Genomic DNA, 144,179 nt, shown 5'->3' with positions numbered 1-144,179 from the left:
CTGAAACATGCTTATATTAGCCTTAAAACAAAAACAAACCGCTTCTTTGACCCCACATCCTCCTCCACTGGATACCCTGTTTATCTTATTTTCTTCTTAGCCAAACTTCTTGAAAATTTGGTCTCCAGTTCCTTATCACTCCCCACACTCATCCTAGCTCAATCTGGCTTCTATTCCTCCACCTCCACCTGGCTGAAATCTCCAACCTGCTTTTCAGTCCTCATCTTCCTTGTGCTGATTTTGAGCCTCTTGGCTGAGCCCTCTCCACTAACTCTTCCCTTCCCTCATCAACTTCGGTGTGATTGGCCTTAGCGGGAAGGGCTGTTGGAATCAATCCTGCAACAGTTCATTTTGAAAATAAAATCCCAGGCCGGGTGCAGTGGCTCAAGGCTGTAATCCCAGCACTTTGGGAGGCCGAGACGGGCGGATCACGAGGTCAGGAGATCGAGACCATCCTGGCTAACACGGTGAAACCCTGTCTCTACTAAAAAATACAAAAAACTAGCCAGGCAAGGTGGCAGGCGCCTGTAGTCCCAGCTACTCGGGAGGCTGAGGCAGGAGAATGGCGTAAACCCGGAAGGCAGAGCTTGCAGTGAGCTGAGATCTGGCCACTGCGCCCCAGCCTGGGCGACAGAGCGAGACTCCATCTCAAAAAATAAATAAATAAATAAATAAAATTAAAAAGAAAAGAAAAGAAAAGAAAAGAAAATCCCAGGCTGTGCATGGTGGCTCCTGCCTGTAATCCTAGCACTTTGGGAGGCCAAGGTGGGCAGATTGCTTGAGCCCAGGAGTTCAAGATCATCCTGGGCAACATAGCGAGATCCCCATCTCTAGTTAAAATAAAATCAGAAATGTGAACTTTTACATGTATTTGCCTCTTTCTCAAAATTTAGAAGTTGAATGTTGTTTGCAAAGATATCTAGTTTATCACAATTTAAAGCACTGGTTATTTAAGACTTATGGTTGTAATGACTCCATAGAGGGTCAGTAGATTAGCTTTCTGGAAACGTAAGGGGCTCAGACAAGGGTTGCCCATTGCCCTCAGAGTTCTTCTCAAGGAGAAGTGTGCTCCATCAATCACGTGCTCTGAGTAAGGGACTGGATGAGTTTGAGATCCTGTTCTTCTGACAAGAGCAGTGTCTATCTTTAGCTCCACCTCCCCTGCCTCCACCTGCTCCCCTCAGAGGCCCCTCTTTTCCACTGAGGAGCTAGCTGAGAACTAAGTGTTGAAGATAATTTTTTAAAAAATTAGGTAAAATTTAAAACTATTTTACAAAGATATATATTCATGTATCCAACAAACCAGTCAAGATATAGAATATTTCCATAATTCAAGAAAGTTTCTTCCCATTCTTTTCCAGTAAATCCCCACCACCACTGGCAACCACTGTTCTGGTTTCCATCACTATAGATTAAGTTTTATCTGTTCTTTAATTTCTTTTCTTTTCTTTTTTTTTTTTTTTTTTTTTTTTTTGAGACGGAGTCTTGTTCTGTCACCCAGGCTGGAGTGCAGTGGCACCATCTTGGCTCACTGCAACCTCCTCCTCCTGGGTTCAAGCAATTCTCCTGCCTCAGTCTCCTGAGTAGCTGAGACTACAGGTGTGCGCCACCATACCTGGCTAATTTTTTTAAAGGAGGTTTTTAGTAGGGACGGGGTTTCACCATGTTGGTCAGGCTGGTCTTGAACTCCTGACCTCAGGTGATCCACCCACCTTGGCCTCCCAAAGTGCTGGGATTACAGGTGTGAGCCACCATGCCTGGCCATGTTCGTGAATTTCATATACTGTGCAACATGTATTCTTTTGTGTCTAGTTTCACTGAATATATTTATGAGGTCATCCACAATAGTTTGTTCTTTTTACTTGCTGAGTAATATTCCATTTTAAAAATACATTACAACTTGTTTATCCATTCTCCTGGCATGGACATTTGGGTTGCCTTCAGTCTTCCACTATAAAATTGCTATGGACTTTTGTTCACATGTATTTTTGTTTTAATTTCTCTTGAGTAAATAGCATCAGTGAGGATGAGGTAGAAATGGCCCACCCTACAAGATAGACATATTTTATCACTGACATTGTTTAGAAATGTGAATGCATTGTGATAATGTAAAGTAGGTCAATTTTTAGTTAGTTTTATTATCATTTTTAAATTCTGTGCAGAAATTGCACTCCCTTATTGCCTGATCTGGACAGACCATTCACATGACTCTCTCCCCATCTCGGTACAGCCCTGCCAACGTATCTGTGCTTTTACACTCCCACCAGCAATGTATGAGAGTTTCAGTTGCTCCACAACCTTACCAATATTTGGTGCTGTCAGTCATTTTAATTTTAGCAATTCTATTTAGTAAAATTTTATTTTATTGTGGTTTTAATTTGTATATTTCTGATGACTAATGATGCTGAACATCTTTTTATGTGGTATTGGCCATTTGTATATCTTCTTTTGTGAAGTGTCTGCTCAGGTCTTTTGGTCATTTAGATTGTCTTTTAATTATTGGTTATTAAGAATTCATTTTATATTGTGGATACAAGTCTTTTGTCATGTATATTCATTGTGAATATTTCCTTTCAGACTGTGGTATTTCACTTAAAAATTTTGTCTGTTCATGAGTAGAAATTTATAATTTTGATCAAGCTCAATGTATAAATTTTAATTTTATTGTTAGTGCTTTTAATGTCCTGTCTAAAATTTCTTTAAACACCCATGTTCAAATTTTGAATATATTCTCATATTCTTTCTTTCAAAAGTCTTTTAGTTTTAGGTTTCATATATAGGTCTGTGATCCACTTTTAACTGATTTTTTAATGTAAGGTGTGAGGTAGGGGTTGAGGTTTATTTCTTTTCCATATGGTTATACAGGTGTCCCAGCACTATTTGTTTAAAAAACTTTGCTTTTCTCATTTAATTGTTTTGGCATCTTTGTCAAAAACCAATTGACAACGTTTAATGGATTTATTTCTAGACTCTTTGTTCTGTTACATTAGTTTATTTTTTTCTATCCTTGTGCCAATTTCACACTATCTTGATTGCTTTAGATTTCTAATAAGTATTACAATCAGACAGTATGAGTACTCTGGCTTTTTCAAGGCTGTTTAGCTTTTCTAGATCCTTTGAATACACAAATAACCATTTGAATTGGTTTATCAATTTCTACAAAAGAAAACCTGTTGGTATTAATTGGGCTTATGTTAAATCTATAAACCACTTTTGGGGAAAATGATATCTCAACTATTCTGATTTCAAATCCATGAACATGGTGTATTTCTCCATTTGTTTAATTCCTCTTACTAATGTGTTCTTTTTAGTATAGAGAGTATAGAGGTCTTGAACATCTTTTGTTCAATTTATGTCCAAGCATTTTATGTTTTTGATGCTATTGCATTTATTTGTTTCATTTTATAATTCTTTATTAGTAATGTATAGACATACAATGGAATTTGGAAAATTGACCTTGTATTCTCTCTCTTTTTTTTTTTTTTTTTTTTTTTTAGACAGAGTCTCGCTCTGTAGCCCAGGCTAGAGTGCAGCGGCACGTTCTCGGCTCACTGCAAGCTCCACCTCCCAGGTTCATGCCATTCTCCTGCCTCAGCCTCCCAAGTAGCTGGGACTACAGGTGCCCACCACCACGCCTGGCTAATTTTTTGTAGTTTTAGTAGAGACAGGGTTTCACTGTGTTAGCCAGGATGGTCTCGATCTCCTGACCTCCTGATCCACCCGCCTCAGCCTCCCAAAGTGCTGGTATTACAGGCATGAGCCACCACACCCAGCCGACCTTGTATTCTTTACAAACTGTATATATTCATTTTCTAGTCATGGTATTTTAAATAGGTTCCTTGGGTTTTCCATATACATAATCGCATCATCTGAGAATAAAGACAGTTTTACCTCTTTTCCTCAAACTTTATGCCTTTTCTTTCTCTTGGCTTACAAGTAAGGGCTCCAGTACAATGTGGTATAGATGTGATGATGGTGAACAGCCTCACCTTGTTTCTGATCCTAGAGAGAAAGTGTTTGCTGTTTCACTAGGAATGTAATTTAGTGGCAAGTTTTTCATAGATGCCTTTTCTAATAGTTTCCTAGGGCTGATGTAACAAGGTACCCAGGTTGAGAGCCAGAACATTAACAGATCCACTGATGGCCCCTCATTCCTCTTCCCATCACCACTTCTTACCCATGAGTAACCACTATCCTAATTTCCTGTTCATTTAGGAGCTTTCTCTATTTTCTAAAACTTCACATTCATGAATCTCACGCTATGTGCTGTCTTCTCTGTCTGGCATCCTTAACACTATGGTTGCGAGAGTCTGTGTTGAAAATATATTGGCAGTTGGTTCATTCTCATGATTGTAGGTATTCTTTCGTGTACTACAATTTGTTTATCCATTCCACTGTGGATAGATATTTGGATTGTTTCCAGTTTGGGGCTGTAACAAACAGTGCTGCTTACAAACATCCTGGCACGTGTCCTCAGTGAATGTATGTGCACCTCACTGCTGTTACATACCTATCTGGGAACTTAGTCTTACTGTTTTCTTTTTTTAGAGATAGGGTTTTGCCATGTTGCCCAGGCTGGTCTCTAACCCCTGGGCTTAAATGATCCACCTGCCTCAGCCTCCAAAGTACTGGGACTACAGACATGAACCACCGCACCTGGCCTTCAGAATCTTATTTTCTTTTTCTTTTCTTTTTTTTTTTTTTGGATCAAGTCTCACTCCGTTGCCCAGGCTGGAGTGCAGTGGTACAATCTTAGCTCATTGCAACTTCCATCTCCCAGGTTCAAGCTATTCTTGCCCTCAGTCTCCGGAGTAGCTGGGAATACAGGTGTGCGCCACCATCCCTGGCTAATATTTTTGTATTTTTAGTAGAGACGGGGTGTCACCATGTTGGCTAGGCTGGTCTCGAACTCCTGGCCTCAAGCAATCCGCCTGCCTCGGCCTTCCAAAGTGCTGGGATTACAGGGGTGAACCACTGTGCCTAGTCCCCAGACTCATTTTTAATGTTTTCTTCACAGACAAGGAGGTGAGATTTTCATAATGGTAGGTCGGGTTTCACACAGGAGCCACCATGGGTAATAGGTGTGGCTTGCAGAAGGAGGAACAGAGTCCTTCATTATCAGCTTAGAAGCTTCTGTTAGACCTTTCATTGATTATCCTGCTGCACATGGGTCTCAGGGTGAGCCACAGAGCTAGATGTGGTGCTGAAATTCTTTGGTGGAAAGAGCTTCTTTGGAGAGAGGTAGTTTAGTGATTGGTTCTGGAGAGATAACCTTCATGACTGAATCTCTCTCCCTGCCAGTTCCTACTCCCAGCGGCCTCTTCACACGAGATTCTCTCTCCAGATACCCGGACTGCAGGAAGGGGAGGCTGACCCGCAAGGACTCTACGAAAATGGCTGTCTGTAAACAGCCCCAGCCACCCAGCTGCGGGGACACACACCATTACGACGCGCAGCTGGAAGCACGATGATGGTAAATTACCCCTATCACAATAGCAACTACAAATGTAGCATTCCTAGGAACAAGTTTATAAACCATATAAAGGAAGGCACAATTCTGCTGTGGGGAAGAAGCTACGTAAGTGAAAAGACAAACCACGCTTCTGGATAGGAAGATTATGAAAATGTCAATTCTTGCTCAAACTAAAGTAAATCCAATCGAAGTCCTAACATACTTTTGTGGACAAGTAGAAAAATCATGCTAAAATTTATTTTGAAAAGCCAATACTTTGCAGTTGCCAAGAATTTTAAAATAAAAGTAGTGATGACTGAAGATTTCACGGTAATGGAAATAGCAGTGCTAGAAGAAAACATTGGTGAATATACAGTAGGCACTTTCTACAGGAAAGAAATCATGATGGAAAATTTGATATATTTACATATCTGAAAATGTCATGAATGAAATACAGAGAGGGGTCAAATGCGGTGGCTCACACCTGTAATCCCAGCACTTTGGGAGGCTGAGCCAGAAGAACGGGAGCCCAGAAGTTCAAGACCAGCCTGGGCAATGTGGCAAACCCCCATCTCTACAAAAAGTACACAAATTAGCTGAGCATGGCAGTGTGCACCTGTAGTCCCAGCTACTTGGGAGGCTGAGGTGGGAGCATCACTTGAGCCTGGGAGAAAGAGGCTGCAGTGAGTCATGACTGTGCCACTGCACTCCAGCCTAGGTGACAGCATGAGACTCTGCCAAAAAAAAAAAAAAAAAAGCAAAAAGAAAGAAAGGGGCAGATGGCAAACTAGAAAAATTATAGAGCTAAAGATTGAGAAATGCAGTCTTTTAAACTAGGTAGCAATGAGCTCAGTTAAATCAGTTTCTGTTACTAAAGAAGAAAGGGAAATGGGTAATGGGACTCAGCAATCCTTGTTAAAATCCATAATTTAGCCGGGTGCGGTGGCTCACGCCTGTAATCCCAACACTTTGGGAGGCCAAGGTGGACAGATTACCTGAGGTCAGGAGTTCAAGACCAGATGGCTAACATGGAGAAACCCCATTTCTACTAAAAATACAAAAAAAAAATAGCTGGACATGGTGGCACACACCTGTAATCCCAGCTACTTGGGAGGCTGAGGCAGAATTGCTTGGACCCAGGAGGTGAAGGCTGCAGTCAGCTGAGATCGCACCATTGCACCCCAGCTTGGGCAACAAGAGCAAAACTCCGTCTCAAAAAAAAAAAAAAAAAAGAAAAAAAGAAAAGAAAATCCATAGTTTAAAAAATAAGAATTTATAATTAAAATAATAAAAATAAAGCAAATGACTTAAGTATTGACAGCCAAAAACCCAGCAGGGGAACAACAAAAGAAACCTAAAGAAAACAGAAGATTTGAGACCAGCCTGGTCAACATAGTGAAACCCCGTCTCTACAAAATATACAAAAATTAGCCGGGCGTGGTGGCCATCACCTGTAATCCCAGCTACTTGGGAGGCTGAGGCAGGAGAATCGCTTGAACCTGGGAGGTGGAGGTTGTCGTGAGCCGAGATCGCACCATTGTGCTTCAGCCTGGGCAACAGGAATGAAACTTCGTCTCAAAAAAAAAAAAAAAAAAACCAATACAAAAATTAGCCAGCCAGGCATGGTGGTGGGCACCTGTAATCCTAGCTATACGGGAGGCTGAGGTAGGAGAATTGCTTGTATCCGGGAGGCGGAGATTGCAGTGAGCTAAGACTATGCCACTGCACTCCAGCCTGGGTGACAGAGTGAGACTCTGTATCAAAAAGAAAAAACAAACAAAACAAAACAAACAAACAAAAAACAGAAGAAAGAAAACAAATGAATGAGAAAATAGAAAATCCGAAGAACTGATTAGCATGTTGAAGAGGCAGTTCTTCTGAAAAAAATCAATAGAAAGAGACAAATCTTGGGAAAATATAATGAATAAATAAGAGATAAAACTATAGATATAGTGGATATGACAAATTATGAGGTATTTTTCTATACAGTCCTAGCTAATGAATATAAATGCCCTGATGTGGGTGGTTTTATGAAAAAGTATAAATGGCCAAAATGGACTCAAGAAGAAGTGAAAATGATAATACCCTATAATCAAGGAAACTACTGAAAAAAGTTCTCAAGCAATTATCTCCAAAAAACAACTCTGAACAGCCCAACCATTTAACTGGATGGTTCTTTCAAACAAAAGGCACTGCCAATTCTATTGATGCTTCAATTAATTTTAGCATAGATTATATATTCTGACACAAAAATCTGACAAATAAAAGAAAAAAATCACTTAGTTATGAATAGAGATTTTAAAAATCCAAAAGTACATTAGAACAGCAAAGTGCTATCAAGCAGCATTTCTCCTAGGAATAAAAACATAAATTTCATGTTTGAAAATCTATTTGGGGCGAAATTGCTTTGTAAAATAATGCTTAAAAGTAAGAGCTATTCCAACTTGAAAGGCAGAGAAAAGCATAAAGAACAAAAAACAACTATTATGACAAAACCCATGATAACCACTATTAACACTTTATTTTTCTTCAATAGTTTGTACTCTACATATATACGAGCATGCATGCATGTGCGTGTGTATGTGTGTGTGTGTGCTGTGTTTTTTACAGAATCAGGACCACACTCTGTGTGTGTGTGTGTGTGTGTGTGTGTGTGTGTGTGTTCCCAGTTGGGGGCGATTTTTACCTTCCTCAACAAGGACATTTAGAGATATTTTCAGTTGTCACAACTGGAGGGTTGTGTGTTGCTGGGCTTTAGTGGGTAGAAGCCAGAGCTGCTGCTGAACACCCTGTAATGCACAGGACGGGCCCCATGACAAAGAACTATCCAGTCTAAAATGTCAATAGCTCCAAGGTTGAGAAACCCTGATTAATATCCTGCTTTTTTTTTTCTCTTTAATTTCAACATTTTCTTCTGTGGAAGGCAGAATGCCTCCCCCTTCTCTCAAAGATATCCATATCCTAATTTCTGGAACCTGTTACCTTACATGATGAAAGAACTTTGCAGATGTAATTAAGTTTATGACCCCGCCTCTACAAAAATACAAAAATTAGCCTGGCATGGTGGCGGGTGCCAGTAATCCCAGCTACCTGGGAGGCTGAGGCAGGAGAATCGCTTGAACCAGGGAGGGAGAGGTTGCAGTGAGCCAGGATCGTGCCACTGCACTCCAACCTGTGTGACAGAGCCAGGCTCCATCTCAATAAAATAAAATAAAATAAAATAAAATAAAATAAAAACATGAAAGACCCGACGCAGTGTTGCTAGTTTCAAGATGCGGGAGGAGGGCTCTGTGACAAGGAAAGCAGGTGCCCTTGAAGAGCTGAGAGAGGGCCAGTTTAGGTGGCTTCTTTTCTAATCCCAGCCTATGGGAGGCTGTGGTAGGAGGATTGCTTGAGACCAGAAGTTTGAGACCAGCCTGGGCAACATAGCGAGAAGCCCATCTTTACAAAAATAAAAAATAAAAAAATTAGCTGGCCATGGTGGCACGTGTCTGTAGTCCCAGCTAATCTAGAGGTTGAGGTAGGAGGGCCACTTGAGCTCAAGGGTTCCAGCTTGCGTAAACATCTTTGTGCACAAATCTTCATCCCCATATAATAGGCTTTTTAATAAAAGTTGCTAAATTCCTCTCCAGAATTTTTTTTCAATTTATCATCAGCCATGCTTGCAAGAACTGGTGACACCATACTCTTATCAAGAGTTAGTGAAGTCATTTGAAACATGTCCTTTAATTTCATAAGAACATATACCTCAATATTGTAAAGTTTTGTTGTTGTTGTTTTAATTCAAAAAAAGTGGAAGTGACAGACATTTGCTGATTATGTTTTTTTTTTTAAACAACCAGCTTTTGGATGTATCAATTATATATATTTTTTGTTTTCTGATTATTTCTGTATTTAAAACAATGACAGTAATTTCTTTCTCTTCTATTCATGTTGTTCTGTTCTTTTCCTAACTTTAAAACATTGCTAGTGAAGATGAACTCCTTTTCTCATCTTCATTATGTTTCTGTCTACAAATTGGGGGAAACATTATCTATTTCATAGGTAATAATGGCTAAATAATAATATTAGGATTAAATGAGGTAAACGGCATAGAGCTGGGAGGTGCTATAACCCAGAGAACTTTCAACTGCTGGTTGTTTGGATTACGTCCAGTTTTTCACTGTTATAAACAACACTGCAATGGATATCTTCATTGCTCTTCACAAAGGTCTCCTCGGTCAAACCAACCAGCACTGCCACTACTGCTACCTCCTTCTGACAGCCTCGCCAGCAGGGTGTTGAATATTTTTTTTTCAATTTAAAACATTTTTTTAAAACAATGACGTTGTTTTACCTGAATTTTTCAGGATACCGCTCAGGAAATGAAAATGCCATCAACAGGAATACAAATTTGAATGTTGTTTTTACCCAATTAAGTTATTATGCCAAATAACTTAATCGCTAATTAAATTTTCTATTTAAAAGGAAAATACTTAGGTTTTATTACGTAGTGTGGAAATTTCAGATGAGAGAGCAAGTCAGCTGTATTGGTTTGCTAAGGCTGCCATAATCAAGTACCCCAATGGAGTGGCTCAAACAACAACATTTATGGTCTCTCAGCACTGGAGGGTCTGAAGTGCAAGATCAAAGTGCCAGCAGGGTTGGTTTCCTCTGGGGGCTGTGAGGAAGAACTGCTGCCTGCCTCTCTCCCAGCTCCTGTTGGCTTACTGGTACTCTTTGGCATTCTTTGGTGTGTATTTGGTATTGCCCTGATTTCCACCTCTGTTTTCTCACCATGTTCTCCCTGTGTGTCTGTACCCAAATTTCCCCTTTTAATGAGGACATCAGGCTCTTGGAATAGGGCCCACCCTAATGACCTCGCCTTAACTAATGACATCTGTAACCACTCTATTTGCAACACATTCTGAGGTACTGGGGTAAGGACTTTAACATATACATTTTTTTTCCTTTGTTTTCTTTGTGATGGAGTCTCGCTTTGTCTCCCAAAGTTCTGTGGCGTGATCTCGGCTCACTGCAACCTCTACCTCTTGGGTTCAAGCTATTCTCATGCCTCAGCCTCCCGAGTAGCTGGGATTACAGGTGTGCACCACCACACCTGACTAATTTTTGTATTTTTAGTAGAGACGGGGTTTCACCATGTTGGCCAAGCTAGTTTCAAACTCCTGACCTCAAGTGATCTGCCTACCTTGGCCTCCCAAAGTGCTGGGATTATAGGTGTGAGCCATCATGCCCAGCATCAACATATGAATGTGGAGGGGAACACAATTCAGCCCATAACATCTGCCTTGACCATAATTAGACTCTCCTAGGATAAATGCTGTCATCCAGCTCAATGTGCAATCAGAGTGTATTCTCCCAGGTTTTCTCTACCTACATACGCACACCTACAAAGCTGATTTTATAAAAAGTGAGATTGTATAATTTTCTGATCTGCTGTTTTTCACCTCCAATTTTCTGATCACCTCCCCATGTCATCCAGGGCAGATTATATTTTAATGGACGTATAGGGTTCTATCTTTTGATGCACTGTATTTTATTTGATGGAAAATATTTGTTTTTCCAAATGTTTGCTTTTGCAAGCAAAGCAGCCTTGAAGATATTTATATGCGCAATGTGCTTCCTTGCTTCCTAGCCTGCTATTTTTCTAAGATAAATTGCTACAAGTGGGTTAGCTGGTTTAAATGGCCTGCACCTCGCAAAATATTTGACAAATATTGACAATCTGCTCTTCTAAAAAGCTGTGACTCTTTACATTCCTGCCATCACAGGACGTTCTCTTCCAAACCTGCCCCTCTTCCAGCCTTCTCCATTCCAGCCAGGACAACTGTGTCTCAGCAGCCCAGGCCCAAACTTGAAACCATCCTCGTCTCCCCTCCTTGTTTCACAGCCTACACCGAATCTATCAGTAAGTCCCCAGGCTCTTCCTCCAAAGTCTATCCAGATGGGCCCGTGTCTCCCACCGTGGTCCACGCCATCCTTTCGTTGGGACCATCTCACCTGGTCTCTCACCTGGCGCCTCCACCGCCCCCGCCAAGGCTGTTCTTCCTGCAGCCGCCAGTGGGCGCACTTGAGAACATAAATCAATCCTGCCAGGCCCCTGCCAAACACCCTCCCCGGCCTGCTCTGTCATTCAGAAATAACCCCAAGCCTGGCCAGGGGGCTCCACACCCTGTTCTACCAGGGGGCCGGCGCCCTGGCCTCCCCCTCTGCCACCTCTCCTCCCATCTCTTGAACACACTGGCCCCGCTCCTGCATACAGGCTTTGGCCCCTGCAGCCGGGAACATCCTTTCCCGCACCTGTGCGTGGTTGACTGACGTCATCCAGGTCTGGGATCCCCCCGCACCCCTGCCTTCCCCCGCCTCCCCATCGAATGGTAACCGCCTCAACCCTCTGCCCCTACCGCGTGATTTTTCTTTATAGCACGCATTGCCCGCTAGTGTGTGTTTGTGACGCACTATCTGTTTTGTCGCACATCTCCGCGTTCCCACCTTTGTCCCGGGAGTGTGGGCCCCAGGACAGCAGGAGCTTTGCTCAGCGTTTTCGCTGCGCGTCGCCCGCGTCTGGGAGCGAGCCCGACCGTGGGAGATGCGAGGTAGAAACTGGCTGGAGGAAGGTATCTCCCAGGTTCTGGGGCCATCTTTTTAGTCAATATTTGCCTGTTTGGTAGGCAGAAGAGAGCGTCATGGGTTTTTGGCGGGGGTGGGGGTGGGGGTGTTGTGTTGTTTTGTTTTGAGACAGGGTGTCGCTCTATGGCCCAGGCTGGAGCGCAGTGGTGCAACCTTGGCTCACTGCATCCTTGACCTCCTGGGCTCAACCAATCCTCCCACTCCAGCCTCCTGAATAGCTGGGACTACAGGAGCATGCCACCACACCTGGCTAATTTTTGTTGGTTTGTTTTTGTTTTTTGAGACGAAATCTCCTTCTGTCGCCCAGGCTGGAGTGCAGTGGCACGATCTCGGCTCACTGCAACCTCCACCTCCCGAGTTCAAGCGATTCCCCTACCTCAGCCTCCAGGGTAGCTGAGATTACAGGCGCCCGCCTCCACCACGCCCAGCTAATTTTTGTATTTTCACTAGAGGCAGGGTTTCACCATGTTGGCCAGGCTGGTCTCGATTTCCTGACCTCGGGTGATCTGCCCACCTCGGCCTCCCAAAGTGCTAGATTACAGGCATGAGCCACCATGCCTGGCGTTTTTTATATTTTTTGTAGAGACGGGGTTTCTGCATGTTGCCCAGGCTGGGCTCGAACTCCTGGCCCCAAGTGATCCTTCCACTTCAGCCTCCCGGAGTGCTGGGATTACAGGCGTGAGCCCCTGCGCCCGGCCATCATGTTGTTTCAACTTGCACTTCTCTGATTACTGGGAGGTCTGGAATATTTTCCTATGTGTTTATTAAATAGTTCTTTCTGAATAGCCTGCTGGTGTCCTTTCCCAGTTTTCTATTTGTCTGTTGATCTTCATAAAAAAGACAAGACTCCTCTGTATATTAAGAATATTACCTGTGTCCATCAGAAGTCATTGGTATTTTTCCATTTGGACATCTGCCTCTTTATTGCATTCATGGGCTCTTTTGATACATAAATCTATCAAACTTTTCTATTAGGTTTATTCCTTGCTTGTACACACAGAAAGTTCCTCTCCTCCTTATATACTGACCAATATTTCCTTCCAGCACTGATACACACACACAAACATCAAAATTATTGATCATTATAACTTTTTTTTTTTTAATGATCTTGACTATTGTTGTGTGTTGGTTTTTCAAGACAAATTTTAAAATGGTTTTGCTACTCGTTTGTAAAAACCTATTGGGATTTACATTGGATTTGCTTTAATTTGGGGGAGAATCAGTATCTTCATAATCTTCCCATCCAAGAATATGGTTTGTCTCTCCATTTACTTTAAGCTTTATGGTCCGTAGTAAAGCTTTGTGCCTTTCTTTAGGTAGATTATTAATTTCTTCCTAGGAATTCTGTATTTGTAGTTGCTGCGAAGGGAACGTTTTTGTAGCCAGCCTTCTTCCTGGGGACGCCTCGCGGGCCGGGCCTCTCTTCCCGCGGTTGGGGGAACCTGCAGAGGGCAAGAGGCATGTTCGGGGACCTCAGGCCTGGAGGTGGTGGCGCCCAGCTCAGGGCCTTTGAGGCCTCTGGGAGTCCCTGCCGGGCCTCGCTAGGGGCGAAAACCCCTAGAGAAACTGGATTCCGGCGGCGCCCCCTTGTGGCAGTCTGCAGGGCCGCGCTTCTGCTACTGTTCCGTTCCACCCCGACCTCCCCTCCTCCGCTTTCCTTCCCGGCTGTAAGTTTGAGTCACCGCCCAGAAGGAAGGCAAATGATTTTTAACCACTTTAGACTCAGAAAAAGACAAATACAGTTTGGAAGATGAATATGAAAAAGTCACCTGAGGCCAGGCGCGGTGGCTCAGCACTCTGGGAGGTAATCCCAGCACTTTGGGAGGCTGAGGCGGGCGGATCACTTGAGGTCAGCAGTTCGAGACCAGCCTGGCCAACATGGTGAAACCCCGTCTCCACGAAAAATACAAAAAGTAGCCGGGTGTGGTGGCGCATGCCTGTAATCCCCGCTACTCAGGAGGCTGTGGTGAGAGGATCACTTGAACCTGGGAGGCGGAGGTTGCAATGAGCTGAGATCTCACCACTGCACTCCAGCCTGGGTGGCAAAGTAAGACCCTGTCTCAAAAAAAAAAAAAAAAAAAAAAAAAAAAAAAAAAAAAAAAAGAAAGAAAGAAAGAAAAAAGAAAAAGGAAAAAAAAGTCACCTGAAAGTCAAACCTACTCTTAAAAGTGCAGCAGCGTCTTATTCATTCATTCAACGCCTATTGATTGAGCGAGGTGTCTCATGCACCAGGCCTTGGGGTTTCAGACCTGAACCAAGACAGACAAGGGCCCTACTATTCCCTTTCATCTATGCTCTAGTGAAAGGAGACAGGCAATAAGCAAGTAAGTAAGTGTGATTATTTCCAAGAGTAAGTGCTTTGAAGAAAATAAAACAGTGATGTAAGCGGAATGAAGGGTGGGGGGTGGCCAGCATTGGCTAGGGTATTCAGGGTGGGCTTTTCTGGGGAGGCATCGCTGAAGTGATGAGCTGATGAACAGGAGTCAGCCGGGGCAAGATGGGTCAACTAGAGATCACCCACTCTTGTCAAATTCAGAGTCTATTTGTTGTAGAAGTGGAAATTCAATCAGGAAAAATCCTAGCATGTGCCAGGTTGCCTTGTCTGTTCTTTCACATTCATGTTTCACAACGCAGTTGTGTTTCACCCACAAGATTAAAGTTCAGGTTCGTCCACAGGGATAAGGGTATTTGGTTTCTCCTAGCAGTTTGTACTTGTTTAGGGAGTGTGGACCTCTTTGGCCTGGGTATGGGAGGCATTTCTTTTTAGAACTTGAGCTGTCTTTTGGGCTATGCTTAAGGACACTTAAGGACATTTTTTCCTCTGTAATTATTGTTGTCAATAAAAAAGTGTAAGTCTAGGAATTGGTGACAGTTTAATGGGCTAAATTGTACCCTATCCTCAATTCATATGTTGAAGTCTTAATCTCCAATACCTTAGAATGGGACTGTATTTGGAGATAGGGTCTTTAAAGAGGTAATTAAATTAAAATGAGGTCATTAGAGTGGGTCCTAATCCAGTGCTGGCCACCTCCCTCCCTTCATTCCTTTTACATCACTGTCCTTATAAGAAGAGGAGATTCGGACACAGACACACACAAAAGGGGGACCATGGGACCCTTTGGGAGAAGATGGCATCTACAAGCCAGGGAGAGAGGCCTCTGGAGAAACCAACCCTGCAGCCCACCTCTGGAGGCTGGGCTGGAGATACAGATTTGGGATTCAGCTTACAGGGAATTGAAAGTCATGAGGCTGAACGAGGCCACTTGGGAATAACCCATAGAAGGAGCAGTCAAAGGCCAGCATGAAGCCTTGGGGCTTGCACACATTTAGAGGTTGAGCAGAAGACGGGAAGAAACCAGCATGGAGATGAGGAGGCCTTCTTCTATCAGGAGTGTGTGGTGCACAGAAGCCAAGAGAGGATGATGCTGTAACAGGGGAGGTGTTGTCAACTGTGTCACATGCTGCAGAGAAGCAGGGTGAGATGAGGACAGAGACTGGGAGTCTTGGGTGACCGCCTGGCAGCCACGGGGAGAGGTCTGCAGGGACGGTGCCACTCTCCACTGCAAACTGATCACCTTGTAAGATTCCCTAGTATCAGTCAGTCCCTGGTCATCGGGATTCCCGCTCAAGAAATGGGGAATGTTTCTGGGTGTCTGTCTAGACAGCCCCCCAACTGTCAATGCCAGTAGACGTATCCAGAGACCAAAGTACATTGTTAAGTTATTTTCTGTCTTTTTTTTTTTTTTTTTTTTTTTTTTTTTTTTTTTTTTTTGAGACGGAGTCTCACTCTGTCGCCCAGGCTGGAGTGCAGTGGCGCAATCTCGGCTCACTGCAAGCTCCGCCTCCGGGGTTCACGCCATTCTCCTGCCTCAGCCTCCCGAGTAGCTGGGACTACAGGCGCCCGCCCCTGCGCCCGGCTAATTTTTTCTATTTTTAGTAGAGACGGGGTTTCACCATGGTCTCGATCTCCTGACCTTGTGATCCGCCCACCTCGGCCTCCCAAAGTGCTGGGATTACAGGCGTGAGCCACCACGCCCGGCCTATTTTCTGTCTTTGAATAGCTAAATTATCTTCTTAGACATGAATGGGAAGGTATAAAACACAATTAAAGATTGGGATGGGGGCCTATGAGCAAACCTTACCTATAGTCTTTCCAGGATGAAGGTAAATACAGAAGGAATAAGTAGATAAAGGTATGCCTGGATGGTCAGATGGCTGGCTGGATACAGAGTTTCACAACCTTGGGACCATTGGTATTTTAGGCCGAAGAACTCTTGTTGTATGGGCTGTCCTCTGCATTAGTAACATCCCTGGTCTCTAACTACTGGATGCCAGAAGCACCCTGCCCCCCACCACCAATTGTGATAACTAAGAATATCTATCTCTAGGCATTGCTGGAAGTTCCTTGCAAAATTGCCCCTGGTTGATAGATGTTTGAATGGCCACATGGATGGCTGAATGGATGGATGGATGGATGGATGGATAGATGGATGGATGGATAGATGGATGGATGGATGGATGGATGGATGGATGGATGGATGGATAGATGGATGAGGATGACAAGGGCAATAGAAACTAGAGATCCTCCAAGGGAAGGAGGAGGAAACCTTGGATTTCTGTATTCTACCAATACAGTCTGCTTAGCCACTGGGGACCCTCTGCTCTTGGCAGTTCTTCAGTGCTAAACCTTTACATATTAATTGACTTGGTTACTTAGAAAGGAGATTGGACAGGGACAGGTATCTGGAAAGGAGGGTTGAGGAGTCCAGAATAATTAGTGGGTGGGAACAGCGTAGGCACAGAAAATCTACTCATGCTTTCCTCTCAGCAGCTAGGACAGAACTGTTGTGAACGAGGTCTACCAGGAAATGGACTTAAGATGATTTGGTTTCCCAGCATAAAACAGGGCGGACATGGTGAGGAAGGTGGTTCCCCTGAGGTATCTATAGTTATTCATATATCTAAATCTATGTCATCTTGGAAGATAGAGATCTAGAACTATATTAAAAGCAACAGCCACTAACATGTATTGAGTATTTACTACTTTCAATACAGGCATAGTGCTAAGCCCTTTTTGTCCATTACTTAATTTCTCCCATCTCTATGAGGTAGTTATTACTATCATTACTATTGTCCCCATTTTATAGACCTGGAAACTGAGGCATTGAAGGTATTTAATTTTTGCAAAGTCACGAAGCTGCTAAGCGGTAGAACCAGGATTTGAACCCAAGCAGGCCACCTCCAGAATCTGTTCTGCCTACCATCAGCATCTTTACTGATTTGTCTGTTCTGCTGTCTATATTCTCAACCTCATCTCCTTTAGCGACTTGGAGCCTTTAAAACAGCAATGCCTGTTACTGATTGCTAGGGGTTCAGCCTAGGTCCTGCTGCTTGCCACACAGAAAGCCAGTCACTGAGACAATGAGTATGGCCAGGGAAAATGGCTTTATTACAGGTGACATCAGCTGGAGGGATGGGAGGGAAGCCTCAAATATGTCTTTCCCTCGCCAACTAAAGTTAGGGGTTTATATTATAGCAGGGGAAGGAAAACAGGTGGGGCAAGGAAGAAGAGTTGCTCAGCAGGCAGCAGCAGGTGGTTAGATGAGGGGTCTAGTGCCTGTCTCATAACCACGTGCAGGAGAACAGGAGTTAGGAAGGGGCGAGGAAGAGGAGCTGGTCAACAGGCAGCAGGTGTGACTCACTGTACAAATGGAAGTTTCTCAAGCTTTGTTCTACGGGCATCTGGCTTGTTGGAAAATTGAGCCTGTCTTTCCTCTGTTACTTCTGCCATAATGGCCTCCTTCTCTTCATGAATGACTGGGTCAGGGGTCTCTTACTGGACCCTGGGGGGAGCAGCTGCTGCTGAACTCTTACTTTATGATATGATGTTCCATTCCATCACATTGCTTATTGTTTTCTCATCTTTCTTCCTTTCTGCATGTAGAGATCCCAGTGACAGCAACCTTGTCTTCGTTATCTTCATACACCCAGTGGTTGTTACAATGCCTAACTCAAGAAACAGTTGTTCAGTAACTAATAGGAGGTTATCGTGCTTTATCATCTTTAGTGCTTACTAAATTCAGTTGAATAAAACAGGTAGATACAGCAAGATTTATACGGCAAGTATAAAAATACTTCCAAGTGTTTGACATACTATTTCTCTTAATTTGAACATATCCCTTATGTAAAGGTACCACTTTAATCACGGTTTTACAGACAAGGAAACTGATGTACAAAAGGTTAAGGTGGCTGGGCAAAGTGGCTCACACCTGTAATCCCAGTACTTTGGGAGGCTGAGGCAGGTGGATCACCCGAGGTCAGGAGTTTGAGCCAACATGGCGAAACCCCATCTCTACTAAAAATACAAAAACTAGCGGGGCATGGTGGCACACACCTGTAATCCCAGCTACTCGGGAGGCTGAGGCATGAGAATCGCTTGAACCCAGGAGGTGGAGGTTGTGTTGAGCTGAGATCATGCCACTGCACTCTAGCTTGGGTGACAGAGTGATACTGTGTCTCAAACACATACACACACACACACACACACACACACACATGGTTAAGGTACTTGCTCGAGATTACACATTTAGTATATCAGGCTGTCTGAATGCATAGCCTGGAGCTCTTACTGTGTAGGTGAGGGCTGTGGGAAAGGAGCTGTGGAGGACAATTAGAATGAAGGGAGGTAGAAAGTTGGGCAGAGATGACTGGGCATGGTGGCTCATGCCTGTAATCCCAGCACTTTGGGAGGCCGAGGTGGGCAGATCACCTGAGGTAGGGAGTTCAAGACCAGCCTGACCAAAATGGAGAAACCCCATCTCTACTAAAATTTTTTTTTTTAATTATATATATTTAGCTGAGCGTGGTGGCACATGCCTGTAATCCCAGCTACTCGGGAGGCTGAGGCAGAAGAATCGCTTGAACCTGGGAGGTGGAGGTTGTGGTGAGCTGAGATCCCGCCATTGCACTCTAGCCTGGGCAACAAGAAAACTCCCTCTAAAAAAAAAAAAGGAAAGAAAGAAAGAAGAGAAAGAAAGAAAGAAAGAAAGAAAGAAAGAAAGAAAGAAAGAAAGAAAGAAAGAAAGAAAGAAAGAGAAAGAAAGAAAGAAAGTTGGGCAGAGATAACTAAAATCCAAATATGGATAAATCTTTAAAGACAGCTTTAAAAGATAGTTAGATTTTTTTCAATAAAGATCAGAAATAGCCCAGTGCAGTGGCTCACACCTGTAACCCCAGCACTTTGGGAGGCTGAGGCAGGAGAATCGCTTGAGCCCAGGAGTTCGACACCAGCCTGTACCACAGAGCAAGACCCCATCTCTAAATATAATTTTAAAAATTAGCTGGGCATGGTGATGCCCGCCTGTAGTCCCAGCTACTCAGGAGGCTGAGGCAGGAGGACGGCTTGAGCCCAAGAAGTTGAGGCTGCAGTGAGCTATGATTGCACTACAGCACTCTGGCCTGGGTGACAGAACGAGACCCTGTCTCAAAGAATAAAATAATAATGATAATTTGTGTAGTATGAGTCTGTCAAATTTAGCTGGGTGTCCTGTGTTTAACATGGCAGCCCTGCCTGGTGGTTCTCTTGGCCTTGGCCAAATGCCCATTTGGAACATCAGGGTTGTAGGCATACTCTTGAACGCATTAACATTCTTCTCCAATAATTTTTACTAAAGTATAATTTTTCTTAAGTTTCTAAGGCTTTTTTTTTTTTTTTCATCCAACAGAGCTCTCAGCCCATTATCGTGGGTTTTTTCTCTCACAGGAAATAGGCTAGCTTGAGTAATAGCTTATGATTCTTCTGCATTTTTCTGACAGAATTTGGGCTTGTACTTTATAAGTCTCCAGCATGCTTGATCTTGCCATCTGCTTCGGAAATAGTATCCTCTATCATTAAAGGGCAAATTCTCTCTAAATTGGCTATTTGATGCACATTGATTTCTTTTTCTTGATGCAATTCAGGAAGGACTTGGAGTTCCTGCTGGAGCTGTTGCCTCCCCTTTCTGTGTTTGCCTGACTTCAGTGAGGCTGTCTCAGTTTGTAGACTTTAAATATGAGGGCATCGATCATTTCATCTCCTTCAGCTAATTTAGCGTACATTTGATTTCTTTTAAGGTGTTTTAGCTGGGCTCAGTGGCTTATTGCCATAATCCCAACACTTCGGGAGGCTGAGGCAAGTGGATTACTTGAGCCCAGGAGTTGGAGACCAGCATGGGCAAGCTAAAAAGACCCTGTCTATACAAAAAATACAAAATTAGCTGGGTGTCGTGGTGTGCACCTGTAGTTCCAGCTACTTGGGAGGCTGAGGTGGGAGGATTGCTTGAGCCCAAGAGGTCCAAGCTGCAGTGAGCCATGTTTGTAGCACTGCACTGCAGCCAGGGCGACCCTGTCTCAAAAAAAAAAAAATTAATTAATTTAAAAAATAAAGTATTTTATAAGAATTCTTTGAGTTGTATTCACTTCTTCAAAACTCCTTTTGAATAATCTAGGAGCCGTTGGTTTTCGAATGCAGTTGTTCTACCCAGTTCTGAGTGCCCACCATCCATGCTGCCTTCTCCCAAGAAGGCCATCCAATCACTCCTCTTTAAGCAAGTGGCCACTTAGAGGCTTGATCTGATCTCCTTTAGAGTTTTCTATATTTCATTCTGCTTAATATGCTCACTCACTCCTCCTTCTCTTCTCTGGTTTCTTGCGAAAGCAGCCTCATGCACCCCTGAAGACCACCATGGTCATCCAGGCCATGCTTCATGCTGTCTAAAGGTACTCTGTTTCCTTTGATGTATTTTGAAGGCTGTTTTGGTTGCAGATACTTGATACCGGATATATTTGGTGCATCTTCTAAAGACCGAACGTTTCTTGCAATGCCAGCCGTCAACTCAACTTGTTCTGAATGTTTAGATTTCTCTTTATGTCCTCTTTTAAAAGCCTCTATTTTAAGCCCAAATAAAGAGTTGGCAGTTTCCAACTCTTGATTAATAGCCTCCAGTTTTTATATTTCCATGTGGTTGAGTTTCCAAAAATGTGATGTTTTCCCCCTGAAGGATAGAAATGTCAGTGGCCAATCTGTCTCTACTTGCATAAAGTAGGCTCTCAACTAAACTCTGACTATGACCAAAACTGCCCTCTTGCCCAACAGTCCTTGGGGAGCTGGGCCTGGTCCCGAGCATTGCTCCCACCACCTGGCATGGGATCTCTAGGACCAGTATGACATAGAGCATCATGGCCATAACAGACCCTACATGGCCCTGATGCCACTGTGAAATCCCTCAGGTTGTCAGGACCCTGCCAGCTACAACAAACTGAGGAAATCACAAAGACTGAACCAAACCAGCCTTGGCAACCAGGGCAGACTCCAGTGGAGATGGGGCAGGGGACAAGTTAGTGGATCTGGTTAAAGTTCTTTCTTCTCGTGAATAAACTTTTCATTCTGAGGCCCTGAAGGCGTCATCTTGTCCATAAAAAGTTACACAAAACTCCTGATGCTCAGTCCCTCCTTGGTCTGGGTCTGGCCACCCTTGAATGTGTGTAGGGAGGGGTTCAGGAGAGGTTACCGGGGGTCCTACAATGAGGTTTGGCTTACTTCACTAACTTCATCTTTAAACTATGAAAGTAAGTGGGATTTTTTGTCCTAATAGTATAACTGCCCAAGGGGTTCACCTTGCTTGCTGCCTAGACAGAGCCAATTTATCAAGACAGGGAATTGCAGTAGAGAAAGGGTAATTCACATAGAGCTGGCTGTGCAGGAGACCAGAGTTTTATCATCTCAAATCAGTCTCCCCCAGCACTGGGGAGCAGAGATTTTAAGGACAACTTGGTGGGTGGGGGGAAGCCAGTGAGCCAGGAGTGCTGATTGGTCAGAGATGAAATCATAGGGAGTCGGAGCTGTCTTCTTGCATGGAGTCTGTTCCTAGGTGGGGGCTGCAAGATCAGATGAGTCAGTTTATCATTCTGGGTGGGAGCAGCTGATCCATCAAGTGCAGGGTCTGCAAAATATCTCAAGCACTGATCTTTGGAGCAGTTTTGGGAGGGACAGAATCTTGTGGCCTCCAGCTGCATAACTCCTAAACCATAATTTCTAATCTCGTGGCTAATGTTAGTCCTACAAGGCAATTTCGTCCCCAGGGAAGAAGGAGGTCTGCTTTGGGAAAAGGCTGTTATCATCCTTGTTTTAAGCTATAAACTATAAGTGAAGTTTCTCTCAAAGTTAGTTCAGCCTACGCCCAGGAATGAACAAGGATAGCTTGGAGGTTAGAAGTAAGATGAAGTCTATGAAGTTAGATCTCTTTCACTGTCTCAGTTATAATTTTGCAAAGGTGGTTTCAATCGTTCAAGAAATGAGCCGGCCAACATAAGCAAAGAAGGCATGACATTCAGCTCTTCTTATAGGAGTGAAGTGTTTGATGAGTCAGAAGCCCTTAGAAGGTATTAGATGCTGGATGGAATGTGTGGCAAGAGGTTTGGGCCACCTGAACACTTCTGCAATGTAGAATCTGGTCCCTGGGCTATGGGGGAGCCCAGCCTTATCTAGCTTAATGAGCAGCTGGGTGTTGATGATGAGGCTGCAGGTCAGCTGGAGGTTGGCTGATTTGGCCTGGGCATGGCTGGGAAGTTTGCTGACCTCAGTTGAGCTCACTCCAGTGTCTCAGGGTCAGCTGAAGGTTGGCTGAGCTTGACAGTCCTCTGCCTGACTTGCTCATATGTCTCAGGGGCTGCTGGGGGTTGACCAATTCTGAGATTGAACTGTGGGGGACACTGGTGATCTTGGCTGGGCACACTCATGTGTCTCAGGGTTGGCTGTCTGTCTGTTGACGTAGGCTGGGCTTAGTGGGGTGCTCAGCTCTGCCCCACGTGTGTCTTTCCTTGGAGACGCCAGCGATTGTTTTGATGACCGTTTCCTTTCTCTTCCTGAAGTCATCCTTGTCAGGAAGGCTGTAGGTTTCCACAACCAGGATCTAGAATAGGAGCAGGTGTAGTCATCCATTGCTTATTTTGTTTCTACGGCTCGCTTCACCTCACCAGCCACTGAATAATAGAAAATGTATGGAAAAAATCTCAAGTCTGGTAGGGCCCCATTTAGTGTGGACGGTGCATGCTTGGCAGAGCTGATGGAGCTAGCTTTCGACCTCTGTAGGGTTTTCATGAAAGAATAAGCCAGAATCCATGTTGTATGGATGCACCAAGTTATTTCTCCTATGGCCTTGTTCAAAGGCCATGAGCTTTTAATTCTTGGTCTGGAAGAACAGCTGCAACCAAGAGCTCCAGAATCTCAGTCAACCTGGCATTTTGGTCTTCATCTCTCCTTTCCACCTCTGAGAGCCACTGGCCCTCCTGCTCCTTGGGGACTTCCATGACCGACTTCCTTGGGCTGGGCAGTGGCAGCAAAATGTAGGGGGGTATCCAGAGGAAGCTGCTGTCTTCACTGGATTTTGTCTGCTTATTCCATCAATGATAGAGAAAGCCATGTTTCATTGATAGATTGCTGCATAGCAAACCACCCCAAAACTTCATGGCTTAAAACAATTGATTATTCCCCATGAGTCTGTGAGTCCACTGGGTCATTCGGCTTGCTGAGGTCTCAGCTGGTATCATTTAAACGGCTGCAACCATCCAGAAGCTCAGCTACTGCTAGCTTCACTTACATGTTGGGGCCTTGGCTTGGATGCATCAGTTCTAGTCCCTGTGGATTCTCTGTCTCCATGTGATCTCCCAATTCTCAATAGTCTAGTCCAAGGTATTCTCCATGGAAACTGGCTTCCAAAAGAGTGAAAGAGAATCTTCCAGCCTCTTAAGGGCCAGGCTGGAACTGGCCCAGAATCATTTCTGCTACATTCTGTTAGTCAAAGCAAGTCATAAGGACCATGCTGATTTAAAGAGCAGGAAAATACAGCTGGGTGTGGTGGCTCATACCTGTAATCCCAACACTTTGGGAGGCCAAGACGGGTGGATCACTTGAGGTCAGGAGCTCGAGACCACCCTGGCCAATGTAGTGAAACCCCATCTCTACTGAAAATACAGAAATTAGCCAAGTGTGGTGGCACATGCCTGTAGTCCCAGCTACTCAGGAGGCTGAGGCAGGAGAGTCGCTTGAACCCAGGAGGCAGAGGTTGCAGTGAACCAAGATCACACCACTGCACTCCAGTCTGGGCGACAGAGTAGGAAAATAACTCTTGTTGGGAGGTGTAGTGCGTGATGGGATGATGGTGGCATTGCTGGTGGCCATCTTTGGAGACAACGTGACAATGATTACAGAGTCATCTATTTCTCTGTTGAGTTCTGTCAATTTTTGTTTCATGTATTTTCAAACTGTCATTAGATACAGACACATTTAGGGTTGTTATCTTCTTGATAAATTGACTTGATTATCATTAAGAACTATCTCTCTTTATCTTTGGTAATGCCTCTTGCCTCAAAGTCTATTGATATTAATATGGTTAGGCCAGCTTTCTTGTGATTAGTGTTTGCATGTTTTTCTTAATCCTTGTACTTTTTATCTTTGTATCTGTATCTTTATATTTAAAGTACATCTTTTGTAAACAGTATGTAGTCGGGGCTTGTTTTTTATTCAGTTCAACAAGTGTTTTTTGTTTTTTCCTCTTGTTTTTGCTGTCATCTTAACAGTTTTTGTCTTTTAAATGGAGTGGTTACCCTGTTTACATTTAACGTAAGTATTGATATGGTTGAGTTTTAAGTCCATCATTTTGCTATTTGTTTTCAATTTATCCTATCTGTTATTTGTTTGTGGCTTCTGATTTTCTGTCTTGTTGAGGATTGACCAGGTACGTTGCGATATTTTATCTTATCTCCTCTGTTGGTTTTTCAGATACATATTTTTGTTTCCTTTTATTTGATTTTTTAAAAGTGGTTGCTTCAGGCAGTCAATAAAGCATGTATCCTTAATTTATCACAATTAAACCACTTCTGTATAATACAAGAACCTTACATTAGTATAATTAGTCCTCTGTTGTCTTTGATCTATCTGTGTCATAGACTTTGTTTCACATTTGTTATAAACTCCGTAATATATTTTTGCCTTTTAAAGCAATGAAGAAAAGAGATAAAATCGTCTTTTATATTTACCCATAGATTTGAATTTCTGGCTCTCTTTATGCCTTCCTGTTTTCATCTGGATCTTTTCTCTTCAGCTAATGAGCTCCCTGCAACATCTCTTGTCTGGTGAGTCTACAGGCTATGAGGTTATAGTTATTATGAATAACACTGCTCTGAACATTCAGGTGGTGATTCTACCACCTCAGCCTCCCAAATACCTGGGACTATAGACATGCACTACCATGCCTTGCTAATGTTTTGTATTTTTAGCAGAGACAGGGTTTCGCCATGTTGCCCAGGCTGGTCTCAAACTCCTAGGCTCAAACGATCCATCTGCTTCGGCCTCCCAACATGCTGGGATTACAGGAATGGGCCACCGTGTCTAGCCTGGAAATTATTCTTTATTTCCATATTATAATGATATTTTACCACTACTTTGTGCTAAGAAAAATGCATTAGCAATTATTACTTTATTTATCAATAGATTATATTTATTCAATAAAAAGATACAAACTTTTTTTTTTTTTTTAACAATAAAGTGTTTCTAAACTTTAAGATAGCTGGGGCCAGGCACGGTGGCTCATGCCTGTAATCCCAGCACTTCGGGAGGCCGAGGCGGACAGATCACTTGAGATCAGGAGTTTGAGACCAGCCTGGCCAACATATAATGAAACCCTGTCTCTACTAAAAATATAAAAATTAGCCGGGCATAGTGGCGCACACCTGTAGTCCCAGCTACCTGGGAGACTGAGGCAGGATAATCACTTGAACCTGGGAGGCAAAGGTTGCAGCGAGCCGAGATGGCGCCACTGTGCTCCAGCCTGGGTGACAGAGTGAGACTCTGTCTCAAAAAAAAAAAAAAAAAAAAAAAAAAAAAGATAACTGGATAGAAATAAAACATTGTCAATTTTTTTTTGGTTAAATTATACTTTTTTCATCATTTTGGTTAACTGCTACTTTTTCATTATTTTGGTTAATTGCTAATTTTTTCAATTCAATAATTTTTAGTAAATTTATGGAATTCAGCAACTATCTTTATAATCTGGTGTTTGTTAGAACATTTTAGTCACCCCAAAGTGTTCCCTCATGTCCATTTGGAATTAGTTTCTGCCCCATCCTCAGCCCTAAACAACCACAGATCTGCTTTCTGTTCTCATAAACTTGGCACAGTTCATGTAAATGGGATCATATAATAGGAAGTCTTTTGTGCCTGCATTCTTTCGGCTGGCATAATGCTTTTCCGGTTCACCCACGTTGTAGTGTGGACCAGTAGTCTCTTCTTTTCAATTGTTGAATGGTATTCCACCATATGAATCTATCAGGCTTTGTTTTACATTAGCCTGTTAGACATTGGATAGTTTTAAGGTTATAGTTATTATGAATAACACTGCTCTGAACATTCAGATACTGGCTCTGTGTGGCATAAGTTTTCACTTTTCTTGGGAAGATTCCTTAGAATGGAATTGCTAAGTCACACGGTAAGGTTTTTTTGGGTTTTTTGTTTTGGCTTTTTTTTTTTTTTGAGACAGAGTCTTACTCTGTCACCAGGCTGGAGTGCAGTGGTAAGATCTCGGCTCACTGCAGCCTCCACCTCCCAGGTTCAAGCGATTCTCCTGCCTCAGCCTCCTGAGTAGCTGGGACTACAGGTGTGCACCACCATGCCCAGCTGATTTTTTTTTTTGTATTTTTAGTAGAGATGGGGTTTCACCATGTTGGCCAGGCTAGTCTTAAACTCCTGACCTGTGAGCCGCCTGCCTCGGCCTCCCAAAGTGCTGGGATTACAGGCGTGAGCCACCACACTCAGTGCTATTATTATCATTGATAGTAAATCTATATATTATAGACATAACACTACAGCTATACTTATTGCTTTATACAAACTTATGTCTTTTGGAAGTTAAAAGAAGAAATAAAAGCAAAACATGCTTATCTGTTATATGAATGTATATATGTATGATTTCTAGTACTATTTACTTGGATTTACCCTGTGGATTCAGCTTAACCTCTGGTGTCCTCTCCTTTCACCCTAAAGGACTTTCTCTAGTATTTCTTTTGAGTCAGACCAACTAGCAATCAAGTCTCTCGGTCTTCATTTATCTGAAAATATCTTTATTCAGCCTTCATTTCTAAAGTGCGGTTTTGCTGGATATAGAATAGTTGATTGACAGTTTTTTCCTTAGCACTCAAAATATGCCATTCCACTGCCTTCTGGCTTCTATAGTTGCAGATGAGAGAAGCCAGCCAGTAATTGTATTATTGTTCCTCTGACGGATGGGTCGTTTTTCTCTTGCTGCTTTCAAGATTTCCTCTGTTAAAAGAAAAACTTTGGCCGAATTCAATTGAAAGGAATTGAATTGAATAATGAATGATTCATGAATTGAGCAGCCCCCAGAGTCACAGCAGATTCAGAGACTCCAGGGGTATCTCGTGGTCAGAACAAATTTATAGACCCAAAAAAAAGTAAAGTGACATACAGAAATCGGAAGTGAGGTACAGAAACAACTGCAGCTCAGCATTTGCCTTATTTCAACACAATCCGAACACGCAACCCTGTATGAGTGGTTGAAGTAGGGCCACTGGGATTGGCCAAGACTCAGCTATTGTTACAGGTGCATACTCCTAAGTTAGGTTTTCAATCTTGTCTACCTGTTAAGTTAGGTTGCAGTTCATCCACAAGGACTCAAACATGGAAGCACGGAGTCCTTCTCAGGCCATAGTTAGTTTGCTTTAACAATTCTTGGTATGGCCAGCGCGGTTGCTCACGCCTGTAATCCCAGCACTTTGGGAGGCTGAGGCGGGCAGAACACGAGGTCAAGAGTTCAAGACCAGCCTGGCCAACGTGGTGAAACCCCGTCTCTACTAAAAATACAAAAATTAGTTGGGTGTGGTGGCACGCGCCTGTAATCCCAGCTACTTGTGAAGCCAAGGCAGAAGAATCGCTTAAACCTGGGAGGCGGAGGTTGCAACGAGCCAAGATCGTGCCGTTGCATTCCAGCCTGGGCAACAAGAGCAAAACTCCGTCTCCAAAACAACAACAACAACAACTCTTGGTAGGTTCAACATATTTGAGGACCTACCATGTGGATCTCTTTGCATTGATTGTACTTGGGGTTCGTTGAGTTTCTTGGATGTGTGGGATAATGTTATTTCACGTACAATCATATTGTTGATGGTAAGTCTTTCCCTCCATCTGGTGCAGGGATGGATCTTTCAGATTCCTTCTAGGACAAGATGAGTTTGACTGGGCTGCAGCTTTAATCAGATGCATTATCTATGGGGAGCGTAGTCCCCAGTCTCCTGAGCCACTGCCTTTTGATCTTATAGACAGGGAGCTGATTGTCTTCAATTTCAGTTATTTTTGGTTCACCTTTGGATTCAAGGCTGGCAGAGCCCCAGGATCCAATCACTGCAAGAATGTTTCAGATTACACAGTTTCTATCTAGTTATCATCCTCTGTCCTATTGCTGTTTTCTTAGCAAAACTCAGAGGAGGATATTTCTGGCCAAGTGACCTGTTCTTGTGTTTGAGGCTCATCCAGACTCCAGTCTGTCCCACAACCCTGTTTTCCAAGATCTGACTGATTTCCCCTAAAAGTCACTCCATCCTCAGCAGGACTGCTCTCACCCAGAGGAGGCATCACCTCCAGGTATGGAAGCTGCCTCAGCTTCCCATTCACCGACAACAGACTCAGAATGCTCCGGAATTTACTTCTTCCAGATTCCTTGTTGCTACCACTTTTTGCTAGCTTCATAAGAAGCAAGTTGTTTCTTATTTTGCTTGTTTTCTTCTTGTCACCACAAGACTGAAGTCTCTTGTGACCTAAATCCTAGCTGGAAGCAGAGGCCAAATCGGGAGTGCTTTCTTGGGTGCCCTGAACTTCAGGGTGACTGCTCTTGAAATCACCATTACAAAATTATCACTGAGACACGGAAAGAGATCCGACCTGACCAACTCCATCTTGCTTCTAACCTCCAAGCTGTCCTTGTTCATTCCTGGGTGTAGGTGGAACTAACTTTGGGAGGAACTTAGTTTATAGTTTATAGTTTAAAACCAAGATGGTAACAGCCCTTTCCCAACAAACGCCTTTCTTGCCTGGGGACTAGACTGCCAAAAGAATAGAAATTATGGTTTAGGAGTTATGTAGCTGGAGGCTACAAGATTCTGACCCTCCCCAAATCGCTCCTGGGGATAACATCACTATTGTGAAACCTAAGATCAGTGCTAGAGCTATCTTGCAGACCCTGCACCTGATGGATCAGCTGGCACCACACAGGATAAGCTGGCTCATCTGATCTTGTGGCCACCATCCAGGAACTGACTCAGGGCAAGAGGATGGCTTCGACTCCCCATGATTTCATCTCCTACCCAACCAATCAACACTCTCGACTCACTAACTCCCCACCCACCACATTATCCTTAGAAACTCTGATCCCAGAATGCTCGGGGATACTGATTTGAGTAATAATAAAACTCTGGCTTTGGGTGAATTTACTCTTTCTCTGTTGCAATTCCCCTGTCTTGGTAAATCGGCTCTCTCTAGGCAGTGGATAGGGTGAACCCATTGGGCTCTTACCCACTGTGCTTCACTGTCCTGGCAGTCCTGACCTCACTATGTGAGGGTGGAAGGACCGAGACACAGCCACACTCAGCACCGCCTGGGCTGGTAGCAGGGTTCAGCAGGCACTAGCTGTAACAGTGGCTACAAAGCACGGTGGCACAAGCAGGGAAGGTACCAGGATGTTTCTAGCACTGTAAATGCCAGTGAGTGGCTGTGCTTTCATCCATCAAACAGGGTGATGAGTCAAGGCAAGCAGTGTCCTGAAGGTCATGTTACACATGTGACACCCAGTGGTTTTTCCAAGCAAGCATGTGTTAAGCCAGGCACTCTCCAAGGTTCTCACAAACCCTGGCTTATTTAGTGCTCACAGAAGGCCTAGGAGGTAGCTCTTACTCTCTCCCGCCTGCACAGAGACAAGGAAAGCAGGCTGGGGAGAGGGGGAAGCACATGTCCTGCCATTGCACTTGGCTTCAATGCCTGCATGAACTTGACATTTCATCTCTCACATTTTCAAAATGTAGTAATATTTAAATTGACAGGTTCTTTCACTGAGACAGTCTTAAAGCTTTGTCCTTCACAACTGCAGGTCTGGGTCAAAGACCCAACTCTTACATGAGGAATAAAGGATTTGCTGTCTTCCTGGCCTCAGTGACATTCCCATGTATGTCAGGGAGAAACCATCCGTGGTGTCCATAGGGATAGCCACTCGCCCAGGCTTCCTCCCTCGCACCTAGGGTGGTCTCAGGGACCCTTTCCTCAGGAACTGTGACTGGATGCAGGTGACAGAAGCCATGTGGCAGTGGCATGGGGTTCTCCTCACTTCACAAACGCTCCCAAGTGGTGAGTCCAAGCCTGGGCTGGGCTGTGTCCAGGTTGGTACCAAGCCTCTAGGACGCTTTCACCTGCACTCAGCAACCCCAGAGCCCAGCAGTTGTCCTCCTGGTCCTGTCTCCATGCCGGGCTGGTGGTGGTCTGGGGCGGACTGAGCAGGGTGACACCATGTATATTGCTTCTTCCCTTCACTCTCTCAGGGGGGCCGGCGCCACCAGTCCCTGTACTGGTGTCCCTTAGAGTCGCCCAGTGAAGTGGGAGGAGTGCGTTCTCATCACCACCTCTCTGGGCACCAGGCTCAGCCAGTAGCTGCCTCTTGCAGAAGCACCTCCCATTCTTTCCAGGGCTCAAGGAGTGCCTCCCTTTGCGATGCACCCCAAGGCAGGAAGACCTGAGTCCTGCACTCAGTGAGGGAGACAGAGGCTGCCACCGCCATAGGAACAGAACAGCTTTCAGGCAGAGGGACCCCCAAACATCACCTAGGGACTCTTGAGTGTCCACTTTCCAGGCTGAGGCCCTGCGGCGGGGACAGGCCCTAGGGGCAGCAAGGACAGGCCCTCTGACTGGCAGACAGGGCCTCAAGTCCTGCACAGGCCTTGGACACAGCAGGGACAGGCTCTGGGGCAGCAAGGGACAGGCTCTCACGGCCGGGCCGCAGGGACAGGACCTCAGGGCAGCAGGGACAGGCTCTGAGGCCCCAAGGACAGGCCCCCTTGGGAGGTCTGAGGAGGGCTGGGCCACAGTCTTGGCCGTGGGCAGGCGCCTGCTCTCAGGACTCCCCAGGGACCCCTGGTTGCTTTCCCAGGCTCCAAGACCGCAGCCCTGGGGCGCCCCCGCCTGGCTCCCGGAGAGTCCGAGGCTCTGGGCCGCTGGGGGTCTCCTTTGGGTAGGGACAGCCTGGGGCGGTCGCGGGCCGTAAGGAAAGGGCGGCCTCCTCCCCAGCCGCCGGGGCCCTCCGCAGGGACGCGGCCCAGTGAAAGCCGCAGACCTGGGAGCCCGGGCCCGCCGCTGCGCTGGGCTGAGCCCTGGGTGGGGCCGTGGGTGAAAGGCGCCCTACGCCGTCTTCCAACCTGGCCACGCCCTACCTCGGGGTGCGGGGACAAGTGGACAGGCCGCGGGGATGCAGGCGAAGCCCACAGCCCAGGCTCCACGCGGGTGGCCATCGGCGTGGCCTCGGTGAGCTCCGCGGGACCTGGCAACCCAGCGACGCCGCCGTCCGTCCGGGCGCGCCCGGGAGAGGCCCACTTCGGCCCGGGCACACCTCGGGGCTGCGCGCCCCGGCCCCGCTACCCTCCAGGAGCGCGCGCTTGGCCCTTCTCCACCCCAGCGGCTGGGGTCGCCCGCCCCGCAGGGCGCCTCCCGGTGTGGTCCCTACGGCAGCCCCATCTGGAGTCTCGGGCCCCACCCTAGACCGCCGGACCCCCGATGGGTGGCGTGGACCCTGCAGTTTGAGAAGCCTGCTCCGAGCCTGGCCCTGGGCCCAGCAGGGAGGAACGTTCCGGTTCTAACCTGTCAGGGGACAGTGGCAAATCGCCAATCGGCGGTCCTGTGACTGCTGATCAGAGCAGATGGGATTCCGGGACCCTTGGCGCTGCTCCTCGGGCCCCAACAACGTGCTCTGGAGGTTCTGGAGGAAGCCATGCATTTGGAAGAGGGCGCAGAGGGCTGCACTAATGAAAAGAGATGTCGGCTGGGCGAGGTGGCTCACGCCTGTACTCCCAGCACTTTGGGAGGCCGAGGAGGGGCGGATCACCTGAGGCAGGGAGTTCGAGACCAGCCTGGCCAACATGGAGAAACCCCATCTCTACTAAAAATACAAAATTTAGCCGGGCGTGGTGATGTACGCCTGAAATCCCAGCTACTCGGGAGGCTGAGGCAGGAGTGAACCCAGGAGGCGGATGTTGCGGTGAGCTGAGATCCCGCCATTGCACTCCAGCCTGGGCAACAAGAGCAAAACTCAGTCTCAAAAAGAAAAGAAAGAACAGAACAGAAAAGAAAAGAAAAGAAAAGAAAAGAAAAGAAGGAAGAAAGAAAACAAAAAGGAAGGAAAAGAGATGTTGCAGCCATCTCTCTGCTACCTACTGCTGTGTGGTCTTGGCTTAATCTCTCTGTGCCTCTGTTTCCTCCTCTGCAAAATCAGAATAGAGTACTTGTGCTTCTGAGTGTCCTGAGGACTGAGTGAATTATCCCTCGCGAAGCCTTGGTAATCACTCACCAAGCATTAATGAAGATTTTTGACTGTTAATGAAGAACTTGAATGAATGGGGAATGTGCTGTCATGGGTGCTTTAGGAAGATGTAGTTGGATTTCTCAGATGAATAAGGACAAGGTTAGCAAAGATTTACCTATCAGTTACCAGAACACTTAAATGAAATCTGTACGTATTCTGCATGGTTTCCTCAGAAAATTGCATTTCTGTTTCCTAAGAAGGGAAACGAGCTTTCTTGTAATTTTAGAAGGCTTGCTCTAATAGTTTCAAGGATGTTTGACTTGCAACCTTGAAACTAGAGTGTTTTAAGGCAGAACATGATTTGCTTTCGATTGGATGGGGGAGGAGCCCAGATAAGGGTGATTCCCACATTGCTGGCTTAAAAAACCAGGAGGCAGTGGCACCCTGAGCTTTGGGGTCCTGATGGCTGGGCCTCCATCTAGTTCTGTTTTGGACACAGTGCAGGTGAGATTGTTGTTGACATCTGTGTGCTGTGGCCACTGGGCAGTTGGTGTATTAGTCTGTTCTCATGCTGCTAATAAAGACATACCTGAGACTGGGTAATTTATAAAGGAAAAGAGATTTAGTGGACTCACAGATCCACATGGCTGGGGAGGCCTCACAATCATGGCCAAAGGCGAAAGGCACGTCTTACATGGTGGCAGACAAGAGAGAACTTGTGTAAGGGAACTCCCTTTTATAGAACCATCAGATCTTGTGAGACTTACTCACTATAGGAGAATAGCATGGGAAAGACCCACCCTCATGATTCAATTACCCCCCACTGGGTCTCTCTCACAACATGTGGGAATTATGGGAGCTACAATTCAAGATGAGATTTGGGTGAGGACATAGTCAAACCATAACAGTTGGGAAGTGAATTCTGGAGAAGGTGCCGCGTGTGCTGCTGCATCCCCAGATGGCCCTGAAACCCCCGTGCCCTTGTACTTGGTAGCATGAGCAGGGTGTATATCATCGCCCCCACCCCAGCCATTTTTTCCCACCTTTTCATTATGAAACATTTCAAGCATACAGAGAATTGAAAGAATTTTACAGGAAAAAAAAAATATAATGGAAAAGAGCAAATCTTCATGAAGAAAAATTGTAAATAATTTATGTAGGTACTCCATTCTCAGGAAGGTGGAGGACACCTCCCTACTTGGTAGGTGTGGGCTGCGTAGAGTGACTTCCTTCCTTACAGAACTGAAAGAGGGAAAATAAAAAGTAATTGTGGAGAAACCTGACCAACATAACCTCAGCCGGGCGATCAAGGTCAACATCAACAGGGAGAAGTCATGTCCATAGCGTGTACCCTTGATATGACGTGATAAAAACAGCACTTTAGGCCGGGTGCGGTGTATCACGCCTATAATCCCAGCACTTTGGGAAACTGAGGCGGGTGGATTGCTTGAGCTCAAGAGTTTGAGACCAGCCTGGGCAACATGGGGAAATCCTGTCTCTACCAAAAGTACAAATAAGCCTGGAGTGGTAGCACGTGTCTGTGGTCCCAGCTATTCAAGAGGCTGAGGTGGGAGGATTGCTTGAGCCTGGGAGGCGGAGGTTGCAGTGCGCTGAGATCACACCACTGCACTGCAGCCTTGGTGACAGAGTGAGGCCCCATCTCAAAAACAAAAACAAAAACAAAAAAAAAAAAAGCACTTTATCTGTATGGTCTTCCTCCCAAACCCCATAATCTCATCCTAATCATGAGAAAAACAGCAGACAAATCCCAGTCGAGGGAGATTCCACAAATACCTGACCAGTACTTTTGAAAACTGTCAGCAAAAACCAAAGTCTGAGAAACTCTCAACTAAATAGAACATAGGACCTGGATGGGATCTGGGAACAGGAAAAGGACATCAGGGAAAACATAAGGAGCTCAGAATAAAGTATGGACTTTACCTAATAATAGTGTATCCATATTGGTTCCTTAATTTTAACAAATATACCACAGTCATGTGAGATGTTAATAACAGGGAAGATGGGGTGCAGAGTATATGGGATCTTTCTGTATCATCTTTGCAACGTTTTCTGTAAATCTAAAACTCTTCCAAAAACTGAAGTTTATTAGCAACCAAAACAACCATATACCTACCACCTAAACTCTACCTTTCACATGTTACTCTCACACATCTGTCCTGCCCTGTGTCACTCTTTTCTTCTTTTCTTTTTTTTCTTTTTTCTTTTTTTTGAGATGTTTTTTGAGATGTTTCCCAGGCCGGAGTGCAAAGGTGCAATCCCGGCTCACTGCAACCTCTGCCTCCCAGGTTTAAGCGTATCTCCTGCCTCAGCCCCCCAAGTAGCTGGGATTACAGGCATGCGCCACCACGCTCGGCTAATTTTTTGTATTTTTAGTAGAGACGGGGTTTCTCCATGTTGGTCAGGCTGGTATTGAACTCCCAATCTCAGGTGATATGCCCGCCTCGCCCGCCCAAAGTGCTGGCATTACAGGCTTGAACCACTGCGCCCGGCCTCTGTCATTCTTTTCATAACCCCCTTAGACTACCCCTGCCTTTTTGCTCAAAACGGCATCCAGGAAGCTCAGGGCAGTTGGGTTCACGACATCCCAGGGTCTCTGTTGTTGCCCAGATTTGCCCTAGGAATGCTCCATTCCCTCCAGCTAGCTCAGTGCCTGCTAAAAACAAGGAGCTCTACTGCCACCCAGTGGACTTTTAAAAAAATGAAAGCAAGTTGACTGCAGGAAAAGCTGAAGGGGACCCGGCAAGGCAGAGGGGCCGCTTCAGGTGTCTTTGAGCTGCTTCAGCACCATTAGGTGGGCTCTGCCTCCACACAGACCCTCGCCCTCTCTCCACTGTCCCCATCCAAATTCTTATCTCAACCAGGACGTTTCATAAAATTCTGGCACCAATTCCCAATTGTGCAATCATTTTGTTGGGCTAGACTATACCTTTCAAGTCTTTTTTTTTTTTTTAAGGGGGCAAAACGTGAGAAAATCTGGAGTTTTCCAGTTTTGCTAGCACGTTTATGACCATGAAGAACTATCTGGGAGCAGATGGTGTGTCCTATCCGGCTGCTTTTGAAAGGATACGAGTCAGGGGGCATTGGCTGACTGGGGAACAGCAAGCCTATGTCGAGGGTCTCAGAACAGCTTCTTCAGGCAGCAGGAGCTGTGGTCAAGAGTGGCTCTGCTGAGCTGGGCTTCTCCCTACCTGGTGTCAGGCTTTGATGCATACTTGGGGACCAGCCTCTCTTAAATATTGAGGCGAGAGACAAGAAGGATGCTTCCAGAAGGGCAGGCAGCCCTGTGTGCTGTCCCCCTGGCCTCCTCTTTCAGGAGGCAGGCCTCTCACCTGGCTGACCACGGGAATGGCTGTGAGTTAGAAGAAACAAAACGAGCATGTCTTCGTTTGGGTTACCCCAGAAGCACACCCTCAGATAAGGGTTCCAATGTTGGTTATTATTTTGGACACGATCCCAGGAGACACTACAGAGTGGGATGTGAGCTGGGGATGGAAATAATCTGACGAAAGGTTTCTAACAAGTTGGTTAATGCAGTGGGTGTCAGAGCTCAGCCCTGCTGCGGGCGCTGGAAGGCAGGAGTGCAGCTGTCCCAGCTGGGGGCCAAGGACACTGGGGTATTTATCCACCAGCCATTGTCATCTTCATCAGCTAAGGGCTGCTTCTGGGGACAGTCACTCCTTTATTTGGGGCCAGAGGAGAGCGCTGAGGCAGGGTCACAGGTATTCATAATAAGCAGAAGCGAGTGTCAAGGACAGGGTGTGGGGCCCTGACAGGGCCCTCTTAGTGTTTAGATGACACAGGTTGGCACCCAACCCTACCTCATGCCCCGGATCTTCAAAGGAGCGAGATCCCAGAAACCAGCAGGTCCTCAATGTCTTAGATTGAGCCCAGGACCACACAGAGATTCAGCTAATCGTGAAAAGGTGCTCCTTGGATTAGGAGGGGACTTGGTGCAGAGGGACCCTCACTTCCTTTTTCTCCACAGAGGTGAGGACTTAGTTAAGATGATGGGGATATATGCAAAGGTCCCCATGAATGTGTGTAAGCAGTGTTTCCGGGGAGGGGTATTTGTTCCCTGGGACTGGTTTAGGCTAGAGGGGTACTTGAGGTCTTCAAGCTGCAGCCCATGGGGAAGAAGGAGGTAGTCACCAGCGGTGCAATCTTGCCTGGAAACTTCCTCCGGGCAGAAACCTCTCCAGCTGGCCTGCGGCTCTTCCTGCCTTTGCACGCCCGTTGCATTTCAAAGAAACAAGACGCAGCTACCAAAACTTAGAGCTAGACCACGCGGTTTCCACGGAACACCAAGATTTAGGTGATAATCAATTATTACCAAGGGAAAGGGGTTCTTATGAGCTAAAGCTCATCTGTAAAACCTGTCAAATCTTGTGCAGAATGTTGAAAAAATGTCAATCTTTCCCAGAAATCTCTGGGGTCTTACTACTGAAGTGCTACCTAGAAAAAATAAAAAAAGTTTTAACAAATTGCAAAGGATGAAGTCCTCTGCATAGCAACCAGGGGGTCACCGTCCTTGGAGATTTAGCTCCAGGTGAATGGGCCATCAGGTGGAACCTGCCCCACCTGCCAGCCACAGTGGGGACGGGCACTTGGCTGCCAGTTCTCAGACATGAGCAAGGTACACTGTAAGGGCACACACAGCATGAAGCCCTAATACAGCTGTGCAGTGACACAGCCTTGTGCAACCACCACCATCCTCTTCAGTGTGAATGCTGGCGGCAGGATTCCTGGAGGTTCGAAAGCTTAAGGTCCTTATTAGGCACTTCTTGGGTCTTCAGTGCTTGGTGGCAAAGGTGTGTTGGTTGACCGCAAGCGGACTGTCAGCGGGTGAAAGCGTACGGTATTAGTAGTGAAAAGCTCCAGTGGGTCTTTCTGCAGGACTGAGATTGCTGAGTGGGGAGAATCTTACCGTCCTTCATGTCTTCTGGAAACCAGCTGGTCAGTGAGGACACAGCCATGGCCAGGGAGAAGACTCCTGACACATCCCAGAGCACCTGAAGGGCGGTGTGTCCTGGGCCGCCCGCTCTTCCCGTAAAGGACAACTTTGGCTCATCGGCAGGTGGGCTTTCTTCGTGACCTCGAGCGGCTCTAGCCTCCAGCATGAACAAGGTATTGGATACTGACTGCAGCCTCAGAGCACTCCCCGATCAGGACCTTGCTGGAGCCTAACCAGGAAGGCTGCGTGAGAACTGCACTACTCCTGAACTGCCTGAAGCGCAATGTTCTGGGGCTTCCTTGGCAAGGGGAGGAGGGCATTTGATTGGTGATTGTGGTAGGAAGTGGAATTTGAGCTGAAGCATGAATCCAGTCCTCAGCCTGGTGATCCTTGGAAGTGGCCAAGTCACAAGTTATGACTTAATGGGCCCTTGTCACCTTTGGGGAACTACAACATACAAGTAGACCAAACTACTTGGCAGAAATAACAAATAGGACACTGTTACTTAGATGAAGTGTTTTTGGCAAGAGCACGTCCCTTGCCTTCACTCCAGAGAATAAAGATTTCATTTACGGACAGGGGTTAAAGTTGAGGGCAGGGTTGTGCACTACGGATTACGAGCCACCCTGGCAGACAGACGAGGGACATTCTTTACAGTGCCAGAGTTCTTGTTCCTGCTTCCATTGTCCCCTCGCCTTCATGATCATTTCACATCAGTAACCTGTGAATACTCCAGGTCGAGTGTTCTAGTTTAGCCTTGCAGTGTTGATAACAGCGGGACACAGAATCAAAGAGAGGATCCACTCCTCAAAACGTTAGGGTCTAAGAAACGGTGCCATTAAAGGGTATAATTTTACTCAGGAAGGGTAAGGAAAACATGAGCATGAAGGTGGTTGGGGGGCGGGGGCGGCGGCGGAGTGAAGCCCCTGAACAGGGAAAAAGGCAGACAGGAATGGGTGTTAACTGTCCCTCCGCTTTCAGTTGGTGACAAAATTCGGGCTTGTGTGTCTCCTGATGAAGCTGTTCACAGTAACACAAATGCAACTGTCTACAATACATCATAAAGACAGACAATGCTGTTTCTTCAAAATTTTATTTTAATTTAAATTACAGGGCCAGCCAGATATTCTGATAAGAAATTCACTTTTCCTTAGGAGAAAGAAAATGCTTTCATGGCATTGTTAACAAATGTATACATCTCCACTTTTTTAAGGGTTAAAAATCACATTAAGTAACTGCCTTATGTAAAATTAAACCTTTATAACACAAAAAGAAACCACTTCCAGTATAATAGTCTTGGTAATATGAATATATTAAACGATCATAACTTCAAATGCAACATTTCAACCTTAAATGTTTTCACATTGTTTTGCTTAAAAACAAAACCCAAGAAGTCTGAACTACCTTCAGATTCCAATGCAAGAGTAACACATTAATGTTGTATCTGACACACTGCACCCCTCACTGTCTTCCACCTAAAAGGCTACAACATCATTGCCAAAGTGGAAGCTGTTTTACTGTGTAAGTTCTACGAATGAGCTTGGCAAGAAGGCATTTCTTCCACTTGGTGTCGCCCATGTTTTTACACTAGCTCCACACACAGCACCACACCACAAAAGCCAGGACACCGCATCACGGCCACGTCTGCCCTCCTAAACATCTAAGAGATTTTCTTTCCGAGGAGACTAGATTGCCTTATTTCACAGATTCTGGTAAAGACAGTCTCAGGAAACGCCAATTATGATGCAGACTGCCATTTTAATAAAAATAAAATATATCTGTATTTTCTGGAGCTATTTTCCTAACTGATGTTCTTGAAGGTTTTAAAACCTGCTGAAACAGCAATTGGGAGGCCCATTTTACTGGCCAATATATAATTCCATTAGTAAGAGAGGCTAGCAAAGAATAATCATATCAATTTCTTCAGCTGCAGCCATGCTGAATTTGAACTGGCAAACTCTGATTTGTAAGTTGTTAGTTGTGATCTTCATATCACTAAAATGAACAGATACCATTCTAATAACTTTACATAGATATAGTCTAGAAGACATTGTTCTGCCGTGGTCACAGTAACAAAAAAGTGGTGCAAAATCAGTTACTTTATAAATACTGATAATTTGCAGCATTAAGGAACAGGACATAAAAAAAATAAATTTCCCCATAGGACACCTATGACTAGGAAGTCTTCTTTTCCTAAGAGAAGCCAAAGTTTTAATTATTCAGTTCACAACTATTGTACTGGATTACTTAGTCTAAGAAAGAAAAGGTGCTCTACAGAGGTTTCCCACACACACAAAGAATCAGCATTAATTTAGCATAATCTCTATCATTCACAGATCTGGCGGATTCATTAACTCATTTTAAATGAATAAGGCCAATAGGATGCAGGAAGGTGTGGCTGACTGAGCTCCAGGGCTGTATCGCAGCTTACTGATGGCACCCCATTAGGTAACTGAATACAAAGGATTGGTTTACTTTTTTTTTCTTTTAATGCTGTGATACTTAAATGTTAAATCAGCATTTTCATGTGATCTGAAGTATTTCAATTACATATGAGCATTCATTGTTTTTTTGCAAAAACTCAGTATTAGGTAATAGTTACATACTACTACAATGACATTCCTCTGCTGTACAAATTAAACCATTTAAAAGAAATGAGCATTCTAAGAATTATATACAAAAGAAACCTGTAAGCAGTGTTGAAATGAAATGCAAGGTGTCATTGCTAGCTCTACTTTTTAAAATATCTTCGAAAAGTAAAATTAACAAATACCCTTCAACATATCCAGGTTTACAAGTCTCAAGAAAATCAAATGTCAAAAAATTCTAGAAAGCTGTGAAAAGCATATATACATTTTCCTTATGATCTTATGAGGCTTCTTTACACTTTTGAGAAGTTGCTAAGTTTCAGTATCAATTTATTCGCATGTCAACTTTATCTGCCCCCAAACTCCCATTTTGGATACAGTTCCCCTCTGATTTCAGATAAAGCTCTGCGTCATTTTCCTTCAGCGAAGGGGTACGATCTGACGCAGGGATGCCAGGTGTGCACTTGCCACACTGCACTCAGATCGCCAACAAAGATGGGTGCAAACACATAGGTCTAATCTGGTATCAATGCCCTCTTTCCTAAACCACACTCTCATCCATACATTTGCCTTCATGAACCCAGCCATGTTCAGAACTCCCGTAGTACTTCGAATTCTGAAATGACACAAAGATCAAGAGAAAGCCCACATGTGCCCTAGTGTGCAAGCAGCAGCAGCTACGATTTCCAACCTGGACTGAAAAACAAAAGGGTAAAATGAAAAACCGTTCACTTAACAGCAGATTAGCAGTAATGTTCCTCATGAATCAGTAAGAGTGCCTGATGCTGAATAGCTAACAGCAAACGCTGAATTTGGATTTAACATAGATGTTTATTGGAGATTAAGCTTCTTGCTGAGCTGGTCTCTTCAAATCCCTGATCTGTTTAACTAAATAGGTCTTCTCGTCGTTAAACTGCTCATCCTCCGTCCTGTCATTCTGAAACTTGCTGAGGAACTCTATGAGTTTGGTCTGGTTCTTGAGGAGGATGTCTAGGATGGGCTGTGTCTTGTTAGGATTGGCTACAAACACCTGCATGGGGAGAAATGCACATGAGGCACAGAGAAAGAAGAAAACGCAGCCACCCTGAGCTGCAGCCACAGCGCAGGAAAGCACAGAGCTACGCTCTCCTGGGGTGGCGCTGAAGTCAGGGTCGTTAGGTTTTGCTGTAGAAGACCTTATTTTACAACTGAGAGAAATAATTACATGTTTTAACACTAATACGACTGATAAACTCATTCTGCCAGCCCTGCAACACAGTGTGCAGTATTAAATACAGACTCTGATTTTAGAATAAAACGGGCAGAAATTATTTCTCCGCACAAGAGGTCAGACTGGATTTTAAGAATGACACCTCCACAGCAAGCATTAAGAAATGCTTTTGTTTTGCAGTTAATAATCTTCTAGGCCAAAGATAAATGACACTCCTCTATAAATAAACTTTCTTGTTCCCAAATCCAAATAGTAACCCCTGTTTCCAGGTCTACCTTTCTGTTTAAAAGTCATAGCACACAAATATGAAAAGTGACTGAATTTAATTAAGTCACCTGGATTACCAAAGTGAGGCTAATAATTTCCGTCATTTGCAAACGAAAGACGACGATCAATTCTAGTGGACAGTGTCACTGGTGGTTCTATACTCTACCTTAAAAACGTGAAAGGCCTCAAACTGGATGTTGCGACTTTTGTCTCGCAGCAGGTTCATCATTAATTTGAGGTTCTCAGGTTTACTGATGTATTTTGTCATAATTGTGAAGTTGTGTCTATCTAGTAGTAGTTCACCGAGAAGCTGAGAAGACATTTAAATAATTACTCTTACATTGTTATTAAAATTTAAGGAAAAATCAAAGTTTAAAAAAATAATTTATTTCATAATCATCATTAAGCATAGCATATTAGTAGGCACTCAAAAGACTGAAGAACTGAACTGAATTACAAACTAAAAGCTACCAAGGGCCTTCTCTCTGCCACCTGAATGCCTTCCTACCTTTCCCTGAGGAGATGAAATCTACAGGAGGCCTGACGCTGCTCTCTGCAGAGGATGTTCAAGATGTCCCCTCCGCCCTGAGCTGGAGACTCTCAGAGCCTCCCCTTTAAGCGTGCATTTGTGTTAGAAACTATTCAGAAAATGGTCAAAAGCTATTGATTATTCCTGTTAACTAACCACAAACCTTAGCTTAATTTAAAATAACTATTTTAAAATTTTATTTAGCGGGACTTTCCAGGATGAAGGGTTTTGTGTCCCAAGTTTTCCATACATGAACCCTGCACTTGCCACAGGTACCATTTTATCACAGCTAATTCAGAAAGGTTTACACAAGTGAGTATTTTTCTGCTCCTTCTTAAGTCTCCTGAAGATGATCCAGGGTTTTCTTACCGACCCTCATTATCACTAGTTATACCAATTACGCTGAAAAACATCTGTTTACTTCAGGGTTTACTAATTTCTGGAAAGTTGGTTGTATCATGTAAACTCACAACTTTTAAACTGTCATTGCTTACTCTTTCCTAAAACCAGCAGTCACTTCTTCAGGTTGTCAACATGCCAACAACCTGGCCAAAGCTGAGTGTGCAGAGCCAGCAGTGGGGCTGCCCAAGCTGCGGACCTTGTGGGCAGAGGCAGAGCAGTGAAGAGCTTGGTCCCTGGTGCCAGCCTGCCTGGGTTCCAATCCTGGCTCCCTACTTCTTGTGAGGTCTGTAATCTTGAGCACATTTTACTGAACTCCTCTGTGCCTTGGTTCCATCATCTGTACAATGAGGGTGGGCAACAGTGCCTCTATCTCAGGAGAGTGCAGTGAGAAACGAGCGTCAGTATGGGCAAAGCACCCATCAGGCCTGCATCTGCAGAGATGTGACTGAGTGAGGACTAAGGGAAGAAAAAGGTGGGAACAGCGCCGCTGTGTTTTTGCTTTAATTGCTTTTGTTGCTTCCTTTCTGGGTTTCTGGCTATGTTCTATATACTTGAAGTTTCCAGATAACTGATCTCTGGATAAGTAACTTGTCATTATATTAAATAAAAAATAAGCTGATGTGCAAGAAAACAAATCTATTTTACTTAGGCTTTATAAGGAACTCATAGGAAGAACTCAAAAGATTAGGTTTCATATCCATGTGAATCACAAAATCTATTCTTACGGTGAGAAGCAACCAGCATCTACTCTTACAAAGACTGAAAAGTCAGGATTACGTGATTTATAGTTTTCGTGTTCTTTTTCTATCACAGAAACCAAAGAAAATCTGAAGGAAGATGACTTCAAACACGTAATTCTTTTATTTTTTGAGATAGTCTCACTCTGTCACGCAGGCTGGAGTGCAGTGGCACAATCTTGGCTCACTGCAACCTCCACCTCCCAAGCTCTAGTGATTCTCGTGCCTCAGTCTCCCAAGTAGCTGGGAATACAGGCTTGTGCCACCACAACTGGCTAATTAATTTTTGGGGGTATTTTTAGTAGAGACAGGGTTTCACCATGTTGGCCAGGCTGGTCTCGAACTCCTGACCTCCATCCATCCACCTGCCTCAGCCTCCCAAAGTGCTGGGATTACAGGCGTGAGCTACCGTACTCTGCCCAAAGATGTAATTCTTTACTAAAAAACTTGGAGTCTTGCATAGGGAATATAAATTTGCTGGCAACATAAATATGGGAATAAATAAATGCCAATGTGGCTACAAAAAAGAGAGTATTAATTAAAATCCATCTTTAAAGTATGGCTGGTGCTGAAGCTGCTCCATGTGTTCATGGGGCACTCACTGGCCCACCGCTAACATCAACTGCAGGAACCAGCGACTTGCTTTTACATTCATTCCTAGGGGCTTGGAAATGGCAGTCTCAGCCTTTTATGTTGGTAATTCTGAATGGCAGAAGGGTCTTGAAGGCCGTTCTCCTTACTTATCCAAACAGCCCAAGAATCCAACATTTGGTCAAAGTTTATGGATTTGCCAATAACCTCCCCAATACCCCCGCTTCCTCCCACAACGGCCTTAGAAGCTACTAACCAAGGCTATCCTGTCTGGCCTTTGTGGCCTTAGAAGATACTGACTCCAGTGAACTGTGCGCATCTGTGTAACCGCTGGCAAGAGTAGTACACCTCAGCCCTTTTGAGAATCACAGAGCAGGAGAGGCCCCAGAAACCTCCACTCTCTCACACTGATGTCCAGGGAAGAGAAACTCCTCCCACAGCTGCCAAGAAGTTCTGTCCAACCCCCTAAAGATAGCAAATGATCCTCTAGCCAGGGGAGGCGGGGAAAAGAATCATTAGGGATCCCTAACACTAGATGAAGAGGATGGCTGGGCCCAAGCAACAGCAATGAATGGAAAGCAAGGGGCCTGGCTGGACGGTGCCCATTCCCCAGCTGTGGCTGTCACAGATGCCCTGCTGTAGGAATTACAGCCTTACACGGAAAGAAGGAATATGCTGGTCTGAAAGAAAGTGCTGATTGAAAATGCGGATGCTGGAGTGTTCCTATCAAAGGACACAAAGTATTCCAGATGCTCCTGGTGTCCTTTAGTCTTTCCACAGAAAGATAAGGTCTTCAAGGGAGATTTCCCCACGGTAGGAAGGGGATGACTGGATAGAGTCTTGGTCATTATTGGTCCAGACACGTATGAGGGGAAGAACTCTGGGCAGAGTCAAATTTTAAATGGACCTGGCAAAAAACTGAATGGAATTATGATTTTTCCCCTCAAATCCTTTGTGATTTCATCTCCAGTTCCTGTCGGGACTGCTTACTGACAGAATGGAGGGTATGCACTTATTAACTGCTGTAAGAATTTTCTTCAGCAGGGGTCGGCAAACTATCAAGGGCCAAACAGTGAATATTTTAGACTTTGCAGGCCATAGGGTCTCTGGGGCATCTATTTAATTCTGTTGCTGAAGCTCAAAATAGCCACAGACAATATGTAAATAAATAAGCATGTCTTTATTCCAGGCTGGATTTAGCCCATGGATTGTAGTTCGCCAACCCTTGGTCTAGAATTTAAATCTTAAATTTAACATTCTAAACTCGCAAAGGATATACTACTTTGATACAAAGCAGCCAAGCCTGTCTGTGGTCCACAGCCTCACACACACATCGCCTCCCTCCACCCTCACACACCTGCCTGTGCACCCAGGCCACGGCCCACGAGCACAGCACCTGGGTGCCTTCATCTAGCTGGTATGACTACGGCCCAAAATCTCAAAGAAGGCACTGCTAGGAGATGAAGCCTTCCTCAAACTCCTGTTTATCCCCTTTCCATGTCTCCACCTTACTCGGAAGCTGGAAGGTACTCCACATGGATCGCTGTCCAACTCCATCCCTTTCCTCGGCAAAGGTATTTATTTCCCCCAAAGGCCTGTGACCCATCCTGCATATCTCCCTTTCCCCACAGCCACATTTCAAACACGAGGTGCAGAGAAATAAGCCATATAAAATGGTATGTCATACCTTCAGTGACTGTCTTTTTGTCACGTAATTTTCTGAATGAAGTAACTTCTCATATTCACTGAAAAACTAAGATAAGAAAACATGTATCAGGGTTATTGCAAGAAAAAAAAAGACTGGTAGGTAACATTGTAAATTAGCTTAAGGACACACTTCTCACACCATGAAGGCCAACAGCTGCCCTGGCTCCCCTGCCATTCTCTTTCATGTCTTCCTCTGACACGTTTGCTCTAAGACCCTCAGGTGATCCCACCAATCCCCTCCATGAAGAGGGCTCCTGGTACTGAGCCCCTTCCCAGTTCCAGCCAGGCCCGCAGAGAGAGCTGAAATCCAGGCCTCTCTGTCACCCCAAGCTCCCTATGCACAAAACCTAACTTCCTTACCCCTCACACTTCTGCTTGTTGAGTCTGCTCTCATATCTTGATGTCAGATTGAAAAAGTTGTATTTTATATAAACAAGAACTCAATTTGTTTAAAGCACAACCATAAACAGAAAAGTTACCTGCTCTTTCAATGTATCAGGCAGAGAGAGAAAATAATTCAGAACAGAAATTAAGGGAGGAGAAATTCAGCATTGTGTTAACCAGGGCGACACTGAAGGTGGGGCTTAGGCTCAGACCCGGTGGATGGGAGGGATTTCACTCAGAAATGGAGGGGAGAACAGATTCTGGGCAGATAAAAAAGGAAGGGCATAGCATGAATGAAGCCCTGGGGAGAACAAAATGCCGCAAATTTAACTGGCAGGTCCACTAGATCTTCAAAACAGCGGTCACTGGCAAGAGTGGCACTGCTGGCATGGTAAGGGCTAGAAGCCCATTAAAGCAGAGAGTTAGAAAACCAAAATGACGGGAACTCAGGGGCCAAGGCTATCCTTCAAAAAACATAGTAGACAAGGCCAGCTAGCCTTAAGATTGTATTTTTTGCCTGTCTGTTTAAACCACATATAGGTTTAAAACATTCTAAAAGTCTGCAGCACTAGTATGACTGTTGGATCTTGGTGCTTTCCTGAGACTTTCCTTTGGTCATGGCGAGTGCCAGGGGATGCCTGCTTTGTCATCTGTCCAAGAGAGAACTACTGGTGTCCATGCTTTATGATGGGTCCTTATTAGCCATATACCTGTGGTCTAGAGCAGGAGATAGCAAACTATGGCCTGCTGCCTGTTTGTGGAAAGTTTTTCTGGAACACATCCATGCTCATTTGTTTACTGAACATGAATTCATTGAAAAGTTTATGTATTATTTGCAGCTGCTTTCACAGAACAATAGACAGGAGATCAACAGAGACCACATGGCTTACAAAGCCTCAAAAATTTGCTTTCTGGCCTTCTTGGTTTAGAGCTAACACAGAATTATACATTATTTCTTTTGCCTACCTCTTGGCAGAGGTGAGCTGGCCATCTATTTAGTAAGTATTTGAGTTAGATTTCTCTCTTTTCAGAAACAGCTGTTAACTCTACCTTCTCAAATGATAATCAAACTGATGACCAAAACAACTGGACCTGCTTTTAATCAGTAACAAAATAGACACATCTCAAGTTCTTGATAGAAAATGCAAGTTGATTTTCTGCTGCATCTTTGGATAAGTTTGGTTGCAAAAAATTTTTCATGGAGAACTGCCTGAAGAGTATGTATGTGGCCCCTGTTTCCTTCAGATTATGTTAGTTTTTTTTTTCTCTGAATTAGGACAGACAAAGGATAAGTAACAAATCTAGATACCTGTCCTCCCACCCACTTCTGGGCTCCTCAAAGACTTGCTTTCAGGGAACTGCATCGGAGTTGAGCATTTTCTTTACTGCAATGCCATGGCAATGACAGTCCACTACATGACACTGTAACTTGACTCTCCTTTAAGAATGCCAAGGAGAGAAATCTGTTTCAGGTCCCAGTGCTAGGAAAGCTATGTTTCTTTTGAGCAGCCAGTATATATTTTACTCTACAAATACTGTCATCTTTTAATTGCTTTTCTTTCTTTCTACGCTTTGGTTATTAGAAAGCTCAGAGCCAAATTGCACCAGAATTTAGAGCATGCATTTTGGTGTAATAACCTCACCTGTGGCTTTGAATTACCCACATCCCCCACGGTTTCTCCCTCTGTAAGATCTGATTGCTTTCTATGTATTTATTAATTGCCTCACATACATTTTTCTAAAATCCTGCTAACTGATGTCATCTATTAACAACATGTAGGAAGCTATTTTACTGCAAGATTAAATAGATTTCACTGCAGCAAATGTCTTGGAAATTAGCTGGTCTGTGTCTCTGGTAGGCCTTAAATTACTAGTATGTTGAAAAATCTTTGTGGTGATGATAAATGAGCTAACGTTTACTAAATGCTTCCTGTGTTCCAGACACTATGCCATGCATGTCACATATGCATTCTTATCTAATCCTCATGATGATCCCAGTAGACAGGTACTATGAAGAACCTTCTTCAGGATGGAAGACCCTGAAGGCACAGAGGGTGCATGAAGGCAGCTGCTGAAGTCTTATTAGCCCATGGTAGGGCTGAGACTTGCAGCCAGAATCCAGGCAGTCCAAGGCTCAAGTCCATGCTTCTGTCTACTGTAAAAACACCCTGATGATGACAGGGCTGCCATTTTAAAGCAATGAACATACAAGAAGAAACACACCCATATCGAAATATACATGAGCTGAAATAAAAATAAAGGACCAGCAATTTTTAAGCCATTTATGAGGCTACTTATGAAGGACTTGTGTGATCAGTGTTGTGTTATGTTCTTACTGGGAGTGGAGGGCAGGGGAAAAAGACAGGAAAAAAAAAAAAAGAATGAGAAAGCATAGATTTTTGCCTCTAAGAATCTCATAATGTATTTGAACAGCAAAGTGAATAATGAAGTATTAATAATACTTAGGATTTCAAAAATTTAAACTAGTAGAAAAATTAAAATCTAAACCAAATCTTGCAGGATAGACAGGAATTTTAAGTGGACTGTCATTCTTCCAACCTCTCTAAGGGCACCTATCAGAATCTTCGGCGATGTGTAGTTAAACCAGTACTTCACAACAGTGCTTGTGGGTATTGCGGAAGATCCTCCTGAGGCTGACAGAACTGGCAGTAGCGGAAGACATCATTTCACACGGCAGCCCTAGAGGCAGTTGTGGGGGTCTAGGGAAATCAAGCTATCAAGCACTCTGGAAATCATTGACAAATCTCTGGAGGACACTATTACCAGGAACATCTGACATTGACTCAGTGCTGGAAGGGACCTTACCGACAAGCTAGTCCAATGTCCTCATTTTACAATAAGGACGGACTTCTAAGTCCCCAAGCGGTTAACTGCCTTGGCCATGGCCACAAAGGAGTGAGCAGTAGAGCAGGAGCAGAGCCGGGCTCCCGTCCCCTCTGGCCAGTGCTGCTCTCATCCTATCAGCTGCTGCCTCCCTTTCTCTCTATTTGTATGCAGCAGAAATGTGGGGCAACTGATGGAAAAGGAAGGAAAAGTTAAAAAGTCAGATAATGTTCCCACTATCTTTACTATCATTTTAGCAGCAAAATGCTTTCTTTTCTTCTTTTAAAGCAATAAAAGCTTCAAAGGGCAGTATGTCAATCAAAAATATCTACTTCTGACCAAGTAATATTCTATAAGCTGTTTAAGAAGAGAAATAACTACAGCACCATTTATAAACATTACATATGCAAAATAAATATTCTAGTACAAAAACCTAATTTAAGTCTTTCTGGTAACAAGTTACAATTTATTATTTAAAAATAATATTTCATATACTTACTCTATCATAATGCTGTTCCAAAAATTCTGCACTGAGCAATTTATGTCTTGTAAGTAAATCCTAAAAAAAGAAAGTTTACAGTTGTTTTCCAAGTTTTCAAGAAAGAGAATCCTAAAACATTCCACACCATTTTATCTAATAAAAACTATTGTTAAAAATCACCATACTTAACATTTCAGCATGAATTGTATTAAAAACGTTGATTCTATAAAAGCAAAATAAAATCATTAATTATTTGGAACTGCAATTTTAGTGATTATGATGAGTCATCATGGATCTATAGCTCTTAGAAGGAAAAAATGATAAAGGCAATGGAAATATACGCTAAAGAAAAAGAATAAGGAATTGTAGTTAAATTAAAGTTAACACTCCCCAAGTGGGCTGGTTATTTAAAAACAAACACACAAAAACAAAGCTAACAGTAGTGGTCAAGTATCAAACAATTCCACGCCCACCTAGTGCTCCTAGTGGAGAAAGAGGAAATTTCTTTTATTAGAAAAAGGATTAGAGGCTCTATTTTCTTCCTCCTAAGTTCAATCACATTCAGGTTCATAGCTAATGCAAATTTTTCAGAGGCAGAATGTGTTTTAGGTAAGCAGAATGTTGGCATGATAATGTAGAATTAACAATGACTGTGAACCTCCAGTCTGATTTTGTATTACCATGAAATAGAACCTATGCCTCACTCTACAGCTTTCCCAAGGAACAATCATTCAGAAATATTTACTATGTGCCAGGTAAAATTCTAGGTGCTAGGGCTTCAAAGACAAAAAGATATGATCCCTGCCTTCCAGGACCTAGACGTTAACAAAGGACTAGCCTTGGTCTCACTGGGTAGGAAAGAGAATGGGAACGAGTGACAGCAGGAAGGCCTGGCTAGTAGCTGGTAAACTAATGGATCAAGGTCCTTCATACCACTGCTACAGATAGTGTCAATCATCGCCTTTCTCCCAACCAACTTTCCTAGTTTTCGTTCCTGTTTATGTTTGAAGGTTGCCCAAGTTACTACAAAGAACTAGTGTTTCCTGAAGTATGCTGAAATGAAACATTGGTTCTGAGAAATGCTTTTAAGAATGCCCCATGGTCAAGCAAACGAGGGAAGTGCCATAGCTCACTCCAGATGTCAGGTCCCAGACTCCACAGGGAGCTCTTTTGTCACCTACTTTCTGTGAAAGTCCTTCCCGAAAGGGCCTCTGTACAGGCTTTCCCCACTGCCTAAAACCTAATGTTCATTCTTCGGCCCTCGATTCCTCTTGATTGGTCACCAGCACAAAAGCACCAGACATAGCTGTGACTTTACACTGGTTGTGGGATTATTTGATTCAAGTCTCTCTTATACTACACTGTAAGTTCCGTAAATATCAGGATCATGTCTATTTTTATTAATCTTTGAATCTCCAGCACCTATGCAGTGCCCAGCGCATAGTAAGAGCTTAATATTTAATAAATCAACGAATGAACCAATGAAATCAGGGAACATGTCTGGAAAAACATCACATTCAGCAATCTTCAAAGTATGCTTTTGAGAAGGTTTCTAACCCCACCCCAAATATTTACAGTTGCTCAAACTGCTGGATAGGGTATGTGTTATATTTCCTGATTATAACAGGGATGCCCAGGAAGGACCTACCCAATTTTCCCCAAATTCTCCTTGAGGATTCAACAGGACATATTAGAAAACGTGGAGTTTATTCTGAGTACCCTTGAGTTTGGCAAGAAGTGCTACAACGTTTCCCCTCCAGGTGAAGGAGAAGAGGAAAGTGGTAAGAGAATTTCTGTTATCTTCCTACTGTGGTCCATGGGGTCACAGATGCAAAGGAGAGAGGAACATGAGGAGAATGTATCAAGTACGGACAGCACCATTTAACATACTATTGTGGTGTGTTTATGGCTGGTGTCCTGCTTGTGGAGGTGCCACAAGGCAATGCCTGTCTGTAGGGTTCACTGCTGAATCTCCCACACCTAAAGAATAGTGCACCTGGCTGAGGTGGGTGGATCACCTGAGGTCAGGAGTTCGACACCAGCCTAACATGGTGAAACCCCATCTCTACTAAATACAAAAACATAGTTGGGTGTGGTGGCGCATGCCTGCAATCCCAGCTACTCAGGAGGCTGAGGCAGGAAAATCGCTCAAACCCAGGAGGCAGAAGCTGCAGTGAGCCGAGATCGCACCACTGCACTCCAGCCTGGGCAACAAGAGTGAAACTTGCATCTCAAATAACATAACATAACATAACATAACATATAACGTAACATAAGTGCCTGGCACAGAGCAGGCACTGACAATCTTGGTGAATAACAAATGAGTATGTTAACTTAGGAATTCATGTGTCAGGATCCCTGTCAGACAGTGTTGCTTCTACCTTTTTGCGACTAAATCATTCTGGAGGCCAGTGTGAGGAAGCATAGCAGAAGGAACCTGCTGCTCACTGTTCTGTCATAACATAATGAAGGGAATGCCAAGCAGGAGGGTCCTGAGAGACACTGGCTCTCAACTGGGGTTGGATTCTTAGAAACAGGTAGGAAGACAGTATCTACTTTATAAAGCAAAGGCCCTCTAGGTGTTAACATGTTGCACAACAGATTTTTACTGAAAGTTTGAGTGAAGCGAGTATTCACTCTGCAAGGTATTTCAAAAGGAGCCAGAGGCTCACAGATGGGCCATGCAAAGGGGGACCTCTAACATCTTCCCATATAGGGGAGATTCTATGTGTTATCATCTGGAAACTCAGGAAACTGCTGCCAACCAGAAATCAAATCTCAATGGCTTTGGGGTAGGAGAGATTGAAAGGGGGCACTCAGAGTCTGCCCAAGGAGCAGTTGGACCCAGTACATAACAGGATGAAAACCCTTTGTTAAAAAGGGTCATTCAAAGGCCTGGGGAGGGGGTTGGGGGGGTAAAACACTAGTAGGAAAAGAGCAACTGTTAACAGCCAGCACAGAGAAAAAGGTGAATACTAAGCTGGGAAAAGGAGGAGATGAGGACAATCAGCAGTGCCTCTATCTACCGACAGATAAGGAACCTTAGCCTAGTGACTGCAGCCAAAAACTTTGGACGGCTCAAACTGGTGTGAGTGTGGGTGGGAGGGGCTGCGTGTAGATCAACAGAATAGAACATAATGGGCAAAGGGCATGCAGACCTGCAAAGTTTAAGGTGCATGTGACCCCAGAACAGCAGAGTTGCAAGGTCAGTCAGCAGAGGTGAGAATAAAAGGATTCCTGATCTTCCATCTATCTGAATTCCAGTCTATGGCAGGCCCTTGTATAATGGAAGAAAGACTAGGGATCATTTCCCAAGTCCAGCAGACTGAGCAGCCAACTTTTAGGGTGGGCTGAATTTAAAAGCTTCCTAAAAGCTTGAGTTTGGGCCGAAACATCATGTGACTAAGACAGCCCTGGGATCCCTGAAGAAATCCTGCTAACCCAGGGGGCTTATTTTCACATTCATCTTGGCAAACCATTTGGCCCCATTTCCTACTTGATGTTTGATTATGTCTAAGGACAAGGAACTCAATTCTCCCAGTTGTGTGGTTCACCTCTGGAGCTCTTACAGTGAGAAAGTTCTTCCTGTGCTAGGGTCAGACCTATCCCCAAGTACTTTCCAGGAACCATCAGAGCCGACAGATGCATGTTTTGTCCATTTTCTATGGGACCCCACTTCAAATACAAGTAGCGCTCTCATGGCAGGTCCCTACCGAGTCTTCTCTTCTCCAGGCTAAATACGTCCAGTTCCTTTAACCACTCCTCGAATGACAGGGTTCTGAGTCTCCCTCACCAACTACTGTCTTCTGAAAGTCATCTATTTGTCTATGTGCCTCTTAAAGTGTAGCGCCTGGAATGGAACACATTTATGTGTTGTTACCTGATAAGCTCATAGCAAAGTGAGACTATCAGTTAGCTCCTTAGGTTACATACTACCTGGTCACATGGAGCTCTGGGGGATGCATTACCATACTGCTTAATTGTATTGGAGGTATTCAAAATTGTTTACTCAAAGTGGGCTCTGGTAGCCTGCCTGCCTGGGTCCAAAGTCTGACTTCCCCATTTATTGTCTGATTTCAGTCAAAATCTCTAGGCTTCACTTTCCTCATCTGTAAAGTCAGTAATAACAACACTTCCTTCCTAGGGTTAAGTATGATATGAAATTATCTACATTCTAGTAATTATTATACTGAGTATCTCATTTCCTATTAATTATTGTTATTCCTCCATCCCATATTTTATACAGTTGAGTCCTCCAGTGGAAGACCTCAGTTACTGCATTTAACTTCATCCTGCTATATTCTGGTCTCTCTAACCTTTCTAAGTTTTGGGGTCCTCTGTTATCTGCTCTCCTTACCTTCATGGCTAACATCTACACATTTGATAAGTATGCCGTGTCACCCTTTATTTCAGTCACTAATAAAAACGTTCAGCTGGGTGGGGAAAGCCCCGTGGAAATTCACTAGAAGTTTCTCTGCAGGGTGACGGCAATTTACTTGCAAGTAGTGTATGGATATAACATACAACTGGTTGTGAATCACTATACCGAAACTCCATCTAGCTCAGCCTTTTTACTGTTTCTATGAAAACAGATTTGTAGAATTATACAACATCTAGCATATCCTTTATTGTGATGAAGGAGTAATTCTAACAGCTAATGTTTATTGCACAGACACTGTGTGAAGGTAACAACTGATATGGTCATGTTATTACCTGCATCTCAACAGATGAAGAGACTGGAGGTTAAATCAGCAGCAGAGCTGGTGTGAACGCAGGCAGCCATGCTCTTTTACTCCCCCAATCCACCAGTACCTATGAGATCAATATGACTGAACTTCCTCTTAGTGAATCCACGATGGCTGTGGGTACAGTTTTCAAAATGCTCAGAAGCCATCTTTTTTTCTTTTTTTTTTTTTGATTATACTTTAAGTTCTAGGGTACATGTGCACAACTCGCAGGTTTGTTACATATGTATACATGTGTCGTGTTGGTTTGCTGCACCCATTAACTCATCATTTACGTTAGGTATTTCTCCTAATGCCCCACCCCACGACAGGCCCTGGTGTGTGATGTTCCCCGCCCTGTGTCCAAGGGTTCTCATTGTTCAATTTGCACCTGTGAGTGAGAACATGTGGTGTTTGGTTTTCTGTCCTTGCAATAATTTGCTCAGAATGATGGTTTCAAGCTTCATGCATGTCACTACAAAGGACACGAACGCATCCTTTTTTATGGCTGCATAGTATTCCACGGTGTATATGTGCCATATTTTCTTAATCCAGTCTATCATTGATGGACATTTGGGTTGGTTCCAAGTCTTTGCTATTGTGAATAGTGCCACAGGAAACATACGTGTGCATGTGTCTTTATAGTAGCATGATTTATAATCCCTTGGGTATATACCCAGTAATGGGATCACTGGGTCAAATGGTACTTCTATTTCTAGAGCCTTGAGGAATCGCCACACTGTCTTCCACAATGGCTGAACTAGTTTACACTCCCACCAACAGTGTAAAAGTGTTCCTATTTCGCCACATCCTCTCCAGCACCTGTGGTTTCCTGACTTTTTAATGACTGCCTTTCTAACTGGTGTGAGATGGTATCTCATTGTGGTTTTGGTTTGCATTTCTCTGATGACCAGAGATAAGCATTTTTTCATGTGTCTGTTGGGTCCCAGAATCGCTGGGACACATTTATCATTTGCCCACTTTTTGAAAGTGGGCAATTCATATCATTTGCCCACTTTTTGATGGGGTTGTTTGATTTTTTTCTTGTAAATGTGTTTAAGTTCTTTGTAGATTCTGGATATTAGCCTTTTGTCAAATGGATAGATTGCAAACATTTTCTCCCATTCTGTAGGTTGCCTGTTCACTCTGATGGTAGTTTCTTTTCCTGTGCAGAAGCTCTTTAGTTTAGATCCCATTTGTCTATTTTGGCTTTTGTTGCCATTGCTTTTGGTGTTTTAGTCATGAAGTCCTTGCCCATGCCTATGTCCTGAATGGTATTGCCTAGGTTGTCTTCTAGGGTTTTTATGGTTTTAGGTCTAACATTTAAGTCTTAATCCATCTTGAATTAATTTTTGTATGAGGTGTAAGGAAGCGATCCAGTTTCCGCTTTCTACACATGGCTAGCCAGTTTTCCCAGCACCATTTATTAAATAGGGAATCCTTTCCCCCATTTCTTGTTTTTGTCAGGTTTGTCAAAGATCAGATGGTTGTAGGTGTGTGGTATTATTTGAGGCCTCTGCTCTGTTCCATTGGTCTATATCTCTGTTTTGGTATCAGTGCCATGCTGTTTTGGTTACTGCAGCCTTGTAGTATAGTTTGAAGTCAGGTAGCATGATGCCCCCAACTTTGTTCTTTGTGCTTAGGATTGTCTTGGCAATGCAGGCTCTTTTTTGGTTCCATATGAACTTTAAAGTAGTTTTTTCCAATTCTGTGAAGAAAGTCATTGGCAGCTTCATGGGGATGGCACTGAATCGATAAATTACCTTGGGCAGTATGGCCATTTTCATGATATTGATTTTTCCTATCCATGAGCATGGAATGTTCTTCCCTTTGTGTCCTCTTTTATTTGACTGAGCAGTGGTTTGTAGTTCTCCTTAAAGAGGTCCTTCACATCCCTTTAAGTTGGATTCTTAGGTATTTTATTCTCTTTGTATCAATTGTAAATGGGAGTTCCATTGGCTGTTTGTCTGTCACTGATGTATAAGAATGCTTGTGATTTCTGCACATTGATTTTGTATCCTGAGACTCTGCTGAAGTTGCTTATCAGCTTAAGGAGATTTTGGGCTGCGATGATGGGGTTTTCTAAATATGTCATCTGCAAACAGGGACAATTTGACTTCCTCTTTTCCTAACTGAATATCCTTTATTTCTTTCTCTTGCCTGACTGCCCTGGCCAGAACTTCCAACACTATGTCGAACACGAGTGGTGAGACAGAGCATCCCTGTCTTGTGCCACTTTTCAAAGGAAATGCTTCCAGTTTTTGCCCATTCAGTATGATACTGGCTGTGGGTTTGTCATAAATAGCTCTTATTATTTTGAGATACATTCCATCAATACCTAGTTTATTGAGAGTTTTTAGCATGAAAAGCTGTTGAATTTTGTCAAAGGTCTTTTCTGCATCTATTGAGATAATCATGTGTTTTTTGTCTTTGGTTCTGTTTATGTGATGGATTACATTTATTGATTTGTGTATGTTGAACCAGCCTTGCATCCCAGGGATGAAGCCAACTCAATCTTGGTGGATAAGCTTTTTGATGTGCTGCTGGATTCAGTTTGCCAGTATTTCATTGAGAATTTTCGCATCAATGTTCATGAGGGATATTGGTTTAAATTCTCTTTTTGTTGTCTCTCTACCAGGCTTTGTTATCAGGTGGCCTCATAAAATGAGTTAGGGAAGATTCCCTCTTTTTCTATTGATAGGACAGTTTCAGAAGGAACAGTATCAGCTTCTCTTTGTACCTCTGGTAAAATTTGGCTGTGAATCCGTCTGGTCCTGAACTTTTTTGGTTGATAGGCTATTAATTATTGCCTCACTTTCAAAGCCTGTTATTGGTCTATTCAGTGATTCAACTTCTTCCTGGTTTAGTCTTGGGAGGGTGTATGTGTCCAGGAATTTATCCATTTCTTCTAGATTTTCTAGTTTATTTGTGTAGAGGTGTTTATAGTATTCTCTGATGGTAGTTTGTATTTCTGTGGGATCAGTGGGTGATCTCCCCTTTATCATTTTTTATTGTGTTTATTTGATTCTTCTCTCTTTTCTTCTTTATTAGTCTTGCTAGCGGTCTATCCATTTTGTTGAAATTTTCAAAAAACCAGCTCCCTGGATTCACTGGTTTTTTGAAGGGTTTTCTGTGTCTCTATCTCCTTCAGTTCTGCTCTGATCTTAGTTATGTCTTGCCTTCTGCTAGCTTTTGAATGTGTTTACTCTTGCTTCTTTAGTTCTTTTAATTGTGATGTTACAGTGTCAATTTTAGATCTTTCCTGCTTTCTCTTGTGGGCATTTAGTGCTATAAATTTCCCTCTACACACTGCTTTAAATGTGTCCCAGCGATTCTGGTACCGTTGTGTCTTTGTTCTCATTGGTTTCAAAGAACATCTTTATTTCTGCCTTCATTTCATTATTTACCCAGCAGTCACTCAGGATCAGGTTGTTCAGTTTCCATGTAGTTGTGCGGTTTTGAGTGGCAGAAACCATCTCTTTAGAAATACTTTCTAGAACGTTATACAGGCGCAGTTTGGGGAAGCTACCTTCATTTATTCTAGAACATTGGAAACATATTTTTGGCTTTCTAATGCCCCTCCCCATCTCCTTAATTCCTCAAAAAAGAAAAAAAATTAACAAATATTTGGCCATCTGGTTTACTGAGTATCCATTTATTCAAGCTATGCATTTTGGACATATTTAGAGCATTTTTTTTTTAACAGAGTCTCACTCTGTCGCTCAGGGGGGAATGCAGTGGCGTGATCTCGGCTCACTGCAACCTCTGCCTCCTGGGCTCAAGGGATTCTTACACCTCAGCCTCCTGACTAGCTGAGACTATAGGCACATGCCACCACAACTAATTTTTGTATTGTTAGTAGAGATGGGGTTTCATCATGTTGGCCAGGCTGGTCTTGAACTCCTGACCTCAGGTGATCCACCCACCTCAGCCTCCCAAAGTGCTGGCATTACAGGTGTTAGCCACCGTGCCTGGCCTAGAGCAGTTTTAATTTCCTTTTAAGACTCAGCACCTGTTCCAGAGCTATGGATGAGCCACATGTATTTGGAAATTTTTGTGTGTAGAGCACATTTTCCGGGAGTGCGCTCTTGCCACATTCTCAAAGGAAAGCATGAACCATAGATCTATTCTCCTTTTCCATTATAAAAATATTCTCTGCAAAGAGGAGACGAGCAGCAAGGCAGGAGAGGAGCAGCTCCGCGTCCCTCCTTGTCAGTGCCTCCGGTGTACAGCTGCGAGGCTGTTCCTGCTGGTCTTCCTTTCTTCCCTGACTGGAATTTCTTTCAGGGAGGAGTAGGAAGGTGACTTTCACCTGTCTGCTAGTTTAGCCACCCTGAGATTACAATAGGAGGTCTGTCCTCTCTCTCATGTGTTGTGTTGGCTGTAGACTCTGCTTAATCTTGTTTCTTGGAGAACCCTCTTCTTGGGGGCCTCTCCTCTCAGCTCCTTCCTTTCCATGCCATCAAGAGCACCTGAGATGCACAGTCCAGGCCGGCTCCCCAGTGCTTTCTCTTCCAGAGCTCACCCTTAGGACACTACCTTGTTTTATGAAGCTTCCTCTTTATCAAGTAGGGGTGACCTGCCTGGCTGCCCAGTCTCCCTCTCTGGCTACCATGACCTGAGAGGGCTGCTTTACCCATAGTGATCCCTCACTGTCATTTTCTCCTTGGTGAGAATTATCAAAAGAAGTAGCCCTAACTGAAATGAAATTATCAGCCAGGCCAGAAAAGACTCACTGCAAATCCCATTTCCAGCACGTAGTCAGCACATCTCTCTCACCTCTGAGCCACCTTTGCCATCTGTGCCAGAAGCATGTCATTCACATCCTGACAGGGTCAGGTGTCTTGCTGCATTCTCCCACACCACTGCTGCTCAATCCTCTTCCCTCACTTTCATGTGCCCAGAGTGCTGCCGCCCTCAGGCTCCTGGCTGTCCTTCCACACAGGGGTCTCTCTGCTTGACACCTGGTGCTGCTACACTGCCCTTCACGGTGGGTCTGCTGCTTCTGAATGAGGCATAACCTTCCACTGATGTATTATAAGCATGAGTCCTAGCCCACCAACTGTGGTGACACCTAAGACATCATATTGACCACTCTATGTTATAATCTCAAATTCATTTTGTTTTGCTTTGTACACTTACATACAAGTATCTGGGGCCTCACCTGAGGCTTTTGATTCCCTCTTTTAAGAGTTTTGGGAAATAAATTCCTGGGGGCCTCTCACACTATCACCTGATTCTCATTCAATAAGTCCCTGGGGGCCTCTCATACTATGACCTGATTCTCATTCAAGGTAAAACCCTAATGATCAATGATCAGGTCCCCAGGTTTCATCCTATCTTTAGGGCATTCATTCACTGAGGTGGGACATATTTCACCCAGAGACCAAAGTGTGTTCTCATTATTTCAGGGGCTCTTCAAAATCATGAAACTGAACCCTCCAAGAAAGGTGGCCACTTCTCACTGTGATAGTGTTCATGGTTTCTGAGCATGGTTGTCTGCATATCAGTATGCTAAATACTGGTGTGTGCGTGTGTGTGTGTGTGTATTCTTTGGTGTATGTGTGTATATATATATACGCACGCATATATATATATGTATTTTTGTTGTTGTTGTTTTCGAGATGGAGTTTCACTGTTGTTGCTCAGGCAGGAGTGTAATGGCATGATTCTTGGCTCACCACAACCTCCGCCTCCCGGTTTCAAGTGATTCTCCTGCCTCAGCCTCCCGAGTAGCTGGGATTATAGACATGCGATACCACGCCCGGCTAATTTTGTATTTTTAGTATAGACGGGGTTTCTCCATGTTGGTCAGACTGGTCTCGAACTCCCGACCTCAGGTGATCCCCCTGCCTCAGCCTCTTGAAGTGCTGGGATTACAGGCATGACCCACTGCGCCTGGCAAGTACTGGTTTATATTAAAATAGCTCTAAATATTTACTCATAAGGTTAGGCAACTTATATAAGGGAATGTAATCTACAAAGGCTTGCTCTCATTGTAAAAGACTCCTGCTTTATTCATAGATTGTAAACAGCACAGAACCTTGTAACTCAAAACAAGAATCTACACGTTGTACAGTGATATCACATCATGTATGTATTTAATTTATACAAATATACACCAAGGGAGGAAAGGCAGATGGGGGAGCAGGGAAGATACATTATGATTTGAATAGTGTAGGTGATTCTGTCCACGCACTACATTTAATAGACATGATCCAGTGTGAGCAGGAGATGGGAGAGGTGAATCCACTGTTTCCTCAGGCCTATTTACAATGTATCTCTGTCCTGAATGTGGTCCTAATATTTCATGAAGTGTATATTCCAAATTAACATAAACCTGAACAGAAGCCAACTACTTCATCTGGTGCTTAACCAAAGAAACTGCTACACAATGTTTCAACACAGGAGAAAACCTGGTTGTTACACATGCTGTACAGTACATCATACTTAATTATAATTTAACAGCAAAGTAAAATGTTGACCACACAGGACTTTTGTCTTTTAGATATATTTTAGAATCTAACTTTTCCACCCTTTTAAAGCTGTGACTTTACTGCATATACCTCTTTCACACAGACACATATAAAATGTATCTTTCTCTTCCCACTAGAGGGCAGCCACGTGTAGATTTAGGAGGGCAACGAAGGTTTAGAAAAACAGCACACCTGTTAATCTGACTTTCAAGCATATTTAGAATTCTACAGTTTTTATGTTACCTTGAATGTGGCAAATGCATCTGAAGCTATGTCAAATGTTGACATTTCGACATATCTGAAGAAATCATAAAACTGTTCCGACCACAAAATGATTTTTGCAAGTGGTTCATGTCTGATGCATTCTCTTAACATTATTCCACAATTTAGAGCTATTTCTGGAGATTCATACCTGCAAAAACAAAAAACCAAACAAACAAAACAAACAAACAAATATGATTGCTCTTTCAAAACTCCAACAATGAACAGTTCAAACTTTTAGGGCAGAAAGTTTTCGGACATGTATCCTAACTAAATGACCATCGCAGATTACAGAAGGTATTTCTGTAGAGCATGTGCTCAGGTAAACTGATTCCAGAGTGCAAACACACACTAGTTGGTGATGACCACCTTAAACCAAAGAAAAATAGCCATACGAGTGACTGTGTGACTAAAGGTACATTATTTAAGCTGAAAGATTTCAAGAGAGGTATTTCGGGTCATACCATAACTCTATACAGGGGTTAGCTTTTACAGATGGTGCTCTTGACACTCAGAAAAACCAAAAGCTAAATCAAAACACACAAGACAAACTATTTCCCCAAATTCAGAGTCTCTAAATAGGTCTATGAATATATAGAATTTATACCTTGTTGTTTTAATTCAATACTCAAGATAGTACTTCGAGTCTCTCAGCCACATGTAAACACCACCAAGCTGATAAGCCTCCTCCTGAGGACTTCACTAAGGGTTCCCATCAGAGAGCCCAGGGGCGACGAAGCAGGCGGCCCCCCCTCGTCAGCTCTCCACACATAGCCTTCCCTATGCTCATCCCCATGTCTCTGGCTTCTCCTCCCCTGCCATTAGAGAGACACCTCTCAGCCAAGCAAGAGGCATTTCCCCTTCAGATGTGCACAAGCCCTCTGACTGGCCTCTTCCGCCCCCTCAAACACATCGCTCTCTTCTACTTCCTCTCAAGCTGCATGCACTGGCTTTCTTTCCACCTCACATTCTCCTCTAGTTTCTTGTAGTCATATTCCATTTCCCAACACACTAGCGAAATAAATAACGGGCCAGCAAAGATTCCCTCTTGGCTAAATAGAGTCTTCTACTCAAGTGTCCTGACAGGCTGTAAAAAACCAAACGAAAATAAAACATTTCACGGTTCTCTCCTTTCTATCTCTCTGACTGTTCCTATTTCTTGCCTGGCTGAGGTCTTTACCTGTATCCCACAACCTGCTAATGAAAGCCCATACAATCTCATGGCTCCCACCACGACTACTAACCCCACCTCCATGTCTACTCCTGAATTAGGCACTTTCTGTTGCCTGTGGACAACTTCCGTTAAAGCGCTACCATAAACTCAATGTGTCTCAAATCAAATCTCATCCCCCTCCATAAAATCACCCCCATCCCGCTTGCTTCCTCATTTCTATAATTTGGCATCATTATTTTGTTTCAGTCATCCAGTTCTAAACCAGGTTTAACAGAAATTTCCATGTTCTGTATCTGTGCTGTTCATTATGGAGAGATTGGCCATATACAGCTACTGACCACCTGAAATTTGTCTAGTGTGACTGTGGGGTTGAATCGTAAATATTATTTAATTTCAATTAATTACATGTGGTTAGAAGCTACTATATTGGACAGCCCAGTTCTAAACCTTTCCTTCTTTACTCCAAATCTTCCCACCTTCAATGTTAGGCTTTGAAAGCCTTCAAAGGCTTTAAAAAATGTTTCTCTGATTATCTTAGTTTCATTTGCTTTTATCCATTCCCACTGCTACATTTATTCATACCCGGACAATTGCAAATGCTTCCTAGCCAGCATCTTTGTTCAAGCTCTGTCATAATAAATCTACCCAACACACAAGTGTATCAACAGCATTTCCAGCTTGGGAGCTTAAAATGATTTCTTCTAGCTAATCAAATAAACACAAACTTCTGGACTTAACTGTCCAGTCTTCCCCTCATTAGATCTCCTGTTATAGCACAATGTCACCTCCCACCCTGCCATACAACTTTCAAATTTTCTCCTTACTGCTGCCAATCATGTTATGTTCATTCCTGCCCCTATACCTTTGTTCCCAGTCATATGCCATTAGGATGCCTTCTCTCTCTTTTCTGCCTATGTAAATTCTAAACTAGTAGGAACTCCCATCTTAAGTCCTATCCTTTTATCAATCCTTGCCTTATTAACTCAAACCACATTTTATCCTCTGAAATCCTGTAGTACTCATTTGTTATCTAGTAGTGGTGTCCTCTTACACATCATAGATCCTCAACAAGATAAAACCACACTCCTTGGCATCAGTGGAGGCATGCAGCTAGAATGCTGACTGGCTCTTACTTGATGGAAATATCTGCTCACAAAATGGCTGATCATACAATTCATCTTTGCTGAACTTTAGTAGGCAGGAAGGACAAGGGTAAGACAGTTTGGTACAACAAGTTGAGCAGGTTTTGATGGAGGCTTGTCAAGCTTGTCTAAATGATTAAACCATAAACAAGTACAAGGCAAACAGTTATGCTGTATAACCTGTGAGCACTAAAGTGAACAGCATATTAACATGTAAACTGCCAGTAAAAAAAATCGCCTCCAAATGCAGTCTAACACCAGCAATAAGACTTCAAATGCATGCTAATATTAGCAACATGGCCCCCCAAATAAACATCTACCATAGAAGTACTTACAGCCTAAGAAGATAATCACACTGTATGGAAGCAGTTTAAATTAATCAACAAAGGTACAAAAATCTTAAAATGCAGTTCACAGTGCTCCTTGAAGAAATGGCTGTTTCCAGGTCTGGCAGGACTCATACAAAATGAGCAAGATGGTCATCCTACGCCAGAAAGCAAGGAAGCTATCACAGACTGATGGGGTCTTGCCAAAAGAACGCAGAAGCCAACTTGAAGGAGCTCCCAAGGGCCAAAGATGGGGCAATTTGGACACAAGAAAGTAATGACTGGAATCGACTGAGACATATCAAATGTAATTTTTAAAAAGACAAAAACTTGAGTGTATAATGATCCTTAAAACAACTCAATACTTATCTAAGGAAGTGGCCAGGTCACCAACTGATTATACTAAAAAATAATACCTGATTATACTAAAAAATGAGACTATTTTGGGATAACTAAGTCATCAAGGAGGAAAGGTTCTTCTTTATAAAAACAATTTAATTATATGAAGAAGAAATAACAGAATCAGGAAACTGCCATTCTGAATCTAGGCAATGATTCTCAATGGAAACTAAAACCAGGTGGCGAAAGGTCAATGAGAATTCTGTAATGGACGGATTACAGACTGAGAACACCTGCATCCACTGGTCAATCCCAACATCACCAGCAGTGGGATAACCAGTGCCACCCAATATGAAGCACATAGCACCATCCATGAACTTCTGTCCCCCTCAAAGTGAATCTGAATCTAATTTTAAAAAAGCCAGATCTAACTATCCACCACTTAAATCAATAGTGGATAGTGGAACATGTTACAGAAGCAACAGGAATGCCAAGTCTAAAATACATGATTTTTCTACAAAACCACCAATCCAGGCTTCAACAAAGAAATGGCATAATATTAACTATTACAGATTAAAAGAGAGCTCAGAGTTACATTAACCAAATTCAGTTTGTGGACCTTGTTTGTAACTTTTTTTTTTTTTTTTTGGAGACCAAGTCTTGCTCTGTCACCCAGGCTAAAGCACAGTGTTGCAATCTCGGCTCACCGCAACCTCCACCTCCTGGGTTCAAGCTATTCTTGTGCCTCAGCCTCCCGAGTAGCTGGGATTACAGGTGTGCGCCACCACACCAGGCTAATTTTTGTATTTTTAGTAGAGGTGGGGTTTTCACCATGTTGCCCAGGCTGGTCTCAAATTCCTGGACTCAAGTGATCCACCTGCCTTGGCCTCCCAAATGCTGGTATTACAGGCGTGAGCCACCATGTCCGGCCTCGAAGTAATATGAAATAAACTAACTGTAAAATGCCATTTTTGTGAAAATTGAGGAAATCTGCAAATCAGGCATTCGACATTAGGTTGGCAAATGGTATCGTAACTGTGTTATACTGTGTTTTGTACTGTGTACTAGGGATGCATACTGAGGTGATGTCATGTGTCAGAGGAAAAAGGGGGCAAGGACTAGAGGAACAAGAATGACAGAACTTTAACTGTTGAAGCTGGGTTTAGGGTAGGAACTGGTAAGTGGTTTTTTTTTTTTTTTTTTTGAGACAGAGTCTTGCTCTGTCACCCAGGCTGGGGTGCAGTGGCCGGATCTCAGCTCACTGCAAGCTCCGCCTCCCAGGTTTTAGGCCATTCTCCTGCCTCAGCCTCCCGAGTAGCTGGGACTACAGGCGCCCGCCACCTCGCCCGGCTAGTTTTTTGTATTTTTTAGTAGAGATGGGGTTTCAACGTGTTAGCCAGGATGGTCTCGATCTCCTGACCTCATGATCCGCCCGTCTCGGCCTCCCAAAGTGCTGGGATTACAGGCTTGAGCCACCGCGCCCGGCGGAACTGGTAAGTGTTGTATGTACATTCTTCACAACAAAGGAGGCGCGCAGGGGCTTCTGGTGGATCCACCAGTTGCATTCTCCATGGTACTTCCTGGCTGGAAGTGTCCGCTCTGGCCAGCAGAGGTGAGAGCTCTAAACTATAAATTGTATCTCAAAAGTCTTTCTTTACAGGCCATTTAACAATATTCATATCATGCCTCTGATTACTCTGAAGTGAAAAATGTCGGCAGAGTTAACTAATGTATTGATTTTTAATAATCCTTGGTTTCTATGGAAAAGGAAATATGGGCTTTAAAAACACACAAAGGCACCTGAAGGCTGCTCTAAGATCACCAAAATTTCACACTACTCACTGCATGTTTATACATACAACTCTGAATTGATACAACAAAAAATCAGATGCCAAAAGTTCTGTATCCCAAAATCTGAAGAAGTAACACAGATGGTTAGAAATAGAAAGAGGGAAACAGAATGCTGGCGTGCAACACAGGCACTGACTCACACTTTGTCTAAACAAGTTTGAACTTGGGGGAAGTGTTAAACCGCAGAGATGTGAATCAGACTGAGGCAAGCTATAAAGCCAGGAGGAGTAGAGCAAGCTGATTCACACCAACAGCCATGCCAGGAACATGCCTGCCCACCAACTTAATAGAACAGACCACCACCAAAGCTGGGACAAACAGATGCACACCATACCCGGGGCTGGCACACAATTCTGGTGTGAAACAGCAGGACATTACCTTGCCAGTCAATGAGGCTCAGGGATGAGGGAGAAGGGCATTTGGTTCTATGGTTCGGTTTTTAGGTTCTTTTTTTTTTTGCTTTTAAACTGACAAGACTACCCCCAAACATTAATGCCTGCTTAGACCAGCAGTAATTTCAGGAAGATGCACTGTGAAATACCAAATTATATGGATTAGTAAGTGGACACAGAGAGGTAAAGATCAAAGGGCACTACTTCATAAACATGTACTTTGCTGACTCAACAAAGTAAAGCTGTAGATAATCCATGCTCCATTTAAGAGGCAGCTTTTACTGCCTTATGGCGTGCATATTATGTCCAAAGGAGATGTCTTTCAATATATAACTTAACTGATACTTCAATGAAATCCAACTTTTTTAAGTCCTAGAGAACAGAAATAAGACCACAGAGAATTACTATTTTTTCCTTCAGTCATGCTGGATTTGTGAATTTAAAAGCTCAGAATTCACCTAATTTTAAACTCCCACCTGTAGGGCATTTTCAAATTCAATTTTGCTCACAGGCTGGATTTCAAGGAGGGAGAGGTGTTCAAAATCTATGAAAAAATAATCTTAACTACAGAGAAAATGCCTCCCACATTCAGCATCCTGTTTTTTTCCCAAGGCAACCTTTCCTTTATGTTCAACTGAGAATACAAATTTTATTACATTGTACATACCCTTTCAATAACATGAACAAAATATTCTGTTGGGTGCAGATGTATTCAACAGTAGGAGTTCTTGTACCAATTTGTCTTCTGAGAATATTGTTGAAAATTTGAGCCACGTCTTTTTTGCCCTATTAGGAATACAATCATTAACATATTGTCCTGACTAAACATCAAAATGCCCATTCACCCTCCCAAATGAACTCGAATAAGGCCATTGTACTTATTGTTACGACTGAGTATCTGACTTTAACACATTCATAGACATTAAATTATCTCTTCATTTGTAATTCTATATTCTAAGTTTACTAGTGTACTATTTTTAACATGAACAATGTGTTGACAAAAACAACAATGGGTTGACTATATTCCACATATAATTTCAACGATTTCTAAGTCTCAGGATCATGCTGACTCTGATATGAGAAACAAAACCCTGCAATATGTTAACAATCTAAGGGATCTGAATTCCACCCAAATGGAACAAGCAGCTACAAATAAGATGCTTACATTGGGAACACTATATGTGCTTTCCTTTTATAGTGATGGAAGGAGAGGAAAATATACTCTGCCACTATATTAAAAATGGAAGAATTCTGTATGAAACTGGGCTTTAATGGAAAGTAGACCTATCTTCTAATTAAATGAGGCCTATTTAGGGAAGACTTTATATAGATTAACAATGAAGGTACTAAGAATCACATGATACAGTAGTTCAGAGATCAGAACTTCATTACACTACTGTACAAAACAGATGGATCCTTCCAGTGAATCTTACAATCAGAAAGCTGCACAAGAAATCAACAAATGGAGAACTGGACTCCAAGCAGCATTTCTGAACAGTCACTTGTTACAAGGCTAACAAGCCCACAGGAGAGTGAGTGAAATGCTAGCTTTCCAGGATATATCTAAAGCCAAACAGAGAGATAATCCTGGGCCCTGCACTAGCTCAGGAGCAGTAAAGGCAACCTCTAAGAACCAGCCTTTCTTTAAGAACCAGCCTTAAGGGCACAATTTTCTTTTAAGCTGATGTCTTTAAAGTTCCACATAAATATTAAATTCAGTGTCCAGGTCAGGTGGAGGCAGACAAAGGAGAAGGAACCTAGATGTTCTACTACATCCCCAACTTTGCAGAAGAAATAAAAATTGTTGCTGTTGGAATTTGATATATTATTAAAAACAGATGAAATCAGCTATAAAATGGAAACACTGCAGTTCTATCCGCTCTACAGTAGGACAGAAATAAAATTTTACTTTATTATCAGTATTATACTCAACTTATGAACCATACCTTCTCATCCTTTTCCAAAATTTAATCTGACTATATGTCTGTCATTTTCTCCTCTGAAACATGTACCTGTCTTTCAAGCACCTGTACAGACATCCACTCATTCAGGCTGACAAACACTGGGGCTTAAAACAAAGCACACTGATGACAAAGAGCCACGGCGCTTCATTAGCTTCATTACCATATATGCATCGCGACTATTCAGATGGTCTCCAGGATCATTATTCTCACTGTTAAATTCACTAAATATTTAACATAGCATGATCCAACTGTATTAACTTGGGCAACAATGTCAAATGCCTACCAGGGCTGGGCAGGAGATGCAAATGGGCCTGAGACAGGAGAAGCAAACCCAGGCGTGGATGCCCTGTGATGCTACTCTGCCCTAGCTGAAGGGTCAAGTAGGACTATATACCCAATATTGCTAGAATCAAATTTTTCAAGAGAAGCCAGAAATTCAGACTGTGTATAAATGTCCTGTCACTTAAATGTTATACTAATTTAAAATTTAAAAGCAGTGCTAAGCAAACAAAACACATATGGTCTCTGGCTGTAATGAATTAACAGGTAACAAAGAGACATAACTGGATAGTTCTCTATGATTATATTTTCCTCTGAAATTCTAACATTCTATAGTTGTCTTTAGATGTTTATTCTTTGAAAGTCAAGGGCCAGTGAATTATTAGCGTACTACAGTGCTCTAATGAGCAGTTGTTTTTTAAAACAACCTAAATGAAAGGGCATAATGAGCATCTAAGAAACTACACGTCCAATGTGATGAAACAGGGAAGAATCCTGTCCCAAGCCTGAAACACCCCTAGGTTCCTGCCTCTGCTCTGCTAATCAGGTAGGCAGCCCAGGCATGCTGACAGAGGTCAGTAACCCTGAGTCAGGAGCCCAAGAATAATCTTACAATGTTCCAAAAGAGAGAACGTATGGAGATGAATTATGTGTAGGGTACTGTTTTTTAAAAATAAGAAACTAATTTCTTACCTCAAAGTCAATGAGCTGTAAATCAGCTACCAGGGTGCTAAGGAGCCCACTATTATAGAGTTCTTGAGCAAGTTGAGCTACTGCTTCTGTCTGAGGCTCTTTTTCGTTTGTGCCATACAGAATTTCTTTCATGGCAACCAGATTTTTGGAAACTTCTTCTGTAGCCTAATTTTAGAGAGAGGAGTTGGGGAAGAGGAGAAAAAAAAATTCATTTTAACAAACATATAACACATCAAAATTTGTCAAATCACCTCTCTATATTACAGACCCACGGACCTATGAACAAGAAGCAAAGTGGGCAAGCTCCATCCTCGCCCTCAGGAGCTGGGCGCTATGTATGCATGCACATGGGAACCAACATGCACACTCCACAGGAGCCAGCATGTGCACAACAGACACCCACACACTGAAAACCATGTTTATGTATGGCAGAAACAAAACAGGGAAAAGGTTCGCTTCCTCAAGTGGGAGGGAAACATCACCAAAGAGGCAACTGGGCTGATTCCCAAGAATGAAGAGATTCTGTCAAGCAAGTATGGAGAATAAGGAATGGCATGAGCTAGGGATGAGGGAGAAGGGAAAGTACAAGTCCTATCACAGAAAAGGTGTGGAGGAAATAAGGGAGAGAGCAGAAAATGGCTGAGTGCAAAGCTCAGGTGTTAGTGATAGATTAAAAAGTCACTAAAGACCTTCTACTTCCGCTCAAGAGACAGGAGGGCGAGATTTACCTTTTCCCATGAAAAAGACTAATAAAAATGACTTTTTTTGTTTTTTTGAGACAGGGTCTCGTGCTGTCACCCAGGCCTGGAGTGCAGTGGTGTGATCACAGCTCACTGCAGTCTCAACTTCCTGGATTTACGCAATCCTCCTGCCTTAGCCTCCTGAGTAACTGGGACCACAGGTATGTGCCACCATGCCAGGCCAATTTTTGTATTTTTAGTAGAGATGAGGTTTTGCCATCTTGCTCAGGCTGGTCTCAAACTCCTGGGCTCAAGTGATCTGCCCAACTTGTGCTGGGATTACAGGTGTGAGCCACCGTGCCTGGCCAAAACAATGACTTTCAAACACTGGACTTCAGGCAGTACAGGACAGTGATCCCTGAAAGGAGGAAAACAAATGAGGGGTACCTTCATAACTACCCTACTTTTTTGCTAGGCCACAGCACAGGGAGGGGGAAGCCAGTCAGAAGAGGTGGTAGTCTCCATGGGCAGAACTGGCAACCCAGGGAGGCCAAGAAGACTAGAGTTTACAGGGCAGAGAGGAGACAGCTGCCCAGACAGAGCATGGCAGAGCCCTGCAGAGCCCACTCCTGTCTTCAACTGAGTCCTGATAACCACATGTGGGTAAGGAAAGTAGCCAAGGCTAGGAACCAGAACCTTGGAGCTCACATGGGGCTGGAAATAGCTTTTGTTTCCTACCAGCCTAATGGAAAACCTCATATTCACTAGTCATCAAGCAAAGTACTCAGGAGATTTTGCCTCAGTAGGCATACAAAATTAATCCTAGGCCAAACTCTGATCTGGTCCTGCCCAACAAAGCTTAACAGAAATCCTGGAAAGGACCAAAATTGGAAAACACGACTAATAATAACTAATCAACAGAAACAGCTGTGGAAATGGCACAGATGGCAGAATTACTCAACAAGGACATTAAAATAGTTACTACAACCGTATTCAATATATTTAAGAAAAATGTACCATGATAAGTAGAGGAATGAAAGGCATAAAAAACACCTGAAACACTTAGAAATAAAACTACAAGGTCTAAGACAAAAATTATACCAGATGGGATTAACGGCAGATTAGACAGTAGATAATAGGTTAGTAAACACAAACATAGAGCCTAAAATCTATCTAAAATGAAACTTAGGGGAAAGAAGGGACATCTCATTAGTGAGCCAGGGGATAACTTTAAGCAATCTCACAGATGTGTAACTGCAGCCCTCAAAGGAGGTGGAAGGGCAGATAAAATATTTGAAAACATAATGGACGAATGTTTTCCAAATTTAATGAAAACTGAATTCCATAGAGCCAAAACATTAAAAAATCCCAAGCATGAGAAACAGGAAGACAATACCAAGGCATAGAATAATCAAACTGCTTAAATTCAGTGCTAAAGAAAGAATCTTAAAAGTAGCCAGAGGGAAAAAATATTATGGACAAAGAATCAAAGAATGACAACAGACTTCCTGACAGGAATGATGCAAGTCAAAAGATAGTGGAGGAACACTGTTAAAATACTGAAAAACACAACCAAATTGTCATCCTAAAATTTTATACCCCAGCAAAAATATTTTTCAAAAACAAAGGCAGAATAAAGAGTTTTTGAGACATAGAAAACTAGAACTATTTCATCACCAGAGACTTGTACTTTGTGAAATATTTAAGGAAGTTCTACTGGCTGAAGAAAAATGATTCTTCACAAAGGAACGAAAAGCAATGAAGATAGTAACGTGAGTAAATATTAAACAAAAATTTCCCTTTTATTTAAAAGAGAATTAACTTTTTTTCTTTTTGAATCGGAGTCTTGTTCTGTCACCCAGGCTGGAGTGCAGTGGCGCAATCTCACCTCATTGCAACCTCCGCCTCTCAGGTTCAAGCGATTCTCCTGCCTCAGCCTCCTGAGTAGCTGGGACTACAGGCGCATGCCACCATGCCCAGCTAATTTTTGTATTTTTAGTAAAGACGGGGTATCACCATGTTGGCCAGGATGGTCTCAATCTCATGACCTTGTGATCCACCTGACTCAGCCTCCCAAAGTGCTGGGATTACAGGCGAGAGCCACTGCGTCCAGTGAGAACTGGCTCTTTAAAGCAAAAATAACAATGTATTCTGGGGTTATGTATATGTAGAATAAAAATGGCAACAACAGCTCAAAGAGGTGTAATGGAGGTACATAGGTATACTGTTGTCAGGTTCTTTTTTTTTTTTTTTTTTTTTTTTGAGACGGAGTCTTGCTCTGTCGCCCAAGCTGGAGTGCAGTGGCGCGATCCTGGCTCACTGCAAGCTCCGCCTCCCGGGTTCACGCCATTCTCCTGTCCCAGCCTCCCAAGTAGCTGGGACTACAGGCGCCCGCCACCTCGCCCGGCTCATTTTTTGTATTTTTAGTAGAGACAGGGTTTCACCGTGGTCTCGATCTCCTGACCTTGTGATTCGCCTGCCTCGGCCTCCCAAAGTGCTGGGATGAGGTTCTTATAACAACTGAAGCAGTATATTTCCTGAAGATAGACTATAGTAAGTTAAAGGTGTATACTATAAGCCCTAAAGCAACCAGTTTAAAAAAAAAAAAAAAACCCAAAAACAAAATAAAAGATTTATAGTTAATAAACCAACAAAGGAGATCCAAGTAGAGTATTAAAGAGACATAACATAAAGGCTATAAAAACTTATATAAACTGAAGCATTTATGATCAGAAATACACTTCAAGGAGATTACTTTGCACAGATTCACAAAACCTCAACGTTCAACAGTACTTAGAGGATCATATAGTCTCATGGTACTCAGTTATGTAACCTTCTAACCTTCCTACCAAATCACATGACTTTACCTTAAATATTTCCAGTGTCCAGTAATGCAGGATTAGCAGAATTCAGAATCAGATATCTGTTAGACAAATTTATGAGACAAACATTGCTTCATTACACTGTCTGCTGGCCCTGGGTTTATACTGCAGATCAGGCAATATTTTAACTTCTCTTCCACATAAATCTCTTGAGGGCAGCCTGCCTATGTTCCCTAAATTGTCATCTTCTCCAGAAAACCTCCCCTCAGGTTCTTTGATTAGCCTAAGAAAGGCAGAGCTAACATTCAGCCCTATCCAGAACGGTACAATGTGGAAGACACCAGACCACCACTCCTCCATTACAAACGTTAGTGCAGCCCAAGGCTACTTTTTAAGAATTTTTGCAATTATGTTGTATAACTGACTCAGAGAGAGCTTACAGTGAACAAAACGGCTTTGGTTTTCACAGGTACTGCTTGATAAAGACAGGTCTTTCCAAATGTTAGTCTTAAACTGGGGTGAATTACACTGCGATGAAGACTTTAACTTTTCTATTTAATTTAATCTCATCAGCCCATCATTCAAGATTATGGCAGTAACTCTGGATTCTGATGGACATCCAATGTATTAGCTACCCACTTTCCCACTTGTATCGTATGAAAATCTCATATGCATGTCTCCCATGACCTGCCTCAATCATTGACCAAAATGCTGGAAAGGAATGATGCATGAATAGAGCCCCTCATGTCTGAATCATCATGCTCCTTTCAGTAATGATCTACTACAAATCTTGGGGCAGGGTTGCTCAGTCATGTATATATGCAACTATTTCCAAGTCACATTCAAAAGGTTTTTTCTGTCAAATACCTTGATAAAATTAAATTATACTATTTCTTCCCTATTTCCTGACCATAAGAAAATGAAGTTATTTGGTCTGACCTTTTTACTATGCCTACACTAATATCTACTAACTAACTTTTCTAAATGTTTGTAAGCCATCCTCCTAATAATCCCATTATGAAACCATACTCAGTATCAATGCTAAGCCGAGTCTACCTTTTCCAGCCTGCTGTTACTACTTCATTCTCGGGAATGCCTTGGAAATCTCAAATTCAGTAACCCAGAATGTAATTTTTCCGGGCCAAGAGAAAAATCATTTAGCAATAGTAGGTGTTCTCTTACAATCTATCTGCATGCATTGCGTTTTCCACTCCATTTTACTATCTCTATTCTTCAGATAATTCTCTTTGACAGGAAGAATCTGATACCTAATAGGTTTTGTGAATGCATTATCTATTGATTCTACATCAGTGACCCTAAGTAGGAGGCCTCAGCCTCCTTTGCTTCTCTGGTTAGATCAAAGTTTTAAAGCGCTTAACAATTCTTCATGTACCTCAGTTTATACTTTTCTTTGAAATCACTGTATGATTTTTAAATCTGAATTCAGACCATATTCTATTCTGACAGCAAAAGATGAATAAGAAAGAAGGGAGGTGAATAACTAAAGGGTACAGGTTTGTGAGGTGACAAAATGACCTAAGATTGACTTGTGGTTATGGTTACACATACCTGTGAATAAACTAAAAACCAGTGAATTGTACCCTTCAAATGGGTGAACTATATGGCATGTAAGTTATATCTCAATAAAGCTGTTCCCCCCTATGCCCCACCCCCCCAAAAAAAATAAGGAAGGAAGGAGAGAGGCAGGAACACAATTAGAAAGCTATTTACGGCTGGGTGTGGGGGCTCACGCCTGTGATCCTAGCACTCTGGGAGGCTGCAACAGGTGGATCACTTGAGCCCAGGAGTTTGAGACCAGCCTGGGCAACATGGTGAGACTCCATCTCTTAAAAAAAAAAAACAAAAGTTAGTTAGCTGAGTGTATGGTGGCATGCACCTATAGTCTCAGCTACTCAGGAGGCTGAGGCTGAGGTCAGGAGGTTGAGGCTGCAGTGAGCTATCATTGCACCACTGCACTCCAGTCTGGGTGACAGAGCGAGATCCTGTCTCAAAAAAAAAAAAAAAAAAAAAAAAGAGGAGAAAGCTATATATTATACTTCTGAGTTGAATGGCATTGTGGACTGTGTATAAAGCCCCATTCCCTTTCAGAAGGAATTCCCTCACCAGCTGATACTGCACCCGCCACCTACATTAATCCTCACCTGCTTTTGGATCTCCCCACCCCCATGCCTTCTTAGGAACTCACCCTGCCTGTTACCTCATCTCCTCCTCACAGAGTCAATCTCCCCTCACCTAATTTCTTCCTATCCGTTTTAAACCTGATTAAGACTCCACTTGACAAAATCAAATAGGTCCTCCTTAGATTCCACAATCACCCCCCGCCCCCCTGCCCCTGCCCAGCACCTCATAATGAAACCTCTCAAAACATTTGCCTGTATTTACTATAGTCCAAGTCTTTTTTTCTTACTCACTCTTGAGCCCAATTCTTTTGGCTAGTTACTGACCTGCATGTCATTAAATACAATTTTGTGTCTTTATTACTGTAAGAAATGGGAAAGTTCTTCTTCAAAGATTATGAAGTCACAATTTCTTACTATAAGATTGCTATCCACTATTAGTGTGTGTGTGTGTATATATATGTATTCCAAATCAGCTTTCCTAGCTTGCTCCAGCATGCCTGGACAGAACTAGGCACACCGGAGCCCACAGTGCATGCCATTCCTTATTTGGAGATGCTTCCTTAACTAGCCCTGGGCAACTTCCTTTTCTTTGTTCTGTTCCCCTTACCTAATTAAGAAAGTTTTAAACTAATAGCCAATAGGATAAAGTGTAAAATGTGAGGTCCTATCCCAGCCAAAGGAAACTGGACACAGCAGTAGGGTAAACACGTCAGGTTCTAAGTAACTCTGTCTACTTTGTTTGGTGTGCTCTCGTGGCCAGACAACTATTGAGTAGCACCCTTTCTGCAGAAAGTAAAGCTCTCCTTGTTGAGAGATCATGTGTTCCTGTGTTCTTTTTTTTTTTTTTTTCCTCGACACCAAAAACTTCATTCCCAACAATTACACCTGAACTTTCCACAGGATTCGGAACTGCTGATTACACTCTCCTCTGAAAACCATTCTTCGGGTCCTCTGTGACTCACCAACATCCGTATTTTCCCTCCTAACTCTCTGGTTGCTCCTCCTCTGTCTCCTTTTTGCCTCATTCACTTTGGCTAGGCCATTTAAACACGGAATCCCTCAAGGCAGGGTACTAGGGCTTCCTCTTCTTATCCCCTAGACTCTTAAGTGATCTCATCCACACCCACTGCTTTAATTAACAGTTAAATGCAGATGCCTCATAGATTCCTATCTCTAATCCAGTTCTTTTCTCCCAGGCCTTATCAGTACCACTGGGCAGTCTTCTCAAAATGCCTCCACTTGTAATGTCTCAAGGTAGCTCAAATTGAATACATCTAAAATAGAACTCAAGATCTTGCCCTAGTGCCTGATATCCCCCCTTGTTCCCTGTTTCATGTAACGACACCACTGATGAGGTTATTACATTTCAGAAACTCAGGAGTCATCTTCGACTCTCCCCTCTTCTTCACCTTGCCCCAATATCTAACTCATCACCGACTCCCAAATCCATCCACTTATCCCCCTGTCTACCATCACCACACAAATCAAAGTTCCCCATAACGCTTGCCTACATTAATACATCATGTACTGACTGGTTTCTGTGGATTGTAGGGGGCCTAATGGGGATGCATTCTCCACATCACACCTAGAATTATCTTTTCATAACATAAATATGATTAAGACTTTGCTGTTGCTTAAAATGCTTCAGACATTATTGATGAATGGCTGAACATCAGCATTCCTGATAACAGGGTTATAAAATCCAGATTACAACTGGATGTAGAGAAATGTGATGTTATCATACCATAAAGTCAAGGGATTCCTTAAAAATGCTGAATTGAGGCAGACCACAGTGGCTCATGCCTGTAATCCCAGCACTTTGGGGGGCCAAGGCAGGTGGATGGCTTGAGCTTAGGAGTGCGAGACCAGCCTGGAAAACATGGTGAGACCCTATCTCTACTAAAAATACAAAAAATTCGCCGGGCATGGTGGTGCGTGCCTATGGTCCCAGCTACTTGGGAGGCTGAGGTGGGAGGATAGATTGAGCCTGGGGGGTGGGGGTGGGGAGTGGTGCAGAGGTTGCACTGAGCCGAGATGGTGCTATTGCACTCCATCCACTGCCTGGATGGCAGAGCGAGAGCAAGACCCTGTCGCAAAACAAACAAACAAAACAACAACAACAAAAATTGGACAAGAACAGACTTCCCTCTAAGAACGGGCAAAGAAATAAATCACCTGAGTTGTGAAAAAATAACAGCAGTTCAAAGGAAGGAAGCCAGCTAAATAATTACAAGCAGATGTCTTCCTAACAAAGAGTTACAGCAGTGAGCAAGGAAAGAGACTAGCTGAGTGACTCAATGCTGGCCATTTCACTTAATGAGCATATGCCCCGAGCTTGGGTCTCAGTGTGCACGCACAGCTCAGAGTGTGGACATGTTCCCAAGCTGAGCCCAGTGAAAGCCAACTACTGCATCTGGTGCTCCACTAAAGAAAGAGCAGTCTGGGCCAGGCACGGTGGCTCACGCCTGTAATCCCAACACTTTGGGAGGCCGAGGTGGGGGGATCACGAGGTCAAGAGATGTAGACCATCCTGGCTAACACGGTGAAACCCTGTCTCTACTAAAAAAAAAAAATTAGCCGGGCATGGAGGTGGGTGCCTGTAGTCCCAGCAACTCAGAAGGCTAAGACAGGAGAATGGTGTGAACCTGGGAGGCAGAGCTTGCAGTGAGCTGAGATCACGCCACTGCACTCCAGCCTGGGCGACAGAGTGAGACTCCATCTCAAAAAAAAAAAAAAAAAAAAAAAAAAGCAATCTGTTTCAATGTTGGAGGAAACACAGTGTTGGGAATCTTGAGTTACACTACGCCCACACTGTTTACTGCTCTATATGGACAATTAAGGGGTTTTCTTTTTTGAGACAGAGTCTCGCTCTGTCCCCCAGGCTGGAATGCAGTGGCGCGATCTCGGCTCACTGCAAGCTCCGCCTCCCGGGTTCACGCCATTCTCCTGCCTCAGCCTCCCGAGTAGCTGGGACTACAGGCGCCTGCCACCACGCCCGGCTAATTTTTTGTATTTTTAGTAGAGACGGGGTTTCACCGTGGTCTCGATCTCCTGACCTTGCGATCCGCCCGCCTCGGCCTCCCAAAGTGCTAGGATTACAGGCGTGAGCCACCACGCCCGGCCCAATTAAGGCGTTTTCAAAGGTAAATTTGGTTGTCATTTGCCTTGTGCTCAATTTACAACGTAACTCCCTATGGTCTCACAGAGAAAATACTTTGGGAGAAGACACACCAAACAGTATTGTCATCTACCTGTGGGGTGGAGTAAGAAGAGTATTTTCACTTGCTCCATTTCAGATTTGTCTGAATATTTTTTCTTATAATTCACATTCTACTTTTATTTAAAAAAAAAAGATGAGACAAATTACACAGATCAAAATGATCATTATGTTGGTACTCATTGATTGATTTCTTCTTCCATTTCTCTTTTTTCAGCCCTCCCCATGAGACATCCCCCTTCCAACATTTTAAAGATTTATTTCTAACAAATAACCAAATAACCATGGACAATTATAAGCTGATTAAACAAAAAGCTTGAAAAATATATCCAAATACTACCAAAAGATGATCAGAAAATTTTAATAAGTGTTTCACAAGAGAAGGCAATTCAGCAAGTATTTACTAACTGAAGATGCCACACACAGAACAAATAAAACTTGGTTGTGGCCAGGCGTGGTGGTTCAGGTCTGTAATCCCAGCACTTTGAGAGGCCGAGGCGGGCAGATCACCTGAGGTCAGGAGTTCGCGACCAACCTGGCCAACTTGGCAAAACCCCGTCTCTACTAAAATATACAAAAATTAGGTGGGTGCAGCGTTGTGCGCCTGTAGCCTGTAGCCCTGGCTACTTGGGAGGCTGAATATCTTGAACCTCAGAGGCAGAGGTTGCAGTGAGCCGAGATTGGGCCATTGCACTCCAGCCTGGGTGACAGAGCGAGACTGTGTTTCAAGAAAACAAAACAAAACAAAACAAAAAAACACAAAACCTTGGTTGTTCTTGTTTAGTTTTGACTTGGTTCCCTTCATAGGAGCTCGCATTAGGGACTATGCCTAGGGCCCCATCTCTGGCCTGCAGGCATTATGTCAATATGTTCTCTGCCCTTCTAACCACATCCTTCTAGCATCTCCCACCTCCCCGTCTGTCCCCTCACACCAACTGAGTAACGTATTCACACTTACAGCTCCTCCAAACACTGTATCCTTTTCAAGCTGCTGAATCATCATGTCACCTAATCCACTGACCCCTTAATGACCACATTCCCGGTCCTGCCAAGCCTGCACATTTCAGTGCCACTCATGCTAGCAGTTCAAGGTCTCTTGGCTCTCCTACACACTCTTAAATGTGCTTTATTCAAAACTTTCTCTACTTGAGCTCCCAAATTTCTGAGCACTGTAGAAAAAGTGATGGAACTTGTGCACATTCGGTTAACCAATACACCACGCCATTTGACTTCAAAGCAGCTCAGAAACAATCCTTTAAACCGGGCTGATTTCCAACCAGTAACTCCCAGCAGCACGTATTTCAAGACGGCTCCACTTCCCTCAAGAGCTATTAGTCTCTCTTTACTCCTTTATCTGAACATCTAGCTTCACTCCTCCTATATTACCATAAGACTTTCTAATTAAAACATTCTCAACTTCTTCACTCCATCTTGATGTATTTCTGCATCTTATCTCGAACTTGTCAACACACTCAGAATCACTTGAGAAACTCAGAAGAGATGCTCAGTTCCCCCAAGATACTTTTTTTTTTTTTTTTTTTTTTGCGATCAGGCCCAGCTCTGTTGCCCAGGCGGAATGCAGTGGTGCAATTATGTCTCACTGCAGCCTTAACCTCCCAGGCTCAAGTGATCCTCCCACCTCAGCCTCCTGAGTTACTGGGACTATAGGTACGCACCACCATGTCTGGCCAAGTTTTAAATTTTCTGCAGCAATGGGCTCTCACCATGTTGGTCAGGCTGGTCTCAAACTCCTGAGCTCGAGTTATCAGCCCACCTCAGCCTCTGAAAGTGTTGGGATTACAGGCATGAGCCACTACGCCTGGCTCCAAGATACTTATTAATGACAAAAGGAAAAACAGTAATTTTCCAGTAGACACCACCTTAACCAAATGATGTTACTGAACATCATCAGTAATGAGACTACTGACATCACTGCCTCCGGAAACGATACAATGAAAAGGGTACTTCACTTCTGTGGTATTCTTCCAAAGGCATAATCGACACTGAATCATGAAGAAACATCAGTCAAACCTAAATTAAGGGACATTCTACAAAATAGCTGGCTAGTATTTCTCAGAAGTACCAAAGTCATAAAAGTCATAAGAAAGACTGAGGAACTGTTTCAGATTAAAGGAGACCTAGGGAGATGTTACCACTCCTTAAATGTAATGTGTGATCCTGAATTAAGATTTTGGTTCAGAAAAAGGACATGAGTAGGACAACTGATGAAACTTGAAAGAGGCCTGTGCATTAGTTAATATTATTATACCAATGTTATTTTTTGGATTTTGATCACTGCCCTGTGGTTATAAGAGATGTTAACATTTAGGGAGGCTGGGTGAAAGGTACCCTTCCAAACCATTTGTAAGTCTGGTAAGTTCATCAATAATCTTTATGCCTTTTCTTCACAGGTAAGGGGCATCCTACTTCGTTCCAAGGCTGATGGCTCTCTCTCTGTGCACCACAGAAAGGGCTTCCAAACAAAAAGGAGGTTAGCTTTGACTCATGTACCCCTGTGCAATTGTGCCAGTGTGTGGCCTCATGGAAACCTGTTGGGTCTTACTGGACCATCCAATAATTAAAGGAACTGGACCAGAAGACCCCTGAGACCCATTCCATTTCTTTAAGATCTCAAATTCCAAATAAAGGTCTCTTCAATTCTCTCTTGCCCTGTCATCTACATTCCTTCTCTCACCCTGGACATCTCTGTCTCTACTCAAGCTAACATAAAAGCCTGAATGCTCACATTCCTTCTCTCCACTCTAAGAGCTCCTGCATCCAGGAAGACTTTCCTCCCTCGCATGGCTCTCTCCTCCTCTGATGCCTACAGCAGCTGTGACCTTATTTTGGTTGCTGACCTTGTAGTGCTATAATCTCTCACATGTACCTCTCATCTCCCTAACACATTCAAGGGCTTTGGAAAGCACTTATGATGGCAATTTACACATGGAATGACTTGATGATTTTGTTAACTGACTGAATTGTCTGGGAAGTTTCCTCAGTTGAACAAAACACGGATGCTACATTTCTATAGACCCCTTAGCATTATATTACTTTTCATGGGCAGACTGCTTTATTAAAAGCAGCCAACTGTTTTATAGATCATGGTCAAGAAGAAAGACGTGAGAGAAAAGCCCCCCTTTACAATAAGCCCATTCACTTGCCTAGAAAGAGATGTGGATCATCCCTTACTGCTGACTCCTCTGGGAGGGAGGTACAGAGTTTTGTTTCAATTCTTAGTTGTTTCTTGTGGCTTCTGAGAAGTGCTTCATCCTGTGTGGCTGTACAGAGCTGCCGTAAGTGGTGGCAGTGTGGAGGCTCCAAAAGAGCACAGCACAGAGGAAAGAGTCTGGGGCTTGGCAGAGCTTCTCAGATCAAGGCTATGAGTTGAGAGGTGAAGTCCCTATGTCCGACGGGGCCAGGCATATTAATTCTAAACTATGGAGCCTGACTTCCACATATGACCAAATGATAACAACTTCATCTTTAATTACATTTAATACATCTTTAAAATTAAAATATTTAAGTGTTAGGATCAACTTCAGTAGTAACCAACATCCCAAAGTTCACACCTAATGCTCACCTCGCTAGTAACAGTATCAGAAACTAAACTCCTTTCCCTCCCAGGGTGAGGACATAGTTAACTATAGTCACGTGCCGCATAACGTCTTGGTCAACAGCAGACCACACAGACAACTGTGGTCCCATAGATATAATACCATATTTTTGCTGTACCTTTTCTATGTTTAGACAAACAAATATTTGCCATTGTGCTCCAACTGCCTACAGTATTCAGTATAGTAACATGCTATACATATTTGTAACCCAGGAGCAAGAGGCTGGAAGAAATCGCCTAATGATGCAATGTTTTGGAATGTATCCCAGTTAAATAACATGTAACAGGACTTTAAATTTTTAAGGATAGAGTCCATAATAACCTCTTCAAGTAGCACTAACGCTGTGAGATTTTTCACTGCCTGCTTTCCCACTGAAAAACAGAACAGGATGGGAAAATAAGCAATTAGTAATCGAAACATTAGTACAAATGGCCTTTTTAGAGATCACCAAAAGCTCAGGAGGTTTCGTATGAACTCTCTTGACTTAAATTCAACATTCCCACGGTACCTATCAGTGCACTATTTTACTGTCACTAGAGGCAACTGCTGATAAAAAGTAGTGATACCGAAGTACAACTTCAGAAGACTTGACAAGAGAGCTCACATACCCATTAGTGCTTCTATGCCATGTCCCTGAAGTACTCAACAGCCCTTACGAACACTCCTCCTCTGGACCCAAGCACTCAGTAGATCCAAACTGGCTTTACATTAGGAAACAAGGTGACAAGAAGGCTACTCCCAGATGAAGGGACAGGACTGTACCTGATGAGATACAAGACTAGGCTACCCTCTTCACTGTCCCCAATTTTTAGTAGTTAGTAGCAAGACTAACCTCAATATAGAAAGCACACTTAAAGACAAACACAGTAACATGCTGAAGTATAGAAATGGCTAAGTCAGACATTAAAAACCTCACAAAAGATTCTATTTCATAGTAATAGTAATAATCTTAAAAGGATAAAATATTCTTCCTTCTTATCAGAGGCAAAGGCTTTTACATACACTGCTGGTAGGAAAATAAATTGGTACAACTTTACTGGACGGCAATTTGGCAAAATGTTACTGAAGAGCTTTAAAAGGTGCAAGGTCTCTGACTCATTTCTGCAACTTCCTGTGATTACACTTTCAGGAATTTACCCTATGGAAACAGACAAGTACACAAAGGTAAGTACATGCAGTGTTACTTACAACAGCAAAGAATCAGAAGTTATCCCACTGAACTAGTTTAATCATGATGTACCCATGAAATGGAAGGCTTTAAAAATAATTCAGGGCCAGGTGTGGTGGCTCACACCTGTAATCCCAGCACTTTGGGAGGTCAAGGTGGTGGATCACTTGAGGTCAGGAGTTCAAGACCAGCCTGGCCTACATGGTGAAACTCCATCTCTACTAAAAATATGAAAATCAGCCAGGTACCTGTAATCCCAGTTACTTGGGAGGCTGAGGCACAAGAATTGCTTGAACCTGGAAGGCAGAAGTTGCAGTGAGCTGAGATTATGCCACTGCACTCCAGGCTGGGTGACATAGTAAGGCTCTGTATTTAAAAAAAAAAAAAAAAATGGAGATCTACATTAACATGAAAGGATGTTAAAATTTAAAAAACAAAAAACAAAACAAAACAAAAAACAACCAATAGGTTACAGAGTAGCATGACCCCATACTCATTTACTTATCTGCCCCAAAGAGAGGGAGACAGCAACCTAGAATATGAATGAGAATTCCCACCAAGTTAACAGTAGTCATTTCACCTGGCATTGAATTAAGGATAAATTTTATTTTTTCTTTATAGTCTTGTATTTTCTGCTTTTTTGGGGAATGAACATATATCATTAGAACATGACTTTCTATAGATATAGAAATAAATTAGAATCTATGAAGGAAACAAAGATCTTTCTTGCACACACTCATATACACTTCCCCACTACCCAATGCAGAATTCCAATATACTAGTTAGAATAAAGTAAAACTAAAAAAGTGGATGAGGAGCCGGGCGCGGTGACTCACGCCTGTAATCCCAGCACTTTCAGAGGCCAAGGCAGGTGGATCACAAGGTCAGGTGATCAAGACCATCCTGGCTAATACGGTGAAACCCCGTCTCAACTAAAAATACAAGAAATTAGGTGGGCACGGTGGCGGGCGCCTGTAGTCCCAGCTACTCGGGAGGCAGAGCTTGCAGCGAGCTGAGATTGTGTCACTGCACTCCAGCCCGGGTGACAGAGCGAGACTCCATCTCAAAAAAAAAAAAAAAAAAAAAGGGTGTGTGTGTGAAGGGAGAGAAAGAGCACCTGGAACCATGACCTACTTGTTTCTCCAGAGCAATGAACTAGTGACACTCATAACCACTTGTGTGGATCTCATGGGAATGATGCTGAGTGGAAGAAAGCCCATCTCAAAAGTTTACACACTATATGATTCTATTTATTTAACATTCCTGAAGTAATAAAATGTATAGACTTGGAGAGCAGATTAGTGGTTGACAGCAGGGGTTAGGAATAGGGGGGATGGGTCTGGCTATAAAGGGGTAGCAATAGAGATGCTGATGAAACAGTTCTCTATCATATGTGTTAATGTTGGCTACAAAAGTGTGATGCAATTGCATACAGCTATATGCACATCCACACAAATTGTAAAACCGGTGAAATCTGAACAAGCCCTGTGGATTATACCAATGTCAATGTTCTGGTTTTGATACTATATATAGTTACGTGAGGGGTTACCACTGGGGATATGGTGAGAGGTACACGGGTTCTCCTGTACTCATTTCTGCAACTTCCTGCGAATTGATTAATTCCAAAATAAAACAAAGCAAGGCAACATAAGACTTCCATAGCGTAAGACCTCTTGCACTCCCCCCTCAGTATACCCTTAGGTTGTCTATAAGGCCCTTTTCATTCCACCAAAGCTTGTTTCTCTAGTCTTACTTCCTACCATTCCTCTTTATCTCCACCTCTTAAAGTCACACTGAACTTGTCGCTGTTTTCTGAACATGCCATAGTTTAGGTTGTTTCAAATTCTGTTCCCTTTTACACTTTGCCTGCCAAAAACCTTAAAAATCAGCTTAAATGTCACTTCAAACCTGTCATCTCTGTATCTGTCTCTGACAGATGTAGGAACTGCTTTATCCTCTTGGTTCCCACAGAATTTTATCTGCACCCCCAAGTCCTTCTATATTACTTACATGTGTATTTCCTCTACTAGATTGTATACTCTTTAAGAACGGGGACAAGGTTTGACTCCTATGCCTATCTGCCCACACAGAGAGGCACTAAAATGTCTGTGGATTCAATCAAACTGGGGATCTCTTGCAACAGATACTGATGCAAGTAAAGACAGCAGACGACAACAAAGGCCTCCATGCATGAGGGAAACGTTAATTCCGATGCACACTACTGTTAAGTCATCTTTTTAGAAAGAATTTTGAAGGGATCTGTTTAGCAAAATTTTCCATGCCTGTGTTCATTAGTTTACATAACTGAATTGATTCTAACTTACATAAAACTAGTTATTATTAAGAAATGCCTCAAAGAGGCCAGGTGTGGCGGCTCATGCCTGTAACCCCAGTACTTTGGGAGGCCAAGGTGGGGGGATCACCAGGTCAGGAGATCAATACCATCCTGGCCAACACGGTGAAACTCCGTCTCTACTAAAAACACAAAAATTAGCTGGACATGGCAACGCATGCCTGCAATCCCAGCTACTCAGGAGGCTGAGGCAGGAGAATCACTTGAACCCAGGAGTGGTGGTTGCAATGAGCCGAGATCGCACCACTGCACTCCAGCCTTGCAACAGAGCTAGAGTCTGTCTCCAAAAAAAAAAAAAAAAAAAAAAAAAAAAGAAAAGCCTCAAAGAGCTCAGATTTGGGGGGAATGGTGAGGCTTAAATTATTTTTTTGTTTTTTTGAGTTTCTTTAAACCCAATCTTTAGCAAAAGAATCATTTTAAACAAGAGTCCTCTATTTACCCATTTATATTTACTGCCTGAAATATCATTCATTCTAAAAGAAGAGATTAAATGACCTTGTTGAAAAAAGAAAGTTCTGTATCAAAGTAAATAAAGACCAAGATGTGAAATGGAATCTAAAGGTGAACTGACAGATACCTGTTGGTGCCAAGTATTTGATAATAAGAACAATTCTATTATCACATTAATTCCAGTGATAAATGCTTTCTACCTCCCCCCACCCCCACCTCTTTACTAAAGAAAATGTCTGTGTATTCTTAAGCTGAATGATCACGGACTAAGAAAAGTCTATTAATAACCTTCTGGTGTCCAAGATTACTGTAAACAAGTTTAGTAACCATGAGTCACTGTTAAATGGCCATGCTATGAAGAGGCTACTCCCTTTCCCCCTCTTAAAATATGTCAGCAAACTTACTCCTCTCATGAAATAAGTGAATATAGCTATTCAACCCTGTGAACACAAGCATTCATCGTGAGGAAGGGAACCCACCTATAAGCTAAGTGAGGCAGCCATACCTCCTTTATACAGCATGTGGTGGGCAAAGAGTGTGTAAACAGTCATCACACACACCACATCTGTTTGGTTGTTGGCAGTGAAAGACTAAGTCCCACCCCACCCCTGTCCCCTAGTTACCTAAAAATAAAGACGGTAAGATTAACCGCTTTTTTAAAATGTAAGAAAATTAGTTTTGTATGAATTCTTTAAAAAGAATTAGTCTCCTAAGAGACTAATCTGTTTGCATCACACGTAATTCTTAATGTGGTAACTGTGTACCATATAAAACAAATACAAATACCAACATACAACAAATAAAGGAATAAACACTCGAATGTTATATTTATCATTTTGTCTATGTGATCACAAGAAATGAATGGAAAAAGCCCAGGGATATAATGAATAAAGTGGAAAAAGGCATAATTTTACCACGGATTTGGCAGAGCTAGGTGTGAATTCTGTATGTGACTCGAATATAATGAGTCAAAGTAATGAGCCTAGTAAACAACAGCTTTCTTCATCTGGATCACGAGAAACCGGAACCAATTTTATCTCAAAATAAGATGGGGGACTCTACACAAAGACGCTTTGCAAAGTATGGCGGTATATCGATGTAAGGATGTGTCAAAGGTACAAAGCTTGAATTGCTTCTAGAACACTTAACTAAGTGGTCACCTAGCCCATGCCAATACCTCTCCAGAAACAAAAAACTTGCTATCTTCTGAAAAAGTCAACTTCCACTTGCTGTTTTTCCTAATATCAAGACAAAGTTGGACTTCCTGTTTTATTTCCACTCATGGGTCTGAATTCTACCTCCTGCCAAAATCAGTTCTAATCCTTTCGTTACGTTATATGGTCTCCCAAATACATTTTACTAAGAGCTACTCCGCCCTACAACATTACTCTGCTCAAATCTTCTCCCTAGGCTGCACCTCACATCTTCAGGTCATTCAACTGTTCCTCACGGTAGAGTTTTGAATTTCTTTGTCGGCCTGGTCACCCCTCTCTCAGCACGCTGCAGCTTCTCTAACATCCTCAAGTGTGGACTTGCCCACACAGAGTAGAAGATAATCACTGAATTTCAATAGTGTATTTTAAGTATTGCAATCTAGCCTTCCAATGGCCTTTCTGGGTGCTTTATGGTTTCTAAGCCACATCTGCCCCAGTTGGTACATGAACAGTCTTCTCTTATTCACCACTGAGTTATAAATGACATACAATGAACGCCACATATTTAAAGTACCTAATGTAACACACACATATATATATACACACCCACAAAACCATCAAAATAGTGAACATATCCTTCACCATCAAAACCGAAACCACCAAAAGCTTCTTTACGCCCCTTTGTGGTCCCCTCCCTCTACCCCGCCACCATTCCCCTTCGTATCTTTAACAACTCTAAAGCAACCACTGATCTGCTTTCTGTAATTATGGATTAGCTTTGTTTTCTAGAGTTTTGTGCAAATAGAATCATATACTGCATGCTCTTTATAGTCTGGCTTCTTTTGCTCAACATAATCACTTTGAGATTCAACCATGCTGTTGTGTACAGCAATAGTTTTTTTTTTTTTTTTAATTGCTGAGTAGTATGCTGTTACATGGATGTACTACAATTTGTTTATCCACACATCTGAGCTATTTACAGATAAGGCCGCTATAAACATTTAGGCAAAAGTATTTTCACAAACATACATTTCTTGTTCTCTTGGGTAAATATTTAAATGGCTAGATCATACAGTTGGTTCGAGTTTGGTTTAAAAAGCTGCCAAACTAGGCCAGGTGCGGGGTCTCATGCCTGTAATCCCAGCACTTTGGGAGGCCGAGGCGGGCAGATCACGAGGTCAGGAGATCGAGACCATCCTGGCTAACACGGTGAAACCCCATCTCTACTAAAAAATGCAAAAAATTAGCCAGGTGTGCTGGCGGGAACCTGCAGTCCCAGCTACTTGGGAGGCTGAGGCAGGAGAATGGTGTGAACCAGGGAGGTGGAGCTTACAGTGAGCTGAGATTGCACCACTGCACTCCAGCCTGGGCAACAGAGTGAGACTTTGCCTCCCACCCCCCAATACACACAGCCAAACTATTTTCCAAAGTGGTTGTACCATCTTATATTCCCACCAGCAGTTCCAGCTGCTCTGTATCCTCGCCAACATTTGGTATAGTCAATACTTTCCATTTTAGCCACTCTAACAGCTGTGTAGTGGAATCTCCTTATGGTTTTACTACGCAATTTCCTAATGATTAACATCTGTTCAAGGGCTTATTTGACATCTGCCTATCTCCTTTGGTGAAATGCATATATGAATATCTTGCCCACTCTTAACTGGATTGTTTCTTACTGTTAAATGCTGAAAATTCTTCATATATTCTAGATGCAGTCTTTTATCAGATAAATGCTTTGCAGACTTTCTTCCAGTTTGTGGTTTGCCTTTTTCATTCTTCTAACAGTGTCTTCTGAAGAGCAGGTTTTAATTTTTATGAACTCCAATTTATCAACTTTTTAAATGAATTGTGCTTTGGCATAACATCCAAAAATTATTTGCCTAATCCAAGGTCACAAAGATTTTCTTCTGGCAACTTTATAATTTTAGGTCTTACATTTGCCTATGTGATCCATTTTGACTTAATTTTTAAATATGGTATGAGGTCTGAGTCCTATCTCTCTGCCCTACTAAATAGTTTCAGCAACAATTGCTGAAACAACCTTCTTTCTGCACAACTGCATTTATGCCTTTGTCAAAAATTAATGCTCCACATATGTGTAGGTCTATTTCTGCACTCTGCAATCTGTTCCATTAATATCTGTCTATCTATGCACTGACACCACACTGTTTTAACAACTGTAGCTTTTTAAGTCTTGAAATCAGACAGTGTGAGCCCTCCAACATTGTTTTAATTAGTTACTTTGATTACTCCAGGTCTTTTGCACTTCAATTCAAATTTTAGAACAAACTCTTTGATTTAAAAATCCTGCTGGAATTGCACAGAATCTCTAGATACATCTGGAGAGAAGTGACATTTTAACAATACTGGGTTTTCCAACCCATGAACAACATGAATCTCCCGCTTATTTGGGTCAATTTCTCTTAGTATCTTGCAGGTTTCAGTGTACAACTCTTTCACTTTGTCAGATTTATCCCTATTTCATGTTTTTAATGCTATTCTAAAAGGTATTTAGCATTTCATATTTTTTGATGCTATTCTAAATGCTAGTTTTTCTTTTTTTCCATTCTTTTTTCCCAATTACACCTAATACTCTCGAATACAAAGTATTTTTAAATTTCAATTTTGGACTGTTTATTGCTACTATACAGAAATAAAACTGATTTTTGTATATTGACCTTATAACCTGTGACCTGCTAAACTCACTTACTAGTCTACTAGTTTTGTAGATTCCTTCAGTTTTTCTATGTAGATGATCATGTCATTTACAAATTACAAGTTTTACTGCTTTCTTTCCAATCTGAATGCCTTTAATTTAGTTTTGTTGTCTGATTGCATAGGCTCTAGAACCTCCAAGTACAAAGTTGAATAGTTGTGGTGAAAGTAGATATCCCTGTTGTCTTCTTGATCTCAGAGATAACATGATTTAGCCTTTCACCATACGTATAATGCTAGCTGTAGGATTTTTGCAGATGCCCTTTATCAGCTGAGAAAGTTCCCTTCCCCTATTTCTAGTTTGCTGAGATTTTTTTTTTTTTATCAGGAATAGATGCTGGGTTTTTTCCCCTTTTCATCATCCGACATGTACTTTTTCAATATAGTGAATTATATTGATTAACTTTGTAATGTTATACCAGCTCTGCATTCTAGGAATAAACCCCACTTGGTCTATTATTCAATTTGCTAAAACAGAGAAATTCTGCATATATGTTCGTGAGACATATTAATTAGTCTGTGGGTTTTATTTTATTGTAATACCTTTGTCTGATTTGGCGATATTATAATTCTGACCTCATAGAATGAGTTAAGAATGATTTCTCTTAACTTTTCTGGAAAGGTTTACATAGAAATTGTATTATTTCTTCCTTAAACATTTGGTAGAAATCTCTAACGATGCCATCTGGGCCTAGAGTTTTCACTGTGGTAAGGAAGGTTATTAACTATATAGGGCTATCAGGTTATCTATTTTTTCTTGAGTTAGCTTTGGCAATTTGTATCTTTGGAGTTTGTCCATTTCATCTAAGCTGTTGAGTTTAATGGCATGAAGTTTATTCCCTATTAACTTGTACAATCTGTGGTAATGTCACTACAAGAATTTCTCCCTCGATATAATGGGAAGTTGTGTTTTCTTCTGCCTCGTCAGTCTTAGCTAGAGTTTAAACAATGTTATTGATCTTTTAATTTATTTTTCTATTTAACTGATTTGTTTTGATAGCTGTTTCCTTTTTCCTGCTTACTTTGTATTTAATTTGCTCTTCTTTTTCTAATTTTTAGGGTAGAAACTCAGACATTTCTTCTTTTTAAATATATTTTAACACAGATATTTAGTGCTAGAAATTTCCCTGAGTAAAGCTCAGCAGCATCCCACTAATTCTGAGATGTGTTTTTGCTTTTATTCCACTCCAACTACCTTCTTTTTTTTGAGACAGGGTCTCACTCTGTCAGCCAGGCTGGAGTGCAGTGGTGTGATCTCAGTTCACTGCAGCTTCCACCCCCAGGGCTCAAGTGATCCTGCCACCTCAGCCTCCCGAGTAGCTGGGACTACAGGCGCACACTACCATGCCCAGCTTTTATTTTATTTTATTTTTTAGTAGAGACAGGGTTTTGCCATGTTGGCCAGGCTGGTCTCTAACTCCTGAGCTCAAGTGATTTGCCCGCCTCAGTCTCCCAAATTGCTAGGATTACAGGCATGAGCCACCATGTCCAGCCTCAAACTACTTTCTAATATCTTCTTTGATCCATGAGTTATCTAGAAGAATGATATTTAGCTCCTAAATATTTTGGGATTTTCCAAGGATTTTTCTGTTATTCATTTCTAATTTAATTCTATTGCAGTCTTGGAACATCCATTGTATAACTTTATCCTTTAAAATATACTAAGACCTTTTTATTTGACCCAGAATATGGTCTACCTTGGTAGATCTTCCATGTGAACTTCAAAAGAATGTGTAGGTGTGTTCCACAGTTGTTGAGTGTTCTATAAATGTCAATCAGGTCAAGTTGGTTGACAGTATCATTCTAGTCTACCTAGAAAATCCTTGCTGATTTTCTGCTTGCTTGTTTTATCAATTATTGATAGCGGGGTACTGAAATCTCCAACTATTAATTGTGTATTTGACTATTTCTTACAGTTCTAACAGGTTTTATTTTGCTTTAATTTGAAACTCTGTTATTAAGTGCATAAATGTTTAGAGTTATTATATCTGTTGGAACATTTCACCCCTACTTTATCATAAAATGACTTTCTTTACCCCGGTAATATTCTTTACTCTGAAGTCCATTTTGTCTGCTATTAGTAGAGCCACTCCAGCTTTCTTTTGATGAGTATTAACAAAGTTCATGTTTTTCCATTCTTCTTTTAACCTATTTAAGTTGCTAGCTGTACATTTTTTAATAGGCACCATATAGTAGGGATTCTTTCACCCAATCTGACAATTGCTGTTTTTTAAATGGGTTATTCAGACCATTTATATGTAATGTGATTACTGATACAGTATATCTGAGTCTATCATCTTACTAGTTGTTTTCTATACCCCAACTGTTATTTAATTCCCTTCATCTTTTTTCTGCCTTCTTCTAAATTAATCAAGCGTTTTTAATGATTCTATTTTCTTTTTGATGCATGGTCTTTTTTTTTTTTTTTTTTTTTTTTACAAAGAGTATAGAGTCATACTTGTATTTATACTGTGTTTTGTCAATTGGTATCAACCATTCCCTCTAACCATTAACGCTTTTTTGGTGCTTAATTCAGTCACCCATAGAATGTGCTATTCTCCTCCAATTTTTGTCTTTCACAAACTTGGCTAATTAAACCCTTTAATTCTCTTCATGTAAGTTAATCACAATGAATGTCAGCTTACACTTGAGAACTGTTATCTTATAGATCACCAAAACCCTGCCAACAAGCTCACAGTGATTCAATCATTACATCCATTAGGTATGTTTATTTATCTAATTGGGAAAAATGTCCCCGGATCATCCTTAACTACAGGGAACATGATGAATATAAACCTACACAGACAATACCAGGACCACCAGTAAAGATCTCTTGAGAAAGGACATTTATCTTACTACTTCTGTGGGCAGTAGCACTGAAAAGAAATATAATACAGTAGTCGGCCAACATCACAGAATCCAGAGAGAACATATCTAGCTATGGTACTCTCTCCTCAGTCACAATTTCAATATATAAACTGTTATAACAGTCTTAGCAATATTTAACTAATTCAGATAAGATTAAGAATTCAGAAGAGAACAAGATGACTGTGTTTTGTGTTATTAGTAACACTGTTTTTTATTCCATTTTCAACAAATACAACTATTTGTTGAGCTCTATCTTTGAAAGGCTGACGGTCTAACATGGGGAAAATAGCATGTATCATTAAGTATAGCGCACAGGAAAACAGAGCAAGATAAGGGGGAAGAGGAATGCCATAGGGTAGAGCTGCATTTTAAATAGAGGGCTGGGTGAAAAATGGCACTTGAGCCAAGACTTGAAAAAGATAGGAGGTAAGCCAAATAAAGCACTAGGCAAAGAACCTTCCAGGCAAAGGAAAAAGCCAAATGCAAAGGTCTACAACAGGTGGGAGTATGACTGGAGTGCATGAGGAAAGGAGACCAATGTGGTGAAGAATATTAGGAGACAAGATCACTAAAGGTCATGGGCCTCACTGTTCAGGGCAGGAGTTGGCATTTATTCTTCTGCAAAGGAACAGACAGTAAATATTTTAGGCTTTGCAGGCCATATAAGGTCTCTGCCTCATATACTTTGCTTTTTTAACCAACTCTGTAAATGTAAAAACCATTCTTAGCTCACGAGATTGATAAAAATAGGTCTTACAAGATTTGCCTGCAGAACTAATTTTAGGCCCCTGTAAGGACTTTGACTTTTACTCTAAGGAATATATTATTTGACTAATGTTTTGAAAGAATCACTATGGTCGTAGGGAAACCAAGGGAGACCAGTGAGACAGTGAGCAGGACACTACAGTAATCCAGGGCAGAGAAAAGGACAGCTCAGGGGAAACAAGGAAAATGGGGAGATGGGATTAGATTCTGGACCTTTTTTTTTTTCCCCCCAGATAAAATGGATAGATCTAGGGAGTGAGAAAGTAGTCGTGGGTGACCCCTTAAGATTTTGACCTGAAAAACTGAAAGGACAGTTCTGCTAATGATGAGCGTGAAGAATGTGAGTGGAATAGGTTTTGAAGTATGCATTTTGCTTCAAAACAGAGTAGAACTTGTATTTGTAAAGTTTCAAAATGATTCTGCTGTGATCTGAATAGAATTGCTTTAAGCATGATTTGGGAAGAAATGGCATTTTAGCTATATTCCATATTTACATCTGATAACAGACCAGGTAATTCTTGTACCTGTGAACAAGGTCCTTGAGCTTTCTTCATACAAGTTCAGAGTATTTCCTGATGAAAATGTTCCTGGACATCTTATACCTTTTTTTTTTTTTTTTTTTGCTGCTATAGTGAAAGAGCTACTTTTTTGTAAAATTACATTTTCTAGATATGGTTGGTGATATGATTGGGTTATCTGTCCCCTCCAAATCTCATGCTGAATGAAATGTAACTCCCAGGCCAGGCATGGCAGCTCATACCTGCAATCCCAGCAATTTGGGAGGCCAATTTGGGTGAAGCTTAAACCCAGGAGTTCAAGGCTAGCCTGGGCAACATTGAGACTCAGTCTCTACAAAAAATAGAAAAATCTGCCAAACATGGTGGCACATGCTTGTAGTCCCAGCTACTTGGCAGGCTGAGGACTGACTGAGCCCGGGAGGTGGAGGCTGCAGTAAGCTATGATTGTGCCACCACACTCCAGTCTAAGTGACAGAGTGAGACCCTGTCCCAAGAAAACACATAACCCTAGTGCTGGAGGTAGGGCCTGGTGGGAGGTGTTTGGATCATGGAGGTGGATCCCTCATGAATGGCTTGGTGCCCTCCCCATGGTAATGACAGAGTTCTCGCTGTGAGTTCATGCAAGATCTGGTTGTTTTAAAGACTGTAGCACTTCCTAGCCTCTTTCTCTCTCTCCTGATAAACTCTCATCTTCCCATTAATTATCTTGTATTTTGTAAATGTTTATAAATATCTCTACACTAATTTTCCCTCTTTATTTGCAATAGGTGTATTCTTTATTTCTAAACCACGTCTTTATGCATTGATTAGAATTTCCACAACAACGCTGAACAAGTCGCAAGCACCTGGGTTTAAAGTCATCAGATTTTCAGTATGACATCAGTTGTTTTTCACTGTTTTCAATTTAGTGATTCAATTTTCACCTTTCCATTGTTTTCAGGTCTTGGTACCCTCTTCGTCATTTGCCTTAGTACCCTCTTCATCATTTGCATTAGTTGCTACTTCCTTTTGAATCCTGATAAGAAAGTGAACTGGAAATTCCAGGGTTTTTCCCTCCTAAGCTATTTCAGCATAAGTAATTTGCATGGATTGCTCTTCAGAAATGCCTCCTTCCTTTGAACTAAAATTTATTTTTAATAAATTCAAATGTTTGTCTTTGTTTTGTTTATCCTAATAGTGCAAAGTCGATTCTTGTTCAATGCTGGTTTAGGGCAGGAGTTCTCAATCTCGGCACTGTTAACATTTTTGGCTGGATAACCCTTTGTTGTGGGGGGCTATTCATTCCATGTTTAGCAGCATCTCTAGCCTGTACTAAGTAGATGCCAGTAGCAGTATTCCCCTAGTGTTACAACTTGTAATGTCTCCTGACATTACAAGAGTCCCCTTCAGGGCAAAATTGCCCCTGGTTGAAAATCACTCATTTAGTCAAGCAGATGATATGGATTCCATCAGCCACTAAACTTGCCTTCTATCATTGAAGACTCATTTTCAATGTCACCTTCTCAACAAGACTTTCCCTACATAACCGACCTAAATTAGGACATTCTCTCTACCTGCAGCCACTCTCAAACACAGTCTTTTAACTATCATAGTACCTTTCAAAGTGCGGACGCCTGACGTCCTCAAGACCCTTTCAAAGGGTCTGTAAGGTCAAGGCTGTTTTCATATAAGACATGAGCTTCCTCCCTCTGTATTGCTATTTATACTGATGGTGCTGACACCTTGGCATGAACCAAGGCAGTGACACCAAACTATAATGGCAGTTATTGCAGTCTTCATCACCGTGCACTCAGTTAAAAAAATGTCAGTCCAGTGGGAGGCTGAGGTGGGTGGATCACCAGGTCAGGAGATTGAGACCATCCTGGCCAACATGGTGAAACCCTGTCTCTACTAAAAATAAAAAAAAAAAAACTAGCTGAATATGGTGGTGCACGCCTGTAATCCCACCTACTTCGGAGGCTGAGGCAGGAGAATCTCTTGAACCCAGGAGGTGGCGGTTGCAGTGAGCCAAGATTGTGCCACGACACACCAGCCTGGCAACAGAGCGAGACTCCGTCTCAACAAAGAAACAAAAAAAAAGTCCAAGTTAAGAATGCTCATGAAGCAGTAAAAAATTAATTTTATTAAATCTTGACCTTTGAATATACACACAGTATTTTTAACACTTGAGTTAACAAATGGGATGTACATATAAAGTACTTTTGGCTCCTTATAGAATGACTGGTTATCTTAAAGAAAAGTCCTTGTGTGATTATTTCAACTGTAAGTTCAACTAACTGCTTTTGTTATTGGAAGAAAGACAAATTATTCAGACTTGAATTATTTGGCAGATATTTTCTCTAAAATGAATAAAATGAACCCGTCATTTCAAGGAAAACGACGAACTGTTATTTGTTGCCAAATCTGAATTCTGAATAGATCATGAATAAGCTTGACCACATCCCAATATTCAAGACTCTTCTAATGAGATCAGTGGTGTGTTTTTTTTTTTTTTTTTTTTTTTTTGGAGACAGAGTCTCGCTTTGTCGCCCAGGCTGGAGTACAGTGGCACGATTTTGGCTCATTACAAGCTCCGCCTCCTGGGTTCATGCCATTCTCCTGCCTCAGCCTCCCAAGTAGCTGGGACTACAGGCGCCCGCCACCACGCCCGGCTGATTTTTTGTATTTTTAGTAGAGACAGGGTTTCACTGTGTGAGCCAAGATGGTCTCAATCTCCTGACGTCGTGATCCGCCCGCCTCAGCCTCCCAAAGTGCTGGGATTACAGGCGTGAGCCACTGCGCCCGGCTAGATCAGTAGTGTTATTTAAAAATGTTAATCTTAATAATAATCTTAATAATCTGTATAATGTGTCAACATCTGGGAGATCTGTATTATGTCAGTGATCCAACACAGATGCTCTTCATTAACTGATGATGGAGCTACACGCAGATATACCCATCAAAAGTTGAAAATACTGTTAAGTCAAAAGTGCATGTACTACACACCCAATTCACAGAACATCACAGCTTAGCATGGCTTACCTGAAATGTGCTTGGAATACAATAGCCTATCATTGGGCAAAGTCCTCTTACACAAAGCCTATTTTATAATAAAGTGTGGAATAGCTCATGTAATTTATTGAATATTGTTATGAAAGTGAAAAAGAGAATGGTTGTATGGGTACTCAAAGTATGGTTTCTACTGAATGTACACCTATTTTGCAACATTGTAAAGTTGAAAAATCTTAAGTGGGGGACCATTTGTACTTTCTTTTTTTTTTGAGACAGAGTCTTACTCTGTCACCCAGGCTGGAGTACAGTGACACGATCTTGGCTCCCTGCAACCTCTGCTTCCCCCGTTCAAGCAATTCTTATGCCTCAGCCTCCTGAGCATCTGGGACTATAGAAGCACGCCACCACGCCCGGCTAATTTTTGTATTTTTAGTAGAGAAGGGGTTTCACTATGTTGATTATGCTAGTCTCGAACTCCTGAACTCCAGGGATCCACTCGACTCGGCCTCCCAAAGTGCTGGGATTACAGGCATGAGCCATCATGCCCAGCCACCATTTGTACCTTCTAAATGACCAAAACATGTTATAAAATCATGTACTGGTAAAAGTTTCTTTCAAAGTACCGAGTATAAAAAGTTCATTCATATAGTTTAATGTTCTGTAACCAATCAAGAAACCACCTATTGTGTGGTATTAAATATGTTACAGTATCTGAAAGGCTATTAAAATACTGCTCTTTTTTCTAACTACACAGCTATGAGACCAGGTTTTCTTTTTCTTTTCTTTTTTTGAGACAGAATCTCACCTGTCATCCATGCTGGAGTGCAGCGGCACCATCTCAGCTCACTGCAACCTCTGCCTCCCAGGTTTAAGAAGTTCCTGTGCCTCAGGCTCTTGAGTAGCTGGGACTACAGGCGTGTGCCACCGTGCCCGGCTAATTTTTGTATTTCTAGTAGAGACAAGGTTTTGCCATGTTGGCCAGGCTGGTCTTGAACTCCTGGCCTCAAGTGATCCACCCATCTCGGCCTCCCAGGTGTTAAAGTTACAGGTGTGAGCCACCAAGTCCAACTTTAGGTATACATTTTCTTTATATGCTTAAAGCAAGATAATGTTTGAGCAGTTTGACTACAAACGTAGCTAAGATAATCCAGCTGTTTTCTATTAAGCCAGACACTGAGATTTTAAAAACTTAAAACAATGCTAATACTTCTCACTAAATTTTTTGTTTTGGACAGTATGGTTATTTTTCATAAAAATACATTATTATAACTTATAATGAGCTTATTACTTTTAAATGTATTAATAAATATTTTTAAGTTTTTCAGTTTTAATTTATAATAGCGTAGCATCAATAGATAACACACCTATACTTATACAAATCACTTTTCGGTCTTCAATAATTTAAGAGTATAAAGGGGGTCCTGAGACCCAAAAGTTTAAGGAATGTCTCTATCATCACATCAGTACATTCGATTGCTTTTGTGGCACTTGCTGCCAACTGAAATTCTTACTCAGTTATGTTTACTTATTTACTGTTCAGCTTTCCTTAATTAGAACGGAAGCTACGAAAGAGCAGAGACCTTGTCCATCTTATCGAGTATTATATCCCCAGTGACTAAAATCTGACCCAGCATTTAGTAAGTGTTCAGTATGATTCTGATGAATAGAACGAATGTAATGAGTAGACAACATATTTAGTCACAGACAAAAGATGAACCATTTTAAATTTATAGGACATACACATTACCCTTTCATCAATTTGCAGTTTTAGGATAAGGATTAAGGAATAGGCACTGAGGGCAGTTCCAGCAGACATGTATCATGTCTACTCTGTGGGGTCTGCTCTCTCCCGACTGCCTCTAGAGCCTAGTCATGGGTAACACCTCTGCTCTCTGCTGGCTGTAGCTGCCTCCAACTTGTGCAAAGCCCGTAAGCTATCAGGACTGCTGAGTGCTTCCTGAAGTTGAAGATGTCCAGCCATGAGGGGGAGGCCAAGTTATGTGCTATTACCCTCTGAGTGAGTAGATGTTAATGTGGTTCAGTCAAAAGTCCCCTCTAACTTCTTGAGGTCACTTTGTTTCTAGTTTCTAGAGCTAAACTTTTCGTATTTTTATATCCCATTGACTGATAAAATGAGAAATGTACTTGAATCCTGTGCTTACAATACCACTTGCCAGCAGGGCACGGTGGTTCACACCTGTAAACCCAGCACTTTGGGAGGCTGAGTTGGGTGGAACACCTGAGATGAGGAGTTCGAGACCAGCCTGACCAATATCGTGAAACCCCATCTCTACTAAAACTACAAAAATTAGCCAGACATGGTGGCAGGTACCTGTAGTCCCCAGCTACTCTGGAGGCTGAGACAAGAGAATTGCTTGAACCTGGAGGTAGAGGTTGCAGTGAGTTGAGATCGTGCCAATACACTCCAGCCTGGCCGACAGAGTGAGACTCCATCTCAGAAAACAACAACAACAACAACAAAAACAAAAAAGAAAAAACAAAAAACAGTATCACTTACTTTACTCAAGGAAGTTATCTTAGAATCTATATTCTCTTATTATAAATTGTTTCAATTAATCTAGTTTCCTAGTCCAAAGGGCATTAGAAACATTGAACAGAATGAGAAAATGAAAGGAAGCTGGGTAAGCTTAAGATCAGCCAGCAGCACATACCAAAAGGTAATAATAAGCAATAAAGGAAAATACAGACAGAACAGAAATGATAACTCATAGGTACCGAAGCTAGGACCATTTAGAGCAGGAATAATTAGTTGTATACTCCTCCAACTCACCTGAAAGCATCCATTCTACACTGCAAGTATAATCCTTATAACAGAAATCCCAAATCAAATAATGATTATGACATTCTATCTAAGAGGTTAGAACAGATACAAGTGATACAACTACTATGCTGCTTAGTTACCCTGAACTAAGGTACCACCTTAGTTCCAGTACCATTGCACTCCAGCCTGGTATTATTAATGGTATGTCATATTTTTTACTGTTAAGTACTTACATGTGAATAAGTGTAAGAAAATGGCTGCTTATTGGTAGCATATAAATTCAGAGTCAGGAATGATGATGATGCCACAGAACCAGAGATTGTGACATTGGTGGCTGAGAGAGCAACATCTGTGCCTTTTGATACTTCAATGTACACAAACTTCATTTAATGCAAATTTTAAATACTGTACAAAATCACCTTCAGTCTATGTATATAAGGTGTATATAAAACATAAATGAATTTCATACTTAGACATGGGTCCCATCCCCAAGATCTCATTATGTACATGCAAATATTCCTTAAAAAAAAAAAAATCCAAACTCTGAAACACTTCTGATCCCAAGCATTTTGGGTAAGTGACACTAAACCTCTACAATTTACTCAGAGAAACAAAGACCAGATCACGAAGGTCCTGTGTGTTACAAGAAGAATCTACACTGAAGATGTAAAGTAGAGATGATTTTTAGAAGGTGCAGTAAGAAGGCTACTGCTAAAATCACAAAGAGTATGAACATCTTCTTCTAGAAGGAATGGAAGTCAGAACTGATTCATAAACAATTTAGGGAGTTGAACAAGATTTAGTGAACAATTATGTTTTAGGGAAGAGAGGGCAAGACACAAGTGGGATGAAAGCTGGGTTTTGGACTGGGGTGACTGGGTAGCTGGAGGCACTTGGCACGGATACAGTAAATATAGGAAGAAAACCAGGAGGGGTGTCCTCCCAGGAAGATTGTGGGGGAACCACTGATTTCAAGAATCAGGTAACTGTGGCACTTATATCTCTCAAGTTGCCTGCTTGGCCTTCTTTCAAGTGTACTTTACTTCCTTCTGTTCTTGCTCTAAAACTTTTACAAAGTTTTAAAACAAACAAACCAAGCAGATAACTGATAACTGTAATTCTAGCACTTTGGGAGGCAGAGGTGGAAAGACCGCTTGAGGCTAGGTGTTTGAGACTAGCCTGGGCAACATAGCTCAACCCTGTCTCTACAAAAGTAATTAGTAATAATAAATAAATAAGAATCAAACACTTCAAGAATGAAATAAACACAATTTAAATAAACTTGAAAACCTGAGAGAACAGTTAGAAATCTATTTGTTAGATGAAAGTACAGAATTTTAGTATGTTGCAACAGCAGGATATGCTGCTTTTCGATGTTATTTTTAAAATCCAAAATAAACCCAAATTAGGACTTACTGATTTCTCACATAAGGTGTCTTGCATTTGTTAATTAAGAGATTTCAAATATAAATAAAGCCAAATCCATACCTTTTCTGCTTTTTTATCAGAAATGTCTTGCTTTTCCAGAACAGCCATGCTCTCCTTCAGATTCTTCACAATGTCTGCTGGAGATTTGTGAGACTTTCCAAACGGGAACGGCATGACGGCAGCGGGAGGGGCCTCCGCTGCACTCCACCTGTGCTACCTAGAACACAGCACAAGGTTCATGTGAGCAAACACTGGGATCAATGGAAGACAGACTTTCTAAATCCTAATCTGGGAAGAAAACCCGTGTTTAGGAAAGTCATTTTACATAACTTTCAAAATCAGTAGGAACAGGGAAATCCACAAATATATGCAAGAAATGATAATACACAGATGTCTTAGAATTACAGAACACTGTATTTTTCAAAACACTTTGTTTTTCTTTCCTTCAAATCAACTCTCTCCTAACCACCCAAATGGGGATGAATACACTGCCTGATGCTACTGAGGTAGAGAGCAGCAGCTCCCACTCACAGGGCAACTGTTACTGCCAGGCCTGATGCTGAGCACTAGAATTCATCATTTCATGAAACCCTTTCTAACAATCTCCTGCTCCTGCTTACTGGTGAAATTTAGCAAGGTTGAGAGTCAGGCTCAAGGTACTAAGTGGTCGAACAAGCTCAGATCTGTCTTGATCCAAAGTATCCTTAATCACTACACTGTACATCAAAATGACAGCTATCTATTTTATAGCTGAGGCAACTGAGGCAAAAACTTAGGTAGTGTGTTTAGCCAAACAGCACTACCAACAGCCTACTATCTAGGTCTCTCCAGACGCTCTTTTCCCGGTGTTCATGCTGCTCCTCCTAAGCACCCAGTGGGTTGCCCCGAATGAGACACACACTTCCTTGGCATACCCATCCTCTTATTCAGGCAGTCACAGGGTCTCAGAGCTAGAGAGAAGGCTGGATGGGGGAAAAAAATCTCCCATTAAATCTTCTAATCCCCTATGTGACAGTTGTCAACACGTATTTGCCTGGATTTGACCATCTCCTATGAAAGAACTCGCTGGATAAAACCCTGGGGATGATGAACTTCTAGAAGTTCTTAATTTGGGGGGTGTAGTAGAAAACAACATTTCAACCACATAAACCACAGTATTACATCATCCAAAAGGAGGACATGAAACTATTCCAAGAAGGCACTATGAAGAAACAAAGTTAACAAGACAAACAATGGAAGTGACTGGGGAACGTGTTGGAAGTTAACCATTTTTCAGTTAAAAAAAAAAAAACTAGAAGTTAAACTCATAGGCACTAAACAGGTTCGTATCAGACACCAAAAGATGACACTTTTTAGAAAAACCTTATGGATCATTTAGATCAGTGGTTTTCTAAGTTTCAAAATCCTATATTTAACTGCCCAAGGTGCTCCCCACACACACCCAAGTAAGAAAAGGTGGCTCTCAGACACCCCAACCCTACGGTTTTCCTTCTATATAAACACAAAAATACGTCCATTGCATAGTGTAACACTTCTTTTGAGCTTTGCCTAATATTTCATTTGATGAACAAACTTGCGTGCTTTTCCCTTAAGTTTGAAATAGAGTGACTTACATATGTTTATAAAGAATGTTTAAAACATGCAAATGAATGCTAATGTCAAGCCTACAACTAAATCATAAACGAGTATGTTATTTCTCAACATGTTCTGATGTGAACTGTTCCGACCCATCTCTAACCCCAAATATTGCCTATCTCACCTTCTGTCACCTTGTAAATACTTTTTTGATAAAATTAAAACCACATTTTCATTAACCAAAGAGAAACAGTTTAATGCATGTCCTTTGTCATAGGTTCTTAAATATCCAAGAATTTTTTTTTTTTTTTTGAGAGTCTCGCTGTGTCATCCAGGTTGGAGTACAGTAGCACAATCTTGGCTCACTGTAACCTCCATCTCCCAGGTTCAAGCGATTTTTGGGCTTCAGCGTTAGCCTCCCAAGTAGCTGGGACTATAGGTGTGAGCCACCAACCCAGCTAATTTTTGTATTTTTAGTAGAGATGGGTTTTCACCATGTTGGCTACACTGGTCTCAACTCCTGGCCTCAAGGTATCCACCCACCTTGGCCTCCCAAAGTGCTGGGATTACAGGTGTGAGCCACCATGCCCAGCCATAAAATCCAAAGATGTTTAAGTCCACTTCTAAATAACTTTTCCATGCCTAAAAGTTTGAACTGATGTTAGGGGAGTCACTCTCAACTAGCTGTCATATGATTGCTCTACAAGCTAGATGGGACAAAAAGCCTGGGTCATTCTTTTCCTTTTCCTGGATCATTACTTTTTCCTTTGGGCAGGGGAGTGGGCGTGGGGGGGGGGAATGCAGGTTGCTTCTCCATAAACAGTGTATCACACTCACAATATGTCCTCTGAAAATATTATCTTTCCTATCTGTAACTCTGCAAATAATAGCAGTGATGTGGAGGGTGGGAATGTTTAAACGGTATTTGCAGGAAGTGTTACGGTGCTATGCAACAGAGGTATTTTCAGCTCTGGCTCAATAGTGAAAGATGTGACTTTCCAGGGTAACAGAGGTTTACAAGTCCTACCACACATCAAAAGTTGGTTATAGCAGAAAGAGTACAGCCACCAAAAAGAACACATATATAAAATATTTCTGTGGGGGCAAGGGGAGGCATGACACAATTATTTCTGTTAATTAATATACCAGGCAGCTAAGATTTTACAGAACATATGAACAAGTAAGACTGTATTCTATAGAAATACAGGCCAGGTGAGGTGGCTCGCACCTGTAATCTCAGCACTTTGGGAGTCTGAGGTGGAGGGACTGCTTGAGGTCAGGAGTTCGAGACCAGCCTAGGCAACATAGCGAGACTCTGTCTCTACAAAAAATTTAAAAATTAGCTGGGCATGGTGGTACATACGTGTGAGCCCAGCCAGCTAACTAGAAGGCTGAGGTTGGAGCATCACTTGAGCCTAAGAGGTGGTGACCGTACCACTGCACTCCAGCCTGAGTGACAGAGTAAGACCCTAACTTAAATTTAAATAAGAAGGAAAAGAAACACAGTAACAACTACCCAAAAGAAGAAGTGACATTCCTCAGTAGGATCCAAATACATTGGTAAATAAATCATTTTTCATGATTTAGTTTTAAAAATACAGTTAAAGGCCGGGCGTGGTGGTTCACACCTGTAATCCTAGCACTTTGGGAGGACGAGGCCAGCAGATCACGAGGTCAGGAGTTCAAGACCACCCTGACCAACATAGTGAAACCCCATCTCTACTAAAAATATAAAAATCAGCTGGGCGTGGTGGCGTGCGCCTGTAATCCCAGCTACTCACGAGGCTGAGGCAGGAGAATCGCTTGAACCGGGAGGGGGAGGTTGCAGTGAGTTGAGATCACGCCACTGCACTCCAGCCTGGGTGACAGAGCAAAACTCTATCTCAAAAATAAATAATAAATAAATAAATAATACAGTTAAAAACTATCCTCTTTAAAGTATGAGTGTAATAATTCTCAAAAATCATGTATGTCCTTAGGCTCATCAACTCTTAATATAATTACCCAAGATTTTGGTAGGCAAAAACCAGGAAATAACACTCCCCAAAACTTCTGCATTACAGAATTTGTTTCTTATGTTCAGGTTTGCTAAGTATCAAGCTTAATTATCTTACACAGTCATGTAGCTGCCTGATAAGGTTTCAGTCAATGACTGACTGCATTACATGACAGTGGTCCCATAAGATTACAATGGAGCTGAAAAGTTCCTATCACTTAGTGCTTTGTGCTACAAATACCTACTGTATTCAACACAGTAACATGCTGTACAGGTTTACAGCCTAGGAGCAACAGGCTATATCACATAGATTACTAGGTAGTTGACTATACCATCTAGGTTTATGTAAGTACTGTACACTCTATGACATTTGCACAACGACGAAACTGCCTGATGCATTTCTCAGAATCCATCCCAGTTGTTAAGTAACACAGGAGTTAATTCCTTCACAGGCTCGTGTGTGACCTTCAGACAATGCTCAAGTGATAGCAAAGGCACCTTTAAGAGTGGACTCCAGTTGGTACTGCTTTATCCCGGGGGGGACGCTGCCTTCCAAAGGGCCTGGTCCACCATCAAGCCATTTGGAGCGTTCTGTGACCTTGAAGGATGTGAAGCACATGGGCACATGTCTGAGTTTTGAAACTGACAATCCCTAGAGTATGGAGATGCCCAAGTTGGAAGTAGCAATGGTTCGAGAAGGGTCCCAGCAGTTTAAAGATACATTTCACCATAACAATCCACCTACCCATCTCCCCTTTATCATCAGTAATATTTCCTTTAATACATATTTGGAGGAATTTAAGGGAATAACACGAATCCACTGGTTAAGATCTTCAATAATTTTTCACTGCCCTTAGAATAAAATCCAAATTCCATGACAAAAAACCCAAAAGCAAATGTAATAAAAGCAAAGATAAATAGCTGGAGCTTAAAGTGCTTTTGCATGGCAAAAGAACAGTTAGCAGAGTAAATAGACAACCCAGAGTGGGAGAAAATCTTCACAATATACATCTGACAAAGGACTAATACCCAGAATCTACAACAAACTCAAACAAATCAGTAAGAAAAAAATAAACAATCCCATCAAAAAGTGGGCTAAGGACATAAATAGACAATTCTCAAAAGAAGATATACAAATGGCCAATGAACACACAAAAAAATGCTCAGCATCACTAATGATAAGGAAATGCAAACCAAAACCACAATACAATACCACCTCACTCCTGCAAGAATGGCCATAATCAAAAAATCAATAAACAAATACATGTTGGCATGGATGTGGTAATCAGAGAACACCTCTACACTCCTGGTGGGAATGTAAACTAGTACAGCCACTATGGAAAACAATGTGGAGACTCCTTAAAGAACTAAAAGTAGAACTACCACTTAATCCGGCAATCCCACTATTGAGCATCTACCCAGAGGAAAATCATGGAACCAATCCAAATGCCCATCAATCAACGAGTGGATAAAGAAACTGTGGGGTGTGTGTGTGTATGTGTATGCGTATATATATATGATGGACTACTAAGCCATAAACAGGAATGAATTAACAGCATTTGCAGCAATCTAGATGAGACTGGAGACTATTATTCTAAGTGAAGTAACTCAAGAATGGAAAACCAAACATGTTCTCACTAATATGTGGGAGCTAAGCTTTGACAACGCAAAGGCATTAAGAATGATACAATGGACTTTGGGGACTTGTGGGGAAGGGGGTGAGGGATAGAAGACTATGAACAGGCCGGATGCGGCGGCTCACGCCTGTAATCCCACCATTTTGGAGGCCAAGGCAGGTGGATCACCTGAGGTCAGGAGTTTGAGACCAGCCTGGCCAACATGGCAAAACCCCGTCTCTACTAAAAATACAAAACTTAGCCGGGCATGGTGGCGCGTGCCTGTAATCCCAGCTACTAGGGGGACTGAGGCAGGAGGATTGCTTGAACCTGGGAGGCATAGGTTGCAGTGAGCTGAAATCATGCCACTGCACTCCAGCCTGAGCAACAGAGTGAGAAGGAGGAGGAGGGGAAGGAGAAGGAGGGGAAGGAGAAGGAGGGGAAAGCGAAGGAGGAGGAGGGGAAGGAGGACGAGGGGGAGGGGAAGGAGGACGAGGGGGAGGGGAAGGAGGACGAGGGGGAGGGGAAGGAGGACGAGGGGGAGGGGAAGGAGGAGGGGGAGGAGGAGGGGGAGGGGAAAGGGAAGGAAGAGGGAAAGGGGAAGAAGGAGGGAAAGGGGAAGAAGGAGGGAAAGGGGAAGAAGAGGAAAGGGAAAAGGAAGAGGAAGAAGAAGAGGAAGAAGACGACGACTACAAATATGGTACAGTCTATACTGCTTGGATGATGGCTGCACCAAAACCTCACAAACCACTTATGTAACCAAATACTACCTGTATCCCAATAACCTATGGGAAAAAAATTTAAAAATAAATAAAATCCAAATTCCTTACCATGGCCCTCTAGGTTTTACCTATCTGCAACTCACAGCACAGCCTCTAGCCTTGATCCTAGAGGTCCAGACACACTGAAGTCCTTTCTGCTCCCCAAACTACTTCTAAGCCAGAGTACCAAATTTGCAAATATAGTAAAATTGCAATTTTAAAATTTAGATGGTTGGTGGGTGTGTGGGTTTTCATTGTTAGTTAACTTTTCTGTATGTTCTATGTTTTTCTTAACATTGCTTTAAAACAGCCTTAACTATGTTTTGGACATAACTGAAGTTCACGAAGAAAATGAACAGAAACAGATTTTTAATTAAAAAATTCATTTGGCTTTCAAATACAATTCTCTTGTCCATTAAATTTTTTTTTGAGATGGAGTCTTGCTCTGTTGCCCAGGATGGAGTGCAGTGGCGCAATCTCGGCTCACTATAACTTTCACCTACTGGGTTCAAACAATTCTGCCTCAGTCTCCCCAGTAGCTGGGACAAGAGGCTCGTGCCACCACGCCTGGCTAATTTTTGTATTTAGTAGAGACGGGTTTTCACCATGTTGGCCGGGCTGGTCTAGAACTCCTGATGTCGTGATACACCCACCTCGGCCTCCCAAAGTGCTGGGATTACAGGCGTGAGCCACCGCGCCCGGCCAAAAAATGGTTTATAATAAACCTCAGCAGGATTCTGTGGGCTAAGCCAAAATTATTAATGTGACTGGGACAAAGCCGGACACTGACAGGATTCTAAAGTGGGCTGTGGCAATCCATACCTACTATGGGGATAGGCTTCCTTCTGATGGTAACTATTGGTATATGCTTGAATCCCAAAGTGGTGGTGTCGGGGACTGTTAACATATTACTTTCATATAAAATGAACACTTACGACACTGCAAGCTGAATCCGCATGGACATTTAGCTTCCCCCTTTCGCATTCATGCACTGCTCTCCGCTAATTGTTTTCTTCTCTCTCCCGATGCCCTTTCCTTTCCTGCATCCATCCATCCATCCATCCATTTATTTATTTTCCTTTCTGCATTTAATTCAATGACTCATCTCTACTCCAATGTTGTTGTCCTTTAAGGTTCCACTCTTGGCTGTCACCTTACCCTATATTCTCTCTGGGTGATCTCATCTATGGTTTCAACAATCTGAAATCCATTTCCGACCAGACCAATGGCCTACCTTTCCAACTGCTGCTCCTTATAGATGTCCTCCAAATCTCATCTAAGTCCTTCTTCTTTTTCAATGTTCCCCTTCAGAGTGAATGGATCCACTGTTCACCCCATCACTAAACTTGGTTGTCATAGCAAACTCTACTCAACTCTTCCATGTATATTCAGTTCATGATTTCAGTCAATTCTGTTTTCTAAATCTATCTTTACAGACACCAAGGGTAGACTCTCGCCATTCTCCACAAAGGCCAGGAGTTGTCAATAGGGTCACTATCACCTCTAGGGGATACTGTGGTCTGAATATACCTCAAAATTCATGGGTTGGAAATTTAATTCCCAATGCAAGTGTTGGCAAGTGGAAACTAATGGGAGGTGTTTAGGTCATGAGGACTCTGCCCTCCTGTCACTATAACAAAGGCTTACAGGAGTGGATTGCTCTCTTCTGTCATTGTGAAGACATGGCACTTGTCCCTATTTTGACCTTTTGCCTTTCGTCATGTAAGATGCAGCCCTCCTCAGACTCCAAATGCCAGCACCTTGATCTTGGACTTAGCCTTCAGAACTGTGAGAAATAAATTTCTGTTCTTTACAAATTACCCAGACTCGTGTATTTTGTTACAGCAGCACAAATGGACTAAGACAGAGATGTTGCAGGAGATCTGGTTGTCCGTGCTTGGGACATTTACTGACCATTGAAATTTTTTTTTTTTTTGTAAATATGTAACGTTTCACAAGTTTGTGTGTCATCCTTGTGCAGGGGCCATGCTAATCTTCTCTGTATCGTTCCAATTTTAGGGTATGTGCCACCAAAGCGAGCACTGAAATCACTTTTAAAAAGGCATTGCTTTTTAAAAGCACATAAGCAAATCCTTCTGCTAGTTTCCATATCCTTTGAGGTTGGGGGTGTGTGTGGGGGGGTCAGAATATGAAAGTCTTTCCATCTACTCCTGCATCTCAGTCCATCACAGAGAGTTAAAATTCTAGCTTTTAGAAAACGGTTATACTGCTCATTATGCAAAATTCAAACATTACAGGATTACATAAGGTAGAAAGTGAAAGTCACCTGAAAAGCCTGTAAGAGACAGTCATTATTAGTAGTTTGATATATATTCTCCTTTTTATTATTTGCTTTGTATTTGTGGAGGTTTTTGGTACCGAAGTCTACTCTCTTTTCCAAAACAGATGGAGACCAGATGACACTAGAAATGGCCACTTCTATCTTACGAAGAACAAAGACACCAAATCACTGCTCTATTACATTAATATTCTCAAGAATATTTTCAAGAGTACAAAGCAACATCCCAAGAAAGTGCTAGAGAATATACAGGATACCCATTAGGAAAACAAAAGCCCACACCATTAAAGTTAGGCCTGTTAGGTACTGCACATCTTTGGAGATCTGACTGCTTTTGGGTTATGTGACACACTCCTATTCACCTATGTATTGACAAATACTGAAAAGAACTCAAAAGGTCCATAAGCCAGTCAGTAGAACATTCATTCACTCCAATACTGTGTAATTACTATATGCCACAAACTTAAGGCATCAAGAGTGCCTGCTCTCAAGACAACATTCTGGTGTGTATGGATGTGGGCGTATGTGTTTAGAGACAATAATGAAAAGCTGCTGAATGACAACACATTCCTAGACAGCTGAGCTCACAAGACTCTACACTAACATATGTGTTAGATCTGACTCACGAACTTCGTGGTCAAATACAAAAAGCACAAAGAAAAAACCCCACACACCATAAGATAGTTGCCTACAAGGATTATTAAGGTTCTTACGCAGTCATGGAGAGTGAAATGCAGTACATGCATGAACACATTCTTTTTAGACAGCTGGCTCTAAGACTTAAACCCCTGCTTCCAGTGTTAATGTTACTTAGTTAAAACAGTAACTATTTACAGATACTGTGTTAGATGCTAGACTTACCTATCTGGTAGTACAGAACAATTATTTAAAGCACAGTAGTTAATTACACGGGCTTTAAAGACAGCCTGGGTTCAAATCCTGACTTTGTTATGCCTCAACTAGTTGACTTAGACATTTCTAAGCCCCTTTTTCCTTATCTCTAAAATGGGAAAAGCAATAGCTACTTCACAATATGGTATAAGAATTAAAAAGTGCTTAGCAACTGTATCTGCATATCTATTATATAAACTGGATAGCAATATAAAATGGAATAAAATGAATGACCTTACTGTTCTATTTAAGCCTACATCTAAAAGTCTTGATTTAGCTTTTGGATGAATGGGAAGCAAGCCTTTCTTAGCTGCAACTAAGTTGTGATAACTAAAAATTTTTTAAATAAAAATAAAATTGAGAACTACATACGGAGAAGTAAAAAAAAAAAAAAGGTGGTAACTTAGGTTCCATTAAAATAAATCGAGAGTAGCTTTAAGAAGCAGTTGAAATTTGGGGTAATTTATAAAGGAAAGAGATTTATTTAGCTCACAATTCTAGAGGCTGAGAGGTACAAGATCAGGTGGCAGCGTCTGGTCAGCTTCTGGTGAGGGTTTTGTGCTACATCTTAACATGGTGGAGAAGAAGAGGTGGACATATGTGAAGCGACCAAACAGCAGAGGTGGCCTCACTTTATTAAAACCTGCTTTGGCATTAACTAATCCAGTCCCAAAACACTGAGAACTCAATCACGGGAGAAAGGCATTAATTCCTCTTAATGACCGAATCACCTCTTAAAGATATCTCCTCCCAACACTGCCACATTAGGGACCAAGCCTCAGCATAAGTTTTGATGGAAACAAACAACACTGAAACCACAGAAGGCACATATTTGTAGAATATCTGTAGCATGAACTATTATTTATTTTGATCCTGAAAGTAACCGTGGGATTTTCCATTCGTTCATTCCTACAAGAAGTTCTATTATTTCTGTTCTACAGATAAGTAAACTAAGTCTTAAAATTATTGGCTAGTTTGTTCAAGTATCATGAAGCTAGCTAGTAAAGCGAAAAAGCTGGGACTTCAAAGCAGGTTTTTACCAACTCTTATGCAGTGTCTGTCAGGTTGTCCAGTATCTTTCATACTATAATCAATATATTCATATGTATCAGTAACCTTAAAAATGTTTCTAAGCCCGCAATTACACTTCTACGAGTGTATCCTCATAATCTATTACTTCTTTAAGATTTATATACAAAGATGGCCACTGAATAGTTATTTAATACAGTAGGAAAAGGAAAACCAACCAGAATTCTCAGCGAATAGAACTGAACATTCAGAAGTAATTTAAAATCAATGCTTCTGAGGATTTCTATTGACATGAAAAAATGTCTACAACTCCTCTTAAGTGAAAACACTTTGAATATAAGTTTGCATACATATAATTCCATCTTTATATATGCAGAGGGATATGCTAAGAGAAAAAATATCAAAGGTTAATAACGGGTAGTGAGAACATGACTTGATATTTATATTTTTCTTAAGGTTAAGCATTTACAATGTGCATTTTTTTTTCTAATATAAAAGTGTATTTTTTAAAAATCAGCACATGATCATTTCCTACTAAAAGAAACCAAGATTTCATGAAAGAGTAGGAAATACTCAAGATGAGCCAGGGATATGTTACTCCAGAGAGCAAATACTGTACTTATGAGGTCATGCTAAAAAAGGCACAGGAGCTAAGTTGAAAAGTGCTGCAAAGGCCTAAGATGGTAGAATTTGAGCATAAAAAAATAATTATTACAATGCATTAACGTGGAAATCAAGAATTTGCATACATTAAAATATTGTATATTTAATAGTAACATGTATATATAAGAATATATGTAAAACATTAGAGCCCATTACAATTATAATAATACTAGAAATAATTTTCATTGGTTACCTTGGAGGTTGTGAAGGCAACAATGCAATACTCAAAAAAAAGAGGGAGGGATGCACATTTATCCTGCCTTTTTCTGTACAGACTATATTTCAGGATAACCAAATAGATGACAAGGGAAAGTTCTTCATAGGAGATTCATAACTAGTAAGTGTGGAAAGAAAAAAATTACCATTTTGTTATATATATATAATTTTCTTTCTTTCTTTTTGGAAACAGTCTCACTCTACTGCCCAGGCTGGAGCACAGTAGCATGATCTCAGCTCACTGCAAACTCTGTCTCTCAGGTTCAAACGATTCTTGTGCCTCAGCCTCCCTATGTAGCTGGGACTACAAGTGTGTGTCACCATGCCCAGCTAATTTTTGTATTTTTAGTAGAGACGGGGTTTCGCCATGCTGGCCAGGCTGGTCTCGAACTCCTGGCCTCAAGTGATCGACCTGCCTTGGCCTCCCAAAGTGCTGGGATTACAGGTGTGAGCCACGGCACCAAGCCCATTTTGTAATTCTTGATGAAATAATGGAACTAGGCAACAATCACCAATGGCCTTAACCATTAGGTGAAAGGATGATGGGGAATTTCATAGAGGATACACAGGCTAAGTACATGGACAACACTAATCTATTAGGACAACCACACACCAGTGTGACTCATGATACGACACAATAGGAAGTACAAAGCATCATCTATTAAAATCTGATTCTCCCCTCCCACCCCAGCCCAACTACAATTCTGAATCAAATCAAGCTTCTAGATCTAGTGGTCAGTCTACAGGCAACAAGAGGAAGGAACAAGTTTAACATCACCACAGGGAAGCAGTAAATTAAACCCAGAAAATGGGACACTTCACAAGACAGACGTTCAGTTTCTCCAAAAAAGCAAACAACGTGAGAAAAAGGAAAAAAAAAAAAAAAAAAAAGACAGGAGAGACTTAAATAATAAGAGCCTCATATAGTCAAATACAATGCATGGGCCCTCCCTGGATCCTGATTCAAATAAACCAACTGAAAAAACGATACGTTGGCAATCAGAGAAATTATACACTGGGTATGACAATTAAGGAATTACTGTTAATTTTGTTAGGTATTATGATGAAACATAGTAATGTATGTAAAAAATATCCTTATCAATTAGACATACATGTGGGAGTATGAGTGATTTGCGATTTCCTTTAAAATACTTTAGTTCCACCTCTCTGAGAGAACAAAGCAGGGGAGAGATGAAACAGCAAGCAAAGTATTAACTGTTGAAGCTGGAAATTCATTATACTGCAGCCTATATGTATATACTTACATATTTCATAATTTAAAAAATAGTAATTAGGCAAAAGTTTCTATTTGAAGAACTGGTAGGTATCAAATCACTGGAAGGTAAACTGTATCATCCATTGTATTATGCGCAAATTTTCCCCCTTATTTGCCAAGAAGTTCAAAGTTAGATTTATGCCTAACTACAAAATGACCACTGTAATCCATGCTTCAGACATAAACACTACCTTTTCCTTCTACAGGGTCTCAAAGCTTTCTTACTTAACTGTTCCAATCTACATGTGTTTTCATTTTGTCCACTGCAATTCAATTAAACTCACCTTGTTGATGGCAGGTAAGAGGAAGAATATCTATAGAGGACACAGTTCCATGGGCAATGCCATCAACAAGTGGTTCATAGTGCTCCTCTCCCCTTCGCTCCCTGAAGTAATTTTTGGAAACTACAGCAATGCCAATGTGGGTAATCCCTCCTCAGAAATGCCCTCACTCCTCTACTTGTCAAAATGCTGCCCATATCTAGACCACTTTTTCTTTTTCTTTTTGAGACAGAGTCTCACTGTTGCCCACGCTGGAGTGCAGTGACGTGATCTCGGCTCACTGCAACTTCTATCTCCCAGATTTAAGCGATTCTCCTGCATCTGCCTTGGCCTCCCCAAAGTGCTGGGATTACAGGCATGAGCTACCACGCCAGGCCTCTAGACCACTTTCAAACACCAGCTTCTCCATAAAGATCTCCACAGTAAAAGTGTAAGACCCTCCTTATACCTGTAAGATTTTTAAAACCTTGATTATGTGTTATTATGTTATGTATGTATCACTCCCAATTAATCTGGAAGCCTCTTGATAGCAAAGTTGTATATTAACAGTCATTTTATATTCTTATAACATTTGGCATGCTGCTTTGCATAAGACCCCAGATACATTTGCAGAGTGGGACTGAATAACATTTCTCAAAACAAAAATCACACCAACCCAAAAAAAAAAAAAAAACCCACAGAAATGATACATAAATAACCAAGAGTTAACTAGAAAAATTTCACCTGAAACCCATGCAGAAAGGAGTTAGAGGCCAGAACCAAGATGCTCTTGGAGGGTAAGTGAGCAGGAAATCTAGCAAAGTGCCTATAATTTCTCTATTGCTACTCCAAAGCTGGACTCACAACCTTTGCTGAGCAACTCTAATTTGTCTGCCTGAATATTGTTTATGCCATGAATATAAACCTGGTAATATTGTGACTAAAGTGTGATGGCTTCATGTAATACCCAAGATGGAATATTTAAAGGCTTGATCTGGGTTCCTAAGAGTGCAACACTATTTATAGAGCCATCCTGCTATGGAGCGTCACAGCTTTTTTGGATTGACTGCTTTTATCAGTGTTAAACTGGAATGAGTAACTGTCTAAGGCATGTTATATACTGTGATGTGCACTCCCTAACCCAATGTCTGTGAACACTTTCCATCCGTGAAACCACCCTGCACCCTTTCTCTAGCTCCCATGGTAACTAATTGCTGTATACCTTTAAAGCCACATAAAAGGCTGGCCGTGACATTACACACTGAATGTAGGTGTCAGGATTCAAGGCAAGTCTTCTGATTCCAGATTCTACTTTTTGTACTTACTTGTTCCGTCATCTTACACATAAATCAAGTATTACAAAAAAAAAGTAAAACATAAAAATATAATTTTAAACAGTAATCACAAATAAATGTTTGCTGAATGATTTTGTTAAATCCTGACCAAATAGGCATAGGGCAATTTCTAAGATTATGAGTCAATAAATATGAAATATAAATATGAATGCCCCTATCCTTAAGAAAAAAAGTTTTTTTTTTTTTTTTTTTTTTAAAGATTTTGGTCTGGCACGGTGGCTCATGCCTGTAATCCCAGCACTTTGGGGGAGGCCGAAGTAGGCGGATCACAAGGTCAGGAGATCGAGAATATCTTGGCCAACATAGTGAAACCCTGTCTCTACTAAAAATACAAAAATTAGCCAGGTGTGCTGGCATGCACCTGTAGTACCAGCTACTCTGGAGGCTGAGGCAGGAGAATCGCTTGAACCCAGCAGGTTGCAGTGAGCCCAGATGGCACCACTGCACTCCAGCCTGGGCAACAAGAGTGAAACTCTGTCCCACCACCACCACTCCCCGCCAAAAGAAAACAGAAAAAGAAAAAAGAAAAAAATTTTAAAAAGCTTGGCCCATACCCCAGCTTCATCTGCTTTTAAGAGGATTATTGCTCATCACTGATAAAGTTCCTTTTCTATTAAAGTTCCTATTCTATAAAATAATCATTGATAAAGTTCCTTTTCTATTAAATCTCAGATATATGCTGCATAGAGAGTACCTTCCAGTCCCAACCAAGTCTCCGGAGTGCAAGCATAGCTCTGAGGACCATGAGCTTCTCTACATACTCATCGTCCTTTGGGAAAATAGCATCTTAACTAAAACAAGGTTCCTTTAGGCACATGTCTACATTTTTCTCAGAACGCTTAAAAAGATTTTTCAAAGAGTTCAAATTTTTTTAACTTTTCTAGAATAGAGAAGCAAGGGTAAAGGTAGACCATTGTTAGCAAAACATTCTCTATGATCCTAAAGCTAGATATACCTATTACATATGTCAAGTAGACCATTAATTCCATTTTGGTAATCTAAAGTATTAAATAATTCTTGTGCTAACCTATCTTTAATGAATGAATGAATTATAGAATGAGTACTTAATGAAATGGGCTTAGTGAATGTATTGTTTAAAAATACTTACGTTCCTCTTAAAAAAGGCTTTCTGTTAATCCTTAAAAATTTCCTTTATAGTAAACGAGAAATGTCAAATTATGAATGTTTATGAAATATGCTGTAACGGTAAGGTTCATTCTTCATTGGAGCAACAAAATATATTTGCTTAGAGAAAACAGAGGGCTTTGTTTTAGTAGCTCATTTTTTAGAGAAAAATCATTTTACAAAGTAGCAACACCTCTTGCAGAAAGCTATGTATTAATTTTACAAACAGGAACTTCATGTTAAACCTCAAATACTTACTAAGAGACTCATACTACTATTATCAAATTTTACTGTGGTGATTTCAGTGTACCATGCAGTTGTTACAGATTTCAAAAACCAAAGTTATGATAAATACAACAGACTGTTACAAGCTCCCTTACATTCTTTCTGGAACAAGGTAGGACATGTATAAACATCCACTGTAACATCTAAACACAGTTATAGAATACACTTCAAAATATGGTTGGAGGCCAGGTGTGGTGGCTCACGCCTGTAATCCTAGCACTGTGGAAGGCTGAGGCGAGTGGATCACGAGGTCAAAGATCAAGACCAACCTGGCCAACATGGTGAAACCCCATCTCTACTAAAGATACAAAAATTAGCGAGGCATGGTGGTGCGTGCTTGTAGTCCCAGTTACTCAGGAGGCTGCAGGAGGTTTGCTTGAACCTGGGAGGTGGAGGCTGCAGTGAGCCGAGATCATGCCACTGCACTCCAGCCTGGGCGACACAGTAAGACTCTGTCCCCAAAAAACAAAAAGTATATATAATACGGCTGGAAGTTTAACCAAACTGACTACAACTAAGTAGCTCTTTGAAGTTAAGAATGTATCATGGGGCTAGGCACTGCGGCTCATGCCTGTAATCCCAGCACTTTGGGAGGCTAAGGCAGGTGGATCACTTGAGGTCAGGAGTTCCAGATCAGCCTGGTCAAAATGGTGAACCCCGTTTCCACTAAAAATTAAAAAATTAGCCGGGCATGGTGGCAGATGCCTGTAATCCCAGCTACTAGGGAGACTGAGGCAGGAGAATCACTTGAACCCAGGAGGCGAAGTTTGCAGTGAGCTGAGATCGTGCCATTGCACTCCAGCCTAGGTGATAGAGCGAGACTCCGCCTCAAAAAAAAAAAGTATCATGTAGCAGAGCTCTGTGACTTTATTCTTCTAAGTTCTAATAACCATATATATATACACACACACACACACACACCTGATTTTTGCAGACAAAAGGTTTCTTTTTTATATTAATATTTATTTTTTGCCCTAACTTAATACTGGCCCCAATTAGCAGTTTTCAAATGTCTTTTATTGTTTACAAGAAAGGCAGTTTGCTCAGTACTGAAACAAGCTGCCATCAAAGTGAGTACTCTTCTAAATGAGTTTCTTCTAGTTGTGACTAAATGATTATCAAGTTCTAAAGTAGCTTAATAACATCACAAAGAAAAACAAGTTTAAAAATTAAGGTCTACAGCCCTATGTTTAAATTTTCTATATTAATGTAGCTTGACAAAACTTCCAATATTTTTATCAATAACTCCACACAAAACTATCTTTAATAATGTCCTTTAGATTAATTATAAAAGTAAATACATATTTTCTTCACACTTGAAACTGTCAGACGAACACAACTCTTTCTAGAGTCAGTAGGGGGTCATCACAGCATTTTTCCAAACGACAGCTTGCTTTGTAACTATTTCAGCAAAAACATTCGTCTTTGGGGGTCTTATTTTTAATGAGTTACTCTATCTGTTCCTTCCTTTCTGTGCAGATGTAGCCAGCCTTACTGTGTCTTAGTGCCAGCCTAGTTGTCTGTGGAAGTCCTATAGAGTGAGAGAAGGGAAAGAAACCGCAACTCCTTGTCTTCCTCTCTACTAACCAGACCCAGGACAGTCACTGAGCTCAAATGCCAGTTTCCTCATCGTTATAAAGCTTGAGGTAATTAGACCTGGCCTGCCCACCTTAGAAAGCTATTCATAAGGACTAGCTAAACAAAGGGCTAACCCGGCCACAAAAAGACCACACAATATTCTGTGCAGTTATGTACACCAGATATGAGAGTAAAATGCAGCCAAGGAAGATTCTGAGTGACTCAGATAAGGCAGCAGCAGTCTGAGAGTCAAAACACAAAGATTCTTAACTCATACCAAAAACTTAGGCCAGTTTACACAGTCATCAAAAGTCCATGATGGCAGCCATTTCTTTGCCAGCTAATCAACACTAGGACCTATTAACCTTTTCAAGCTGCCAGATTAAAAATGCTATCTTCTTGACTTCCTCTTCTTTCCACTCCTCTGATCAATTCTTTAATTTGAATTGCCAATCATTAATGACAATGAACATACTTCCATTTCTATTTTCTTACTGAAATTGTACATCTCTATTGCCCAATTTGGAATTCTTTTCTTATTGACTTGTAGGATATTGAATAATTATGAACATTATCCCTTTGGCTGTTTACATTTTTTTTTTTTTTTTCAAATATGTTCTCCTAGTTTGCCATTTGCATTTCAACTTTGTCACTTAATATAAGAAGTTTTATTTTCTTATAAGATTTACCTGTAAATCTTTTTATTTAGAAATTTTGGGCCGGGCGCAGTGGCTCAAGTAATCCCAGCACTTTGGGAGGCCGAGACGGGCGGATCACGAGGTCAGGAGATCGAGACCATCCTGGCTAACATGGTGAAACCCCGTCTCTACTAAAAAATACAAAAAAACTAGCCGGGCGAGGTGGCGGGCGCCTGTAATCCCAGCTACTCGGGAGGCTGAGGCAGGAGAATGGCGTGAACCCGGGAGGCGGAGCTTGTAGTGAGCTGAGATCTGGCCACTGCACTCCATCCAGCCTGGGCGACAGAGCGAGACTCTGTCTCAAAAAAAAAAAAAAAAAAAAGAAATTTTGGATTTCCTACTAGGTTTGGAACTGCATCCTGAATATGAATCCAAAATTTCATATTTATAGATATCAAACATTTATGGTCAAGCAATGGTATCTTTCTGAAATAAGCCATTCTAGTAGAGTCTCATTTAATGAATCTCACTATACTATCCAGTTTGAGAAAGGATGGCTGCTTTCATTATGGTACTGCTTAGTTATAGACAAAAAAGTAAATCAAGAAATCACTGTAAGAATTTGTGACTTTTCTCCACTTAGCCAGCAACTAATTAAGTTAATCTGGGGGAGGCAAAACATATTCTTCATATGGTAAGTATATCTAAATACATGTTGAATAAGTATAACATTACATAAACTTATTTAAATTTGATATATTGTTCAAAATTATAGCCTTATGATTTGAAGATATTTTAAGAACTGAATGTATACACATACCTTTTAGAATTAGATTCCAACTCATGATGTGATCAAATTCCCATTCCTAGAGCTGGGCATGGACGCCTGTAATCCCAGCTACTTGGGAGACTGAGGCAGGAGGACTGCTTGAGGCTAGGAATTAGAGACCAGCCTGGGCAAAAAATGAGACTCCATCTTTTAAGGAAAAAGATAAATTCCCATTCCTAGACCTTATCCCAGTCCAAGTCAAGCCAGAGGCAAATATAGAAGTAAACTGACAAAATATCAAATCTGAGCAACCATTTCCATGGGTATCAGGTAGGAATATTCTGAAGTAGACCTGTATCCTTGTGTCTTAAGCATGGTGGCATCCAGAATTGGGATAAAATGAAAGAGATGTCATGAAGAAAGAGCTGAAAGCATTTTCAACAGTCTAATAAGACATGTTAATATGTAATTAACCATCTCAAAACTATCCTGTGAGCTGTCTGGGAACGAGAACCACATATTCACATTGAATCTGCACCACCATTAGCATAGTCAGCAAACCAAATTCCCGTAAAATTTGTCCAGCTGTGGTTTTGTTACAGAGGGAGATAAACCTTGGGGGAATTAACTCAATCAGGGGACCATGTGAATTATTCTCCAGACATTCCTATTTGTCACTGCTCCTCTCAGAGTGTGGTGCTCCAAACTGGATCCCATACTCCCCATATGTTAGCTAACCAGGCAAGACTACCTTTCCATGTATTTCATAAATGTGATCTTAAATTACGTTTTAAGTTTTAACAGTCACGCCACACAGCTAAAACGCTTTCTACTGAGCAATTTAATTGACCCAAGTCTTTTGTACATGTTGCACAGGAAGCCCCACCTTCATCCATTGTATACTACTGCAGAGGTCCCCAACCCCTGGACTGCGGACTGGTACGGGTCCAGTGGACTGCTAGTAACAACAGAAGGTGAGCAGTGGGCAAGACAGCATTACTGCCTGAGCTCTGCCTACTGTCAGATTAGCAGCAGCATTGGATCTCATAGGAGTGTGAACCCTATTGTGAACTGCGCATTTGAGGGATCTAGGTTGTCCGCACCTTATGAGAACCTAATGCCTGATGATCTGAGGTGGCACAGTTTTATCCCGAAACCATCCCCCACCCTGCACACCCCACCAGCCCTAGTCCATGGAAAAACTGTCTTCCACGAAACTGTCCCTCGTGCCAAAAAGGTTGGGGTCCGCTGTATTACTGCATTTTGGGACATGCCAGCAGGATTGAACAATTATTCCTATTTAATTCCTTCTGATTTAAACTCAGTATGTAGTATGGCATTTAAATTTTTTTTCCTGGATCTTAATGCTGTTATCCAGTATACATTAGCTTCCCCTACCAGATTCCTGTCAACTACAAATCTGATTAGCAAGTCGCACAAGTTTTCCTTTACTTCCTATTAAAAGTATGAATAGGTCAGGGAAGACAGTACTGGAGTTTTCCAATAAGGCCTCTCATCAATCTGTATGTTGTGTACAGTCATTAAATAACCACAAGGCCACCAGGCCACCTAACTGCATTATAGTATCACTGGTGGCATATAGACTTCTTTGACCTCATGACCCATGATGTACATACATTCATACAAAGAAAACAAGAGCCACCAAATAGCACTTATACTTACTATGTAAAATTATACTGACATTCTTTATTCTATTTTGTTCTATCCTAGCTCCCTACTCCTTCCCTTCCTTGTAAATGCTAGTCATAACCCACTAAGGTGACTTTATAACTCACTGATGAGATTGAACCTGCAGTTAGTAGAAGATTTAAAATCAATTTGAATAGCTCTTTTGTACTAATGATAGCAATCATATTCACAATGCTCAACTTCTCAAATTATGGCAAAGCACAAAGACTTTATCATGATTTAAGACATCAAATTAGAGGCTGGATGTGGGGGCTCATACCTGTAATCCCAGCATTTTGGGAGGCCAAGTTGGGCAGATCACCTGAGGTCGGGAGTTCAAGACCAGCCTGACCAACATGCAGAAACCCGTCTCTACTAAAAATACAAAGTGAACCGGGTGTAGTGGCGCATGCTTGTAATCCCAGCTACTCGGGAGGCTGAGGCAGGAGAATTGCTTGAACCTGGGAGGTAGAGGTTGTGGTGAGCAGAGATCGCGCTGTTCCATTCCAGCCTGGGCAACAGAGCTAAACTCCATCTCAAAAAAAAAAAGACTTCAAATTATAGTTTCATATTACAAAGCATTATTTAGAAACATCTGTAATACATGACTGATTTCTATGAATATGTTAGTCTTTTATCAATATAAATCTGCCATCTTTAGTTTTACTTACAATGATTTAGTCACAGATACCCTAAGAAATTAAGAGTTACATTATCATATTTTTAGAACTAGTTTCAGAAAATGGGAACTTTAGCTATTTCTAGACAAATAAGTACTGTATTTTAAAATACAAAAGGTTAATCAATGTCTACATTTTTAAAATATCTATTTTCCTTCTGGTTAAATTTACTCTCACTTGGCTGTATAAACACAGTCCATATGATCACAGGCAAACATCACAGCCTCACCCACGTTTCGGTAAATAAGAAAAGTAAATAGCGAATCCTGCTCTTTTATAAAGATAACTCCTTTAAAAGAATACCTAAACAAATGAGAAAACTTGGAAGTTCAAGTATGGGGAAAAGGCCTTCCACAGAATGACTTTTGTGTCAAAGAACCAAGGAAGATTAGAAATGCTATGGTTCTAAAAAGCCGTACCTGAGAGTGGTGAAATGGTTTTTAGTGTTTCCTTTTAGTCATTCCAATGAATAACTATTTTGAAAAAAAGTTTTATTTGCAAAATTTATAACCTTAAACTTATTTCTACAGCATCAGATATAAACCTGGAAAAATCACTCTCCTTCAAGGTCTAAGCATTGCTATTTCTGTTCTGGCCAAATGCCCACAAAAAACACAAACATGCCACAAAACCAGCCTGAGCTGAACCACCATAGTAGGAGATTGGAAGGTTTCTTTTTAAACTGCTCAAAGGCTGCCGTATGGTGGTATTTAGTGTAAACAGACTTTTTCCAGCAGCAGCATTTAGAATCACAGAATGCACAAGTACACAGCCCTGTAGAGGATCACATAGAACATTCTACCCAAGGATAATTTCTGTTGAGAATCTTCCTAACCAATCAACATATTCTTTCCACTTCACTCCTCCACATCAACACACTAACTGGCATATGAAGTCTTGATCCCGATGAGATGATGAGGCTAAACAACACTGAACTTCAGAGCAAGTAACCCAAACCTCATTTGCCAACTGACTGGCATGATCAAATATAAAAGTTCTTGCTTGTGTTTTTGGAGGAAAAAAGTTCCCAATCACACAGTCTAAACTCAGCTCATAAACCAAAAGATGAGAACTAAATGGCAGGAATGATAAGTGGTACATACTCGTTAGGTGTTCCAGGACTTAGAATACAGCTGGGGAGAAAGGCACAAATACAGAAGACTGAAATTCATGGAAGATTAATATGCAGAGACAGGGCACTCTGTGCTGAAGGTCCCAGACTTCAGCAGAGACGTTTCTTGAACTGCATTGCGTAGAATGAAAAATTTGGATAAGGGTCAGAAAATGTTTGACTGGAAGACTTTATGCAACAGTCTGAAGTATGATAAGGCAAGAAAAATGACTTTGTAATTTCGTCAATCTCTGATGGGTAATGAAGTGAAAAGGCAGGCAGAAGGTGAAAAACCCAAGTGCTGTTTACAGAATAACCACATACCTTTTTTTATTGCTCAAAGAACATTCCACACTTTATGGAGTGGTGCTTTCCAGGTAAGTGTTGACATCATAATATAGTCAAACTGGAAAACTTGCTTTTTAATCTCAAAGCAGTATCTAAAATGCACAACAAAAGTATCTTACATCCAAAGGAACATAAACATTTAAGTTTTAGTGAGAGGCCTAAAACCACTCAGGAAGAGCTACAATGGATACATTTACTTACATTAAAAACTTATTTTCCTCTACAAAAATGGGATTTCAGTTTTCCTTTACTATTTCAGAAGAATATTACTAACATAAGTCAACGTGAGGACTAAACAAAATATTTGTGACAGCGCTCTGTAACCTCTAACAGACAGAGATGATCATTTCCGTGCAGGCCTCAAAAATCTTATCCTCTGGATTTTTCTCTCCCCCTAAATGCTGGGGTCATTGTTAACCATATTGCCAATCTCTCAGACTCATAGTGGCTTGAAAAGGAAGTTATATTGTTTAAAATTAGATGTTCTGCAGGTGTCCTAAGAGGGTAGTGGGGAGACAGGGTGAACTTGTTCCATAACAGTGGGAAAACAGCGATCCAGGCACTGAAGTCTTGTCAAACTAAAATGACAGTAGCCATGATTCTGACAGTGGCTTTTAAGCCTTATTCTAAGATCTGGAGCAGGTGAGGGTCTATCTCCTCTTCAGCCCAAACATCTCACTCTTATCAGTTTTATATATTGGGTTTCAGTGTCATCAATTTAAAATTTTTTTTCTAAAAATTACTTTAAAACAGTGTCTATTAAAAATGTCTGCATGTTGGGTGCATAACCAGTTTCTAAGGAAAACACTAACCTGGCCTCCAAGTCAACTTACATAACTAGATTTGAAATCAAGTCCTGGTTAAGTTTTGAAAGGCAGATACTAGTGTTGGTTGTTATTAGAGCCAACTGTTAAAGCCAGAGCAGCTACCAGACACTAACCTTGGACCTCTCTGGTACTCAATTTTAATTAAAAGGTAGGCAGCATGAATAATTATAGAGGGCCACTTCCACAGCTCCAGAGCATCAGAAAAATGATTTAATTAAACTGCACTCTGGCCTAATACTATGTCTTTTATGTCTTGTACTAATATACCTTAAACTTGAACTCAGGTACTTCATTTTTACAGACACTGTTGAGATTTGAGCAACGTCAAATTATTGAGGTTTTTTTGACTCCCCTCCTTCCCTCCTCCTGACTGAGATTTGAGAAGTATATTAAGGACCCAGAGCTCGCATTAATAAAGGATCCACAGGGTCTCAATTACAGAAAATTACGCTTCTCCTAAGTGGTTGGCTTTCTTTTTACCTCATAAACTGTCTTGGATTTGCTCGCTCTTTCTTTGTTCTGGCTACTCAAACTCAAAGCCAAATGTGTAGGCTTCATCCAGCTAGTGTAAAAGACAGGCATTTGATACTAACCTTGCCCTGAGAGTAATTTCGTCTCTCTTTACTTTTCCATTGCTTTTTATCTAATTCCTTGGGGTGAAGTGGAAGATGAGACAGAAGGGGAGAAAAAAAAAGAAAAAACGAGAGAAGGAAACATATCCCTAATTTTCTCCATTTCCCTAAAATGGCAGGCAAAGAACATGAAAAAGTCTAATTTTAGCATAAGGGTGTAGCTTTTAACCTTACCACCACAATAAATTTGTTAAATACTGTTAAGATCTAGCATGTCAATATTCTCACTGTGGCAGAAATAGGTAACAACGTGACAGGGACATCCTGTCTGGGAAGAGATTACTACATTAAGTCAAACAGAGAAAATGTGTTAAAGCCATCAACATGTACAATGTGCAGCAAAAAAGGAAACTTACAACATTTTTCTTGAGAGTCAAATACGTTCTATCCATGAGTAACAGCAAACCAGCCCACTCGAACGTGAGAGATGGTCGGCATAACTCTTCCATCTCTGGAAGAGCCCCTATGCAGTCTGTAGTAACTGCTTAGTTCCTGTTGTTCTCCTTTCTGGTAAGTAAAGATGAATAAAAATACTTCCAAGTTTCTTCAACATACTTTTCAAGCCCCTATTACATGCAAGCCATTATAGATATTAAAGTCTAAATGGTCTTTATAGAAAAATATTTTTTTTGTTGTTGGGCATGGTAGCTCATGCCTATAATCTCAGCACTTTGGGAGGCTGAGGCAGGTGGACTGGTTGAGCACAGGAGTTCAAGACCAGCCTGGGCACCACAGTGAGGCCTGGTCTCTACAAAAAAGTTTAAAAATTAGCTGAGTGTGGTGGTGCGCACCTAGGGTTCCAATTACTTGGGAGCTTGGGGTAGGGGGACTGCTTCAGCTGGCAAGGTCAAGGCTGCAGTGAGCTGTGACTGCACCACTGCACTCCAGCCTGGGTGACAGAAGGAGACTCTGTTCCCCCCACAACCCCCCCCAAAAAATTAATTTTTAACCAGGTATACAAACCATTCATAAATTAAAATAATGGCTGAGCTGGGAGCGGTGGCTCATGCCTATAATCCCAGCACTTGGGGAGGCCGAGGCGGGTGGATCACTTGAGGCCAGGAGTTGAAGACCAGCCTGGCTAACATGGTGAAACCCCATCTCTACTAAAAATACAAAAATTAGCCAGGTGTGGTGGCGCATGCCTGTAATCCCAGCTGCTCAGGAAGCTGAGGCAGGGGAACTGCTTGAACCCGGGAGGCAGAGGTTGCAGTGAGCCGAGATTGCACCACTGCACTCCAGCCTGGGTGACACAGCAACAACTCTCTCTCAAAAATAAAAAAATAAATAAAATAATGGCTGAGCTCTACCTGTAAACTGCGATTCCACATTCTACTCCAAACTCTCTAAGGAAATTAAGGAAAACAACAAGGATTCGAAGGGTATCAGGGGAGGTGACCAGCAAAGAGCACAATGTAAATGGAAAACAGGCCGATGAGATAAACCAAATGCTACCCAATCAACAAGTATTGGTCACTTGATGCTTTCCTATGACTCAACAGAAAACACAACCCCACCACCGTTGCCAAATATTGGTGGTTTAGACCAGAAGACTAATAATGCAGAAGAGTGTTCCACCTGGGTGGGGCACATATTCCATTTCCTCCCTCCGCAGTTGAGTGAATATAAGTGCAGTGGCTCCTCAGTCAGGGTGGAATGCCTCTGGGATCCTGTGGGCCAGCCCTTTTAGACTCCCTCAGGCCTTCATGATACCTGCGGCCAAAAGCCCTAAAACAGGGCCTACCTTTAAGACTAACGAGAGATAAAGGGCAAAATAACAGAACGAAGATGTGGTCTGGGTCAAATAACCAAGAAGTCTACGGAATTTGATTCTGGACGCCTAAACAAATGGGAGGGGAAGACGACAGACTCCACCAATCCTCGGAAAGGTCACAGGGTCATTCTATATCACCCCCAGCACCATTTATTTCTGGCAACTCGCCCACTCACACATACCACTCACATAGCTCCAGTGGGTGGTACTAAGGCCTTACATGACCACACCCCTGCTGGCCTCAACCTAACCGAGAGGTTAGGGAGGGGCAAGCTAGACACCAAACAGGAAGTCAGTCTATCCAAGGGCTGAAGTTCCATGATACATACTTAAGAAATGCAGGTGGCCAGATTTTCTATCAGGTGGAAAAATCTAGTCTGCACAGAGATCATGGGGCGAATAAGCAAGGAAGTGCAGTAGGAAATGGACAGTCTTAAAGGTGCCTGTATTCTTGGTTCCAGCTTTTGAGACCCAGATGCACCTCCTTCCTTTTCCCCAAAATAAAATTTTACTAAATCCCTGTTTTGTTGGAAGAAACATGAGAGTTCCAATTAATACAAAGGGCTACCTCTGAGGGCAGGGGTCAGATCTTTCTTCTCTTCACCTTTTAGAGGGCCAAACTGGCTTAGTGCAGGCTGAGAGTGGCACTGTCTTTTATTCTTCCATATACTCTGCATACCTACTTTTGGGGATGGAGATCCGAAATGTGTCATTAACAGGGGAAGAAACAAAGAAAAAATTAAAGTGTAAAAATAGTATGTCTTATTTTTACAAATTGAGAATAAAGTTCAAGATTATACAAGCAAATGCAAATTAAATGTAATTTTTTCCCCTGGCCATCCTAAACTCAACTCCCAAAACGATCTTGTGAAACTCCTGGTATTTCCCTTGGAAACATTTGCTCTAAAACTTGGAAGGGATATGGAAAATAAAGAATTAAACATTATATAAATATGTAAGTATAGGAATACTGCCACACTGTCTCCTTAAACAGTCCTTTTTTAGAGTTATAAGGCATCCAGTAACGACCATTTAAAATCTGCAACTCCCTAATTGCTCTTTCAGTAGTTCCTGAGAAGCTACTTATGGGAGAGTGAAGGAAGAGAGAATTTGGGCAAAAACAGTGTTTACATTCAGAGTCTCCTTTCAAGCAAAGTCAAATACTTTAGAGCCAGAAGTGCTAACAGCATACAGCTCTCATTGAGAAGGAAGAAAAGTCAAGGCAATCTACTGAAACCCCTTTTCGTTTCAAAGAAGGAATACTACAGCTCCAGAAGCAACACCTGAGAATCAAACTACCTTGGGGGTACATCAGGGGGACACCCTAGGACCTGATACAATAGTCTTGCATCCTTAACAGCAAAAAAAATGAGAGGAGGCGGTCAAGAAACAGCTAGTCTTGCAACTGCTGAATTGTAAAATGACAATTTATCATCCAAACCAGGGCAAATTGGAGAATGAAGCGGGGCACAATGAATACATACATCAGGACAATAGGCATAAACGTGTGCTGTCTGACAGTTTTGCTCTTGTTGCCCAAGTTGGAGATCTCGGCTCACTGCAACCTCCACCTCCCGGGTTCAAGCCATTCTCCTGCCTCAGCCTTCTGAATAGCTTGGATTACAGGCACACGCCACCATGCCCGGCTAATTTTTTTGTATTTTAGTGGAAACGGGGTTTCACCACGTTAGCCAGGCTGGTCTCGAACTCCTGACCTCAGGTGATACACCCGCCTCGGCCTCCCAAAGTGCTGGGATTACAGGCATGAGCCACCACACCAGGCACTAAACTCTTATTTTTAACTCTTGATTTGATTCTCTTGGTTTTCCCAGGTTTAAAATTGTGACCATCTGCAAATACTGCTATATTCCACCATTTTTTCCAATAGTTAAATCTTTTATTTGATGTATTCTTGCACTGGCCAAGATATTATCAAACATCAGTGTTACTGGGCATCCTTGTTTTGTTTTCTGATTTCAAGAGTTCATAAAACAAGAATACCTGTTTAACATTGCTATCCTGGCACATACTGGGACAATACAGCCAGAGGTTAAATACTAGCTGGTGCAAACCTCCCAAGGTTCAAAATCAGGCTCTGTGGCTTATTTGCAACTTATCTTTGAGCAGACTATTTAACCTTTTGGCCTATATTTCATAATGTGTAAAATAAGCATAGTAATCTCAAAGCTGCAGGGATTAACTGAGATCATGTTAGTGCTTAAAACACTTACTTGGCACATAGTAAATACCAGGTTTTATCTTCTTTAACAATTTCATATTTAATTAGTTTTGCTGGTGTTTTACTTAGAATGTTCATTGTTTCTGTAAGTGAAACTGGGGCCAGGTGCAATGGTTCATGCTTGTCATTCTAGCACTTTGGGAGGCCAAGGCAAGAGGATTGCTTGAGCCCAGGAGTTGGAGACCAATCTAGGAGACAAAATGAGACCCCGTCTCCACAAAAAGTTTAAAAAATTATAGCTGGGTGTGGTGGCACATGCCTGTAGTCCTAGCTACTCAGGAGGCCAAGGCAGGAGGATTGCTTAGGCCTAGGGGTTCCGGGCTACAGTAAACTAGGACTGCGCCACTGTACTCCAGAATGGGTGATAAAGCAAAACCCTGTCTCAAAAACACATATAAAAGATAAATTGGGGCAGGGTGTGGTGGCTCACGCCTGTAATCCCAGCACTTTCAACATGGCAAAACACCATTTCTACAAAAATTAGCTGGGAGTGGTGGCTCACCCCTGTAACCCCGGCTACTCGGGAGACTGAGGCTGGAGAATCACTTGAGCTTGGGTGGAAGAGCTGCAGTGAGCAGAAAAAAAAAAAAAGATAAATTGGAATACAATTTTCGTCCTTTGTAATGTCTTATCAGTTGTTCTTATATTTTATATTTGATTAGGTTTTTAAGAGTTTAGGCTAGTTTTTATTTATTTTTACTTTTTGAGACGATGTCTTGTTCTGTCGCCCAGGCTGGAGTGCAATGGTGTGGTCTCAGCTCACTGCAACCTCCCCCGCCAGGTTCAAGCAATTCTCCTGTCTCAGCCCCCAAGTAGCTGGGACCATAGGCGTGTGCCACCACACCCAGCTAACTTTTGCATTTTTAGTAGAGACTGGGTTTCACCATGTTGGCTAGGCTGGTCTTGAACTCCTGACCCCAGGTGATCTTCCTGCCTCGGCCTCCCAAAGTGCTGGGATTCCAGGCATGAGCCACCGCACCTGGCCTAGGCTAGTTTTGTAACATGAATTTGGTATCTTTTGGTATTCTAGCATCTAGAATAAATCTAGTTTATATTTTTTGAAACTTTTAAAGAGAACATATAATTTCTACACGGGTATATATGTTAGGTATATCATTTATATAAGAGTATATAATTTCTATGCTAACTGGGTCTGGAGTACTCCTTCCCCTATCTGGTTGGGAGGCTACAACCTTTAATATATATTTAATATATTCCATAAGTTAAGGCCAGGCACAGTGGCTTACACCTGTAATCCCAGCACTTGGCCACTTAGGGAGGCCAAGGCGAATGGATCACTGCAGCCCAGTTCTAGACCAGCCTGGGCAACATAGTGAAACCCCATCTCTACAAAAAATACAAAAAAGTTATCTGGGCATGGTGGTGCACACCTGTAGTCCCAGTCACTCAGGAGGCTGAGGTAGGAGGATCACTCAAGCCCAGGTTGAGGCTACAGTGAGCCAAGACTGCGCCACTGCACTCCAGCCTGGGTGATAGAGTGAGACATTGTCGCAAAAAAAAAAAAAAAAAGAAAAGGAAAAAGAAAAAAAATATATATATATACACACACACATGCACACACACACATATAGTTAACAATCTATTCAAGTGCTCTACTTCTTAAATACATACATATTTAAATATTTACATACATTTAAAATATCCCCCACCCCTCCCTTTTAGCTTCCATGAGGAAGGCTTGCCCTCTTCCAATTTATATATATTTAAATATTTACATATATTATTAAATATGGTTAACAATCTATTCAAGTGCTCTACTTCTTAAGACAATTCTGAAAAGCAATCAGTTCCACCTTCATTATTAGCTCTTTCAAAGTTGTGTATGACACACAAATTTAGACCCAGTGTCTATGGTTACTTGGTCACTTTCTTCTGGATATACTCCTGTCTTGTTCCTCTTCCCTCTCTGTATTTCGTATTATTCCTTCCTCTTCTCAATAACAAAAGCCTCCATAAAAGACAGTCTTTTGACCTTTTCAAACATCTGAAGGGCATCAGCATACAATCTCGTATGCTAAGCACATTGATTCCTTCTGTCTTCCTTTCACTATGTTTAAAAAGTTGGGGACCTTCTGTAAGACTAAAAAAGAAAAAACATTCCCTGCCCCTCCCTTTCAGCTTCTGTGGGGAAGGGTTGCCCTCTTTCCATCAACTCAGTTTCCAATCACTATGTGAACAAGACCAAGACTAGCTTCTGAGTAAACGAATAGGTTAGCAACGATCTTCAAGAACAGAAATGGATTATTTTAACAATATAAAAACAGAAAGTATTTACTTTGCTGTGTTTACATACAGGAAGATACTAACAGTTCCTAGTTCCTTCCTGCCTACATGGGAAGGTTAAGGCATAGGGATGCAGGCCACCATACCTGTGACTAATGTGCCATATGAGACTCCCCCAAAGCATATTAGATAGCTATAATGAACACAAGTAAAAGGATCCTATAAAGACATCAAAATGAGGCCAGGCGCAGTGGCTCATGCCTGTAATCCCAGCACTTTGGGAGTCCAAGGTGGGCAGCTCACTTGAGGCCAGGAGTTCAAGACCAGCCTGGCCACCTGTAATCCCAGCTACTCAGGAGGCTGAGGCACGAGAATCACTTAAATCCAGGAGGCAGAGGCTGCAGTGAGCCAAGATCGTGCCGCTGCATTCCAGCCCAAGTAACAGAGAGAGACTCTGTCAAAAAAAAAATTAATTAAATTAAAAAGCAAAAACATCAAAATGATTTTAAGTCCTAGAAAAATATTCCAATTTAAACTGTACAATTTAATATTTTCAGATAATCTCAAATATGGAAGAACCATGCATTCTTTCAGGAATCCTATCCTGCCCCATCCTTATCTAAGACATTTAATAGAATCCTACTAAAAAAGGAAATAGTTAATAAATGGATGGTAGCTTCTAGAAATCAACACATAGCTCGGACTCTGGCAATCAACATCAAGTGCAGTCTCATGATTTGTAGATTCCATCTTTTCCTTTTATGGAAAAATCGTACTTTTAACTTTCCTAATTTTCTTGCATGGCTCCATTTCATCACAACTCCTCAAAGATCATTGACAGCAACTCAGTCATGAGAAATGAAAGTTCTCTGTGTCCTGAGACATCAAACATCCTGACCAGGAGACTTGATCTCATCTGTTTCTGTATCAGAAATGTCCTACGTTCCAGGATGATGCTACATTCCAGTATCCTGTGGTAGAGGCAGCATGGTAGGTTGCAAGTTCAAGCTCTGTGACCTGGGTTTCAAATCTAGGACCACTTTCTACATGTATAACTTCAGGCCAATTACATAATTTGCTTGTTTTTCTCCATTACTCACCTAAAAGTATGAGGACAAAATTTGATATTAAAAAGGGCTATTAAAAGATTAAACGAGGTAAACTATTCACAGAGGTCTTAAACAATTTATCAGCAGCTAACATACATGTGCTATGTTAGCAATTATTTATTCTTTTTATTACATTCCTCCTGTTCACACAAGTAGAGAATCTGTATGCCTTTATGTTCTTTTCTTTTTCTTTTTTTTTTTTTTTTTTGGAGACAGTCTCCGTCTGTCACCCAGGCTGGAGTGCAGTGGTGCAATCTTGGCTCACTGCAACCTCCACCTCCCAGGTTCAAGCAATTCTCATGCCTCAGCCTCCCAAGTAGCTGGGATTACAGGTGTGTGTCACCACACTCAGCTAATTTTTGTATTTTTAGTAGAGACAGGGTTTCACCGTTTTGCCCAGGCTGGTCTCAAACTCCTAAAAGCCCCAAGGGATCCACCCACGTCAGCCTCCCAAAGTGCTGGAATTACAGGTGTGAGCCACACCACCAGGCCCTCTATGCTATTTTCATACTGAATTGGTACGTGGTGGTGATGCTGATTGGAACCTCTTATTTCAGCAACTTCAGGTCACACTGAAGACAAACTGGAGTATAAAAGAAACAAACTGAGAAACAATCCATGGCTAGAAAACTCAAATGCCTCAGTAGTGCCATTAATATACGAAGTAGCGAGCTATGTTTAAGACAATGGGAACCCCTGGCCAAACAATGCCTCGAGGGCACGAACAGGGCAGGGCAAGACATACGCTGAGTTCTTTTTCCTCCTACCCTCTAATCTCCTGCCCAGGGCTTCTACTGGCCAGACCCAACCAAAGCCCAATCAGCAGGCAGGGGGTTCTGGGTGCCCCAGTGATAGTGCGGCTCTCCAAGGACAGTGTGGGGTGGGGCACTAAAAGGAGGCGAAGGGTCTGGGAGGTGAGACAACTGGAGGATCAACTCAAAGACAACACACTGCAGGAACGTACAGATGAGGACACACCTGCTGCAGAAGGGGCAGCAGGATTTCAGTGATGTGGCTTTGGAGAGTAAAACTTACTCCCCCAAGAATGTTGAATCAGAGACTTGCTTGTCTTCCTGTTTCTGGGGGAGGTTCAACCTTAAATTTAAGTGGGGTGGGTTCAGGAAGCCCAAAGCAGAAAAATGAAAATAAAGTGTCTAAACCAGAAAGGAAAAAAAAAAAAAAAAAAAAAAAAAGATAATGGGAAATCAGGCTCCAACTATTGTAAATCCCCTGTAAATGTCCCTTTTCTTAGGTCAGGACACAAAACTAAACCCCAAAGGCAATATAATACATTGAGAATGGGCAAACTCACTATACCTGCAGAAACGTGGATAAAACAGGAAACAGTAACTTTTTAATTTTAATGAATTAAAACTACAAGAAAGCTAAATTAATAGGTTACAGGTATCGATATATTTGTATTTAATTACAAGCTTATAAAGAATTAAAAAAAAGGCTTGAATAGCCGCTAAAGTATTCGTTCTTTTCTTTAACAAAACTAAAAATTAAGAAAGTTAAAAAAGAATAGTTTTAAAACTATACAATAATATACTATAAAGCTCGGCAACCGAGTGTCCACTTGCAACTGATACAAAACAACTTTAAGTGGCTCCTTTTCGCTATTTTTAAAACTTACTATTTCAGAGGGCTGAGATCACAACAAATGATACATCCAACTAGAGATCAAGAGTCTAGCTTTACTTGGAGGTTACTTAAACACTTCCACAGTCTTAAAATACTTTTCAAAGTACGTACAGTACAGCAGAAAGAATTTGAGACTTCAACCATCATAAAAGCTAAAATGTATTGGGCACTTAGAGCACACTAGCAGACACACTATGCATGGCATTCTTACTGAATCCTTACAGCTACTTTATGCATAGGTTCTATTATTGCTCTGTTACAAATGAGAAAGCTGAGGAAGAACAGGCATTAAACACCCTGCCCAACAACACACAACCAGGATTTAAATCCTGAATGGCCAGAGCCCCTCCCATCTCATTTCTACACTGAGCTTTCGTTTTCTCACTTATACAACAGTTTGGGGCTGGGCAAGGTGGCTCATGCCTGTAATCCCAGCATTCTGGGATGCTGGTGCAGGAGGATCGCTTCAGCCCAGGAGTTTAAGGCCAGCCTGGGCAATATAGTGAGATCCCATCTCTACAAAACATATTTTTTAAATAGAAAAATGAAAGTTTGTATCGTATATTTTCACTCTAACGTAAGTTTATAAATTCATGTAACCTTGTAGTGTCTCTCAAATTGCACGCTGAATTATTTTCGCAGTCCATAAAAAGCATTAAGAAATAAAACAGAAAATATCAGAATGCATTATATGTAGTAAGACCTAAGTACTGTTTCATGAAATTTCTTTTTCAGTTTTGAGAGTGTGTGTATATGTCTTGGGTCACTGATCAAAAATATAATTTCTCACTGCAGGCTGAAAAAAAAAAAAAAAAGGCTTGGAAAGCCACTACAATCTTAGTTGAATTTCAACTGATAAAAAATTATCATCCCAATTAGCAAGTAAATGCTTTGAATGCCATACTAATAAGTATGCAAATCAGAGGGTTTCTCAAACTGTGTTCCAGTAGAACCTTTCTTCAAGATGTTTGTGGGTATTTCCTGGGGGGAGGGGGTGTTCTTTCGACCAAATACACTTGAAGGAAGGAAATATAAGGTGCAGTATTTCTCAACTTGCCAATACACACTACTAAAAACTCTGACAAGCTCTGCAGAAAAACAGTAACACAATCACCATCAAAAATAAACATCTGTTTAACTACGTTTAACCCAGTGTTCTCCCAAGTTAAAATCTCACCCTGGAAGCTCTCCTATAAACAATCTCTCATAAGACTGGCATTCTACAAAACACAATCTGGGAAACACGGCTTTATGTGGAACTTATCTGGGAAAAGGGGATCCTCATAACCTTCAATTATCATAGTATGTAAATCACTTTCAAATAAGCACAAATATAGCTGAAATAAAAAGATAAACAGAAAAAAACTGTATTTTGGTTAAGTATTTCATCTCTGCTAAGCAAATTTTTTTTCTTTTTTCTTGAGATGGAGTTTCCTTGTTGCCCAGGCTGGATCCCGGCTCACTGCAACCTCCACCCCCAGGGCTCAAGCAATTCTCCCGCCTCAGCCTTCTAAGTAGCTGGGATTACAGGCACCTGACACCATGCCAGGCTAATTTTTGTATTTTTAGTAGAGACAGTTTCGCCATGTTGGCCAGGCAGGTCTTGAGCTCCTGACCTTAAGTGATCTGCCCATCTTGGCCTCCCAAAGTGCTGGGATTACAGGCATGAGCCACCATGCTAACTGCCAAAGTTTTCTCATACTCTATCCTGGCTAACATGGTGAAACCCTGACTCTACTAAAAATACAAAAAAATTAGCTGGGTGTGGTGGTGGGTGCCTGTAGTCCCAGCTACTCGGCAGACTGAGGCAGGAGAATGGCGTAAACCCGGAAGGTGGAGGTTGCAGTGAGCGGAGATCGCGCCACTGCATTTGAGCCTGGGCGACAGAGCAAGAATCCTTCTCAAAAAAAAAAAAAAAAGTTTTATCATACTATCACATAGCTGTATCATTTAGTATTTATAGAAAGAACGTATTACTATACTCTGAAAACATGAGGTGGGGAAAAGGGGAGAGGATATCAATTTTAAGAGGTAAAAAACAAAAAACCTCTATTCAAATAAATGACAATCTAGAGACATGAAACTTATATACATATGAAAAACCTGTAACTCACCAATGCTGAACAGCGATGAAACCATACTGTAACTAGAGAGATGGAAGCCAAAAGAGTATCTACATGGGTCATGTTAACAGCCTGAGTTTCTGTCTCCCTGCTATAGAATTCAAAAGTAAATGAACTGGCTGGCTGATCACATGCCATCAAAGCAGGAAAAAACTTGTTTACCGAGAGCTCCTTGAGGCCCGGTCTTTAGAACACTACCTAGCACAAGGGGCATTAAAAACTGCTTAAGCCTGGTGCGGTGGCATCCCAGCACTTTGGGAGGCGGAGGTGGGCGGATCACAAGGTCAGGAGTTTGAGACCAGCCTGGCCAAGATGATGACACCCTGTCTAAAATTAGCTGTGCATGGTGGTGCACACCTGCAATCCCAGCTACTCGGGAAGTTGAGGTGGGAGAATCACTTGAACCTGGGAGGCGGAGGCTGCAGTGAGCCAAGATCGTGTCATTGTACTCCAGCCTGGGCAACAGAGTGAGACTTCGTCCTGAGCAAAAAAACAAACTACTTGTGGACCAAATAAATAACAGACATTTGAGGAATTATGAATGCTAATGGGTGGTGCATATCACCTTTATGTCTTACCAGTGACAGAATCCTGAGCTGCAAAGAACCCTGTGATCTAAGCCAGGATGCCACCTTTACATAGGTAGGGAATTAACACCAACTACAGCGAAAGCATGTTCTTTACATCCCCAAATTTGATTCTACATTTTTGGTCCTTTCTTTCCCACTCTCACTGCCTTTGGTTAACATCTTTCCTTCCCCTAAAACAAACAGCTCGCAGAATTTTTTTTTTTTTTTTTTTTTTTTTTTTTTTTTTTGAGACGGAGTCTCGCACTGTGTCACCCAGGCTGGAGTGCAGTGGCGCGATCTTGGCTCACTGCAAGCTCCGCCTCCCAGGTTCACGCCATTCTCCTGCCTCAGCCTCCGAGTAGCTGGGACTACAGGCGCCCGCCACCACGCCCGGCTAGTTTTTTTTTTTTGTATTTTTAGTAGAGACGGGGTTTCACCATGTTAGCCAGGATGGTCTCGATCTCCTGACCTCGTGATCCACCCGCCTCGGCCTCCCAAAGTGCTGGGATTACAGGCTTGAGCCACCGCGCCCGGCCGAGCTCGCAGAACTTTACAACACAGTTGTGACAACAAAACTGATGTGAGGCTTGAGGATTTGTTAATAAATAGCCTGACTTATTAAGCTTGTACTTTACAAACATAAAACATTTAGTTCTACAACTACTTATTCATAAGCACAAAGGTAGAAAATTTGAAAATACACATTTTGATGTTACTCTCTTTACCCTAAGCAGAGAACTTCAGTACTATGAAATAACACTAGGCATCTGACCAACTGGGAGAAAAAAGGTTAAAGCACAGTCACATGCCATGAAGTACTCACACAGACTGTAAGACCACCAGCAAAAGGGGAGGGAACCAGTGCAGGAGAAAAAGGCAAGTCAGAAGCCTACATACAAATCACTGAAAATAAGGGCAAGAGAACTTGAGGGGTTTTCAATCTGGGACCCTTGGTGTAATAATGGGATGACTGAAGCCCAGAGAGATGGAGTTACTTGTCCAGAGTGACAACATAATTAGTCAGAGTCAGGACCCAGCCCAGAGCTTCTGATTCCCAGGCTTCTGTGTTTCCCACTGTAACACAGGCCTCCCATCTTCTCTACAAGAATAATGTGGAAATTAAATACTATCTACTGGCCTAACTAAACTATAAGCCACTAATCAAATTATGACTATACAACTAAAGCATTTGTAATAAACCATCTCTTTTAGATTATAACATGTGGTTACTGCTTGGAAATCTATTAAAATCCAAATTAGGATCTATTTATAAACCTTCATTCTAAAATACTAATTCAAAACTGCTCAGCAAGGAAAACAAAATGATTTCATATGAGGGAGTCATACCCTATTTCAGGGAGCACATATTTTGAAGTGAGGCAGACCTAAGTTCAAATTCTGGCTCAACTGTGCAATGTCTGTGTTATCCTGGACAAACCCCTCACTTTGGTTTCCCATCAATAATGATGTTGGGAACAATACTACCTAAGAGGTTTGCCCAACATTTAGTGTACCTAAATGGTAATTTGTTCCCCCAAGCTAACTAATTTTTGTTAATTTCCCTTGATTCTTTCCTATTTCAACTTTTAACTTCATACACCCCTCCCAAATGACTTGCCAGCTACATCACAAATATTATGAATATTAGTATATTAAACCTTAAAAAAGAATTATATGACAAAGAGCATTTAATATATTTTGAATACAACCTTTGTAAATGTTAGTGAAAAGATTCAAAAGGAGACATTATTGCATAAAGTATGATACTTAATTCAAGTAAACTGGACAAAGAATGAAGAAAACCGGGCTCCAGATTCAGTCCTGTGGCTAATAGGCCATACAAGCCTAGGAAAGAGACTTCACTTTGCAGAAAGCTACACCTGTTACCGCTCACAGTGAACCAAACTCTGCTCTAGTTATGGTGGGCCTCAGTGTTCCCACCTGCAGAAAGAACCATTCTGCCCAGGTTGTCTCTGAAGTTCTAAAGTTTCTCCCACCTGGAAAAGCCTATCCTCGGCATCACACAACTTATGTCTAGGCATCTGATATATGGCAGCACATCAGATGTAGCAACTCATTTAATCGTCCTCCAACCCTCTCAGATATTGTCTATTATTACCATCCAAGGAATTCAAGCTAGACAGAAGGAACTTAAGGTTATAGAGCCCACAGCAGAGGAATGAGGGTTCAAAATCTAGGCAGTCTGGCTGCACCTGTGCTTTTAACCACTAGCTAACACTGCCTCTCCAAATTCTATAAATCTAAGAGTGGGCCTTAACTACAGACATGTCAACAGAAACCTGTTCAAGTATTTCTTCCTAGTGCCTCAATACAGCTGACATATAATCTACTGTGAAGGGAGGCAACAGTGACTAACATGTTAACAGTCCGTACCCTGTAAAGAGCAAGTTACAGTTCATTAGACAAGGTCAAAGTAGGAACTTAATTAAGATAAAGCTACACAATGTATGTTCTGTTTCTCAAACATATTACCAAAATAAAGTGTGTGATTTTTTTAACAGTATCGTACTTTCTTGGTCCTCAACAATTTTTGCTAGATAATGCTCCCAGAGAATAATTACCATATAAAACCAAACTGCCACTAAATAATGGCTAGATTTTCTCCATCTTTGAAAATATGCATATGAACACACACACAAACGAACAAGCAAACACAATCTATAACTTAAAACACTATATTCTGAGTACCAAGACAAAAGCTATTAAAGATCATACAAATAGGTATGCACTGGATATGGTCAACATAAATGGCCAAGGCGGGATTTACCTCCCTCCTTTGGAGCCACTTCACACCCGAATGACCTCTTGCAATTCTCTGCATGCCATTCTCCCTTCCTCTGCAGGCTTGACATCACAGCTGCTATAAACCACAATTCTGCTGTCCCCTCACCCCTTCTGTTTTAAAAGTTAAAAGCACTGTGGGACTGGGAAGCTCTGTGAAACAGAAATGGCACAATGAAGGACTAAAACGCACCCCACCCGCCAAAAATGCAGATGGCAACAAGCTGTTAACCTGATTTCATCACCACCAGTCTATGATCTGCCACCTAGGCCCACAGTAACTCTTCTCATAATCCTTGGAGGGCCTGAGAAACAGGCAGAACACTGATCATTTTATTCACAGACCGGTCTACTCTCCAAATGGTGATGGCAGAAATATTTGCTTCACTTTACTCTGCCCCCATATTCTGGACTATAGAGATTAGGGGAGTTGAGGACAGTCTCTCTTTCCCACTGCAAGACTCCCTTGCAGGAGAATTTTTTAAAAAGTGGTTGGGATCTGGTCGGAGAGTCAGTAAGAGCACATAATGTAAGAACTCACACAGTTCAATTCCTTCTGTAATTAAAGAAGGCTCTAATACAAGTCTTCTCACAATAGCCAAAAGATACTGATGACTAAATCGCTACGCAATTTTAGATTACTTGACTTCATAATGCCAGATCTTTACACCTCAGTAATAACAAGTCACAAGTAATTTAACCCAGAGATTCGGAGATTTGATCTTTTTTCACACAATTTTATCACACAACAAAGTGTGTAAAAAAAATGTCTACCAAAGTTTTTCTGTTATCCATATTAATCCACCTTCCACAGTCCCATTTCTGTAACATGTAAAGACATTCATAAAACCAAATGCCCAATTAAAAGGAGCAATGAAAAAGAGGAAAATGAATTTTTATTTTTATTATTTTTATTTTATGTATATGTCTTTCAAGATGGGGTATCACTCCGTCACCCAAGCTGGAATGCCATGATCACAGTTCACTGAGGCTGCAAATTCCCGGACTCAGGCAATCCCTCCTGCCTCAGCCTCTTGAGTAGCTAAGACAACAGGCACACACACCACCATGCCCAGCTAATTTTTTCATTTTTGTAGATGTGGGGTCTTGCTATGTTGCTCAAGTCAGCCTCCACCTCTTGGGCTCAAGCAATCCTCCCACCTTGGCCTCCCAAAGCATTGAGATTATAGGAGTAAGCTACACCCCTCGCCCTGAACTTTAAAAATAGGGCTGGAGGTCGGTGTGGTGGCTCACGCCTATAATCCCAGTGCTTTGGGAGGCTGGGGCAGGAGGATGGCATAAGACCAGGAGTTCAAGACCAGCCTGGGCAACACAACAAGACCCCATCTCTTTTAATTAAAACATTTTTTAAATTAAAAAATAAAATAGACCTGGAATAGAAACAATGCCAGAAATGTAACCAAAAGACAATACCTAAAACGAAATTCCGTCCCACTATTCAATTTTATTTTGGGGGGGTGGGGTTGGGGAAGTTGGATTTGTGTATTTTCTCATGGCAGATGGCAAAACTGTGAGTGATTAGTCATCAATCTGGAAAAAAGGCTCTTGGGAAATATGGCAGTAACTAAAGAAATCTATAATCCCACAAAAGTTGATCAAAACAGAAAACTTTAGTAAATATTCCAAGATAATAAAGACCCTGTGTGGCATACACATTTGCAATATACAAATATTCAAAAAAAATCAAGTTACCAAACCCCATACTTACACTGGACTTTATTAGCAGTTTTTCTATATTAACTTTAGGAAACGTACACAGCCTTACTCAGCATCTCACTTTATACGTGATGAAACAGAAACAGAGATCTTATTAATACACCTTAGAATGCAAAATACATGGGAAAAAACTGACTTAGTACAAGAACCTGAAGTAGAAAATGTTAATGAAGGGAAGTAAGCTGCCTTGAAATTAAAATACAAATATTCAGGCGGGCTTGGACGCTCACACCCGTAATCCGTGCACTTTGGGAGAGGATCACTTGAGCCCAGCAGTTCAAGACCAGTCTGGGCAACATGGCAAGATCCGGTCTCTATAAAAATACAAAAATTAGCTGGATGTGATGGTACAAGCTTGTGGTCCCATCTACGGGAGGCTGAAGTTGGAGGATGGCTTGAGCCTAGGAGGTTGAGGTTGCAGTGAGCCGTGTTCGCACCACTGCACTTCAGCCTGAGCAACAGAGAACCTGTCTCAAAAACCAAAACCAAGAAAGCAAATACCACCCATTTGTTATAGTATCAAACCATTTCATGAAATATTCTATGCTGATATCCAGCCTGAATCTTCGTGTTATCATGGTCAAAAAATAGTTACCCTATATGGATGGCCCTAGTGTAGAGACTATTTTTCAGAAGCGAAGTGGGAGGTAGGAAGGGACACTGCATCGCCGTCTGTGGGGGATGGTATACCAGCCATGATCATAATCTTTTGACAGCATCCTTTTAGAAGTCCATTCACTCCTATAGCAGAGATCTGTGTGCTTTCTTCCTCTTCCATACCTCATGACAACACACATCCTGCCAATAAAAACTTTATTCAACAAGCAAGAGGATCCAAGTCTTACAGAGAAATAAATGTACTTGAAACAAGAAGCTTTTAGAAAAAGTTCTGTCCACACTAGTAGTTATTAAGCGTAACTACTGCATTTCATCTGACGTAAATAATACAACCTTGTCAGGAAAACATAACACGCTTAAAAGATTTCCATTCCTGAGTAAAAATTTTTTATCTAAAGATATTTAATGATAAGAAAAGCTTAGGGATATGTGTGTGTATACATATGCATACAATATATTTCATTATGCAGAGAAAAAATACACAGAAAAAGACTGGAAAGAAAATACGCGAAAATGTTAACAGTAACCAAATCTAAGTGGTAAGATTATAGAAAATGTTATAAAGATTTTCTAGTAATCCCTGAATTTTGCAAGCTTTGACAAAGATCATGTATTATTTTGAAATGTAGAAAATTTTTAAACTGCAAAAAGGTGGCATTTGAATGCTTACAAAACTTAGGCCCTAAGCTGCTTTCACAGATTGTATATTCTAGATTTCAAATACAGCTGCTAATTACTTCCTAGCAATTTGAAGAAACTACAAAATAAAGCTAAACACTTTCACTTCTGGCTCTACTATAAAGATCTCGCAATAAAATAAAAATAAAAACAAAGTTTTACCTTTCTACAAAAAGGTCTACGTCCGGTTTTCTACAGAATATTAGTAACTATTTTTAAAAAATCGTCAATTTGTTATTTTACACAAATGCCACCTCAAAGAATGTAGGTTTAACTTAGTAATTCCAAAGTACAGACGCCTAATACAAAGTGCAATAAGTTTTTATGCATTTTAGCGAACGCACAAACAGAAACACCTTCTGTGTGCAGATGAGCTTATTTTATATACACCTTTTCATTACCTCTTAAGAGCCTGACATCTAATGAAGCTTTCTGCAAAGGTACTTTGCTTAGCTTGGGCATGGATTTACTTGAATATCTGGGAAGCTGTCAAAATCGATCTGAAACTGCATTATATTCAAGGCACAGAATGTCAACTCCTGACTGGGCCTCCTTCTCTCTTCTTTCACAAGAGCGCCTTTAATATCCCCTAGCCTACATTTCCGGGCTCATGAGTCACTGAGAAATGAGCTCTAAGTTTCTCTCAGAACGCTGCTCAAATAGCTCCTCTACAGCATTCAAGGATCTGGCCCCAAAATACCTCTTTAGCCCCATACCCCCCGCCCCCTGCACCACGCCAACAAACGGAATTATCCATGATTTCCAGGCTTTGTCTTCTCGTTTTTGCTGCCCCTTCCACACATCTCTTCTGCAACCCTCCTCTCCTAAATCCCATCAGGCCTTCAAGACTCTGCTCAGCACCCCCCGCCCAGGACGCCTTCCAGGTTTCTGCTAGGCAGAAGTGATCGGTTCGGTTTTTCCGGGTGCCCTTCCAGCACTCTGTCGTTCTTTCACAGGACTTATCACCTCCTTCCCGGTATCGCAGTTATTTGTGTACTCGTCTTATCTCCCACACCAGAGCCTAAGCTCCTCGGGGGAGGGGACCGGGGCCCGCTTCACCTTTGAATCCCTCCGGCGCGGGTCGACTACGGCGCCTGCACGCAGTCTGCGCTCCGGGTGATTCCACTGAACTCGAGAACGCTCCGACCGCACAATTCCTAACCAGAAATCAGTTAGGCATTTTCCTGAATTGATCACAACGCTGGTATCTGCCTCCCGACAACAGGAAGTTTACCAGGGGCGGGAGCGAGGCGCCGGAGTCCGGGTGCAGCCGGTGACAGTTGACCCGGTCCGCACTTCCCCGCCCTCCCGACTCCGGCCCGGACCACCCCGAGCCGCCAGCCCCGCCTGAGAACCACGGAGGGGGCGGCAGGAGCGCCTGGACCGCAGGCCCCCGGGAGCCCCACGCCGGCGAAGGCAAAGGGAGCGTCTCAGCGAGGGCTGGGGCCGAGCCGGGAGGAGAGGGCAGGCCGGGCCCGGCTGCTCCCGCTGGCTCCGGGGCCCAGCTGGGCCGGGGCCGCCGCCACCCAAGAAAATGGAGGCAACCCCGGGGCCGGTGAGGGCCCGGCGGGACAGGCGGAAGCCGGGCAGCCGCCGCACCACGAGCAGGGCCGGGCCGGGGGTCACTCACGGGGCTGGGCCAGGCGTTCCCTTCTCTGCCTCCGCGTCGTCGCCGTCGCCGTCCTCGGCCGCCGCCGCCTCGGGCTGCTCGTTCGGTCCCCGCGGCGTGGCTCGGACGCTCGGCCCCTCCGTTGTCTTCCGCCCGTTCCTGCTCCCGGCGACGGGCTCCCGCGGCGGCGGCGGCGGCTGCGCGGGCGGACGGCGGCCCAGGGGCTCCCGCGGCTGCCGCCGCGCTGCTGCGTTCACTTGGGTTGCCGCTGCTGCTGTGGGGCCCGGCGCCGCCTTAGTCTTCGTCTGTGCCCCCGCCCCGGCGCCTGAAGGTTCTGTGTCTCCCAGGCCGCGCCGCTCCACGATCCCCTCGCCCAGCTCGCGGCCCGAGCCCGGCTTTGACGTGCGCACTGCGCAGCCGCCGAGGACGCGACGACGGGCGGCGCCGCAACGCCCCCTTCCGCCTTGGGCGCCCCCGAGCGGCTGGCGGACTCAGGGCGCCGCGAGTTGGCGCGAGGCCCGAACGGGAGGGGCCGCAGAGAAAAGCACAAGTCAACCCCCGCAGTTCCTCTTCCTCCGCCGCAGCTTCCAAGGCGGGGCTCATCCCCTTCTGTTCCGCCTGAGCGCTCTTCCAGCGGGAATCGCACGCCCACTTTGAACGACCACTTCCTCAACTCTTCAGGCTTAATTCTGCGAAAGGCCTGGATCCCACTTTGTGCAGACCGATT

The 144,179-nt window shown here is 42.1% G+C and overlaps 1 protein-coding gene and 1 non-coding gene across 4 annotated transcripts; both read right to left on the bottom strand.

Annotated features, from left to right (window-relative positions):
* Window positions 1-38,734: 38,734 nt before the first annotated feature.
* CAB39 (calcium binding protein 39) lies at window positions 38,735-143,865 on the bottom strand. Of its 3 annotated transcripts, XR_012421551.1 has the most exons (10): window positions 143,474-143,865; window positions 100,748-100,904; window positions 69,019-69,183; window positions 66,750-66,868; window positions 60,841-61,009; window positions 49,416-49,475; window positions 48,899-49,106; window positions 45,669-45,734; window positions 41,889-42,032; window positions 38,735-41,275 (listed from the first exon to the last, which is right to left on the bottom strand). XR_012421551.1 is itself a non-coding variant. In XM_005574564.3 (9 exons), exons 2-9 carry the CDS (start codon window positions 100,859-100,861, stop codon window positions 41,087-41,089), a joined length of 1,026 nt encoding a protein of 341 aa, XP_005574621.1. In that variant the 5' UTR covers window positions 100,862-100,904; window positions 143,474-143,865; the 3' UTR covers window positions 38,735-41,086. The 3 variants fall into 3 exon arrangements, 2 of the variants coding, with proteins under 2 accessions (XP_005574621.1, XP_065382289.1); XM_005574564.3 differs by lacking the exon at window positions 48,899-49,106; XM_065526217.2 differs by lacking the exons at window positions 48,899-49,106; window positions 100,748-100,904.
* LOC123568228 (U6 spliceosomal RNA) lies at window positions 108,572-108,678 on the bottom strand. The gene has a single exon (XR_006691431.1). It is a non-coding gene; the product is annotated as a U6 spliceosomal RNA (small nuclear RNA).
* Window positions 143,866-144,179: the final 314 nt, after the last annotated feature.

The sequence above is a fragment of the Macaca fascicularis genome, chromosome 12 (genome assembly GCF_037993035.2).
Source record: "Macaca fascicularis isolate 582-1 chromosome 12, T2T-MFA8v1.1".
In the NCBI taxonomy this organism is placed as follows: Eukaryota; Metazoa; Chordata; class Mammalia; order Primates; family Cercopithecidae; genus Macaca; species Macaca fascicularis.
The sequence above is the reverse complement of the archived record's forward strand: the minus strand, read 5'-3'. Positions and strand labels throughout refer to the sequence as shown.

Coding starts and splice junctions, on each gene's coding strand:
- CAB39 (XM_005574564.3), bottom strand. CDS start 100,861: ATGCCGTTCCCGTTTGGAAAGTCTCACAAATCTCCAGCAGACATTGTG. Junction 69,184..100,747: donor CTGATAAAAAAGCAGAAAAG/GTATGGATTTGG, acceptor CTCTAAAATTAG/GCTACAGAAGAAGTTTCCAA. Junction 41,276..41,888: donor AGGCCTTTCACGTTTTTAAG/GTAGAGTATAGA, acceptor CTCCCCATGCAG/GTGTTTGTAGCCAATCCTAA.